A 144,179-nucleotide genomic window follows, 5' to 3' on the forward strand; every position below is an offset into this window, starting at 1 on the left:
ATAACTACAAGTTAGTATAAAAGGGAAACAAACTTGTTTTAATAAAACCGTGCTCTTATGTGCAAAAAACAATGCGAGGTCATCCGATGTGACAGGACGTCGATATAGGTGGATTGGTTGATTAGTGGACGCTTACGGGATAGTTCAATCTGGACTATACCGGATCATAAGGGGCCATGGGGATGGAGGAAACTCTTGCGTTTGCGTACTTGGATACGATCTATCGTTGAATACCGCATTGGTGAGGGGAGTGAATTTTATTTATGGAAGGATCCATGGCACACCCTTGGACCACTCATAGACAGATTCCCACGAGGGCCTTCCAGATTGGGTATGCACGAGAATGCTACATTGAATTCAGTTATCCACGAGAATCAATGGCAGTGGCCATTGATTACGGACATGGAGTGCTTAGAGATTACTCACACACTGCCTCGTATCTATGGAGGATCAGATCGGATTATTTAGAGATTTATGAATGGGAGCCCCACCACTCAGGAGCTCTATCGGCTTATGATGCCACCGGGACCGAAAGTAGACTGGACTTCACTACTTTCAGGCCCTCTGAAGATTCCTCGTCATATGTTCATCCTGTGGCTTGCGATTCTGGAGAAGCTGGCCACAACGGATAAACCATGGTTATCCCACCTTGGGCATTGCGTACTTTGCAATGATGACATGGTCGAATCACACGACCACTTGTTCTTCCACTGAAGATTTAGTAGACGATGCATCAGCACTATACGAAGCATGGTACGATTTCAGTGGCGTAATCGGGAATGGACACAAGATATTGTATGGGGGGCACGAAAATGGCGTGGGAAACATATCATCAACAATGCATACCGTGCACTATTAGGATCGTGTGTTTATCGTATTTGGAAGGAGAGGAACACTAGAAGATTTGAGCAAGTTGAGAACCCTCCTAGCATGGTAGCAAACCTGATTATGGAAGATATGCGCCAGCGCATAATTAGTCTAGAACTCCCTAGCTCTGTTAGCACACGTGCATTATATAGACTATGGAGGATACCTTGGCCTGTCGAGGGAGACACCTGACGAGGGGCATTGTTGTAATATTTTTTTCCTTCATTAATGAAAATTACATTTTACCAAAAAAATCGTGCAAAACAGCTAATCTTTTATCGTTCTTAGAATTCGACGAAGCTTGACCCAAACGTTGGTCTAGACCCAAGCATTTGTATTGTAAATTTGTTAAGCAATAGTAATAACTAGAAGTTAGTATAAAAGGGAAAAAATCTTGTTTTAGTAAAACCGTGGAAAACAGCTAAATTTTGAGCGTTCTCAGAATTCGACGAAACATGACCCAAACGTAGGTCTAGACCCAAGAATTTGTGTTTTAAATTTTCCTAAGCAAAATAATGACTACAAGTTAGTATAAAACGAAAACAAACTTGCTTTAATAAAACCGTGCAAAACAGCTAAATTTTGAACGTTCTCAGAATTCGACGAAACTTGACCCAAACGTTGGTCTAGATCAAAGCGTTTGTGTTGTAAATTTGCTAAGCGTAATAATAACTACAAGTTAGTATAAAAGGGAAACAAACATGCTTTAATAAAACCGTGCAAAACAGGTAACTTTTGAATGTTCTCAGAATTCGAGGAAACTTGAACCAAACGTTGGTCTAGATCAAAGCATTTGTGTTGTAAATTTGCTAAGCGTAATAATAACTACAAGTTAGTATAAAAGGGAAACAGACTTGGTTTAATAAAACTGTGCTAAACAGCTAAATTTTGAACGTTCTCAAAATTCGACGAAACTTGACCCAAACGTAAATCTAGACCCAAGCATTTGTATTATACATTTGCTAAGCGTAATAATAACTACAAGTTAGTATAAAAGGGAAACAAACTTGCTTTAATAAAACTGTGCTAAACAGCTAAATTTTGAACATTCTCAAAATTCGACGAAACTTGACCCAAACGTAGATCTACACCCAAGCATTTGTGTCATACATTTTTTTGGTAAATGTAAATTTCATTAATATAAGTAATGGTACAGTACGACATGTGTTCTTCAATTGGTTTCTCCCTCAACCCAAGGGATACGCCATAATCTATACAATGCTCGTGTACTGATTGTTGAAGGTAAATTGACACTAAGAATTCTGTGTTTGACATCATCAGTGATCAGGATGCTCAAAGTGGCTGGTGTCCTCTCAGTGTGTTCAAATCTCCTCAAATTCCTTTCCCTCCATATGTGGTAGACACATGCTGCAAGTAGTGTACGGTAAGAACTGCAAAAGTTATACATTTGTAGTGTACGGTAGACACATTTGTGTTATACATTTGCTAAGCGTAATAATAACTACAAGTTAGTATAAAAGGGATACAAACTTGCTTTAATAAACCGTGCAAAAGAACTGAATTTTGATCGTTCTCACAATCCGACGAGACTTGACCCAAACGTAGATCTAGACCCAAGCAACTGTGTTATGCATTTGCTAAGCGTAATAATAACTACAAGTTAGTATAAAAGGGAAACAAACTTGTTTTAATAAAACCGTGCTCTTATGTGCAAAAAACAATGCGAGGTCATCCGATGTGACAGGACGTCGATATAGGTGGATTGGTTGATTAGTGGACGCTTACGGGATAGTTCAATCTGGACTATACCGGATCATAAGGGGCCATGGGGATGGAGGAAACTCTTGCGTTTGCGTACTTGGATACGATCTATCGTTGAATACCGCATTGGTGAGGGGAGTGAATTTTATTTATGGAAGGATCCATGGCACACCCTTGGACCACTCATAGACAGATTCCCACGAGGGCCTTCCAGATTGGGTATGCACGAGAATGCTACATTGAATTCAGTTATCCACGAGAATCAATGGCAGTGGCCATTGATTACGGACATGGAGTGCTTAGAGATTACTCACACACTGCCTCGTATCTATGGAGGATCAGATCGGATTATTTAGAGATTTATGAATGGGAGCCCCACCACTCAGGAGCTCTATCGGCTTATGATGCCACCGGGACCGAAAGTAGACTGGACTTCACTACTTTCAGGCCCTCTGAAGATTCCTCGTCATATGTTCATCCTGTGGCTTGCGATTCTGGAGAAGCTGGCCACAACGGATAAACCATGGTTATCCCACCTTGGGCATTGCGTACTTTGCAATGATGACATGGTCGAATCACACGACCACTTGTTCTTCCACTGAAGATTTAGTAGACGATGCATCAGCACTATACGAAGCATGGTACGATTTCAGTGGCGTAATCGGGAATGGACACAAGATATTGTATGGGGGGCACGAAAATGGCGTGGGAAACATATCATCAACAATGCATACCGTGCACTATTAGGATCGTGTGTTTATCGTATTTGGAAGGAGAGGAACACTAGAAGATTTGAGCAAGTTGAGAACCCTCCTAGCATGGTAGCAAACCTGATTATGGAAGATATGCGCCAGCGCATAATTAGTCTAGAACTCCCTAGCTCTGTTAGCACACGTGCATTATATAGACTATGGAGGATACCTTGGCCTGTCGAGGGAGACACCTGACGAGGGGCATTGTTGTAATATTTTTTTCCTTCATTAATGAAAATTACATTTTACCAAAAAAATCGTGCAAAACAGCTAATCTTTTATCGTTCTTAGAATTCGACGAAGCTTGACCCAAACGTTGGTCTAGACCCAAGCATTTGTATTGTAAATTTGTTAAGCAATAGTAATAACTAGAAGTTAGTATAAAAGGGAAAAAATCTTGTTTTAGTAAAACCGTGGAAAACAGCTAAATTTTGAGCGTTCTCAGAATTCGACGAAACATGACCCAAACGTAGGTCTAGACCCAAGAATTTGTGTTTTAAATTTTCCTAAGCAAAATAATGACTACAAGTTAGTATAAAACGAAAACAAACTTGCTTTAATAAAACCGTGCAAAACAGCTAAATTTTGAACGTTCTCAGAATTCGACGAAACTTGACCCAAACGTTGGTCTAGATCAAAGCGTTTGTGTTGTAAATTTGCTAAGCGTAATAATAACTACAAGTTAGTATAAAAGGGAAACAAACATGCTTTAATAAAACCGTGCAAAACAGGTAACTTTTGAATGTTCTCAGAATTCGAGGAAACTTGAACCAAACGTTGGTCTAGATCAAAGCATTTGTGTTGTAAATTTGCTAAGCGTAATAATAACTACAAGTTAGTATAAAAGGGAAACAGACTTGGTTTAATAAAACTGTGCTAAACAGCTAAATTTTGAACGTTCTCAAAATTCGACGAAACTTGACCCAAACGTAAATCTAGACCCAAGCATTTGTATTATACATTTGCTAAGCGTAATAATAACTACAAGTTAGTATAAAAGGGAAACAAACTTGCTTTAATAAAACTGTGCTAAACAGCTAAATTTTGAACATTCTCAAAATTCGACGAAACTTGACCCAAACGTAGATCTACACCCAAGCATTTGTGTCATACATTTTTTTGGTAAATGTAAATTTCATTAATATAAGTAATGGTACAGTACGACATGTGTTCTTCAATTGGTTTCTCCCTCAACCCAAGGGATACGCCATAATCTATACAATGCTCGTGTACTGATTGTTGAAGGTAAATTGACACTAAGAATTCTGTGTTTGACATCATCAGTGATCAGGATGCTCAAAGTGGCTGGTGTCCTCTCAGTGTGTTCAAATCTCCTCAAATTCCTTTCCCTCCATATGTGGTAGACACATGCTGCAAGTAGTGTACGGTAAGAACTGCAAAAGTTATACATTTGTAGTGTACGGTAGACACATTTGTGTTATACATTTGCTAAGCGTAATAATAACTACAAGTTAGTATAAAAGGGATACAAACTTGCTTTAATAAACCGTGCAAAAGAACTGAATTTTGATCGTTCTCACAATCCGACGAGACTTGACCCAAACGTAGATCTAGACCCAAGCAACTGTGTTATGCATTTGCTAAGCGTAATAATAACTACAAGTTAGTATAAAAGGGAAACAAACTTGTTTTAATAAAACCGTGCTCTTATGTGCAAAAAACAATGCGAGGTCATCCGATGTGACAGGACGTCGATATAGGTGGATTGGTTGATTAGTGGACGCTTACGGGATAGTTCAATCTGGACTATACCGGATCATAAGGGGCCATGGGGATGGAGGAAACTCTTGCGTTTGCGTACTTGGATACGATCTATCGTTGAATACCGCATTGGTGAGGGGAGTGAATTTTATTTATGGAAGGATCCATGGCACACCCTTGGACCACTCATAGACAGATTCCCACGAGGGCCTTCCAGATTGGGTATGCACGAGAATGCTACATTGAATTCAGTTATCCACGAGAATCAATGGCAGTGGCCATTGATTACGGACATGGAGTGCTTAGAGATTACTCACACACTGCCTCGTATCTATGGAGGATCAGATCGGATTATTTAGAGATTTATGAATGGGAGCCCCACCACTCAGGAGCTCTATCGGCTTATGATGCCACCGGGACCGAAAGTAGACTGGACTTCACTACTTTCAGGCCCTCTGAAGATTCCTCGTCATATGTTCATCCTGTGGCTTGCGATTCTGGAGAAGCTGGCCACAACGGATAAACCATGGTTATCCCACCTTGGGCATTGCGTACTTTGCAATGATGACATGGTCGAATCACACGACCACTTGTTCTTCCACTGAAGATTTAGTAGACGATGCATCAGCACTATACGAAGCATGGTACGATTTCAGTGGCGTAATCGGGAATGGACACAAGATATTGTATGGGGGGCACGAAAATGGCGTGGGAAACATATCATCAACAATGCATACCGTGCACTATTAGGATCGTGTGTTTATCGTATTTGGAAGGAGAGGAACACTAGAAGATTTGAGCAAGTTGAGAACCCTCCTAGCATGGTAGCAAACCTGATTATGGAAGATATGCGCCAGCGCATAATTAGTCTAGAACTCCCTAGCTCTGTTAGCACACGTGCATTATATAGACTATGGAGGATACCTTGGCCTGTCGAGGGAGACACCTGACGAGGGGCATTGTTGTAATATTTTTTTCCTTCATTAATGAAAATTACATTTTACCAAAAAAATCGTGCAAAACAGCTAATCTTTTATCGTTCTTAGAATTCGACGAAGCTTGACCCAAACGTTGGTCTAGACCCAAGCATTTGTATTGTAAATTTGTTAAGCAATAGTAATAACTAGAAGTTAGTATAAAAGGGAAAAAATCTTGTTTTAGTAAAACCGTGGAAAACAGCTAAATTTTGAGCGTTCTCAGAATTCGACGAAACATGACCCAAACGTAGGTCTAGACCCAAGAATTTGTGTTTTAAATTTTCCTAAGCAAAATAATGACTACAAGTTAGTATAAAACGAAAACAAACTTGCTTTAATAAAACCGTGCAAAACAGCTAAATTTTGAACGTTCTCAGAATTCGACGAAACTTGACCCAAACGTTGGTCTAGATCAAAGCGTTTGTGTTGTAAATTTGCTAAGCGTAATAATAACTACAAGTTAGTATAAAAGGGAAACAAACATGCTTTAATAAAACCGTGCAAAACAGGTAACTTTTGAATGTTCTCAGAATTCGAGGAAACTTGAACCAAACGTTGGTCTAGATCAAAGCATTTGTGTTGTAAATTTGCTAAGCGTAATAATAACTACAAGTTAGTATAAAAGGGAAACAGACTTGGTTTAATAAAACTGTGCTAAACAGCTAAATTTTGAACGTTCTCAAAATTCGACGAAACTTGACCCAAACGTAAATCTAGACCCAAGCATTTGTATTATACATTTGCTAAGCGTAATAATAACTACAAGTTAGTATAAAAGGGAAACAAACTTGCTTTAATAAAACTGTGCTAAACAGCTAAATTTTGAACATTCTCAAAATTCGACGAAACTTGACCCAAACGTAGATCTACACCCAAGCATTTGTGTCATACATTTTTTTGGTAAATGTAAGTTTCATTAATATAAGTAATGGTACAGTACGACATGTGTTCTTCAATTGGTTTCTCCCTCAACCCAAGGGATACGCCATAATCTATACAATGCTCGTGTACTGATTGTTGAAGGTAAATTGACACTAAGAATTCTGTGTTTGACATCATCAGTGATCAGGATGCTCAAAGTGGCTGGTGTCCTCTCAGTGTGTTCAAATCTCCTCAAATTCCTTTCCCTCCATATGTGGTAGACACATGCTGCAAGTAGTGTACGGTAAGAACTGCAAAAGTTATACATTTGTAGTGTACGGTAGACACATTTGTGTTATACATTTGCTAAGCGTAATAATAACTACAAGTTAGTATAAAAGGGATACAAACTTGCTTTAATAAACCGTGCAAAAGAACTGAATTTTGATCGTTCTCACAATCCGACGAGACTTGACCCAAACGTAGATCTAGACCCAAGCAACTGTGTTATGCATTTGCTAAGCGTAATAATAACTACAAGTTAGTATAAAAGGGAAACAAACTTGTTTTAATAAAACCGTGCTCTTATGTGCAAAAAACAATGCGAGGTCATCCGATGTGACAGGACGTCGATATAGGTGGATTGGTTGATTAGTGGACGCTTACGGGATAGTTCAATCTGGACTATACCGGATCATAAGGGGCCATGGGGATGGAGGAAACTCTTGCGTTTGCGTACTTGGATACGATCTATCGTTGAATACCGCATTGGTGAGGGGAGTGAATTTTATTTATGGAAGGATCCATGGCACACCCTTGGACCACTCATAGACAGATTCCCACGAGGGCCTTCCAGATTGGGTATGCACGAGAATGCTACATTGAATTCAGTTATCCACGAGAATCAATGGCAGTGGCCATTGATTACGGACATGGAGTGCTTAGAGATTACTCACACACTGCCTCGTATCTATGGAGGATCAGATCGGATTATTTAGAGATTTATGAATGGGAGCCCCACCACTCAGGAGCTCTATCGGCTTATGATGCCACCGGGACCGAAAGTAGACTGGACTTCACTACTTTCAGGCCCTCTGAAGATTCCTCGTCATATGTTCATCCTGTGGCTTGCGATTCTGGAGAAGCTGGCCACAACGGATAAACCATGGTTATCCCACCTTGGGCATTGCGTACTTTGCAATGATGACATGGTCGAATCACACGACCACTTGTTCTTCCACTGAAGATTTAGTAGACGATGCATCAGCACTATACGAAGCATGGTACGATTTCAGTGGCGTAATCGGGAATGGACACAAGATATTGTATGGGGGGCACGAAAATGGCGTGGGAAACATATCATCAACAATGCATACCGTGCACTATTAGGATCGTGTGTTTATCGTATTTGGAAGGAGAGGAACACTAGAAGATTTGAGCAAGTTGAGAACCCTCCTAGCATGGTAGCAAACCTGATTATGGAAGATATGCGCCAGCGCATAATTAGTCTAGAACTCCCTAGCTCTGTTAGCACACGTGCATTATATAGACTATGGAGGATACCTTGGCCTGTCGAGGGAGACACCTGACGAGGGGCATTGTTGTAATATTTTTTTCCTTCATTAATGAAAATTACATTTTACCAAAAAAATCGTGCAAAACAGCTAATCTTTTATCGTTCTTAGAATTCGACGAAGCTTGACCCAAACGTTGGTCTAGACCCAAGCATTTGTATTGTAAATTTGTTAAGCAATAGTAATAACTAGAAGTTAGTATAAAAGGGAAAAAATCTTGTTTTAGTAAAACCGTGGAAAACAGCTAAATTTTGAGCGTTCTCAGAATTCGACGAAACATGACCCAAACGTAGGTCTAGACCCAAGAATTTGTGTTTTAAATTTTCCTAAGCAAAATAATGACTACAAGTTAGTATAAAACGAAAACAAACTTGCTTTAATAAAACCGTGCAAAACAGCTAAATTTTGAACGTTCTCAGAATTCGACGAAACTTGACCCAAACGTTGGTCTAGATCAAAGCGTTTGTGTTGTAAATTTGCTAAGCGTAATAATAACTACAAGTTAGTATAAAAGGGAAACAAACATGCTTTAATAAAACCGTGCAAAACAGGTAACTTTTGAATGTTCTCAGAATTCGAGGAAACTTGAACCAAACGTTGGTCTAGATCAAAGCATTTGTGTTGTAAATTTGCTAAGCGTAATAATAACTACAAGTTAGTATAAAAGGGAAACAGACTTGGTTTAATAAAACTGTGCTAAACAGCTAAATTTTGAACGTTCTCAAAATTCGACGAAACTTGACCCAAACGTAAATCTAGACCCAAGCATTTGTATTATACATTTGCTAAGCGTAATAATAACTACAAGTTAGTATAAAAGGGAAACAAACTTGCTTTAATAAAACTGTGCTAAACAGCTAAATTTTGAACATTCTCAAAATTCGACGAAACTTGACCCAAACGTAGATCTACACCCAAGCATTTGTGTCATACATTTTTTTGGTAAATGTAAGTTTCATTAATATAAGTAATGGTACAGTACGACATGTGTTCTTCAATTGGTTTCTCCCTCAACCCAAGGGATACGCCATAATCTATACAATGCTCGTGTACTGATTGTTGAAGGTAAATTGACACTAAGAATTCTGTGTTTGACATCATCAGTGATCAGGATGCTCAAAGTGGCTGGTGTCCTCTCAGTGTGTTCAAATCTCCTCAAATTCCTTTCCCTCCATATGTGGTAGACACATGCTGCAAGTAGTGTACGGTAAGAACTGCAAAAGTTATACATTTGTAGTGTACGGTAGACACATTTGTGTTATACATTTGCTAAGCGTAATAATAACTACAAGTTAGTATAAAAGGGATACAAACTTGCTTTAATAAACCGTGCAAAAGAACTGAATTTTGATCGTTCTCACAATCCGACGAGACTTGACCCAAACGTAGATCTAGACCCAAGCAACTGTGTTATGCATTTGCTAAGCGTAATAATAACTACAAGTTAGTATAAAAGGGAAACAAACTTGTTTTAATAAAACCGTGCTCTTATGTGCAAAAAACAATGCGAGGTCATCCGATGTGACAGGACGTCGATATAGGTGGATTGGTTGATTAGTGGACGCTTACGGGATAGTTCAATCTGGACTATACCGGATCATAAGGGGCCATGGGGATGGAGGAAACTCTTGCGTTTGCGTACTTGGATACGATCTATCGTTGAATACCGCATTGGTGAGGGGAGTGAATTTTATTTATGGAAGGATCCATGGCACACCCTTGGACCACTCATAGACAGATTCCCACGAGGGCCTTCCAGATTGGGTATGCACGAGAATGCTACATTGAATTCAGTTATCCACGAGAATCAATGGCAGTGGCCATTGATTACGGACATGGAGTGCTTAGAGATTACTCACACACTGCCTCGTATCTATGGAGGATCAGATCGGATTATTTAGAGATTTATGAATGGGAGCCCCACCACTCAGGAGCTCTATCGGCTTATGATGCCACCGGGACCGAAAGTAGACTGGACTTCACTACTTTCAGGCCCTCTGAAGATTCCTCGTCATATGTTCATCCTGTGGCTTGCGATTCTGGAGAAGCTGGCCACAACGGATAAACCATGGTTATCCCACCTTGGGCATTGCGTACTTTGCAATGATGACATGGTCGAATCACACGACCACTTGTTCTTCCACTGAAGATTTAGTAGACGATGCATCAGCACTATACGAAGCATGGTACGATTTCAGTGGCGTAATCGGGAATGGACACAAGATATTGTATGGGGGGCACGAAAATGGCGTGGGAAACATATCATCAACAATGCATACCGTGCACTATTAGGATCGTGTGTTTATCGTATTTGGAAGGAGAGGAACACTAGAAGATTTGAGCAAGTTGAGAACCCTCCTAGCATGGTAGCAAACCTGATTATGGAAGATATGCGCCAGCGCATAATTAGTCTAGAACTCCCTAGCTCTGTTAGCACACGTGCATTATATAGACTATGGTGGATACCTTGGCCTGTCGAGGGAGACACCTGACGAGGGGCATTGTTGTAATATTTTTTTCCTTCATTAATGAAAATTACATTTTACCAAAAAAATCGTGCAAAACAGCTAATCTTTTATCGTTCTTAGAATTCGACGAAGCTTGACCCAAACGTTGGTCTAGACCCAAGCATTTGTATTGTAAATTTGTTAAGCAATAGTAATAACTAGAAGTTAGTATAAAAGGGAAAAAATCTTGTTTTAGTAAAACCGTGGAAAACAGCTAAATTTTGAGCGTTCTCAGAATTCGACGAAACATGACCCAAACGTAGGTCTAGACCCAAGAATTTGTGTTTTAAATTTTCCTAAGCAAAATAATGACTACAAGTTAGTATAAAACGAAAACAAACTTGCTTTAATAAAACCGTGCAAAACAGCTAAATTTTGAACGTTCTCAGAATTCGACGAAACTTGACCCAAACGTTGGTCTAGATCAAAGCGTTTGTGTTGTAAATTTGCTAAGCGTAATAATAACTACAAGTTAGTATAAAAGGGAAACAAACATGCTTTAATAAAACCGTGCAAAACAGGTAACTTTTGAATGTTCTCAGAATTCGAGGAAACTTGAACCAAACGTTGGTCTAGATCAAAGCATTTGTGTTGTAAATTTGCTAAGCGTAATAATAACTACAAGTTAGTATAAAAGGGAAACAGACTTGGTTTAATAAAACTGTGCTAAACAGCTAAATTTTGAACGTTCTCAAAATTCGACGAAACTTGACCCAAACGTAAATCTAGACCCAAGCATTTGTATTATACATTTGCTAAGCGTAATAATAACTACAAGTTAGTATAAAAGGGAAACAAACTTGCTTTAATAAAACTGTGCTAAACAGCTAAATTTTGAACATTCTCAAAATTCGACGAAACTTGACCCAAACGTAGATCTACACCCAAGCATTTGTGTCATACATTTTTTTGGTAAATGTAAGTTTCATTAATATAAGTAATGGTACAGTACGACATGTGTTCTTCAATTGGTTTCTCCCTCAACCCAAGGGATACGCCATAATCTATACAATGCTCGTGTACTGATTGTTGAAGGTAAATTGACACTAAGAATTCTGTGTTTGACATCATCAGTGATCAGGATGCTCAAAGTGGCTGGTGTCCTCTCAGTGTGTTCAAATCTCCTCAAATTCCTTTCCCTCCATATGTGGTAGACACATGCTGCAAGTAGTGTACGGTAAGAACTGCAAAAGTTATACATTTGTAGTGTACGGTAGACACATTTGTGTTATACATTTGCTAAGCGTAATAATAACTACAAGTTAGTATAAAAGGGATACAAACTTGCTTTAATAAACCGTGCAAAAGAACTGAATTTTGATCGTTCTCACAATCCGACGAGACTTGACCCAAACGTAGATCTAGACCCAAGCAACTGTGTTATGCATTTGCTAAGCGTAATAATAACTACAAGTTAGTATAAAAGGGAAACAAACTTGTTTTAATAAAACCGTGCTCTTATGTGCAAAAAACAATGCGAGGTCATCCGATGTGACAGGACGTCGATATAGGTGGATTGGTTGATTAGTGGACGCTTACGGGATAGTTCAATCTGGACTATACCGGATCATAAGGGGCCATGGGGATGGAGGAAACTCTTGCGTTTGCGTACTTGGATACGATCTATCGTTGAATACCGCATTGGTGAGGGGAGTGAATTTTATTTATGGAAGGATCCATGGCACACCCTTGGACCACTCATAGACAGATTCCCACGAGGGCCTTCCAGATTGGGTATGCACGAGAATGCTACATTGAATTCAGTTATCCACGAGAATCAATGGCAGTGGCCATTGATTACGGACATGGAGTGCTTAGAGATTACTCACACACTGCCTCGTATCTATGGAGGATCAGATCGGATTATTTAGAGATTTATGAATGGGAGCCCCACCACTCAGGAGCTCTATCGGCTTATGATGCCACCGGGACCGAAAGTAGACTGGACTTCACTACTTTCAGGCCCTCTGAAGATTCCTCGTCATATGTTCATCCTGTGGCTTGCGATTCTGGAGAAGCTGGCCACAACGGATAAACCATGGTTATCCCACCTTGGGCATTGCGTACTTTGCAATGATGACATGGTCGAATCACACGACCACTTGTTCTTCCACTGAAGATTTAGTAGACGATGCATCAGCACTATACGAAGCATGGTACGATTTTAGTGGCGTAATCGGGAATGGACACAAGATATTGTATGGGGGGCACGAAAATGGCGTGGGAAACATATCATCAACAATGCATACCGTGCACTATTAGGATCGTGTGTTTATCGTATTTGGAAGGAGAGGAACACTAGAAGATTTGAGCAAGTTGAGAACCCTCCTAGCATGGTAGCAAACCTGATTATGGAAGATATGCGCCAGCGCATAATTAGTCTAGAACTCCCTAGCTCTGTTAGCACACGTGCATTATATAGACTATGGTGGATACCTTGGCCTGTCGAGGGAGACACCTGACGAGGGGCATTGTTGTAATATTTTTTTCCTTCATTAATGAAAATTACATTTTACCAAAAAAATCGTGCAAAACAGCTAATCTTTTATCGTTCTTAGAATTCGACGAAGCTTGACCCAAACGTTGGTCTAGACCCAAGCATTTGTATTGTAAATTTGTTAAGCAATAGTAATAACTAGAAGTTAGTATAAAAGGGAAAAAATCTTGTTTTAGTAAAACCGTGGAAAACAGCTAAATTTTGAGCGTTCTCAGAATTCGACGAAACATGACCCAAACGTAGGTCTAGACCCAAGAATTTGTGTTTTAAATTTTCCTAAGCAAAATAATGACTACAAGTTAGTATAAAACGAAAACAAACTTGCTTTAATAAAACCGTGCAAAACAGCTAAATTTTGAACGTTCTCAGAATTCGACGAAACTTGACCCAAACGTTGGTCTAGATCAAAGCGTTTGTGTTGTAAATTTGCTAAGCGTAATAATAACTACAAGTTAGTATAAAAGGGAAACAAACATGCTTTAATAAAACCGTGCAAAACAGGTAACTTTTGAATGTTCTCAGAATTCGAGGAAACTTGAACCAAACGTTGGTCTAGATCAAAGCATTTGTGTTGTAAATTTGCTAAGCGTAATAATAACTACAAGTTAGTATAAAAGGGAAACAGACTTGGTTTAATAAAACTGTGCTAAACAGCTAAATTTTGAACGTTCTCAAAATTCGACGAAACTTGACCCAAACGTAAATCTAGACCCAAGCATTTGTATTATACATTTGCTAAGCGTAATAATAACTACAAGTTAGTATAAAAGGGAAACAAACTTGCTTTAATAAAACTGTGCTAAACAGCTAAATTTTGAACATTCTCAAAATTCGACGAAACTTGACCCAAACGTAGATCTACACCCAAGCATTTGTGTCATACATTTTTTTGGTAAATGTAAGTTTCATTAATATAAGTAATGGTACAGTACGACATGTGTTCTTCAATTGGTTTCTCCCTCAACCCAAGGGATACGCCATAATCTATACAATGCTCGTGTACTGATTGTTGAAGGTAAATTGACACTAAGAATTCTGTGTTTGACATCATCAGTGATCAGGATGCTCAAAGTGGCTGGTGTCCTCTCAGTGTGTTCAAATCTCCTCAAATTCCTTTCCCTCCATATGTGGTAGACACATGCTGCAAGTAGTGTACGGTAAGAACTGCAAAAGTTATACATTTGTAGTGTACGGTAGACACATTTGTGTTATACATTTGCTAAGCGTAATAATAACTACAAGTTAGTATAAAAGGGATACAAACTTGCTTTAATAAACCGTGCAAAAGAACTGAATTTTGATCGTTCTCACAATCCGACGAGACTTGACCCAAACGTAGATCTAGACCCAAGCAACTGTGTTATGCATTTGCTAAGCGTAATAATAACTACAAGTTAGTATAAAAGGGAAACAAACTTGTTTTAATAAAACCGTGCTCTTATGTGCAAAAAACAATGCGAGGTCATCCGATGTGACAGGACGTCGATATAGGTGGATTGGTTGATTAGTGGACGCTTACGGGATAGTTCAATCTGGACTATACCGGATCATAAGGGGCCATGGGGATGGAGGAAACTCTTGCGTTTGCGTACTTGGATACGATCTATCGTTGAATACCGCATTGGTGAGGGGAGTGAATTTTATTTATGGAAGGATCCATGGCACACCCTTGGACCACTCATAGACAGATTCCCACGAGGGCCTTCCAGATTGGGTATGCACGAGAATGCTACATTGAATTCAGTTATCCACGAGAATCAATGGCAGTGGCCATTGATTACGGACATGGAGTGCTTAGAGATTACTCACACACTGCCTCGTATCTATGGAGGATCAGATCGGATTATTTAGAGATTTATGAATGGGAGCCCCACCACTCAGGAGCTCTATCGGCTTATGATGCCACCGGGACCGAAAGTAGACTGGACTTCACTACTTTCAGGCCCTCTGAAGATTCCTCGTCATATGTTCATCCTGTGGCTTGCGATTCTGGAGAAGCTGGCCACAACGGATAAACCATGGTTATCCCACCTTGGGCATTGCGTACTTTGCAATGATGACATGGTCGAATCACACGACCACTTGTTCTTCCACTGAAGATTTAGTAGACGATGCATCAGCACTATACGAAGCATGGTACGATTTCAGTGGCGTAATCGGGAATGGACACAAGATATTGTATGGGGGGCACGAAAATGGCGTGGGAAACATATCATCAACAATGCATACCGTGCACTATTAGGATCGTGTGTTTATCGTATTTGGAAGGAGAGGAACACTAGAAGATTTGAGCAAGTTGAGAACCCTCCTAGCATGGTAGCAAACCTGATTATGGAAGATATGCGCCAGCGCATAATTAGTCTAGAACTCCCTAGCTCTGTTAGCACACGTGCATTATATAGACTATGGTGGATACCTTGGCCTGTCGAGGGAGACACCTGACGAGGGGCATTGTTGTAATATTTTTTTCCTTCATTAATGAAAATTACATTTTACCAAAAAAATCGTGCAAAACAGCTAATCTTTTATCGTTCTTAGAATTCGACGAAGCTTGACCCAAACGTTGGTCTAGACCCAAGCATTTGTATTGTAAATTTGTTAAGCAATAGTAATAACTAGAAGTTAGTATAAAAGGGAAAAAATCTTGTTTTAGTAAAACCGTGGAAAACAGCTAAATTTTGAGCGTTCTCAGAATTCGACGAAACATGACCCAAACGTAGGTCTAGACCCAAGAATTTGTGTTTTAAATTTTCCTAAGCAAAATAATGACTACAAGTTAGTATAAAACGAAAACAAACTTGCTTTAATAAAACCGTGCAAAACAGCTAAATTTTGAACGTTCTCAGAATTCGACGAAACTTGACCCAAACGTTGGTCTAGATCAAAGCGTTTGTGTTGTAAATTTGCTAAGCGTAATAATAACTACAAGTTAGTATAAAAGGGAAACAAACATGCTTTAATAAAACCGTGCAAAACAGGTAACTTTTGAATGTTCTCAGAATTCGAGGAAACTTGAACCAAACGTTGGTCTAGATCAAAGCATTTGTGTTGTAAATTTGCTAAGCGTAATAATAACTACAAGTTAGTATAAAAGGGAAACAGACTTGGTTTAATAAAACTGTGCTAAACAGCTAAATTTTGAACGTTCTCAAAATTCGACGAAACTTGACCCAAACGTAAATCTAGACCCAAGCATTTGTATTATACATTTGCTAAGCGTAATAATAACTACAAGTTAGTATAAAAGGGAAACAAACTTGCTTTAATAAAACTGTGCTAAACAGCTAAATTTTGAACATTCTCAAAATTCGACGAAACTTGACCCAAACGTAGATCTACACCCAAGCATTTGTGTCATACATTTTTTTGGTAAATGTAAGTTTCATTAATATAAGTAATGGTACAGTACGACATGTGTTCTTCAATTGGTTTCTCCCTCAACCCAAGGGATACGCCATAATCTATACAATGCTCGTGTACTGATTGTTGAAGGTAAATTGACACTAAGAATTCTGTGTTTGACATCATCAGTGATCAGGATGCTCAAAGTGGCTGGTGTCCTCTCAGTGTGTTCAAATCTCCTCAAATTCCTTTCCCTCCATATGTGGTAGACACATGCTGCAAGTAGTGTACGGTAAGAACTGCAAAAGTTATACATTTGTAGTGTACGGTAGACACATTTGTGTTATACATTTGCTAAGCGTAATAATAACTACAAGTTAGTATAAAAGGGATACAAACTTGCTTTAATAAACCGTGCAAAAGAACTGAATTTTGATCGTTCTCACAATCCGACGAGACTTGACCCAAACGTAGATCTAGACCCAAGCAACTGTGTTATGCATTTGCTAAGCGTAATAATAACTACAAGTTAGTATAAAAGGGAAACAAACTTGTTTTAATAAAACCGTGCTCTTATGTGCAAAAAACAATGCGAGGTCATCCGATGTGACAGGACGTCGATATAGGTGGATTGGTTGATTAGTGGACGCTTACGGGATAGTTCAATCTGGACTATACCGGATCATAAGGGGCCATGGGGATGGAGGAAACTCTTGCGTTTGCGTACTTGGATACGATCTATCGTTGAATACCGCATTGGTGAGGGGAGTGAATTTTATTTATGGAAGGATCCATGGCACACCCTTGGACCACTCATAGACAGATTCCCACGAGGGCCTTCCAGATTGGGTATGCACGAGAATGCTACATTGAATTCAGTTATCCACGAGAATCAATGGCAGTGGCCATTGATTACGGACATGGAGTGCTTAGAGATTACTCACACACTGCCTCGTATCTATGGAGGATCAGATCGGATTATTTAGAGATTTATGAATGGGAGCCCCACCACTCAGGAGCTCTATCGGCTTATGATGCCACCGGGACCGAAAGTAGACTGGACTTCACTACTTTCAGGCCCTCTGAAGATTCCTCGTCATATGTTCATCCTGTGGCTTGCGATTCTGGAGAAGCTGGCCACAACGGATAAACCATGGTTATCCCACCTTGGGCATTGCGTACTTTGCAATGATGACATGGTCGAATCACACGACCACTTGTTCTTCCACTGAAGATTTAGTAGACGATGCATCAGCACTATACGAAGCATGGTACGATTTCAGTGGCGTAATCGGGAATGGACACAAGATATTGTATGGGGGGCACGAAAATGGCGTGGGAAACATATCATCAACAATGCATACCGTGCACTATTAGGATCGTGTGTTTATCGTATTTGGAAGGAGAGGAACACTAGAAGATTTGAGCAAGTTGAGAACCCTCCTAGCATGGTAGCAAACCTGATTATGGAAGATATGCGCCAGCGCATAATTAGTCTAGAACTCCCTAGCTCTGTTAGCACACGTGCATTATATAGACTATGGTGGATACCTTGGCCTGTCGAGGGAGACACCTGACGAGGGGCATTGTTGTAATATTTTTTTCCTTCATTAATGAAAATTACATTTTACCAAAAAAATCGTGCAAAACAGCTAATCTTTTATCGTTCTTAGAATTCGACGAAGCTTGACCCAAACGTTGGTCTAGACCCAAGCATTTGTATTGTAAATTTGTTAAGCAATAGTAATAACTAGAAGTTAGTATAAAAGGGAAAAAATCTTGTTTTAGTAAAACCGTGGAAAACAGCTAAATTTTGAGCGTTCTCAGAATTCGACGAAACATGACCCAAACGTAGGTCTAGACCCAAGAATTTGTGTTTTAAATTTTCCTAAGCAAAATAATGACTACAAGTTAGTATAAAACGAAAACAAACTTGCTTTAATAAAACCGTGCAAAACAGCTAAATTTTGAACGTTCTCAGAATTCGACGAAACTTGACCCAAACGTTGGTCTAGATCAAAGCGTTTGTGTTGTAAATTTGCTAAGCGTAATAATAACTACAAGTTAGTATAAAAGGGAAACAAACATGCTTTAATAAAACCGTGCAAAACAGGTAACTTTTGAATGTTCTCAGAATTCGAGGAAACTTGAACCAAACGTTGGTCTAGATCAAAGCATTTGTGTTGTAAATTTGCTAAGCGTAATAATAACTACAAGTTAGTATAAAAGGGAAACAGACTTGGTTTAATAAAACTGTGCTAAACAGCTAAATTTTGAACGTTCTCAAAATTCGACGAAACTTGACCCAAACGTAAATCTAGACCCAAGCATTTGTATTATACATTTGCTAAGCGTAATAATAACTACAAGTTATTATAAAAGGGAAACAAACTTGCTTTAATAAAACTGTGCTAAACAGCTAAATTTTGAACATTCTCAAAATTCGACGAAACTTGACCCAAACGTAGATCTACACCCAAGCATTTGTGTCATACATTTTTTTGGTAAATGTAAGTTTCATTAATATAAGTAATGGTACAGTACGACATGTGTTCTTCAATTGGTTTCTCCCTCAACCCAAGGGATACGCCATAATCTATACAATGCTCGTGTACTGATTGTTGAAGGTAAATTGACACTAAGAATTCTGTGTTTGACATCATCAGTGATCAGGATGCTCAAAGTGGCTGGTGTCCTCTCAGTGTGTTCAAATCTCCTCAAATTCCTTTCCCTCCATATGTGGTAGACACATGCTGCAAGTAGTGTACGGTAAGAACTGCAAAAGTTATACATTTGTAGTGTACGGTAGACACATTTGTGTTATACATTTGCTAAGCGTAATAATAACTACAAGTTAGTATAAAAGGGATACAAACTTGCTTTAATAAACCGTGCAAAAGAACTGAATTTTGATCGTTCTCACAATCCGACGAGACTTGACCCAAACGTAGATCTAGACCCAAGCAACTGTGTTATGCATTTGCTAAGCGTAATAATAACTACAAGTTAGTATAAAAGGGAAACAAACTTGTTTTAATAAAACCGTGCTCTTATGTGCAAAAAACAATGCGAGGTCATCCGATGTGACAGGACGTCGATATAGGTGGATTGGTTGATTAGTGGACGCTTACGGGATAGTTCAATCTGGACTATACCGGATCATAATGGGCCATGGGGATGGAGGAAACTCTTGCGTTTGCGTACTTGGATACGATCTATCGTTGAATACCGCATTGGTGAGGGGAGTGAATTTTATTTATGGAAGGATCCATGGCACACCCTTGGACCACTCATAGACAGATTCCCACGAGGGCCTTCCAGATTGGGTATGCACGAGAATGCTACATTGAATTCAGTTATCCACGAGAATCAATGGCAGTGGCCATTGATTACGGACATGGAGTGCTTAGAGATTACTCACACACTGCCTCGTATCTATGGAGGATCAGATCGGATTATTTAGAGATTTATGAATGGGAGCCCCACCACTCAGGAGCTCTATCGGCTTATGATGCCACCGGGACCGAAAGTAGACTGGACTTCACTACTTTCAGGCCCTCTGAAGATTCCTCGTCATATGTTCATCCTGTGGCTTGCGATTCTGGAGAAGCTGGCCACAACGGATAAACCATGGTTATCCCACCTTGGGCATTGCGTACTTTGCAATGATGACATGGTCGAATCACACGACCACTTGTTCTTCCACTGAAGATTTAGTAGACGATGCATCAGCACTATACGAAGCATGGTACGATTTCAGTGGCGTAATCGGGAATAGACACAAGATATTGTATGGGGGGCACGAAAATGGCGTGGGAAACATATCATCAACAATGCATACCGTGCACTATTAGGATCGTGTGTTTATCGTATTTGGAAGGAGAGGAACACTAGAAGATTTGAGCAAGTTGAGAACCCTCCTAGCATGGTAGCAAACCTGATTATGGAAGATATGCGCCAGCGCATAATTAGTCTAGAACTCCCTAGCTCTGTTAGCACACGTGCATTATATAGACTATGGTGGATACCTTGGCCTGTCGAGGGAGACACCTGACGAGGGGCATTGTTGTAATATTTTTTTCCTTCATTAATGAAAATTACATTTTACCAAAAAAATCGTGCAAAACAGCTAATCTTTTATCGTTCTTAGAATTCGACGAAGCTTGACCCAAACGTTGGTCTAGACCCAAGCATTTGTATTGTAAATTTGTTAAGCAATAGTAATAACTAGAAGTTAGTATAAAAGGGAAAAAATCTTGTTTTAGTAAAACCGTGGAAAACAGCTAAATTTTGAGCGTTCTCAGAATTCGACGAAACATGACCCAAACGTAGGTCTAGACCCAAGAATTTGTGTTTTAAATTTTCCTAAGCAAAATAATGACTACAAGTTAGTATAAAACGAAAACAAACTTGCTTTAATAAAACCGTGCAAAACAGCTAAATTTTGAACGTTCTCAGAATTCGACGAAACTTGACCCAAACGTTGGTCTAGATCAAAGCGTTTGTGTTGTAAATTTGCTAAGCGTAATAATAACTACAAGTTAGTATAAAAGGGAAACAAACATGCTTTAATAAAACCGTGCAAAACAGGTAACTTTTGAATGTTCTCAGAATTCGAGGAAACTTGAACCAAACGTTGGTCTAGATCATAGCATTTGTGTTGTAAATTTGCTAAGCGTAATAATAACTACAAGTTAGTATAAAAGGGAAACAGACTTGGTTTAATAAAACTGTGCTAAACAGCTAAATTTTGAACGTTCTCAAAATTCGACGAAACTTGACCCAAACGTAAATCTAGACCCAAGCATTTGTATTATACATTTGCTAAGCGTAATAATAACTACAAGTTATTATAAAAGGGAAACAAACTTGCTTTAATAAAACTGTGCTAAACAGCTAAATTTTGAACATTCTCAAAATTCGACGAAACTTGACCCAAACGTAGATCTACACCCAAGCATTTGTGTCATACATTTTTTTGGTAAATGTAAGTTTCATTAATATAAGTAATGGTACAGTACGACATGTGTTCTTCAATTGGTTTCTCCCTCAACCCAAGGGATACGCCATAATCTATACAATGCTCGTGTACTGATTGTTGAAGGTAAATTGACACTAAGAATTCTGTGTTTGACATCATCAGTGATCAGGATGCTCAAAGTGGCTGGTGTCCTCTCAGTGTGTTCAAATCTCCTCAAATTCCTTTCCCTCCATATGTGGTAGACACATGCTGCAAGTAGTGTACGGTAAGAACTGCAAAAGTTATACATTTGTAGTGTACGGTAGACACATTTGTGTTATACATTTGCTAAGCGTAATAATAACTACAAGTTAGTATAAAAGGGATACAAACTTGCTTTAATAAACCGTGCAAAAGAACTGAATTTTGATCGTTCTCACAATCCGACGAGACTTGACCCAAACGTAGATCTAGACCCAAGCAACTGTGTTATGCATTTGCTAAGCGTAATAATAACTACAAGTTAGTATAAAAGGGAAACAAACTTGTTTTAATAAAACCGTGCTCTTATGTGCAAAAAACAATGCGAGGTCATCCGATGTGACAGGACGTCGATATAGGTGGATTGGTTGATTAGTGGACGCTTACGGGATAGTTCAATCTGGACTATACCGGATCATAATGGGCCATGGGGATGGAGGAAACTCTTGCGTTTGCGTACTTGGATACGATCTATCGTTGAATACCGCATTGGTGAGGGGAGTGAATTTTATTTATGGAAGGATCCATGGCACACCCTTGGACCACTCATAGACAGATTCCCACGAGGGCCTTCCAGATTGGGTATGCACGAGAATGCTACATTGAATTCAGTTATCCACGAGAATCAATGGCAGTGGCCATTGATTACGGACATGGAGTGCTTAGAGATTACTCACACACTGCCTCGTATCTATGGAGGATCAGATCGGATTATTTAGAGATTTATGAATGGGAGCCCCACCACTCAGGAGCTCTATCGGCTTATGATGCCACCGGGACCGAAAGTAGACTGGACTTCACTACTTTCAGGCCCTCTGAAGATTCCTCGTCATATGTTCATCCTGTGGCTTGCGATTCTGGAGAAGCTGGCCACAACGGATAAACCATGGTTATCCCACCTTGGGCATTGCGTACTTTGCAATGATGACATGGTCGAATCACACGACCACTTGTTCTTCCACTGAAGATTTAGTAGACGATGCATCAGCACTATACGAAGCATGGTACGATTTCAGTGGCGTAATCGGGAATGGACACAAGATATTGTATGGGGGGCACGAAAATGGCGTGGGAAACATATCATCAACAATGCATACCGTGCACTATTAGGATCGTGTGTTTATCGTATTTGGAAGGAGAGGAACACTAGAAGATTTGAGCAAGTTGAGAACCCTCCTAGCATGGTAGCAAACCTGATTATGGAAGATATGCGCCAGCGCATAATTAGTCTAGAACTCCCTAGCTCTGTTAGCACACGTGCATTATATAGACTATGGTGGATACCTTGGCCTGTCGAGGGAGACACCTGACGAGGGGCATTGTTGTAATATTTTTTTCCTTCATTAATGAAAATTACATTTTACCAAAAAAATCGTGCAAAACAGCTAATCTTTTATCGTTCTTAGAATTCGACGAAGCTTGACCCAAACGTTGGTCTAGACCCAAGCATTTGTATTGTAAATTTGTTAAGCAATAGTAATAACTAGAAGTTAGTATAAAAGGGAAAAAATCTTGTTTTAGTAAAACCGTGGAAAACAGCTAAATTTTGAGCGTTCTCAGAATTCGACGAAACATGACCCAAACGTAGGTCTAGACCCAAGAATTTGTGTTTTAAATTTTCCTAAGCAAAATAATGACTACAAGTTAGTATAAAACGAAAACAAACTTGCTTTAATAAAACCGTGCAAAACAGCTAAATTTTGAACGTTCTCAGAATTCGACGAAACTTGACCCAAACGTTGGTCTAGATCAAAGCGTTTGTGTTGTAAATTTGCTAAGCGTAATAATAACTACAAGTTAGTATAAAAGGGAAACAAACATGCTTTAATAAAACCGTGCAAAACAGGTAACTTTTGAATGTTCTCAGAATTCGAGGAAACTTGAACCAAACGTTGGTCTAGATCAAAGCATTTGTGTTGTAAATTTGCTAAGCGTAATAATAACTACAAGTTAGTATAAAAGGGAAACAGACTTGGTTTAATAAAACTGTGCTAAACAGCTAAATTTTGAACGTTCTCAAAATTCGACGAAACTTGACCCAAACGTAAATCTAGACCCAAGCATTTGTATTATACATTTGCTAAGCGTAATAATAACTACAAGTTAGTATAAAAGGGAAACAAACTTGCTTTAATAAAACTGTGCTAAACAGCTAAATTTTGAACATTCTCAAAATTCGACGAAACTTGACCCAAACGTAGATCTACACCCAAGCATTTGTGTCATACATTTTTTTGGTAAATGTAAGTTTCATTAATATAAGTAATGGTACAGTACGACATGTGTTCTTCAATTGGTTTCTCCCTCAACCCAAGGGATACGCCATAATCTATACAATGCTCGTGTACTGATTGTTGAAGGTAAATTGACACTAAGAATTCTGTGTTTGACATCATCAGTGATCAGGATGCTCAAAGTGGCTGGTGTCCTCTCAGTGTGTTCAAATCTCCTCAAATTCCTTTCCCTCCATATGTGGTAGACACATGCTGCAAGTAGTGTACGGTAAGAACTGCAAAAGTTATACATTTGTAGTGTACGGTAGACACATTTGTGTTATACATTTGCTAAGCGTAATAATAACTACAAGTTAGTATAAAAGGGATACAAACTTGCTTTAATAAACCGTGCAAAAGAACTGAATTTTGATCGTTCTCACAATCCGACGAGACTTGACCCAAACGTAGATCTAGACCCAAGCAACTGTGTTATGCATTTGCTAAGCGTAATAATAACTACAAGTTAGTATAAAAGGGAAACAAACTTGTTTTAATAAAACCGTGCTCTTATGTGCAAAAAACAATGCGAGGTCATCCGATGTGACAGGACGTCGATATAGGTGGATTGGTTGATTAGTGGACGCTTACGGGATAGTTCAATCTGGACTATACCGGATCATAAGGGGCCATGGGGATGGAGGAAACTCTTGCGTTTGCGTACTTGGATACGATCTATCGTTGAATACCGCATTGGTGAGGGGAGTGAATTTTATTTATGGAAGGATCCATGGCACACCCTTGGACCACTCATAGACAGATTCCCACGAGGGCCTTCCAGATTGGGTATGCACGAGAATGCTACATTGAATTCAGTTATCCACGAGAATCAATGGCAGTGGCCATTGATTACGGACATGGAGTGCTTAGAGATTACTCACACACTGCCTCGTATCTATGGAGGATCAGATCGGATTATTTAGAGATTTATGAATGGGAGCCCCACCACTCAGGAGCTCTATCGGCTTATGATGCCACCGGGACCGAAAGTAGACTGGACTTCACTACTTTCAGGCCCTCTGAAGATTCCTCGTCATATGTTCATCCTGTGGCTTGCGATTCTGGAGAAGCTGGCCACAACGGATAAACCATGGTTATCCCACCTTGGGCATTGCGTACTTTGCAATGATGACATGGTCGAATCACACGACCACTTGTTCTTCCACTGAAGATTTAGTAGACGATGCATCAGCACTATACGAAGCATGGTACGATTTCAGTGGCGTAATCGGGAATGGACACAAGATATTGTATGGGGGGCACGAAAATGGCGTGGGAAACATATCATCAACAATGCATACCGTGCACTATTAGGATCGTGTGTTTATCGTATTTGGAAGGAGAGGAACACTAGAAGATTTGAGCAAGTTGAGAACCCTCCTAGCATGGTAGCAAACCTGATTATGGAAGATATGCGCCAGCGCATAATTAGTCTAGAACTCCCTAGCTCTGTTAGCACACGTGCATTATATAGACTATGGTGGATACCTTGGCCTGTCGAGGGAGACACCTGACGAGGGGCATTGTTGTAATATTTTTTTCCTTCATTAATGAAAATTACATTTTACCAAAAAAATCGTGCAAAACAGCTAATCTTTTATCGTTCTTAGAATTCGACGAAGCTTGACCCAAACGTTGGTCTAGACCCAAGCATTTGTATTGTAAATTTGTTAAGCAATAGTAATAACTAGAAGTTAGTATAAAAGGGAAAAAATCTTGTTTTAGTAAAACCGTGGAAAACAGCTAAATTTTGAGCGTTCTCAGAATTCGACGAAACATGACCCAAACGTAGGTCTAGACCCAAGAATTTGTGTTTTAAATTTTCCTAAGCAAAATAATGACTACAAGTTAGTATAAAACGAAAACAAACTTGCTTTAATAAAACCGTGCAAAACAGCTAAATTTTGAACGTTCTCAGAATTCGACGAAACTTGACCCAAACGTTGGTCTAGATCAAAGCGTTTGTGTTGTAAATTTGCTAAGCGTAATAATAACTACAAGTTAGTATAAAAGGGAAACAAACATGCTTTAATAAAACCGTGCAAAACAGGTAACTTTTGAATGTTCTCAGAATTCGAGGAAACTTGAACCAAACGTTGGTCTAGATCAAAGCATTTGTGTTGTAAATTTGCTAAGCGTAATAATAACTACAAGTTAGTATAAAAGGGAAACAGACTTGGTTTAATAAAACTGTGCTAAACAGCTAAATTTTGAACGTTCTCAAAATTCGACGAAACTTGACCCAAACGTAAATCTAGACCCAAGCATTTGTATTATACATTTGCTAAGCGTAATAATAACTACAAGTTATTATAAAAGGGAAACAAACTTGCTTTAATAAAACTGTGCTAAACAGCTAAATTTTGAACATTCTCAAAATTCGACGAAACTTGACCCAAACGTAGATCTACACCCAAGCATTTGTGTCATACATTTTTTTGGTAAATGTAAGTTTCATTAATATAAGTAATGGTACAGTACGACATGTGTTCTTCAATTGGTTTCTCCCTCAACCCAAGGGATACGCCATAATCTATACAATGCTCGTGTACTGATTGTTGAAGGTAAATTGACACTAAGAATTCTGTGTTTGACATCATCAGTGATCAGGATGCTCAAAGTGGCTGGTGTCCTCTCAGTGTGTTCAAATCTCCTCAAATTCCTTTCCCTCCATATGTGGTAGACACATGCTGCAAGTAGTGTACGGTAAGAACTGCAAAAGTTATACATTTGTAGTGTACGGTAGACACATTTGTGTTATACATTTGCTAAGCGTAATAATAACTACAAGTTAGTATAAAAGGGATACAAACTTGCTTTAATAAACCGTGCAAAAGAACTGAATTTTGATCGTTCTCACAATCCGACGAGACTTGACCCAAACGTAGATCTAGACCCAAGCAACTGTGTTATGCATTTGCTAAGCGTAATAATAACTACAAGTTAGTATAAAAGGGAAACAAACTTGTTTTAATAAAACCGTGCTCTTATGTGCAAAAAACAATGCGAGGTCATCCGATGTGACAGGACGTCGATATAGGTGGATTGGTTGATTAGTGGACGCTTACGGGATAGTTCAATCTGGACTATACCGGATCATAAGGGGCCATGGGGATGGAGGAAACTCTTGCGTTTGCGTACTTGGATACGATCTATCGTTGAATACCGCATTGGTGAGGGGAGTGAATTTTATTTATGGAAGGATCCATGGCACACCCTTGGACCACTCATAGACAGATTCCCACGAGGGCCTTCCAGATTGGGTATGCACGAGAATGCTACATTGAATTCAGTTATCCACGAGAATCAATGGCAGTGGCCATTGATTACGGACATGGAGTGCTTAGAGATTACTCACACACTGCCTCGTATCTATGGAGGATCAGATCGGATTATTTAGAGATTTATGAATGGGAGCCCCACCACTCAGGAGCTCTATCGGCTTATGATGCCACCGGGACCGAAAGTAGACTGGACTTCACTACTTTCAGGCCCTCTGAAGATTCCTCGTCATATGTTCATCCTGTGGCTTGCGATTCTGGAGAAGCTGGCCACAACGGATAAACCATGGTTATCCCACCTTGGGCATTGCGTACTTTGCAATGATGACATGGTCGAATCACACGACCACTTGTTCTTCCACTGAAGATTTAGTAGACGATGCATCAGCACTATACGAAGCATGGTACGATTTCAGTGGCGTAATCGGGAATGGACACAAGATATTGTATGGGGGGCACGAAAATGGCGTGGGAAACATATCATCAACAATGCATACCGTGCACTATTAGGATCGTGTGTTTATCGTATTTGGAAGGAGAGGAACACTAGAAGATTTGAGCAAGTTGAGAACCCTCCTAGCATGGTAGCAAACCTGATTATGGAAGATATGCGCCAGCGCATAATTAGTCTAGAACTCCCTAGCTCTGTTAGCACACGTGCATTATATAGACTATGGTGGATACCTTGGCCTGTCGAGGGAGACACCTGACGAGGGGCATTGTTGTAATATTTTTTTCCTTCATTAATGAAAATTACATTTTACCAAAAAAATCGTGCAAAACAGCTAATCTTTTATCGTTCTTAGAATTCGACGAAGCTTGACCCAAACGTTGGTCTAGACCCAAGCATTTGTATTGTAAATTTGTTAAGCAATAGTAATAACTAGAAGTTAGTATAAAAGGGAAAAAATCTTGTTTTAGTAAAACCGTGGAAAACAGCTAAATTTTGAGCGTTCTCAGAATTCGACGAAACATGACCCAAACGTAGGTCTAGACCCAAGAATTTGTGTTTTAAATTTTCCTAAGCAAAATAATGACTACAAGTTAGTATAAAACGAAAACAAACTTGCTTTAATAAAACCGTGCAAAACAGCTAAATTTTGAACGTTCTCAGAATTCGACGAAACTTGACCCAAACGTTGGTCTAGATCAAAGCGTTTGTGTTGTAAATTTGCTAAGCGTAATAATAACTACAAGTTAGTATAAAAGGGAAACAAACATGCTTTAATAAAACCGTGCAAAACAGGTAACTTTTGAATGTTCTCAGAATTCGAGGAAACTTGAACCAAACGTTGGTCTAGATCAAAGCATTTGTGTTGTAAATTTGCTAAGCGTAATAATAACTACAAGTTAGTATAAAAGGGAAACAGACTTGGTTTAATAAAACTGTGCTAAACAGCTAAATTTTGAACGTTCTCAAAATTCGACGAAACTTGACCCAAACGTAAATCTAGACCCAAGCATTTGTATTATACATTTGCTAAGCGTAATAATAACTACAAGTTATTATAAAAGGGAAACAAACTTGCTTTAATAAAACTGTGCTAAACAGCTAAATTTTGAACATTCTCAAAATTCGACGAAACTTGACCCAAACGTAGATCTACACCCAAGCATTTGTGTCATACATTTTTTTGGTAAATGTAAGTTTCATTAATATAAGTAATGGTACAGTACGACATGTGTTCTTCAATTGGTTTCTCCCTCAACCCAAGGGATACGCCATAATCTATACAATGCTCGTGTACTGATTGTTGAAGGTAAATTGACACTAAGAATTCTGTGTTTGACATCATCAGTGATCAGGATGCTCAAAGTGGCTGGTGTCCTCTCAGTGTGTTCAAATCTCCTCAAATTCCTTTCCCTCCATATGTGGTAGACACATGCTGCAAGTAGTGTACGGTAAGAACTGCAAAAGTTATACATTTGTAGTGTACGGTAGACACATTTGTGTTATACATTTGCTAAGCGTAATAATAACTACAAGTTAGTATAAAAGGGATACAAACTTGCTTTAATAAACCGTGCAAAAGAACTGAATTTTGATCGTTCTCACAATCCGACGAGACTTGACCCAAACGTAGATCTAGACCCAAGCAACTGTGTTATGCATTTGCTAAGCGTAATAATAACTACAAGTTAGTATAAAAGGGAAACAAACTTGTTTTAATAAAACCGTGCTCTTATGTGCAAAAAACAATGCGAGGTCATCCGATGTGACAGGACGTCGATATAGGTGGATTGGTTGATTAGTGGACGCTTACGGGATAGTTCAATCTGGACTATACCGGATCATAAGGGGCCATGGGGATGGAGGAAACTCTTGCGTTTGCGTACTTGGATACGATCTATCGTTGAATACCGCATTGGTGAGGGGAGTGAATTTTATTTATGGAAGGATCCATGGCACACCCTTGGACCACTCATAGACAGATTCCCACGAGGGCCTTCCAGATTGGGTATGCACGAGAATGCTACATTGAATTCAGTTATCCACGAGAATCAATGGCAGTGGCCATTGATTACGGACATGGAGTGCTTAGAGATTACTCACACACTGCCTCGTATCTATGGAGGATCAGATCGGATTATTTAGAGATTTATGAATGGGAGCCCCACCACTCAGGAGCTCTATCGGCTTATGATGCCACCGGGACCGAAAGTAGACTGGACTTCACTACTTTCAGGCCCTCTGAAGATTCCTCGTCATATGTTCATCCTGTGGCTTGCGATTCTGGAGAAGCTGGCCACAACGGATAAACCATGGTTATCCCACCTTGGGCATTGCGTACTTTGCAATGATGACATGGTCGAATCACACGACCACTTGTTCTTCCACTGAAGATTTAGTAGACGATGCATCAGCACTATACGAAGCATGGTACGATTTCAGTGGCGTAATCGGGAATGGACACAAGATATTGTATGGGGGGCACGAAAATGGCGTGGGAAACATATCATCAACAATGCATACCGTGCACTATTAGGATCGTGTGTTTATCGTATTTGGAAGGAGAGGAACACTAGAAGATTTGAGCAAGTTGAGAACCCTCCTAGCATGGTAGCAAACCTGATTATGGAAGATATGCGCCAGCGCATAATTAGTCTAGAACTCCCTAGCTCTGTTAGCACACGTGCATTATATAGACTATGGTGGATACCTTGGCCTGTCGAGGGAGACACCTGACGAGGGGCATTGTTGTAATATTTTTTTCCTTCATTAATGAAAATTACATTTTACCAAAAAAATCGTGCAAAACAGCTAATCTTTTATCGTTCTTAGAATTCGACGAAGCTTGACCCAAACGTTGGTCTAGACCCAAGCATTTGTATTGTAAATTTGTTAAGCAATAGTAATAACTAGAAGTTAGTATAAAAGGGAAAAAATCTTGTTTTAGTAAAACCGTGGAAAACAGCTAAATTTTGAGCGTTCTCAGAATTCGACGAAACATGACCCAAACGTAGGTCTAGACCCAAGAATTTGTGTTTTAAATTTTCCTAAGCAAAATAATGACTACAAGTTAGTATAAAACGAAAACAAACTTGCTTTAATAAAACCGTGCAAAACAGCTAAATTTTGAACGTTCTCAGAATTCGACGAAACTTGACCCAAACGTTGGTCTAGATCAAAGCGTTTGTGTTGTAAATTTGCTAAGCGTAATAATAACTACAAGTTAGTATAAAAGGGAAACAAACATGCTTTAATAAAACCGTGCAAAACAGGTAACTTTTGAATGTTCTCAGAATTCGAGGAAACTTGAACCAAACGTTGGTCTAGATCAAAGCATTTGTGTTGTAAATTTGCTAAGCGTAATAATAACTACAAGTTAGTATAAAAGGGAAACAGACTTGGTTTAATAAAACTGTGCTAAACAGCTAAATTTTGAACGTTCTCAAAATTTGACGAAACTTGACCCAAACGTAAATCTAGACCCAAGCATTTGTATTATACATTTGCTAAGCGTAATAATAACTACAAGTTAGTATAAAAGGGAAACAAACTTGCTTTAATAAAACTGTGCTAAACAGCTAAATTTTGAACATTCTCAAAATTCGACGAAACTTGACCCAAACGTAGATCTACACCCAAGCATTTGTGTCATACATTTTTTTGGTAAATGTAAGTTTCATTAATATAAGTAATGGTACAGTACGACATGTGTTCTTCAATTGGTTTCTCCCTCAACCCAAGGGATACGCCATAATCTATACAATGCTCGTGTACTGATTGTTGAAGGTAAATTGACACTAAGAATTCTGTGTTTGACATCATCAGTGATCAGGATGCTCAAAGTGGCTGGTGTCCTCTCAGTGTGTTCAAATCTCCTCAAATTCCTTTCCCTCCATATGTGGTAGACACATGCTGCAAGTAGTGTACGGTAAGAACTGCAAAAGTTATACATTTGTAGTGTACGGTAGACACATTTGTGTTATACATTTGCTAAGCGTAATAATAACTACAAGTTAGTATAAAAGGGATACAAACTTGCTTTAATAAACCGTGCAAAAGAACTGAATTTTGATCGTTCTCACAATCCGACGAGACTTGACCCAAACGTAGATCTAGACCCAAGCAACTGAGTTATGCATTTGCTAAGCGTAATAATAACTACAAGTTAGTATAAAAGGGAAACAAACTTGTTTTAATAAAACCGTGCTCTTATGTGCAAAAAACAATGCGAGGTCATCCGATGTGACAGGACGTCGATATAGGTGGATTGGTTGATTAGTGGACGCTTACGGGATAGTTCAATCTGGACTATACCGGATCATAAGGGGCCATGGGGATGGAGGAAACTCTTGCGTTTGCGTACTTGGATACGATCTATCGTTGAATACCGCATTGGTGAGGGGAGTGAATTTTATTTATGGAAGGATCCATGGCACACCCTTGGACCACTCATAGACAGATTCCCACGAGGGCCTTCCAGATTGGGTATGCACGAGAATGCTACATTGAATTCAGTTATCCACGAGAATCAATGGCAGTGGCCATTGATTACGGACATGGAGTGCTTAGAGATTACTCACACACTGCCTCGTATCTATGGAGGATCAGATCGGATTATTTAGAGATTTATGAATGGGAGCCCCACCACTCAGGAGCTCTATCGGCTTATGATGGCACCGGGACCGAAAGTAGACTGGACTTCACTACTTTCAGGCCCTCTGAAGATTCCTCGTCATATGTTCATCCTGTGGCTTGCGATTCTGGAGAAGCTGGCCACAACGGATAAACCATGGTTATCCCACCTTGGGCATTGCGTACTTTGCAATGATGACATGGTCGAATCACACGACCACTTGTTCTTCCACTGAAGATTTAGTAGACGATGCATCAGCACTATACGAAGCATGGTACGATTTCAGTGGCGTAATCGGGAATGGACACAAGATATTGTATGGGGGGCACGAAAATGGCGTGGGAAACATATCATCAACAATGCATACCGTGCACTATTAGGATCGTGTGTTTATCGTATTTGGAAGGAGAGGAACACTAGAAGATTTGAGCAAGTTGAGAACCCTCCTAGCATGGTAGCAAACCTGATTATGGAAGATATGCGCCAGCGCATAATTAGTCTAGAACTCCCTAGCTCTGTTAGCACACGTGCATTATATAGACTATGGTGGATACCTTGGCCTGTCGAGGGAGACACCTGACGAGGGGCATTGTTGTAATATTTTTTTCCTTCATTAATGAAAATTACATTTTACCAAAAAAATCGTGCAAAACAGCTAATCTTTTATCGTTCTTAGAATTCGACGAAGCTTGACCCAAACGTTGGTCTAGACCCAAGCATTTGTATTGTAAATTTGTTAAGCTATAGTAATAACTAGAAGTTAGTATAAAAGGGAAAAAATCTTGTTTTAGTAAAACCGTGGAAAACAGCTAAATTTTGAGCGTTCTCAGAATTCGACGAAACATGACCCAAACGTAGGTCTAGACCCAAGAATTTGTGTTTTAAATTTTCCTAAGCAAAATAATGACTACAAGTTAGTATAAAACGAAAACAAACTTGCTTTAATAAAACCGTGCAAAACAGCTAAATTTTGAACGTTCTCAGAATTCGACGAAACTTGACCCAAACGTTGGTCTAGATCAAAGCGTTTGTGTTGTAAATTTGCTAAGCGTAATAATAACTACAAGTTAGTATAAAAGGGAAACAAACATGCTTTAATAAAACCGTGCAAAACAGGTAACTTTTGAATGTTCTCAGAATTCGAGGAAACTTGAACCAAACGTTGGTCTAGATCAAAGCATTTGTGTTGTAAATTTGCTAAGCGTAATAATAACTACAAGTTAGTATAAAAGGGAAACAGACTTGGTTTAATAAAACTGTGCTAAACAGCTAAATTTTGAACGTTCTCAAAATTCGACGAAACTTGACCCAAACGTAAATCTAGACCCAAGCATTTGTATTATACATTTGCTAAGCGTAATAATAACTACAAGTTAGTATAAAAGGGAAACAAACTTGCTTTAATAAAACTGTGCTAAACAGCTAAATTTTGAACATTCTCAAAATTCGACGAAACTTGACCCAAACGTAGATCTACACCCAAGCATTTGTGTCATACATTTTTTTGGTAAATGTAAGTTTCATTAATATAAGTAATGGTACAGTACGACATGTGTTCTTCAATTGGTTTCTCCCTCAACCCAAGGGATACGCCATAATCTATACAATGCTCGTGTACTGATTGTTGAAGGTAAATTGACACTAAGAATTCTGTGTTTGACATCATCAGTGATCAGGATGCTCAAAGTGGCTGGTGTCCTCTCAGTGTGTTCAAATCTCCTCAAATTCCTTTCCCTCCATATGTGGTAGACACATGCTGCAAGTAGTGTACGGTAAGAACTGCAAAAGTTATACATTTGTAGTGTACGGTAGACACATTTGTGTTATACATTTGCTAAGCGTAATAATAACTACAAGTTAGTATAAAAGGGATACAAACTTGCTTTAATAAACCGTGCAAAAGAACTGAATTTTGATCGTTCTCACAATCCGACGAGACTTGACCCAAACGTAGATCTAGACCCAAGCAACTGTGTTATGCATTTGCTAAGCGTAATAATAACTACAAGTTAGTATAAAAGGGAAACAAACTTGTTTTAATAAAACCGTGCTCTTATGTGCAAAAAACAATGCGAGGTCATCCGATGTGACAGGACGTCGATATAGGTGGATTGGTTGATTAGTGGACGCTTACGGGATAGTTCAATCTGGACTATACCGGATCATAAGGGGCCATGGGGATGGAGGAAACTCTTGCGTTTGCGTACTTGGATACGATCTATCGTTGAATACCGCATTGGTGAGGGGAGTGAATTTTATTTATGGAAGGATCCATGGCACACCCTTGGACCACTCATAGACAGATTCCCACGAGGGCCTTCCAGATTGGGTATGCACGAGAATGCTACATTGAATTCAGTTATCCACGAGAATCAATGGCAGTGGCCATTGATTACGGACATGGAGTGCTTAGAGATTACTCACACACTGCCTCGTATCTATGGAGGATCAGATCGGATTATTTAGAGATTTATGAATGGGAGCCCCACCACTCAGGAGCTCTATCGGCTTATGATGCCACCGGGACCGAAAGTAGACTGGACTTCACTACTTTCAGGCCCTCTGAAGATTCCTCGTCATATGTTCATCCTGTGGCTTGCGATTCTGGAGAAGCTGGCCACAACGGATAAACCATGGTTATCCCACCTTGGGCATTGCGTACTTTGCAATGATGACATGGTCGAATCACACGACCACTTGTTCTTCCACTGAAGATTTAGTAGACGATGCATCAGCACTATACGAAGCATGGTACGATTTCAGTGGCGTAATCGGGAATGGACACAAGATATTGTATGGGGGGCACGAAAATGGCGTGGGAAACATATCATCAACAATGCATACCGTGCACTATTAGGATCGTGTGTTTATCGTATTTGGAAGGAGAGGAACACTAGAAGATTTGAGCAAGTTGAGAACCCTCCTAGCATGGTAGCAAACCTGATTATGGAAGATATGCGCCAGCGCATAATTAGTCTAGAACTCCCTAGCTCTGTTAGCACACGTGCATTATATAGACTATGGTGGATACCTTGGCCTGTCGAGGGAGACACCTGACGAGGGGCATTGTTGTAATATTTTTTTCCTTCATTAATGAAAATTACATTTTACCAAAAAAATCGTGCAAAACAGCTAATCTTTTATCGTTCTTAGAATTCGACGAAGCTTGACCCAAACGTTGGTCTAGACCCAAGCATTTGTATTGTAAATTTGTTAAGCAATAGTAATAACTAGAAGTTAGTATAAAAGGGAAAAAATCTTGTTTTAGTAAAACCGTGGAAAACAGCTAAATTTTGAGCGTTCTCAGAATTCGACGAAACATGACCCAAACGTAGGTCTAGACCCAAGAATTTGTGTTTTAAATTTTCCTAAGCAAAATAATGACTACAAGTTAGTATAAAACGAAAACAAACTTGCTTTAATAAAACCGTGCAAAACAGCTAAATTTTGAACGTTCTCAGAATTCGACGAAACTTGACCCAAACGTTGGTCTAGATCAAAGCGTTTGTGTTGTAAATTTGCTAAGCGTAATAATAACTACAAGTTAGTATAAAAGGGAAACAAACATGCTTTAATAAAACCGTGCAAAACAGGTAACTTTTGAATGTTCTCAGAATTCGAGGAAACTTGAACCAAACGTTGGTCTAGATCAAAGCATTTGTGTTGTAAATTTGCTAAGCGTAATAATAACTACAAGTTAGTATAAAAGGGAAACAGACTTGGTTTAATAAAACTGTGCTAAACAGCTAAATTTTGAACGTTCTCAAAATTCGACGAAACTTGACCCAAACGTAAATCTAGACCCAAGCATTTGTATTATACATTTGCTAAGCGTAATAATAACTACAAGTTAGTATAAAAGGGAAACAAACTTGCTTTAATAAAACTGTGCTAAACAGCTAAATTTTGAACATTCTCAAAATTCGACGAAACTTGACCCAAACGTAGATCTACACCCAAGCATTTGTGTCATACATTTTTTTGGTAAATGTAAGTTTCATTAATATAAGTAATGGTACAGTACGACATGTGTTCTTCAATTGGTTTCTCCCTCAACCCAAGGGATACGCCATAATCTATACAATGCTCGTGTACTGATTGTTGAAGGTAAATTGACACTAAGAATTCTGTGTTTGACATCATCAGTGATCAGGATGCTCAAAGTGGCTGGTGTCCTCTCAGTGTGTTCAAATCTCCTCAAATTCCTTTCCCTCCATATGTGGTAGACACATGCTGCAAGTAGTGTACGGTAAGAACTGCAAAAGTTATACATTTGTAGTGTACGGTAGACACATTTGTGTTATACATTTGCTAAGCGTAATAATAACTACAAGTTAGTATAAAAGGGATACAAACTTGCTTTAATAAACCGTGCAAAAGAACTGAATTTTGATCGTTCTCACAATCCGACGAGACTTGACCCAAACGTAGATCTAGACCCAAGCAACTGTGTTATGCATTTGCTAAGCGTAATAATAACTACAAGTTAGTATAAAAGGGAAACAAACTTGTTTTAATAAAACCGTGCTCTTATGTGCAAAAAACAATGCGAGGTCATCCGATGTGACAGGACGTCGATATAGGTGGATTGGTTGATTAGTGGACGCTTACGGGATAGTTCAATCTGGACTATACCGGATCATAAGGGGCCATGGGGATGGAGGAAACTCTTGCGTTTGCGTACTTGGATACGATCTATCGTTGAATACCGCATTGGTGAGGGGAGTGAATTTTATTTATGGAAGGATCCATGGCACACCCTTGGACCACTCATAGACAGATTCCCACGAGGGCCTTCCAGATTGGGTATGCACGAGAATGCTACATTGAATTCAGTTATCCACGAGAATCAATGGCAGTGGCCATTGATTACGGACATGGAGTGCTTAGAGATTACTCACACACTGCCTCGTATCTATGGAGGATCAGATCGGATTATTTAGAGATTTATGAATGGGAGCCCCACCACTCAGGAGCTCTATCGGCTTATGATGCCACCGGGACCGAAAGTAGACTGGACTTCACTACTTTCAGGCCCTCTGAAGATTCCTCGTCATATGTTCATCCTGTGGCTTGCGATTCTGGAGAAGCTGGCCACAACGGATAAACCATGGTTATCCCACCTTGGGCATTGCGTACTTTGCAATGATGACATGGTCGAATCACACGACCACTTGTTCTTCCACTGAAGATTTAGTAGACGATGCATCAGCACTATACGAAGCATGGTACGATTTCAGTGGCGTAATCGGGAATGGACACAAGATATTGTATGGGGGGCACGAAAATGGCGTGGGAAACATATCATCAACAATGCATACCGTGCACTATTAGGATCGTGTGTTTATCGTATTTGGAAGGAGAGGAACACTAGAAGATTTGAGCAAGTTGAGAACCCTCCTAGCATGGTAGCAAACCTGATTATGGAAGATATGCGCCAGCGCATAATTAGTCTAGAACTCCCTAGCTCTGTTAGCACACGTGCATTATATAGACTATGGTGGATACCTTGGCCTGTCGAGGGAGACACCTGACGAGGGGCATTGTTGTAATATTTTTTTCCTTCATTAATGAAAATTACATTTTACCAAAAAAATCGTGCAAAACAGCTAATCTTTTATCGTTCTTAGAATTCGACGAAGCTTGACCCAAACGTTGGTCTAGACCCAAGCATTTGTATTGTAAATTTGTTAAGCTATAGTAATAACTAGAAGTTAGTATAAAAGGGAAAAAATCTTGTTTTAGTAAAACCGTGGAAAACAGCTAAATTTTGAGCGTTCTCAGAATTCGACGAAACATGACCCAAACGTAGGTCTAGACCCAAGAATTTGTGTTTTAAATTTTCCTAAGCAAAATAATGACTACAAGTTAGTATAAAACGAAAACAAACTTGCTTTAATAAAACCGTGCAAAACAGCTAAATTTTGAACGTTCTCAGAATTCAACGAAACTTGACCCAAACGTTGGTCTAGATCAAAGCGTTTGTGTTGTAAATTTGCTAAGCGTAATAATAACTACAAGTTAGTATAAAAGGGAAACAAACATGCTTTAATAAAACCGTGCAAAACAGGTAACTTTTGAATGTTCTCAGAATTCGAGGAAACTTGAACCAAACGTTGGTCTAGATCAAAGCATTTGTGTTGTAAATTTGCTAAGCGTAATAATAACTACAAGTTAGTATAAAAGGGAAACAGACTTGGTTTAATAAAACTGTGCTAAACAGCTAAATTTTGAACGTTCTCAAAATTCGACGAAACTTGACCCAAACGTAAATCTAGACCCAAGCATTTGTATTATACATTTGCTAAGCGTAATAATAACTACAAGTTAGTATAAAAGGGAAACAAACTTGCTTTAATAAAACTGTGCTAAACAGCTAAATTTTGAACATTCTCAAAATTCGACGAAACTTGACCCAAACGTAGATCTACACCCAAGCATTTGTGTCATACATTTTTTTGGTAAATGTAAGTTTCATTAATATAAGTAATGGTACAGTACGACATGTGTTCTTCAATTGGTTTCTCCCTCAACCCAAGGGATACGCCATAATCTATACAATGCTCGTGTACTGATTGTTGAAGGTAAATTGACACTAAGAATTCTGTGTTTGACATCATCAGTGATCAGGATGCTCAAAGTGGCTGGTGTCCTCTCAGTGTGTTCAAATCTCCTCAAATTCCTTTCCCTCCATATGTGGTAGACACATGCTGCAAGTAGTGTACGGTAAGAACTGCAAAAGTTATACATTTGTAGTGTACGGTAGACACATTTGTGTTATACATTTGCTAAGCGTAATAATAACTACAAGTTAGTATAAAAGGGATACAAACTTGCTTTAATAAACCGTGCAAAAGAACTGAATTTTGATCGTTCTCACAATCCGACGAGACTTGACCCAAACGTAGATCTAGACCCAAGCAACTGTGTTATGCATTTGCTAAGCGTAATAATAACTACAAGTTAGTATAAAAGGGAAACAAACTTGTTTTAATAAAACCGTGCTCTTATGTGCAAAAAACAATGCGAGGTCATCCGATGTGACAGGACGTCGATATAGGTGGATTGGTTGATTAGTGGACGCTTACGGGATAGTTCAATCTGGACTATACCGGATCATAAGGGGCCATGGGGATGGAGGAAACTCTTGCGTTTGCGTACTTGGATACGATCTATCGTTGAATACCGCATTGGTGAGGGGAGTGAATTTTATTTATGGAAGGATCCATGGCACACCCTTGGACCACTCATAGACAGATTCCCACGAGGGCCTTCCAGATTGGGTATGCACGAGAATGCTACATTGAATTCAGTTATCCACGAGAATCAATGGCAGTGGCCATTGATTACGGACATGGAGTGCTTAGAGATTACTCACACACTGCCTCGTATCTATGGAGGATCAGATCGGATTATTTAGAGATTTATGAATGGGAGCCCCACCACTCAGGAGCTCTATCGGCTTATGATGCCACCGGGACCGAAAGTAGACTGGACTTCACTACTTTCAGGCCCTCTGAAGATTCCTCGTCATATGTTCATCCTGTGGCTTGCGATTCTGGAGAAGCTGGCCACAACGGATAAACCATGGTTATCCCACCTTGGGCATTGCGTACTTTGCAATGATGACATGGTCGAATCACACGACCACTTGTTCTTCCACTGAAGATTTAGTAGACGATGCATCAGCACTATACGAAGCATGGTACGATTTCAGTGGCGTAATCGGGAATGGACACAAGATATTGTATGGGGGGCACAAAAATGGCGTGGGAAACATATCATCAACAATGCATACCGTGCACTATTAGGATCGTGTGTTTATCGTATTTGGAAGGAGAGGAACACTAGAAGATTTGAGCAAGTTGAGAACCCTCCTAGCATGGTAGCAAACCTGATTATGGAAGATATGCGCCAGCGCATAATTAGTCTAGAACTCCCTAGCTCTGTTAGCACACGTGCATTATATAGACTATGGTGGATACCTTGGCCTGTCGAGGGAGACACCTGACGAGGGGCATTGTTGTAATATTTTTTTCCTTCATTAATGAAAATTACATTTTACCAAATAAAATCGTGCAAAACAGCTAATCTTTTATCGTTCTTAGAATTCGACGAAGCTTGACCCAAACGTTGGTCTAGACCCAAGCATTTGTATTGTAAATTTGTTAAGCTATAGTAATAACTAGAAGTTAGTATAAAAGGGAAAAAATCTTGTTTTAGTAAAACCGTGGAAAACAGCTAAATTTTGAGCGTTCTCAGAATTCGACGAAACATGACCCAAACGTAGGTCTAGACCCAAGAATTTGTGTTTTAAATTTTCCTAAGCAAAATAATGACTACAAGTTAGTATAAAACGAAAACAAACTTGCTTTAATAAAACCGTGCAAAACAGCTAAATTTTGAACGTTCTCAGAATTCGACGAAACTTGACCCAAACGTTGGTCTAGATCAAAGCGTTTGTGTTGTAAATTTGCTAAGCGTAATAATAACTACAAGTTAGTATAAAAGGGAAACAAACATGCTTTAATAAAACCGTGCAAAACAGGTAACTTTTGAATGTTCTCAGAATTCGAGGAAACTTGAACCAAACGTTGGTCTAGATCAAAGCATTTGTGTTGTAAATTTGCTAAGCGTAATAATAACTACAAGTTAGTATAAAAGGGAAACAGACTTGGTTTAATAAAACTGTGCTAAACAGCTAAATTTTGAACGTTCTCAAAATTCGACGAAACTTGACCCAAACGTAAATCTAGACCCAAGCATTTGTATTATACATTTGCTAAGCGTAATAATAACTACAAGTTAGTATAAAAGGGAAACAAACTTGCTTTAATAAAACTGTGCTAAACAGCTAAATTTTGAACATTCTCAAAATTCGACGAAACTTGACCCAAACGTAGATCTACACCCAAGCATTTGTGTCATACATTTTTTTGGTAAATGTAAGTTTCATTAATATAAGTAATGGTACAGTACGACATGTGTTCTTCAATTGGTTTCTCCCTCAACCCAAGGGATACGCCATAATCTATACAATGCTCGTGTACTGATTGTTGAAGGTAAATTGACACTAAGAATTCTGTGTTTGACATCATCAGTGATCAGGATGCTCAAAGTGGCTGGTGTCCTCTCAGTGTGTTCAAATCTCCTCAAATTCCTTTCCCTCCATATGTGGTAGACACATGCTGCAAGTAGTGTACGGTAAGATCTGCAAAAGTTATACATTTGTAGTGTACGGTAGACACATTTGTGTTATACATTTGCTAAGCGTAATAATAACTACAAGTTAGTATAAAAGGGATACAAACTTGCTTTAATAAACCGTGCAAAAGAACTGAATTTTGATCGTTCTCACAATCCGACGAGACTTGACCCAAACGTAGATCTAGACCCAAGCAACTGTGTTATGCATTTGCTAAGCGTAATAATAACTACAAGTTAGTATAAAAGGGAAACAAACTTGTTTTAATAAAACCGTGCTCTTATGTGCAAAAAACAATGCGAGGTCATCCGATGTGACAGGACGTCGATATAGGTGGATTGGTTGATTAGTGGACGCTTACGGGATAGTTCAATCTGGACTATACCGGATCATAAGGGGCCATGGGGATGGAGGAAACTCTTGCGTTTGCGTACTTGGATACGATCTATCGTTGAATACCGCATTGGTGAGGGGAGTGAATTTTATTTATGGAAGGATCCATGGCACACCCTTGGACCACTCATAGACAGATTCCCACGAGGGCCTTCCAGATTGGGTATGCACGAGAATGCTACATTGAATTCAGTTATCCACGAGAATCAATGGCAGTGGCCATTGATTACGGACATGGAGTGCTTAGAGATTACTCACACACTGCCTCGTATCTATGGAGGATCAGATCGGATTATTTAGAGATTTATGAATGGGAGCCCCACCACTCAGGAGCTCTATCGGCTTATGATGCCACCGGGACCGAAAGTAGACTGGACTTCACTACTTTCAGGCCCTCTGAAGATTCCTCGTCATATGTTCATCCTGTGGCTTGCGATTCTGGAGAAGCTGGCCACAACGGATAAACCATGGTTATCCCACCTTGGGCATTGCGTACTTTGCAATGATGACATGGTCGAATCACACGACCACTTGTTCTTCCACTGAAGATTTAGTAGACGATGCATCAGCACTATACGAAGCATGGTACGATTTCAGTGGCGTAATCGGGAATGGACACAAGATATTGTATGGGGGGCACGAAAATGGCGTGGGAAACATATCATCAACAATGCATACCGTGCACTATTAGGATCGTGTGTTTATCGTATTTGGAAGGAGAGGAACACTAGAAGATTTGAGCAAGTTGAGAACCCTCCTAGCATGGTAGCAAACCTGATTATGGAAGATATGCGCCAGCGCATAATTAGTCTAGAACTCCCTAGCTCTGTTAGCACACGTGCATTATATAGACTATGGTGGATACCTTGGCCTGTCGAGGGAGACACCTGACGAGGGGCATTGTTGTAATATTTTTTTCCTTCATTAATGAAAATTACATTTTACCAAAAAAATCGTGCAAAACAGCTAATCTTTTATCGTTCTTAGAATTCGACGAAGCTTGACCCAAACGTTGGTCTAGACCCAAGCATTTGTATTGTAAATTTGTTAAGCAATAGTAATAACTAGAAGTTAGTATAAAAGGGAAAAAATCTTGTTTTAGTAAAACCGTGGAAAACAGCTAAATTTTGAGCGTTCTCAGAATTCGACGAAACATGACCCAAACGTAGGTCTAGACCCAAGAATTTGTGTTTTAAATTTTCCTAAGCAAAATAATGACTACAAGTTAGTATAAAACGAAAACAAACTTGCTTTAATAAAACCGTGCAAAACAGCTAAATTTTGAACGTTCTCAGAATTCGACGAAACTTGACCCAAACGTTGGTCTAGATCAAAGCGTTTGTGTTGTAAATTTGCTAAGCGTAATAATAACTACAAGTTAGTATAAAAGGGAAACAAACATGCTTTAATAAAACCGTGCAAAACAGGTAACTTTTGAATGTTCTCAGAATTCGAGGAAACTTGAACCAAACGTTGGTCTAGATCAAAGCATTTGTGTTGTAAATTTGCTAAGCGTAATAATAACTACAAGTTAGTATAAAAGGGAAACAGACTTGGTTTAATAAAACTGTGCTAAACAGCTAAATTTTGAACGTTCTCAAAATTCGACGAAACTTGACCCAAACGTAAATCTAGACCCAAGCATTTGTATTATACATTTGCTAAGCGTAATAATAACTACAAGTTAGTATAAAAGGGAAACAAACTTGCTTTAATAAAACTGTGCTAAACAGCTAAATTTTGAACATTCTCAAAATTCGACGAAACTTGACCCAAACGTAGATCTACACCCAAGCATTTGTGTCATACATTTTTTTGGTAAATGTAAGTTTCATTAATATAAGTAATGGTACAGTACGACATGTGTTCTTCAATTGGTTTCTCCCTCAACCCAAGGGATACGCCATAATCTATACAATGCTCGTGTACTGATTGTTGAAGGTAAATTGACACTAAGAATTCTGTGTTTGACATCATCAGTGATCAGGATGCTCAAAGTGGCTGGTGTCCTCTCAGTGTGTTCAAATCTCCTCAAATTCCTTTCCCTCCATATGTGGTAGACACATGCTGCAAGTAGTGTACGGTAAGAACTGCAAAAGTTATACATTTGTAGTGTACGGTAGACACATTTGTGTTATACATTTGCTAAGCGTAATAATAACTACAAGTTAGTATAAAAGGGATACAAACTTGCTTTAATAAACCGTGCAAAAGAACTGAATTTTGATCGTTCTCACAATCCGACGAGACTTGACCCAAACGTAGATCTAGACCCAAGCAACTGTGTTATGCATTTGCTAAGCGTAATAATAACTACAAGTTAGTATAAAAGGGAAACAAACTTGTTTTAATAAAACCGTGCTCTTATGTGCAAAAAACAATGCGAGGTCATCCGATGTGACAGGACGTCGATATAGGTGGATTGGTTGATTAGTGGACGCTTACGGGATAGTTCAATCTGGACTATACCGGATCATAAGGGGCCATGGGGATGGAGGAAACTCTTGCGTTTGCGTACTTGGATACGATCTATCGTTGAATACCGCATTGGTGAGGGGAGTGAATTTTATTTATGGAAGGATCCATGGCACACCCTTGGACCACTCATAGACAGATTCCCACGAGGGCCTTCCAGATTGGGTATGCACGAGAATGCTACATTGAATTCAGTTATCCACGAGAATCAATGGCAGTGGCCATTGATTACGGACATGGAGTGCTTAGAGATTACTCACACACTGCCTCGTATCTATGGAGGATCAGATCGGATTATTTAGAGATTTATGAATGGGAGCCCCACCACTCAGGAGCTCTATCGGCTTATGATGCCACCGGGACCGAAAGTAGACTGGACTTCACTACTTTCAGGCCCTCTGAAGATTCCTCGTCATATGTTCATCCTGTGGCTTGCGATTCTGGAGAAGCTGGCCACAACGGATAAACCATGGTTATCCCACCTTGGGCATTGCGTACTTTGCAATGATGACATGGTCGAATCACACGACCACTTGTTCTTCCACTGAAGATTTAGTAGACGATGCATCAGCACTATACGAAGCATGGTACGATTTCAGTGGCGTAATCGGGAATGGACACAAGATATTGTATGGGGGGCACGAAAATGGCGTGGGAAACATATCATCAACAATGCATACCGTGCACTATTAGGATCGTGTGTTTATCGTATTTGGAAGGAGAGGAACACTAGAAGATTTGAGCAAGTTGAGAACCCTCCTAGCATGGTAGCAAACCTGATTATGGAAGATATGCGCCAGCGCATAATTAGTCTAGAACTCCCTAGCTCTGTTAGCACACGTGCATTATATAGACTATGGTGGATACCTTGGCCTGTCGAGGGAGACACCTGACGAGGGGCATTGTTGTAATATTTTTTTCCTTCATTAATGAAAATTACATTTTACCAAAAAAATCGTGCAAAACAGCTAATCTTTTATCGTTCTTAGAATTCGACGAAGCTTGACCCAAACGTTGGTCTAGACCCAAGCATTTGTATTGTAAATTTGTTAAGCAATAGTAATAACTAGAAGTTAGTATAAAAGGGAAAAAATCTTGTTTTAGTAAAACCGTGGAAAACAGCTAAATTTTGAGCGTTCTCAGAATTCGACGAAACATGACCCAAACGTAGGTCTAGACCCAAGAATTTGTGTTTTAAATTTTCCTAAGCAAAATAATGACTACAAGTTAGTATAAAACGAAAACAAACTTGCTTTAATAAAACCGTGCAAAACAGCTAAATTTTGAACGTTCTCAGAATTCGACGAAACTTGACCCAAACGTTGGTCTAGATCAAAGCGTTTGTGTTGTAAATTTGCTAAGCGTAATAATAACTACAAGTTAGTATAAAAGGGAAACAAACATGCTTTAATAAAACCGTGCAAAACAGGTAACTTTTGAATGTTCTCAGAATTCGAGGAAACTTGAACCAAACGTTGGTCTAGATCAAAGCATTTGTGTTGTAAATTTGCTAAGCGTAATAATAACTACAAGTTAGTATAAAAGGGAAACAGACTTGGTTTAATAAAACTGTGCTAAACAGCTAAATTTTGAACGTTCTCAAAATTCGACGAAACTTGACCCAAACGTAAATCTAGACCCAAGCATTTGTATTATACATTTGCTAAGCGTAATAATAACTACAAGTTAGTATAAAAGGGAAACAAACTTGCTTTAATAAAACTGTGCTAAACAGCTAAATTTTGAACATTCTCAAAATTCGACGAAACTTGACCCAAACGTAGATCTACACCCAAGCATTTGTGTCATACATTTTTTTGGTAAATGTAAGTTTCATTAATATAAGTAATGGTACAGTACGACATGTGTTCTTCAATTGGTTTCTCCCTCAACCCAAGGGATACGCCATAATCTATACAATGCTCGTGTACTGATTGTTGAAGGTAAATTGACACTAAGAATTCTGTGTTTGACATCATCAGTGATCAGGATGCTCAAAGTGGCTGGTGTCCTCTCAGTGTGTTCAAATCTCCTCAAATTCCTTTCCCTCCATATGTGGTAGACACATGCTGCAAGTAGTGTACGGTAAGATCTGCAAAAGTTATACATTTGTAGTGTACGGTAGACACATTTGTGTTATACATTTGCTAAGCGTAATAATAACTACAAGTTAGTATAAAAGGGATACAAACTTGCTTTAATAAACCGTGCAAAAGAACTGAATTTTGATCGTTCTCACAATCCGACGAGACTTGACCCAAACGTAGATCTAGACCCAAGCAACTGTGTTATGCATTTGCTAAGCGTAATAATAACTACAAGTTAGTATAAAAGGGAAACAAACTTGTTTTAATAAAACCGTGCTCTTATGTGCAAAAAACAATGCGAGGTCATCCGATGTGACAGGACGTCGATATAGGTGGATTGGTTGATTAGTGGACGCTTACGGGATAGTTCAATCTGGACTATACCGGATCATAAGGGGCCATGGGGATGGAGGAAACTCTTGCGTTTGCGTACTTGGATACGATCTATCGTTGAATACCGCATTGGTGAGGGGAGTGAATTTTATTTATGGAAGGATCCATGGCACACCCTTGGACCACTCATAGACAGATTCCCACGAGGGCCTTCCAGATTGGGTATGCACGAGAATGCTACATTGAATTCAGTTATCCACGAGAATCAATGGCAGTGGCCATTGATTACGGACATGGAGTGCTTAGAGATTACTCACACACTGCCTCGTATCTATGGAGGATCAGATCGGATTATTTAGAGATTTATGAATGGGAGCCCCACCACTCAGGAGCTCTATCGGCTTATGATGCCACCGGGACCGAAAGTAGACTGGACTTCACTACTTTCAGGCCCTCTGAAGATTCCTCGTCATATGTTCATCCTGTGGCTTGCGATTCTGGAGAAGCTGGCCACAACGGATAAACCATGGTTATCCCACCTTGGGCATTGCGTACTTTGCAATGATGACATGGTCGAATCACACGACCACTTGTTCTTCCACTGAAGATTTAGTAGACGATGCATCAGCACTATACGAAGCATGGTACGATTTCAGTGGCGTAATCGGGAATGGACACAAGATATTGTATGGGGGGCACGAAAATGGCGTGGGAAACATATCATCAACAATGCATACCGTGCACTATTAGGATCGTGTGTTTATCGTATTTGGAAGGAGAGGAACACTAGAAGATTTGAGCAAGTTGAGAACCCTCCTAGCATGGTAGCAAACCTGATTATGGAAGATATGCGCCAGCGCATAATTAGTCTAGAACTCCCTAGCTCTGTTAGCACACGTGCATTATATAGACTATGGTGGATACCTTGGCCTGTCGAGGGAGACACCTGACGAGGGGCATTGTTGTAATATTTTTTTCCTTCATTAATGAAAATTACATTTTACCAAAAAAATCGTGCAAAACAGCTAATCTTTTATCGTTCTTAGAATTCGACGAAGCTTGACCCAAACGTTGGTCTAGACCCAAGCATTTGTATTGTAAATTTGTTAAGCTATAGTAATAACTAGAAGTTAGTATAAAAGGGAAAAAATCTTGTTTTAGTAAAACCGTGGAAAACAGCTAAATTTTGAGCGTTCTCAGAATTCGACGAAACATGACCCAAACGTAGGTCTAGACCCAAGAATTTGTGTTTTAAATTTTCCTAAGCAAAATAATGACTACAAGTTAGTATAAAACGAAAACAAACTTGCTTTAATAAAACCGTGCAAAACAGCTAAATTTTGAACGTTCTCAGAATTCGACGAAACTTGACCCAAACGTTGGTCTAGATCAAAGCGTTTGTGTTGTAAATTTGCTAAGCGTAATAATAACTACAAGTTAGTATAAAAGGGAAACAAACATGCTTTAATAAAACCGTGCAAAACAGGTAACTTTTGAATGTTCTCAGAATTCGAGGAAACTTGAACCAAACGTTGGTCTAGATCAAAGCATTTGTGTTGTAAATTTGCTAAGCGTAATAATAACTACAAGTTAGTATAAAAGGGAAACAGACTTGGTTTAATAAAACTGTGCTAAACAGCTAAATTTTGAACGTTCTCAAAATTCGACGAAACTTGACCCAAACGTAAATCTAGACCCAAGCATTTGTATTATACATTTGCTAAGCGTAATAATAACTACAAGTTAGTATAAAAGGGAAACAAACTTGCTTTAATAAAACTGTGCTAAACAGCTAAATTTTGAACATTCTCAAAATTCGACGAAACTTGACCCAAACGTAGATCTACACCCAAGCATTTGTGTCATACATTTTTTTGGTAAATGTAAGTTTCATTAATATAAGTAATGGTACAGTACGACATGTGTTCTTCAATTGGTTTCTCCCTCAACCCAAGGGATACGCCATAATCTATACAATGCTCGTGTACTGATTGTTGAAGGTAAATTGACACTAAGAATTCTGTGTTTGACATCATCAGTGATCAGGATGCTCAAAGTGGCTGGTGTCCTCTCAGTGTGTTCAAATCTCCTCAAATTCCTTTCCCTCCATATGTGGTAGACACATGCTGCAAGTAGTGTACGGTAAGAACTGCAAAAGTTATACATTTGTAGTGTACGGTAGACACATTTGTGTTATACATTTGCTAAGCGTAATAATAACTACAAGTTAGTATAAAAGGGATACAAACTTGCTTTAATAAACCGTGCAAAAGAACTGAATTTTGATCGTTCTCACAATCCGACGAGACTTGACCCAAACGTAGATCTAGACCCAAGCAACTGTGTTATGCATTTGCTAAGCGTAATAATAACTACAAGTTAGTATAAAAGGGAAACAAACTTGTTTTAATAAAACCGTGCTCTTATGTGCAAAAAACAATGCGAGGTCATCCGATGTGACAGGACGTCGATATAGGTGGATTGGTTGATTAGTGGACGCTTACGGGATAGTTCAATCTGGACTATACCGGATCATAAGGGGCCATGGGGATGGAGGAAACTCTTGCGTTTGCGTACTTGGATACGATCTATCGTTGAATACCGCATTGGTGAGGGGAGTGAATTTTATTTATGGAAGGATCCATGGCACACCCTTGGACCACTCATAGACAGATTCCCACGAGGGCCTTCCAGATTGGGTATGCACGAGAATGCTACATTGAATTCAGTTATCCACGAGAATCAATGGCAGTGGCCATTGATTACGGACATGGAGTGCTTAGAGATTACTCACACACTGCCTCGTATCTATGGAGGATCAGATCGGATTATTTAGAGATTTATGAATGGGAGCCCCACCACTCAGGAGCTCTATCGGCTTATGATGCCACCGGGACCGAAAGTAGACTGGACTTCACTACTTTCAGGCCCTCTGAAGATTCCTCGTCATATGTTCATCCTGTGGCTTGCGATTCTGGAGAAGCTGGCCACAACGGATAAACCATGGTTATCCCACCTTGGGCATTGCGTACTTTGCAATGATGACATGGTCGAATCACACGACCACTTGTTCTTCCACTGAAGATTTAGTAGACGATGCATCAGCACTATACGAAGCATGGTACGATTTCAGTGGCGTAATCGGGAATGGACACAAGATATTGTATGGGGGGCACGAAAATGGCGTGGGAAACATATCATCAACAATGCATACCGTGCACTATTAGGATCGTGTGTTTATCGTATTTGGAAGGAGAGGAACACTAGAAGATTTGAGCAAGTTGAGAACCCTCCTAGCATGGTAGCAAACCTGATTATGGAAGATATGCGCCAGCGCATAATTAGTCTAGAACTCCCTAGCTCTGTTAGCACACGTGCATTATATAGACTATGGTGGATACCTTGGCCTGTCGAGGGAGACACCTGACGAGGGGCATTGTTGTAATATTTTTTTCCTTCATTAATGAAAATTACATTTTACCAAAAAAATCGTGCAAAACAGCTAATCTTTTATCGTTCTTAGAATTCGACGAAGCTTGACCCAAACGTTGGTCTAGACCCAAGCATTTGTATTGTAAATTTGTTAAGCTATAGTAATAACTAGAAGTTAGTATAAAAGGGAAAAAATCTTGTTTTAGTAAAACCGTGGAAAACAGCTAAATTTTGAGCGTTCTCAGAATTCGACGAAACATGACCCAAACGTAGGTCTAGACCCAAGAATTTGTGTTTTAAATTTTCCTAAGCAAAATAATGACTACAAGTTAGTATAAAACGAAAACAAACTTGCTTTAATAAAACCGTGCAAAACAGCTAAATTTTGAACGTTCTCAGAATTCGACGAAACTTGACCCAAACGTTGGTCTAGATCAAAGCGTTTGTGTTGTAAATTTGCTAAGCGTAATAATAACTACAAGTTAGTATAAAAGGGAAACAAACATGCTTTAATAAAACCGTGCAAAACAGGTAACTTTTGAATGTTCTCAGAATTCGAGGAAACTTGAACCAAACGTTGGTCTAGATCAAAGCATTTGTGTTGTAAATTTGCTAAGCGTAATAATAACTACAAGTTAGTATAAAAGGGAAACAGACTTGGTTTAATAAAACTGTGCTAAACAGCTAAATTTTGAACGTTCTCAAAATTCGACGAAACTTGACCCAAACGTAAATCTAGACCCAAGCATTTGTATTATACATTTGCTAAGCGTAATAATAACTACAAGTTAGTATAAAAGGGAAACAAACTTGCTTTAATAAAACTGTGCTAAACAGCTAAATTTTGAACATTCTCAAAATTCGACGAAACTTGACCCAAACGTAGATCTACACCCAAGCATTTGTGTCATACATTTTTTTGGTAAATGTAAGTTTCATTAATATAAGTAATGGTACAGTACGACATGTGTTCTTCAATTGGTTTCTCCCTCAACCCAAGGGATACGCCATAATCTATACAATGCTCGTGTACTGATTGTTGAAGGTAAATTGACACTAAGAATTCTGTGTTTGACATCATCAGTGATCAGGATGCTCAAAGTGGCTGGTGTCCTCTCAGTGTGTTCAAATCTCCTCAAATTCCTTTCCCTCCATATGTGGTAGACACATGCTGCAAGTAGTGTACGGTAAGAACTGCAAAAGTTATACATTTGTAGTGTACGGTAGACACATTTGTGTTATACATTTGCTAAGCGTAATAATAACTACAAGTTAGTATAAAAGGGATACAAACTTGCTTTAATAAACCGTGCAAAAGAACTGAATTTTGATCGTTCTCACAATCCGACGAGACTTGACCCAAACGTAGATCTAGACCCAAGCAACTGTGTTATGCATTTGCTAAGCGTAATAATAACTACAAGTTAGTATAAAAGGGAAACAAACTTGTTTTAATAAAACCGTGCTCTTATGTGCAAAAAACAATGCGAGGTCATCCGATGTGACAGGACGTCGATATAGGTGGATTGGTTGATTAGTGGACGCTTACGGGATAGTTCAATCTGGACTATACCGGATCATAAGGGGCCATGGGGATGGAGGAAACTCTTGCGTTTGCGTACTTGGATACGATCTATCGTTGAATACCGCATTGGTGAGGGGAGTGAATTTTATTTATGGAAGGATCCATGGCACACCCTTGGACCACTCATAGACAGATTCCCACGAGGGCCTTCCAGATTGGGTATGCACGAGAATGCTACATTGAATTCAGTTATCCACGAGAATCAATGGCAGTGGCCATTGATTACGGACATGGAGTGCTTAGAGATTACTCACACACTGCCTCGTATCTATGGAGGATCAGATCGGATTATTTAGAGATTTATGAATGGGAGCCCCACCACTCAGGAGCTCTATCGGCTTATGATGCCACCGGGACCGAAAGTAGACTGGACTTCACTACTTTCAGGCCCTCTGAAGATTCCTCGTCATATGTTCATCCTGTGGCTTGCGATTCTGGAGAAGCTGGCCACAACGGATAAACCATGGTTATCCCACCTTGGGCATTGCGTACTTTGCAATGATGACATGGTCGAATCACACGACCACTTGTTCTTCCACTGAAGATTTAGTAGACGATGCATCAGCACTATACGAAGCATGGTACGATTTCAGTGGCGTAATCGGGAATGGACACAAGATATTGTATGGGGGGCACGAAAATGGCGTGGGAAACATATCATCAACAATGCATACCGTGCACTATTAGGATCGTGTGTTTATCGTATTTGGAAGGAGAGGAACACTAGAAGATTTGAGCAAGTTGAGAACCCTCCTAGCATGGTAGCAAACCTGATTATGGAAGATATGCGCCAGCGCATAATTAGTCTAGAACTCCCTAGCTCTGTTAGCACACGTGCATTATATAGACTATGGTGGATACCTTGGCCTGTCGAGGGAGACACCTGACGAGGGGCATTGTTGTAATATTTTTTTCCTTCATTAATGAAAATTACATTTTACCAAAAAAATCGTGCAAAACAGCTAATCTTTTATCGTTCTTAGAATTCGACGAAGCTTGACCCAAACGTTGGTCTAGACCCAAGCATTTGTATTGTAAATTTGTTAAGCAATAGTAATAACTAGAAGTTAGTATAAAAGGGAAAAAATCTTGTTTTAGTAAAACCGTGGAAAACAGCTAAATTTTGAGCGTTCTCAGAATTCGACGAAACATGACCCAAACGTAGGTCTAGACCCAAGAATTTGTGTTTTAAATTTTCCTAAGCAAAATAATGACTACAAGTTAGTATAAAACGAAAACAAACTTGCTTTAATAAAACCGTGCAAAACAGCTAAATTTTGAACGTTCTCAGAATTCGACGAAACTTGACCCAAACGTTGGTCTAGATCAAAGCGTTTGTGTTGTAAATTTGCTAAGCGTAATAATAACTACAAGTTAGTATAAAAGGGAAACAAACATGCTTTAATAAAACCGTGCAAAACAGGTAACTTTTGAATGTTCTCAGAATTCGAGGAAACTTGAACCAAACGTTGGTCTAGATCAAAGCATTTGTGTTGTAAATTTGCTAAGCGTAATAATAACTACAAGTTAGTATAAAAGGGAAACAGACTTGGTTTAATAAAACTGTGCTAAACAGCTAAATTTTGAACGTTCTCAAAATTCGACGAAACTTGACCCAAACGTAAATCTAGACCCAAGCATTTGTATTATACATTTGCTAAGCGTAATAATAACTACAAGTTAGTATAAAAGGGAAACAAACTTGCTTTAATAAAACTGTGCTAAACAGCTAAATTTTGAACATTCTCAAAATTCGACGAAACTTGACCCAAACGTAGATCTACACCCAAGCATTTGTGTCATACATTTTTTTGGTAAATGTAAGTTTCATTAATATAAGTAATGGTACAGTACGACATGTGTTCTTCAATTGGTTTCTCCCTCAACCCAAGGGATACGCCATAATCTATACAATGCTCGTGTACTGATTGTTGAAGGTAAATTGACACTAAGAATTCTGTGTTTGACATCATCAGTGATCAGGATGCTCAAAGTGGCTGGTGTCCTCTCAGTGTGTTCAAATCTCCTCAAATTCCTTTCCCTCCATATGTGGTAGACACATGCTGCAAGTAGTGTACGGTAAGAACTGCAAAAGTTATACATTTGTAGTGTACGGTAGACACATTTGTGTTATACATTTGCTAAGCGTAATAATAACTACAAGTTAGTATAAAAGGGATACAAACTTGCTTTAATAAACCGTGCAAAAGAACTGAATTTTGATCGTTCTCACAATCCGACGAGACTTGACCCAAACGTAGATCTAGACCCAAGCAACTGTGTTATGCATTTGCTAAGCGTAATAATAACTACAAGTTAGTATAAAAGGGAAACAAACTTGTTTTAATAAAACCGTGCTCTTATGTGCAAAAAACAATGCGAGGTCATCCGATGTGACAGGACGTCGATATAGGTGGATTGGTTGATTAGTGGACGCTTACGGGATAGTTCAATCTGGACTATACCGGATCATAAGGGGCCATGGGGATGGAGGAAACTCTTGCGTTTGCGTACTTGGATACGATCTATCGTTGAATACCGCATTGGTGAGGGGAGTGAATTTTATTTATGGAAGGATCCATGGCACACCCTTGGACCACTCATAGACAGATTCCCACGAGGGCCTTCCAGATTGGGTATGCACGAGAATGCTACATTGAATTCAGTTATCCACGAGAATCAATGGCAGTGGCCATTGATTACGGACATGGAGTGCTTAGAGATTACTCACACACTGCCTCGTATCTATGGAGGATCAGATCGGATTATTTAGAGATTTATGAATGGGAGCCCCACCACTCAGGAGCTCTATCGGCTTATGATGCCACCGGGACCGAAAGTAGACTGGACTTCACTACTTTCAGGCCCTCTGAAGATTCCTCGTCATATGTTCATCCTGTGGCTTGCGATTCTGGAGAAGCTGGCCACAACGGATAAACCATGGTTATCCCACCTTGGGCATTGCGTACTTTGCAATGATGACATGGTCGAATCACACGACCACTTGTTCTTCCACTGAAGATTTAGTAGACGATGCATCAGCACTATACGAAGCATGGTACGATTTCAGTGGCGTAATCGGGAATGGACACAAGATATTGTATGGGGGGCACGAAAATGGCGTGGGAAACATATCATCAACAATGCATACCGTGCACTATTAGGATCGTGTGTTTATCGTATTTGGAAGGAGAGGAACACTAGAAGATTTGAGCAAGTTGAGAACCCTCCTAGCATGGTAGCAAACCTGATTATGGAAGATATGCGCCAGCGCATAATTAGTCTAGAACTCCCTAGCTCTGTTAGCACACGTGCATTATATAGACTATGGTGGATACCTTGGCCTGTCGAGGGAGACACCTGACGAGGGGCATTGTTGTAATATTTTTTTCCTTCATTAATGAAAATTACATTTTACCAAAAAAATCGTGCAAAACAGCTAATCTTTTATCGTTCTTAGAATTCGACGAAGCTTGACCCAAACGTTGGTCTAGACCCAAGCATTTGTATTGTAAATTTGTTAAGCAATAGTAATAACTAGAAGTTAGTATAAAAGGGAAAAAATCTTGTTTTAGTAAAACCGTGGAAAACAGCTAAATTTTGAGCGTTCTCAGAATTCGACGAAACATGACCCAAACGTAGGTCTAGACCCAAGAATTTGTGTTTTAAATTTTCCTAAGCAAAATAATGACTACAAGTTAGTATAAAACGAAAACAAACTTGCTTTAATAAAACCGTGCAAAACAGCTAAATTTTGAACGTTCTCAGAATTCGACGAAACTTGACCCAAACGTTGGTCTAGATCAAAGCGTTTGTGTTGTAAATTTGCTAAGCGTAATAATAACTACAAGTTAGTATAAAAGGGAAACAAACATGCTTTAATAAAACCGTGCAAAACAGGTAACTTTTGAATGTTCTCAGAATTCGAGGAAACTTGAACCAAACGTTGGTCTAGATCAAAGCATTTGTGTTGTAAATTTGCTAAGCGTAATAATAACTACAAGTTAGTATAAAAGGGAAACAGACTTGGTTTAATAAAACTGTGCTAAACAGCTAAATTTTGAACGTTCTCAAAATTCGACGAAACTTGACCCAAACGTAAATCTAGACCCAAGCATTTGTATTATACATTTGCTAAGCGTAATAATAACTACAAGTTAGTATAAAAGGGAAACAAACTTGCTTTAATAAAACTGTGCTAAACAGCTAAATTTTGAACATTCTCAAAATTCGACGAAACTTGACCCAAACGTAGATCTACACCCAAGCATTTGTGTCATACATTTTTTTGGTAAATGTAAGTTTCATTAATATAAGTAATGGTACAGTACGACATGTGTTCTTCAATTGGTTTCTCCCTCAACCCAAGGGATACGCCATAATCTATACAATGCTCGTGTACTGATTGTTGAAGGTAAATTGACACTAAGAATTCTGTGTTTGACATCATCAGTGATCAGGATGCTCAAAGTGGCTGGTGTCCTCTCAGTGTGTTCAAATCTCCTCAAATTCCTTTCCCTCCATATGTGGTAGACACATGCTGCAAGTAGTGTACGGTAAGAACTGCAAAAGTTATACATTTGTAGTGTACGGTAGACACATTTGTGTTATACATTTGCTAAGCGTAATAATAACTACAAGTTAGTATAAAAGGGATACAAACTTGCTTTAATAAACCGTGCAAAAGAACTGAATTTTGATCGTTCTCACAATCCGACGAGACTTGACCCAAACGTAGATCTAGACCCAAGCAACTGTGTTATGCATTTGCTAAGCGTAATAATAACTACAAGTTAGTATAAAAGGGAAACAAACTTGTTTTAATAAAACCGTGCTCTTATGTGCAAAAAACAATGCGAGGTCATCCGATGTGACAGGACGTCGATATAGGTGGATTGGTTGATTAGTGGACGCTTACGGGATAGTTCAATCTGGACTATACCGGATCATAAGGGGCCATGGGGATGGAGGAAACTCTTGCGTTTGCGTACTTGGATACGATCTATCGTTGAATACCGCATTGGTGAGGGGAGTGAATTTTATTTATGGAAGGATCCATGGCACACCCTTGGACCACTCATAGACAGATTCCCACGAGGGCCTTCCAGATTGGGTATGCACGAGAATGCTACATTGAATTCAGTTATCCACGAGAATCAATGGCAGTGGCCATTGATTACGGACATGGAGTGCTTAGAGATTACTCACACACTGCCTCGTATCTATGGAGGATCAGATCGGATTATTTAGAGATTTATGAATGGGAGCCCCACCACTCAGGAGCTCTATCGGCTTATGATGCCACCGGGACCGAAAGTAGACTGGACTTCACTACTTTCAGGCCCTCTGAAGATTCCTCGTCATATGTTCATCCTGTGGCTTGCGATTCTGGAGAAGCTGGCCACAACGGATAAACCATGGTTATCCCACCTTGGGCATTGCGTACTTTGCAATGATGACATGGTCGAATCACACGACCACTTGTTCTTCCACTGAAGATTTAGTAGACGATGCATCAGCACTATACGAAGCATGGTACGATTTCAGTGGCGTAATCGGGAATGGACACAAGATATTGTATGGGGGGCACGAAAATGGCGTGGGAAACATATCATCAACAATGCATACCGTGCACTATTAGGATCGTGTGTTTATCGTATTTGGAAGGAGAGGAACACTAGAAGATTTGAGCAAGTTGAGAACCCTCCTAGCATGGTAGCAAACCTGATTATGGAAGATATGCGCCAGCGCATAATTAGTCTAGAACTCCCTAGCTCTGTTAGCACACGTGCATTATATAGACTATGGTGGATACCTTGGCCTGTCGAGGGAGACACCTGACGAGGGGCATTGTTGTAATATTTTTTTCCTTCATTAATGAAAATTACATTTTACCAAAAAAATCGTGCAAAACAGCTAATCTTTTATCGTTCTTAGAATTCGACGAAGCTTGACCCAAACGTTGGTCTAGACCCAAGCATTTGTATTGTAAATTTGTTAAGCAATAGTAATAACTAGAAGTTAGTATAAAAGGGAAAAAATCTTGTTTTAGTAAAACCGTGGAAAACAGCTAAATTTTGAGCGTTCTCAGAATTCGACGAAACATGACCCAAACGTAGGTCTAGACCCAAGAATTTGTGTTTTAAATTTTCCTAAGCAAAATAATGACTACAAGTTAGTATAAAACGAAAACAAACTTGCTTTAATAAAACCGTGCAAAACAGCTAAATTTTGAACGTTCTCAGAATTCGACGAAACTTGACCCAAACGTTGGTCTAGATCAAAGCGTTTGTGTTGTAAATTTGCTAAGCGTAATAATAACTACAAGTTAGTATAAAAGGGAAACAAACATGCTTTAATAAAACCGTGCAAAACAGGTAACTTTTTGAATGTTCTCAGAATTCGAGGAAACTTGAACCAAACGTTGGTCTAGATCAAAGCATTTGTGTTGTAAATTTGCTAAGCGTAATAATAACTACAAGTTAGTATAAAAGGGAAACAGACTTGGTTTAATAAAACTGTGCTAAACAGCTAAATTTTGAACGTTCTCAAAATTCGACGAAACTTGACCCAAACGTAAATCTAGACCCAAGCATTTGTATTATACATTTGCTAAGCGTAATAATAACTACAAGTTAGTATAAAAGGGAAACAAACTTGCTTTAATAAAACTGTGCTAAACAGCTAAATTTTGAACATTCTCAAAATTCGACGAAACTTGACCCAAACGTAGATCTACACCCAAGCATTTGTGTCATACATTTTTTTTGGTAAATGTAAGTTTCATTAATATAAGTAATGGTACAGTACGACATGTGTTCTTCAATTGGTTTCTCCCTCAACCCAAGGGATACGCCATAATCTATACAATGCTCGTGTACTGATTGTTGAAGGTAAATTGACACTAAGAATTCTGTGTTTGACATCATCAGTGATCAGGATGCTCAAAGTGGCTGGTGTCCTCTCAGTGTGTTCAAATCTCCTCAAATTCCTTTCCCTCCATATGTGGTAGACACATGCTGCAAGTAGTGTACGGTATGGAGGCAAAAAATTCTCTCTCTAAAAATTCTCTCTCTAGCTTTTCACTTGCAAATGCTTCTTCTTCCTCACTCCCGGCCGGCGACGGGGAGACCGCCGGCGAAGCTCCGGCGGACAGTGACGGTGACGGAACAGTGGTTGGCTGTCGAACGAACAACCATGGACGAAGGGTTGGAAACCAAGCTGTGCGTGGTGAAGATGAGAGGTCGGGTTTTCCGCTGCCGGCTGAAACGGCCGTTGTTCCGCCGGCTGAGGGTAGCCCAAGGGTTCCTATGGGCGTTGAAGGACCGCCGACGGAGAAAGGAGGGCGTTTGAGAGCTGCAATCGTGATTTCAGATCCGACCGTTGGAGGCGACGCGAGCTCGAATAACGTCAATGGCGGACCGTCTTCCTCGTCGTTCAACCTGGACGAGTTCTTGAATCTGGCCTGCCGCGTCATTGACCATGGAGATGAGGCAGCCATGGATGCGCTGAACGAGCTCAAAAACCGATGGAAAAAACAACTCGGAGACAACACGAAGCCGCGGCTAACGACGACAATGGAGGGCGGCCGTGAACGACCTGTCACCGGTGGTCTGCGCAAGGCCTTGCGATGCCTTATCCCACCAGATCCAGCGCAACCCACGGGCAGAAATTCTGGTAAGGCTCCGGCGTTGCTCCAACTCCCCGCGACCGTGACTGTGCGAGCTCCAACGACGGCGAGTGGCGGAAATGGAGTTTCTTCTTGTCGTCCGGCCATCCTCGAGGGTCGGAAAGCTGCAGGGAACGCGTCCGCAGCTGCGAAACCCCCAGGCGCGTTTTTCCGGCGGTCAGGTGAGCGGACAGTACCTCCTCCGGCGACCGGTGACGTGTGCCGGAAACCTGACGTGGATGCCGAGGTGGACGCGCCTGGTGCTGATGTGGCGGCGGATGGGGGTGACAAGGAGGGTGAGGTGGAACATGAGAGGGCAGCTTACATCAGCCCTAGTAGGGCTGATGTCATCCTTGATGCACCCAGGGCTGATGTCACCCATGATGATAGGGCTGAGGTCATCCATGAGGCTAGGGCTGATGTCATCCATGACACTAGGGCTGATGTCATCATTGAAGCTAGGGCTGATGTCATCCATCCTAGGGCTGACATCACCAATTCTATGGGGGAAAAAAAGAGCAATCTGGGGAAAAAATCGACGCCAGTTCCCCTGTTTATTGGGAACATTCCGCTCCACACTGGTTCTAATGGGATTACTACTGACAAAATTGCTGATGCATTCAACAATTCGTCCCGGAAAACGCTATCTTTCTTTGCCCCAACGATACAAAATGGGGAGGTTGTAGTTCGTCCTTCACTTGATACTGTTCGTGACGGAGCCAAACGATGGAAATCTACGGCAGTGGGATATTTTATGGGTAAGCGGCCGTTCTATCACCATTTAAAGGAGTTTGCCCATTCGATTTGGCCGGCGCTACAAGAAGTCACAGCAACTGCAAATGGATTCTTTTTCTTCCGATTCAAAACGGAAATCGATATGGAGGAGGTCATAGAAGGGGGGCCATGGCTATTTCAGGGACAACCAATTGTGTTGCAAAAGTGGGAACCGGGTATGGCTATGAGAAAGTTGAAGCATACACAAGTACCGGTCTGGATAAAAATGCGACACCTTCCGTTGGAATTCTGGACGACGGAAGGATTGAGCACTGTGGCTAGCGGTGTGGGTAAGCCTCTATACCCTGATGCGATAACACGGGCATGCACGAGACTGGACTTCGCTCGTGTATGCGTGATGATTGATGTTACTCAGAAATTGGAAAAACATATTATTATAATGACACCAGATGAAGATGGTGGGGAAACCCCATGCAAGGTTGATATTGAGTATGAATGGCTTCCCCCTAAATGCACAGGATGCATGACGTTGGGTCACTCAGTGAAGGAGTGTTCGTTAACAAATCCTCAGAAACAGACAAAGCCTCCAGTGAAAGTGTATGTACCGAAAGCCAACGTCCCTCCCCCTCCACCAATTACCGAGGAGAGAGTAAAGAAACATAAGACCGTGGCTGTGGTGGAGGATAAAGAGAAAGGAGATGAAGGTACAAAACAGAATAAACGCTTCAACTCATTGCAGAAAGAGAAGGGAAAGGAAGTGGTTACTTTTAATCCTTTTGATGCTCTGAACTCACTGGACGACGCAGAAGAGAACACTAGGGGTCCTATCACATGCAGCCCCTCTAGTAGTGATCCATGTTGAATCTCGCAGTGTGGAATGTCCGGGGGCTGAACAAGAGAGACCATCAGCTCGCATTAAAGGACCTTATCTCGGAATACAGGTTAGACTTCATGGGCATCTTAGAAACTCGTGTGCGTTTTAACAACGTCATGCATATTCAGTCTGTTTTGCTTCCGCATTGGAAATGGTTTGTTGATTATGCAACTGTGGGCAATCGTATTTGGGTAGCGTGGGATGATAATATTGTGGACGTTCATATTCTTGATTTGGGGAACCAATTTATGCACTGTCGTGTCACTCATAGGACAGATAGTGAATCCCTCATTATCACTATTGTTTATGGTGCCTCTGAGATGATAGATCGTAGAAATTTATGGAATACCTTGGAATCATTAGCTCGAGAGCACTCGGATGAGCCCTGGCTGGTGGGGGGGGACTTCAACGCGGTCCGAGACATGAATGAGGTGTGTGGAGCTTCTGGGGATATAAGGATGGCCATGGAAGAATTCAATGCTGGTATTCAGGAGGCCGGGCTAATACCCATGCCTATGCAGGGGGAATGGTATACTTGGCACAACTGCAGCACGAACTCGCGAAGTCTATGGAAGAAATTGGATCGTTTCCTTATTAATGATAGATGGCTTGCGAGGTTCCCCTCCTCATACTATCATAGCCTCCTACCGCGGACTTCTGACCACTCGCCGCTCCTTCTGCATAGGGACAGGCAAAATCAAACAGGAGGTATGTTCCGATTTGACAACTACCTAACACTCTCACCTGAATTCATCCCCAGTGTGCAAAATATCTGGCAGAATACAATCGTTGGGGTGCCTATGTTTGCGGTAACACGTAAACTCAAAGCACTGAAACCGGTCTTCAGAGAGCAAAGGAGAAAGAAGGGGGATTTGACCCTCAACGTGCAATTAGCTAAAGGCTTTCTAGATGAGGCACAACAACTGGTGAGTTCAGATAGACAAAATGAGGCCTTCCTACTATTAGAACACTGTTGCCGCCTGGTTTATGCTAAAGCGGCAAAACTGGAACAAATCATGCTGCAACAGCGAGCCAAGATGCAATGGATGAAGGGGGGGGACCAATGCTCCCGAATTTTCTTTCGTAAAATTGCCAAGAGAAGGGTGGCAAGGAGGATACTGCAGATAAGTGATGACAACGGGACCATCCACACTGAACCAGAAGAGATCATCAATGAATTTGTCTGTTACTATCAAAATCTTCTGGGCGGTAACCGACGTCAGATAGCGCTTGATATTGGCTTTCTCAGACCGTGGGCAAGACATATTCTTTCTAATGAAGAGGCTGGCCATCTTATATTGGCGTTTACACCGGATGATGTGAAGCAAGCAGTATTTGACATTGCAGATGACAAGGCCCCGGGACCTGATGGATACTCATCAGGATTCTTTAAAGCAGCCTGGCCAGTGGTGGGACAGGAAGTTACAAAGGCGGTACTGGAATTCTTTAGTACCGGTAAGCTACTCAAACAAGTCAACTCCACACTTTTGGCACTAATCCCAAAGGTACACACTCCTATGACTGTTGGTGACTTTAGACCTATTTCATGCTGTAATGTGTTATACAAAATTATTGCAAAACTACTTGTCCAGCGGTTGAGTGTGGTTCTGGACAAGATTATTAGCCCCTGTCAGGGAGCATTTATCCCAGGGCGTAGCATTGGGGACAACATTTTGTTGGCACAGGAACTGCTCACGGGATACAATCAGGTGAGGCTCCCACCTCGTTGTACCCTAAAAGTTGATATCAGGAAGGCATATGATACTGTTGAGTGGGATTTCCTACTTGCGGTCTTGCAACTATTTGGATTCCCCCAAACGTTCACCAGGTGGATTGAGGAGTGTGTAACGACGACGGCTTTTTCTATTGGTCTGAATGGAAACCCTCATGGTTTCTTTGCAGGAGCACGTGGACTAAGACAGGGAGACCCTCTATCGCCCTATCTCTTTGTTCTTGTTATGGAAGTTTTGCATTTGGGATTACTGCAACTTATTGAGCAGGATTCGCAATTCTCTTTTCACTGGAAATGTGAGCCGGCCAAAGTCTTCCAGCTGGGATTCGCAGACGACCTCCTGCTCTTTTGTAGAGCTGACTTGAATTCACTCGGGACCCTCAAGAGGGGGTTGGACCGATTTGCTGAATGGTCGGGACTTCGGTTGAATGTACAAAAAAGTCATGTCATTATCTCTCGATCGGCACAAGCCTGGAAGGATCAGATTTTATCAATCATGGGTTTCCAAGAGGGCCAACTACCGATGAGGTACTTGGGTCTCCCTCTACTGTCCTCTAGATTGTCTATATCCGATTGCCAACCACTTCTATTGAAAATTGATGCTCGCATTAATGGCTGGGAAGGAATTTCACTATCATATGCTGGACGTATTCAAATCATTAAATCGGTACTTTCAGCAATGAGCATCTATTGGGCGTCTGCATTCATCTTACCAAAGGCTATCATTAAACAAATTGAGAAACGGCTCAGAACTTTTCTTTGGAAAGGCACTTCTACATCGGGATACGCCAAGGTAGCGTGGAAGGATGTGTGTAAACCTATTAATGAAGGAGGCCAAGGAATTAAGGATATTGGAATCCTTAACCGCTCATTAATGGCAAAGAAGTTATGTGATGTTATTAGATGTGACCGAACATCTATATGGGTTGAATGGTTGAAGCAGACTCGATTGCACAACACCTCAATTTGGACTATTAATGAGAAGGGAGGATCATGGGGATGGCGAAAACTACTCCGACTTCGCAGCTCTATACGACCTATGACAGAGTTTCTTATTGGAGAGGGGAGGTCATTCTACTTGTGGAAGGACCCGTGGCACCACTTGGGCCCACTTATTACTAGATTCCCTAGGGGACCGAGCCTCTTAGGACTTGATGAATCCACCAAACTACAAGTGGTCATTAATGAGGGACAATGGCAGTGGCCCTTCATTACCGATTTGGAATGTATGGAGATTACTCACATATTACCCCAGATTCATGGAGGAGATGACAGGATAAACTGGCGGTTATCAGAGGGACGACCCACCACACAATCCCTTTATAGATTTTTTTGCCCACCTGGACCGAAAGTAGGCTGGTCTTCACTACTTTCGGGTTCTTTGAAGATTCCCCGCCATAACTTCATTCTTTGGTTAGCAATTCAGGAGAAGCTACCGACAACTGATAAACCTTGGATGACACATCTAGGGGGATGTATACTCTGTGACGAGGGTGCAGCGGAGACACACAATCACATGTTCTTCAGATGTCGATATAGCAGAGGATGCCTTGCAGCTATACGACACCATATTCGTTTTGCTTGGCCCAATCGTGAATGGACAAGAGACGTGGAGTGGGCATCGAGGAAGTGGAGGGGGAAGCATATTGTTAATGTCGCTTATCGAGCATTACTTAGTGCATGCACTTACCATATTTGGAGAGAGAGGAATCTGAGACGTTTTGAGCACACTCATCGGCCGGAAGCTATATTAGCTACCTGCATCATTGAAGACGTCAGACAGAGGATAATTAGTATTAATCTTTCCAGTTCTATTAGTACATGTGCACTCTATAGACTTTGGCGTATCCCTTGGTCTGTTGGGGGTACCACCATGTAACCGTTTGATTGTTGTACTCTGTACTCTGTACTTGTACTCTGTACTCTTTACCTATTTTTTTAATGAAACTTACACTTACCCCAAAAAAAAAAAAGTAGTGTACGGTAAGAACTGCAAAAGTTATACATTTGTAGTGTACGGTAGACACATTTGTGTTATACATTTGCTAAGCGTAATAATAACTACAAGTTAGTATAAAAGGGATACAAACTTGCTTTAATAAACCGTGCAAAAGAACTGAATTTTGATCGTTCTCACAATCCGACAAGACTTGACCCAAACGTAGATCTAGACCCAAGCAACTGTGTTATGCATTTGCTAAGCGTAATAATAACTACAAGTTAGTATAAAAGGGAAACAAACTTGTTTTAATAAAACCGTGCTCTTATGTGCAAAAAACAATGCGAGGTCATCCGATGTGACAGGACGTCGATATAGGTGGATTGGTTGATTAGTGGACGCTTACGGGATAGTTCAATCTGGACTATACCGGATCATAAGGGGCCATGGGGATGGAGGAAACTCTTGCGTTTGCGTACTTGGATACGATCTATCGTTGAATACCGCATTGGTGAGGGGAGTGAATTTTATTTATGGAAGGATCCATGGCACACCCTTGGACCACTCATAGACAGATTCCCACGAGGGCCTTCCAGATTGGGTATGCACGAGAATGCTACATTGAATTCAGTTATCCACGAGAATCAATGGCAGTGGCCATTGATTACGGACATGGAGTGCTTAGAGATTACTCACACACTGCCTCGTATCTATGGAGGATCAGATCGGATTATTTAGAGATTTATGAATGGGAGCCCCACCACTCAGGAGCTCTATCGGCTTATGATGCCACCGGGACCGAAAGTAGACTGGACTTCACTACTTTCAGGCCCTCTGAAGATTCCTCGTCATATGTTCATCCTGTGGCTTGCGATTCTGGAGAAGCTGGCCACAACGGATAAACCATGGTTATCCCACCTTGGGCATTGCGTACTTTGCAATGATGACATGGTCGAATCACACGACCACTTGTTCTTCCACTGAAGATTTAGTAGACGATGCATCAGCACTATACGAAGCATGGTACGATTTCAGTGGCGTAATCGGGAATGGACACAAGATATTGTATGGGGGGCACGAAAATGGCGTGGGAAACATATCATCAACAATGCATACCGTGCACTATTAGGATCGTGTGTTTATCGTATTTGGAAGGAGAGGAACACTAGAAGATTTGAGCAAGTTGAGAACCCTCCTAGCATGGTAGCAAACCTGATTATGGAAGATATGCGCCAGCGCATAATTAGTCTAGAACTCCCTAGCTCTGTTAGCACACGTGCATTATATAGACTATGGTGGATACCTTGGCCTGTCGAGGGAGACACCTGACGAGGGGCATTGTTGTAATATTTTTTTCCTTCATTAATGAAAATTACATTTTACCAAAAAAATCGTGCAAAACAGCTAATCTTTTATCGTTCTTAGAATTCGACGAAGCTTGACCCAAACGTTGGTCTAGACCGAAGCATTTGTATTGTAAATTTGTTAAGCTATAGTAATAACTAGAAGTTAGTATAAAAGGGAAAAAATCTTGTTTTAGTAAAACCGTGGAAAACAGCTAAATTTTGAGCGTTCTCAGAATTCGACGAAACATGACCCAAACGTAGGTCTAGACCCAAGAATTTGTGTTTTAAATTTTCCTAAGCAAAATAATGACTACAAGTTAGTATAAAACGAAAACAAACTTGCTTTAATAAAACCGTGCAAAACAGCTAAATTTTGAACGTTCTCAGAATTCGACGAAACTTGACCCAAACGTTGGTCTAGATCAAAGCGTTTGTGTTGTAAATTTGCTAAGCGTAATAATAACTACAAGTTAGTATAAAAGGGAAACAAACATGCTTTAATAAAACCGTGCAAAACAGGTAACTTTTGAATGTTCTCAGAATTCGAGGAAACTTGAACCAAACGTTGGTCTAGATCAAAGCATTTGTGTTGTAAATTTGCTAAGCGTAATAATAACTACAAGTTAGTATAAAAGGGAAACAGACTTGGTTTAATAAAACTGTGCTAAACAGCTAAATTTTGAACGTTCTCAAAATTCGACGAAACTTGACCCAAACGTAAATCTAGACCCAAGCATTTGTATTATACATTTGCTAAGCGTAATAATAACTACAAGTTAGTATAAAAGGGAAACAAACTTGCTTTAATAAAACTGTGCTAAACAGCTAAATTTTGAACATTCTCAAAATTCGACGAAACTTGACCCAAACGTAGATCTACACCCAAGCATTTGTGTCATACATTTTTTTGGTAAATGTAAGTTTCATTAATATAAGTAATGGTACAGTACGACATGTGTTCTTCAATTGGTTTCTCCCTCAACCCAAGGGATACGCCATAATCTATACAATGCTCGTGTACTGATTGTTGAAGGTAAATTGACACTAAGAATTCTGTGTTTGGCATCATTAGTGATCAGGATGCTCAAAGTGGCTGGTGTCCTCTCAGTGTGTTCAAATCTCCTCAAATTCCTTTCCCTCCATATGTGGTAGACACATGCTGCAAGTAGTGTACGGTAAGAACTGCAAAAGTTATACATTTGTAGTGTACGGTAGACACATTTGTGTTATACATTTGCTAAGCGTAATAATAACTACAAGTTAGTATAAAAGGGATACAAACTTGCTTTAATAAACCGTGCAAAAGAACTGAATTTTGATCGTTCTCACAATCCGACAAGACTTGACCCAAACGTAGATCTAGACCCAAGCAACTGTGTTATGCATTTGCTAAGCGTAATAATAACTACAAGTTAGTATAAAAGGGAAACAAACTTGTTTTAATAAAACCGTGCTCTTATGTGCAAAAAACAATGCGAGGTCATCCGATGTGACAGGACGTCGATATAGGTGGATTGGTTGATTAGTGGACGCTTACGGGATAGTTCAATCTGGACTATACCGGATCATAAGGGGCCATGGGGATGGAGGAAACTCTTGCGTTTGCGTACTTGGATACGATCTATCGTTGAATACCGCATTGGTGAGGGGAGTGAATTTTATTTATGGAAGGATCCATGGCACACCCTTGGACCACTCATAGACAGATTCCCACGAGGGCCTTCCAGATTGGGTATGCACGAGAATGCTACATTGAATTCAGTTATCCACGAGAATCAATGGCAGTGGCCATTGATTACGGACATGGAGTGCTTAGAGATTACTCACACACTGCCTCGTATCTATGGAGGATCAGATCGGATTATTTAGAGATTTATGAATGGGAGCCCCACCACTCAGGAGCTCTATCGGCTTATGATGCCACCGGGACCGAAAGTAGACTGGACTTCACTACTTTCAGGCCCTCTGAAGATTCCTCGTCATATGTTCATCCTGTGGCTTGCGATTCTGGAGAAGCTGGCCACAACGGATAAACCATGGTTATCCCACCTTGGGCATTGCGTACTTTGCAATGATGACATGGTCGAATCACACGACCACTTGTTCTTCCACTGAAGATTTAGTAGACGATGCATCAGCACTATACGAAGCATGGTACGATTTCAGTGGCGTAATCGGGAATGGACACAAGATATTGTATGGGGGGCACGAAAATGGCGTGGGAAACATATCATCAACAATGCATACCGTGCACTATTAGGATCGTGTGTTTATCGTATTTGGAAGGAGAGGAACACTAGAAGATTTGAGCAAGTTGAGAACCCTCCTAGCATGGTAGCAAACCTGATTATGGAAGATATGCGCCAGCGCATAATTAGTCTAGAACTCCCTAGCTCTGTTAGCACACGTGCATTATATAGACTATGGTGGATACCTTGGCCTGTCGAGGGAGACACCTGACGAGGGGCATTGTTGTAATATTTTTTTCCTTCATTAATGAAAATTACATTTTACCAAAAAAATCGTGCAAAACAGCTAATCTTTTATCGTTCTTAGAATTCGACGAAGCTTGACCCAAACGTTGGTCTAGACCGAAGCATTTGTATTGTAAATTTGTTAAGCTATAGTAATAACTAGAAGTTAGTATAAAAGGGAAAAAATCTTGTTTTAGTAAAACCGTGGAAAACAGCTAAATTTTGAGCGTTCTCAGAATTCGACGAAACATGACCCAAACGTAGGTCTAGACCCAAGAATTTGTGTTTTAAATTTTCCTAAGCAAAATAATGACTACAAGTTAGTATAAAACGAAAACAAACTTGCTTTAATAAAACCGTGCAAAACAGCTAAATTTTGAACGTTCTCAGAATTCGACGAAACTTGACCCAAACGTTGGTCTAGATCAAAGCGTTTGTGTTGTAAATTTGCTAAGCGTAATAATAACTACAAGTTAGTATAAAAGGGAAACAAACATGCTTTAATAAAACCGTGCAAAACAGGTAACTTTTGAATGTTCTCAGAATTCGAGGAAACTTGAACCAAACGTTGGTCTAGATCAAAGCATTTGTGTTGTAAATTTGCTAAGCGTAATAATAACTACAAGTTAGTATAAAAGGGAAACAGACTTGGTTTAATAAAACTGTGCTAAACAGCTAAATTTTGAACGTTCTCAAAATTCGACGAAACTTGACCCAAACGTAAATCTAGACCCAAGCATTTGTATTATACATTTGCTAAGCGTAATAATAACTACAAGTTAGTATAAAAGGGAAACAAACTTGCTTTAATAAAACTGTGCTAAACAGCTAAATTTTGAACATTCTCAAAATTCGACGAAACTTGACCCAAACGTAGATCTACACCCAAGCATTTGTGTCATACATTTTTTTGGTAAATGTAAGTTTCATTAATATAAGTAATGGTACAGTACGACATGTGTTCTTCAATTGGTTTCTCCCTCAACCCAAGGGATACGCCATAATCTATACAATGCTCGTGTACTGATTGTTGAAGGTAAATTGACACTAAGAATTCTGTGTTTGGCATCATTAGTGATCAGGATGCTCAAAGTGGCTGGTGTCCTCTCAGTGTGTTCAAATCTCCTCAAATTCCTTTCCCTCCATATGTGGTAGACACATGCTGCAAGTAGTGTACGGTAAGAACTGCAAAAGTTATACATTTGTAGTGTACGGTAGACACATTTGTGTTATACATTTGCTAAGCGTAATAATAACTACAAGTTAGTATAAAAGGGATACAAACTTGCTTTAATAAACCGTGCAAAAGAACTGAATTTTGATCGTTCTCACAATCCGACAAGACTTGACCCAAACGTAGATCTAGACCCAAGCAACTGTGTTATGCATTTGCTAAGCGTAATAATAACTACAAGTTAGTATAAAAGGGAAACAAACTTGTTTTAATAAAACCGTGCTCTTATGTGCAAAAAACAATGCGAGGTCATCCGATGTGACAGGACGTCGATATAGGTGGATTGGTTGATTAGTGGACGCTTACGGGATAGTTCAATCTGGACTATACCGGATCATAAGGGGCCATGGGGATGGAGGAAACTCTTGCGTTTGCGTACTTGGATACGATCTATCGTTGAATACCGCATTGGTGAGGGGAGTGAATTTTATTTATGGAAGGATCCATGGCACACCCTTGGACCACTCATAGACAGATTCCCACGAGGGCCTTCCAGATTGGGTATGCACGAGAATGCTACATTGAATTCAGTTATCCACGAGAATCAATGGCAGTGGCCATTGATTACGGACATGGAGTGCTTAGAGATTACTCACACACTGCCTCGTATCTATGGAGGATCAGATCGGATTATTTAGAGATTTATGAATGGGAGCCCCACCACTCAGGAGCTCTATCGGCTTATGATGCCACCGGGACCGAAAGTAGACTGGACTTCACTACTTTCAGGCCCTCTGAAGATTCCTCGTCATATGTTCATCCTGTGGCTTGCGATTCTGGAGAAGCTGGCCACAACGGATAAACCATGGTTATCCCACCTTGGGCATTGCGTACTTTGCAATGATGACATGGTCGAATCACACGACCACTTGTTCTTCCACTGAAGATTTAGTAGACGATGCATCAGCACTATACGAAGCATGGTACGATTTCAGTGGCGTAATCGGGAATGGACACAAGATATTGTATGGGGGGCACGAAAATGGCGTGGGAAACATATCATCAACAATGCATACCGTGCACTATTAGGATCGTGTGTTTATCGTATTTGGAAGGAGAGGAACACTAGAAGATTTGAGCAAGTTGAGAACCCTCCTAGCATGGTAGCAAACCTGATTATGGAAGATATGCGCCAGCGCATAATTAGTCTAGAACTCCCTAGCTCTGTTAGCACACGTGCATTATATAGACTATGGTGGATACCTTGGCCTGTCGAGGGAGACACCTGACGAGGGGCATTGTTGTAATATTTTTTTCCTTCATTAATGAAAATTACATTTTACCAAAAAAATCGTGCAAAACAGCTAATCTTTTATCGTTCTTAGAATTCGACGAAGCTTGACCCAAACGTTGGTCTAGACCCAAGCATTTGTATTGTAAATTTGTTAAGCAATAGTAATAACTAGAAGTTAGTATAAAAGGGAAAAAATCTTGTTTTAGTAAAACCGTGGAAAACAGCTAAATTTTGAGCGTTCTCAGAATTCGACGAAACATGACCCAAACGTAGGTCTAGACCCAAGAATTTGTGTTTTAAATTTTCCTAAGCAAAATAATGACTACAAGTTAGTATAAAACGAAAACAAACTTGCTTTAATAAAACCGTGCAAAACAGCTAAAATTTGAACGTTCTCAGAATTCGACGAAACTTGACCCAAACGTTGGTCTAGATCAAAGCGTTTGTGTTGTAAATTTGCTAAGCGTAATAATAACTACAAGTTAGTATAAAAGGGAAACAAACATGCTTTAATAAAACCGTGCAAAACAGGTAACTTTTGAATGTTCTCAGAATTCGAGGAAACTTGAACCAAACGTTGGTCTAGATCAAAGCATTTGTGTTGTAAATTTGCTAAGCGTAATAATAACTACAAGTTAGTATAAAAGGGAAACAGACTTGGTTTAATAAAACTGTGCTAAACAGCTAAATTTTGAACGTTCTCAAAATTCGACGAAACTTGACCCAAACGTAAATCTAGACCCAAGCATTTGTATTATACATTTGCTAAGCGTAATAATAACTACAAGTTAGTATAAAAGGGAAACAAACTTGCTTTAATAAAACTGTGCTAAACAGCTAAATTTTGAACATTCTCAAAATTCGACGAAACTTGACCCAAACGTAGATCTACACCCAAGCATTTGTGTCATACATTTTTTTGGTAAATGTAAGTTTCATTAATATAAGTAATGGTACAGTACGACATGTGTTCTTCAATTGGTTTCTCCCTCAACCCAAGGGATACGCCATAATCTATACAATGCTCGTGTACTGATTGTTGAAGGTAAATTGACACTAAGAATTCTGTGTTTGACATCATCAGTGATCAGGATGCTCAAAGTGGCTGGTGTCCTCTCAGTGTGTTCAAATCTCCTCAAATTCCTTTCCCTCCATATGTGGTAGACACATGCTGCAAGTAGTGTACGGTAAGAACTGCAAAAGTTATACATTTGTAGTGTACGGTAGACACATTTGTGTTATACATTTGCTAAGCGTAATAATAACTACAAGTTAGTATAAAAGGGATACAAACTTGCTTTAATAAACCGTGCAAAAGAACTGAATTTTGATCGTTCTCACAATCCGACGAGACTTGACCCAAACGTAGATCTAGACCCAAGCAACTGTGTTATGCATTTGCTAAGCGTAATAATAACTACAAGTTAGTATAAAAGGGAAACAAACTTGTTTTAATAAAACCGTGCTCTTATGTGCAAAAAACAATGCGAGGTCATCCGATGTGACAGGACGTCGATATAGGTGGATTGGTTGATTAGTGGACGCTTACGGGATAGTTCAATCTGGACTATACCGGATCATAAGGGGCCATGGGGATGGAGGAAACTCTTGCGTTTGCGTACTTGGATACGATCTATCGTTGAATACCGCATTGGTGAGGGGAGTGAATTTTATTTATGGAAGGATCCATGGCACACCCTTGGACCACTCATAGACAGATTCCCACGAGGGCCTTCCAGATTGGGTATGCACGAGAATGCTACATTGAATTCAGTTATCCACGAGAATCAATGGCAGTGGCCATTGATTACGGACATGGAGTGCTTAGAGATTACTCACACACTGCCTCGTATCTATGGAGGATCAGATCGGATTATTTAGAGATTTATGAATGGGAGCCCCACCACTCAGGAGCTCTATCGGCTTATGATGCCACCGGGACCGAAAGTAGACTGGACTTCACTACTTTCAGGCCCTCTGAAGATTCCTCGTCATATGTTCATCCTGTGGCTTGCGATTCTGGAGAAGCTGGCCACAACGGATAAACCATGGTTATCCCACCTTGGGCATTGCGTACTTTGCAATGATGACATGGTCGAATCACACGACCACTTGTTCTTCCACTGAAGATTTAGTAGACGATGCATCAGCACTATACGAAGCATGGTACGATTTCAGTGGCGTAATCGGGAATGGACACAAGATATTGTATGGGGGGCACGAAAATGGCGTGGGAAACATATCATCAACAATGCATACCGTGCACTATTAGGATCGTGTGTTTATCGTATTTGGAAGGAGAGGAACACTAGAAGATTTGAGCAAGTTGAGAACCCTCCTAGCATGGTAGCAAACCTGATTATGGAAGATATGCGCCAGCGCATAATTAGTCTAGAACTCCCTAGCTCTGTTAGCACACGTGCATTATATAGACTATGGTGGATACCTTGGCCTGTCGAGGGAGACACCTGACGAGGGGCATTGTTGTAATATTTTTTTCCTTCATTAATGAAAATTACATTTTACCAAAAAAATCGTGCAAAACAGCTAATCTTTTATCGTTCTTAGAATTCGACGAAGCTTGACCCAAACGTTGGTCTAGACCCAAGCATTTGTATTGTAAATTTGTTAAGCAATAGTAATAACTAGAAGTTAGTATAAAAGGGAAAAAATCTTGTTTTAGTAAAACCGTGGAAAACAGCTAAATTTTGAGCGTTCTCAGAATTCGACGAAACATGACCCAAACGTAGGTCTAGACCCAAGAATTTGTGTTTTAAATTTTCCTAAGCAAAATAATGACTACAAGTTAGTATAAAACGAAAACAAACTTGCTTTAATAAAACCGTGCAAAACAGCTAAATTTTGAACGTTCTCAGAATTCGACGAAACTTGACCCAAACGTTGGTCTAGATCAAAGCGTTTGTGTTGTAAATTTGCTAAGCGTAATAATAACTACAAGTTAGTATAAAAGGGAAACAAACATGCTTTAATAAAACCGTGCAAAACAGGTAACTTTTGAATGTTCTCAGAATTCGAGGAAACTTGAACCAAACGTTGGTCTAGATCAAAGCATTTGTGTTGTAAATTTGCTAAGCGTAATAATAACTACAAGTTAGTATAAAAGGGAAACAGACTTGGTTTAATAAAACTGTGCTAAACAGCTAAATTTTGAACGTTCTCAAAATTCGACGAAACTTGACCCAAACGTAAATCTAGACCCAAGCATTTGTATTATACATTTGCTAAGCGTAATAATAACTACAAGTTAGTATAAAAGGGAAACAAACTTGCTTTAATAAAACTGTGCTAAACAGCTAAATTTTGAACATTCTCAAAATTCGACGAAACTTGACCCAAACGTAGATCTACACCCAAGCATTTGTGTCATACATTTTTTTGGTAAATGTAAGTTTCATTAATATAAGTAATGGTACAGTACGACATGTGTTCTTCAATTGGTTTCTCCCTCAACCCAAGGGATACGCCATAATCTATACAATGCTCGTGTACTGATTGTTGAAGGTAAATTGACACTAAGAATTCTGTGTTTGACATCATCAGTGATCAGGATGCTCAAAGTGGCTGGTGTCCTCTCAGTGTGTTCAAATCTCCTCAAATTCCTTTCCCTCCATATGTGGTAGACACATGCTGCAAGTAGTGTACGGTAAGAACTGCAAAAGTTATACATTTGTAGTGTACGGTAGACACATTTGTGTTATACATTTGCTAAGCGTAATAATAACTACAAGTTAGTATAACAGGGATACAAACTTGCTTTAATAAACCGTGCAAAAGAACTGAATTTTGATCGTTCTCACAATCCGACGAGACTTGACCCAAACGTAGATCTAGACCCAAGCAACTGTGTTATGCATTTGCTAAGCGTAATAGTAACTACAAGTTAGTATAAAAGGGAAACAAACTTGTTTTAATAAAACCGTGCTCTTATGTGCAAAAAACAATGCGAGGTCATCCGATGTGACAGGACGTCGATATAGGTGGATTGGTTGATTAGTGGACGCTTACGGGATAGTTCAATCTGGACTATACCGGATCATAAGGGGCCATGGGGATGGAGGAAACTCTTGCGTTTGCGTACTTGGATACGATCTATCGTTGAATACCGCATTGGTGAGGGGAGTGAATTTTATTTATGGAAGGATCCATGGCACACCCTTGGACCACTCATAGACAGATTCCCACGAGGGCCTTCCAGATTGGGTATGCACGAGAATGCTACATTGAATTCAGTTATCCACGAGAATCAATGGCAGTGGCCATTGATTACGGACATGGAGTGCTTAGAGATTACTCACACACTGCCTCGTATCTATGGAGGATCAGATCGGATTATTTAGAGATTTATGAATGGGAGCCCCACCACTCAGGAGCTCTATCGGCTTATGATGCCACCGGGACCGAAAGTAGACTGGACTTCACTACTTTCAGGCCCTCTGAAGATTCCTCGTCATATGTTCATCCTGTGGCTTGCGATTCTGGAGAAGCTGGCCACAACGGATAAACCATGGTTATCCCACCTTGGGCATTGCGTACTTTGCAATGATGACATGGTCGAATCACACGACCACTTGTTCTTCCACTGAAGATTTAGTAGACGATGCATCAGCACTATACGAAGCATGGTACGATTTCAGTGGCGTAATCGGGAATGGACACAAGATATTGTATGGGGGGCACGAAAATGGCGTGGGAAACATATCATCAACAATGCATACCGTGCACTATTAGGATCGTGTGTTTATCGTATTTGGAAGGAGAGGAACACTAGAAGATTTGAGCAAGTTGAGAACCCTCCTAGCATGGTAGCAAACCTGATTATGGAAGATATGCGCCAGCGCATAATTAGTCTAGAACTCCCTAGCTCTGTTAGCACACGTGCATTATATAGACTATGGTGGATACCTTGGCCTGTCGAGGGAGACACCTGACGAGGGGCATTGTTGTAATATTTTTTTCCTTCATTAATGAAAATTACATTTTACCAAAAAAATCGTGCAAAACAGCTAATCTTTTATCGTTCTTAGAATTCGACGAAGCTTGACCCAAACGTTGGTCTAGACCCAAGCATTTGTATTGTAAATTTGTTAAGCAATAGTAATAACTAGAAGTTAGTATAAAAGGGAAAAAATCTTGTTTTAGTAAAACCGTGGAAAACAGCTAAATTTTGAGCGTTCTCAGAATTCGACGAAACATGACCCAAACGTAGGTCTAGACCCAAGAATTTGTGTTTTAAATTTTCCTAAGCAAAATAATGACTACAAGTTAGTATAAAACGAAAACAAACTTGCTTTAATAAAACCGTGCAAAACAGCTAAAATTTGAACGTTCTCAGAATTCGACGAAACTTGACCCAAACGTTGGTCTAGATCAAAGCGTTTGTGTTGTAAATTTGCTAAGCGTAATAATAACTACAAGTTAGTATAAAAGGGAAACAAACATGCTTTAATAAAACCGTGCAAAACAGGTAACTTTTGAATGTTCTCAGAATTCGAGGAAACTTGAACCAAACGTTGGTCTAGATCAAAGCATTTGTGTTGTAAATTTGCTAAGCGTAATAATAACTACAAGTTAGTATAAAAGGGAAACAGACTTGGTTTAATAAAACTGTGCTAAACAGCTAAATTTTGAACGTTCTCAAAATTCGACGAAACTTGACCCAAACGTAAATCTAGACCCAAGCATTTGTATTATACATTTGCTAAGCGTAATAATAACTACAAGTTAGTATAAAAGGGAAACAAACTTGCTTTAATAAAACTGTGCTAAACAGCTAAATTTTGAACATTCTCAAAATTCGACGAAACTTGACCCAAACGTAGATCTACACCCAAGCATTTGTGTCATACATTTTTTTGGTAAATGTAAGTTTCATTAATATAAGTAATGGTACAGTACGACATGTGTTCTTCAATTGGTTTCTCCCTCAACCCAAGGGATACGCCATAATCTATACAATGCTCGTGTACTGATTGTTGAAGGTAAATTGACACTAAGAATTCTGTGTTTGACATCATCAGTGATCAGGATGCTCAAAGTGGCTGGTGTCCTCTCAGTGTGTTCAAATCTCCTCAAATTCCTTTCCCTCCATATGTGGTAGACACATGCTGCAAGTAGTGTACGGTAAGAACTGCAAAAGTTATACATTTGTAGTGTACGGTAGACACATTTGTGTTATACATTTGCTAAGCGTAATAATAACTACAAGTTAGTATAAAAGGGATACAAACTTGCTTTAATAAACCGTGCAAAAGAACTGAATTTTGATCGTTCTCACAATCCGACGAGACTTGACCCAAACGTAGATCTAGACCCAAGCAACTGTGTTATGCATTTGCTAAGCGTAATAATAACTACAAGTTAGTATAAAAGGGAAACAAACTTGTTTTAATAAAACCGTGCTCTTATGTGCAAAAAACAATGCGAGGTCATCCGATGTGACAGGACGTCGATATAGGTGGATTGGTTGATTAGTGGACGCTTACGGGATAGTTCAATCTGGACTATACCGGATCATAAGGGGCCATGGGGATGGAGGAAACTCTTGCGTTTGCGTACTTGGATACGATCTATCGTTGAATACCGCATTGGTGAGGGGAGTGAATTTTATTTATGGAAGGATCCATGGCACACCCTTGGACCACTCATAGACAGATTCCCACGAGGGCCTTCCAGATTGGGTATGCACGAGAATGCTACATTGAATTCAGTTATCCACGAGAATCAATGGCAGTGGCCATTGATTACGGACATGGAGTGCTTAGAGATTACTCACACACTGCCTCGTATCTATGGAGGATCAGATCGGATTATTTAGAGATTTATGAATGGGAGCCCCACCACTCAGGAGCTCTATCGGCTTATGATGCCACCGGGACCGAAAGTAGACTGGACTTCACTACTTTCAGGCCCTCTGAAGATTCCTCGTCATATGTTCATCCTGTGGCTTGCGATTCTGGAGAAGCTGGCCACAACGGATAAACCATGGTTATCCCACCTTGGGCATTGCGTACTTTGCAATGATGACATGGTCGAATCACACGACCACTTGTTCTTCCACTGAAGATTTAGTAGACGATGCATCAGCACTATACGAAGCATGGTACGATTTCAGTGGCGTAATCGGGAATGGACACAAGATATTGTATGGGGGGCACGAAAATGGCGTGGGAAACATATCATCAACAATGCATACCGTGCACTATTAGGATCGTGTGTTTATCGTATTTGGAAGGAGAGGAACACTAGAAGATTTGAGCAAGTTGAGAACCCTCCTAGCATGGTAGCAAACCTGATTATGGAAGATATGCGCCAGCGCATAATTAGTCTAGAACTCCCTAGCTCTGTTAGCACACGTGCATTATATAGACTATGGTGGATACCTTGGCCTGTCGAGGGAGACACCTGACGAGGGGCATTGTTGTAATATTTTTTTCCTTCATTAATGAAAATTACATTTTACCAAAAAAATCGTGCAAAACAGCTAATCTTTTATCGTTCTTAGAATTCGACGAAGCTTGACCCAAACGTTGGTCTAGACCCAAGCATTTGTATTGTAAATTTGTTAAGCAATAGTAATAACTAGAAGTTAGTATAAAAGGGAAAAAATCTTGTTTTAGTAAAACCGTGGAAAACAGCTAAATTTTGAGCGTTCTCAGAATTCGACGAAACATGACCCAAACGTAGGTCTAGACCCAAGAATTTGTGTTTTAAATTTTCCTAAGCAAAATAATGACTACAAGTTAGTATAAAACGAAAACAAACTTGCTTTAATAAAACCGTGCAAAACAGCTAAATTTTGAACGTTCTCAGAATTCGACGAAACTTGACCCAAACGTTGGTCTAGATCAAAGCGTTTGTGTTGTAAATTTGCTAAGCGTAATAATAACTACAAGTTAGTATAAAAGGGAAACAAACATGCTTTAATAAAACCGTGCAAAACAGGTAACTTTTGAATGTTCTCAGAATTCGAGGAAACTTGAACCAAACGTTGGTCTAGATCAAAGCATTTGTGTTGTAAATTTGCTAAGCGTAATAATAACTACAAGTTAGTATAAAAGGGAAACAGACTTGGTTTAATAAAACTGTGCTAAACAGCTAAATTTTGAACGTTCTCAAAATTCGACGAAACTTGACCCAAACGTAAATCTAGACCCAAGCATTTGTATTATACATTTGCTAAGCGTAATAATAACTACAAGTTAGTATAAAAGGGAAACAAACTTGCTTTAATAAAACTGTGCTAAACAGCTAAATTTTGAACATTCTCAAAATTCGACGAAACTTGACCCAAACGTAGATCTACACCCAAGCATTTGTGTCATACATTTTTTTGGTAAATGTAAGTTTCATTAATATAAGTAATGGTACAGTACGACATGTGTTCTTCAATTGGTTTCTCCCTCAACCCAAGGGATACGCCATAATCTATACAATGCTCGTGTACTGATTGTTGAAGGTAAATTGACACTAAGAATTCTGTGTTTGACATCATCAGTGATCAGGATGCTCAAAGTGGCTGGTGTCCTCTCAGTGTGTTCAAATCTCCTCAAATTCCTTTCCCTCCATATGTGGTAGACACATGCTGCAAGTAGTGTACGGTAAGAACTGCAAAAGTTATACATTTGTAGTGTACGGTAGACACATTTGTGTTATACATTTGCTAAGCGTAATAATAACTACAAGTTAGTATAACAGGGATACAAACTTGCTTTAATAAACCGTGCAAAAGAACTGAATTTTGATCGTTCTCACAATCCGACGAGACTTGACCCAAACGTAGATCTAGACCCAAGCAACTGTGTTATGCATTTGCTAAGCGTAATAGTAACTACAAGTTAGTATAAAAGGGAAACAAACTTGTTTTAATAAAACCGTGCTCTTATGTGCAAAAAACAATGCGAGGTCATCCGATGTGACAGGACGTCGATATAGGTGGATTGGTTGATTAGTGGACGCTTACGGGATAGTTCAATCTGGACTATACCGGATCATAAGGGGCCATGGGGATGGAGGAAACTCTTGCGTTTGCGTACTTGGATACGATCTATCGTTGAATACCGCATTGGTGAGGGGAGTGAATTTTATTTATGGAAGGATCCATGGCACACCCTTGGACCACTCATAGACAGATTCCCACGAGGGCCTTCCAGATTGGGTATGCACGAGAATGCTACATTGAATTCAGTTATCCACGAGAATCAATGGCAGTGGCCATTGATTACGGACATGGAGTGCTTAGAGATTACTCACACACTGCCTCGTATCTATGGAGGATCAGATCGGATTATTTAGAGATTTATGAATGGGAGCCCCACCACTCAGGAGCTCTATCGGCTTATGATGCCACCGGGACCGAAAGTAGACTGGACTTCACTACTTTCAGGCCCTCTGAAGATTCCTCGTCATATGTTCATCCTGTGGCTTGCGATTCTGGAGAAGCTGGCCACAACGGATAAACCATGGTTATCCCACCTTGGGCATTGCGTACTTTGCAATGATGACATGGTCGAATCACACGACCACTTGTTCTTCCACTGAAGATTTAGTAGACGATGCATCAGCACTATACGAAGCATGGTACGATTTCAGTGGCGTAATCGGGAATGGACACAAGATATTGTATGGGGGGCACGAAAATGGCGTGGGAAACATATCATCAACAATGCATACCGTGCACTATTAGGATCGTGTGTTTATCGTATTTGGAAGGAGAGGAACACTAGAAGATTTGAGCAAGTTGAGAACCCTCCTAGCATGGTAGCAAACCTGATTATGGAAGATATGCGCCAGCGCATAATTAGTCTAGAACTCCCTAGCTCTGTTAGCACACGTGCATTATATAGACTATGGTGGATACCTTGGCCTGTCGAGGGAGACACCTGACGAGGGGCATTGTTGTAATATTTTTTTCCTTCATTAATGAAAATTACATTTTACCAAAAAAATCGTGCAAAACAGCTAATCTTTTATCGTTCTTAGAATTCGACGAAGCTTGACCCAAACGTTGGTCTAGACCCAAGCATTTGTATTGTAAATTTGTTAAGCAATAGTAATAACTAGAAGTTAGTATAAAAGGGAAAAAATCTTGTTTTAGTAAAACCGTGGAAAACAGCTAAATTTTGAGCGTTCTCAGAATTCGACGAAACATGACCCAAACGTAGGTCTAGACCCAAGAATTTGTGTTTTAAATTTTCCTAAGCAAAATAATGACTACAAGTTAGTATAAAACGAAAACAAACTTGCTTTAATAAAACCGTGCAAAACAGCTAAATTTTGAACGTTCTCAGAATTCGACGAAACTTGACCCAAACGTTGGTCTAGATCAAAGCGTTTGTGTTGTAAATTTGCTAAGCGTAATAATAACTACAAGTTAGTATAAAAGGGAAACAAACATGCTTTAATAAAACCGTGCAAAACAGGTAACTTTTGAATGTTCTCAGAATTCGAGGAAACTTGAACCAAACGTTGGTCTAGATCAAAGCATTTGTGTTGTAAATTTGCTAAGCGTAATAATAACTACAAGTTAGTATAAAAGGGAAACAGACTTGGGTTTAATAAAACTGTGCTAAACAGCTAAATTTTGAACGTTCTCAAAATTCGACGAAACTTGACCCAAACGTAAATCTAGACCCAAGCATTTGTATTATACATTTGCTAAGCGTAATAATAACTACAAGTTAGTATAAAAGGGAAACAAACTTGCTTTAATAAAACTGTGCTAAACAGCTAAATTTTGAACATTCTCAAAATTCGACGAAACTTGACCCAAACGTAGATCTACACCCAAGCATTTGTGTCATACATTTTTTTGGTAAATGTAAGTTTCATTAATATAAGTAATGGTACAGTACGACATGTGTTCTTCAATTGGTTTCTCCCTCAACCCAAGGGATACGCCATAATCTATACAATGCTCGTGTACTGATTGTTGAAGGTAAATTGACACTAAGAATTCTGTGTTTGACATCATCAAGTGATCAGGATGCTCAAAGTGGCTGGTGTCCTCTCAGTGTGTTCAAATCTCCTCAAATTCCTTTCCCTCCATATGTGGTAGACACATGCTGCAAGTAGTGTACGGTAAGAACTGCAAAAGTTATACATTTGTAGTGTACGGTAGACACATTTGTGTTATACATTTGCTAAGCGTAATAATAACTACAAGTTAGTATAAAAGGGATACAAACCTTGCTTTAATAAACCGTGCAAAAGAACTGAATTTTGATCGTTCTCACAATCCGACGAGACTTGACCCAAACGTAGATCTAGACCCAAGCAACTGTGTTATGCATTTGCTAAGCGTAATAATAACTACAAGTTAGTATAAAAGGGAAACAAACTTGTTTTAATAAAACCGTGCTCTTATGTGCAAAAAACAATGCGAGGTCATCCGATGTGACAGGACGTCGATATAGGTGGATTGGTTGATTAGTGGACGCTTACGGGATAGTTCAATCTGGACTATACCGGATCATAAGGGGCCATGGGGATGGAGGAAACTCTTGCGTTTGCGTACTTGGATACGATCTATCGTTGAATACCGCATTGGTGAGGGGAGTGAATTTTATTTATGGAAGGATCCATGGCACACCCTTGGACCACTCATAGACAGATTCCCACGAGGGCCTTCCAGATTGGGTATGCACGAGAATGCTACATTGAATTCAGTTATCCACGAGAATCAATGGCAGTGGCCATTGATTACGGACATGGAGTGCTTAGAGATTACTCACACACTGCCTCGTATCTATGGAGGATCAGATCGGATTATTTAGAGATTTATGAATGGGAGCCCCACCACTCAGGAGCTCTATCGGCTTATGATGCCACCGGGACCGAAAGTAGACTGGACTTCACTACTTTCAGGCCCTCTGAAGATTCCTCGTCATATGTTCATCCTGTGGCTTGCGATTCTGGAGAAGCTGGCCACAACGGATAAACCATGGTTATCCCACCTTGGGCATTGCGTACTTTGCAATGATGACATGGTCGAATCACACGACCACTTGTTCTTCCACTGAAGATTTAGTAGACGATGCATCAGCACTATACGAAGCATGGTACGATTTCAGTGGCGTAATCGGGAATGGACACAAGATATTGTATGGGGGGCACGAAAATGGCGTGGGAAACATATCATCAACAATGCATACCGTGCACTATTAGGATCGTGTGTTTATCGTATTTGGAAGGAGAGGAACACTAGAAGATTTGAGCACGTTGAGAACCCTCCTAGCATGGTAGCAAACCTGATTATGGAAGATATGCGCCAGCGCATAATTAGTCTAGAACTCCCTAGCTCTGTTAGCACACGTGCATTATATAGACTATGGTGGATACCTTGGCCTGTCGAGGGAGACACCTGACGAGGGGCATTGTTGTAATATTTTTTTCCTTCATTAATGAAAATTACATTTTACCAAAAAAATCGTGCAAAACAGCTAATCTTTTATCGTTCTTAGAATTCGACGAAGCTTGACCCAAACGTTGGTCTAGACCCAAGCATTTGTATTGTAAATTTGTTAAGCAATAGTAATAACTAGAAGTTAGTATAAAAGGGAAAAAATCTTGTTTTAGTAAAACCGTGGAAAACAGCTAAATTTTGAGCGTTCTCAGAATTCGACGAAACATGACCCAAACGTAGGTCTAGACCCAAGAATTTGTGTTTTAAATTTTCCTAAGCAAAATAATGACTACAAGTTAGTATAAAACGAAAACAAACTTGCTTTAATAAAACCGTGCAAAACAGCTAAATTTTGAACGTTCTCAGAATTCGACGAAACTTGACCCAAACGTTGGTCTAGATCAAAGCGTTTGTGTTGTAAATTTGCTAAGCGTAATAATAACTACAAGTTAGTATAAAAGGGAAACAAACATGCTTTAATAAAACCGTGCAAAACAGGTAACTTTTGAATGTTCTCAGAATTCGAGGAAACTTGAACCAAACGTTGGTCTAGATCAAAGCATTTGTGTTGTAAATTTGCTAAGCGTAATAATAACTACAAGTTAGTATAAAAGGGAAACAGACTTGGTTTAATAAAACTGTGCTAAACAGCTAAATTTTGAACGTTCTCAAAATTCGACGAAACTTGACCCAAACGTAAATCTAGACCCAAGCATTTGTATTATACATTTGCTAAGCGTAATAATAACTACAAGTTAGTATAAAAGGGAAACAAACTTGCTTTAATAAAACTGTGCTAAACAGCTAAATTTTGAACATTCTCAAAATTCGACGAAACTTGACCCAAACGTAGATCTACACCCAAGCATTTGTGTCATACATTTTTTTGGTAAATGTAAGTTTCATTAATATAAGTAATGGTACAGTACGACATGTGTTCTTCAATTGGTTTCTCCCTCAACCCAAGGGATACGCCATAATCTATACAATGCTCGTGTACTGATTGTTGAAGGTAAATTGACACTAAGAATTCTGTGTTTGACATCATCAGTGATCAGGATGCTCAAAGTGGCTGGTGTCCTCTCAGTGTGTTCAAATCTCCTCAAATTCCTTTCCCTCCATATGTGGTAGACACATGCTGCAAGTAGTGTACGGTAAGAACTGCAAAAGTTATACATTTGTAGTGTACGGTAGACACATTTGTGTTATACATTTGCTAAGCGTAATAATAACTACAAGTTAGTATAACAGGGATACAAACTTGCTTTAATAAACCGTGCAAAAGAACTGAATTTTGATCGTTCTCACAATCCGACGAGACTTGACCCAAACGTAGATCTAGACCCAAGCAACTGTGTTATGCATTTGCTAAGCGTAATAGTAACTACAAGTTAGTATAAAAGGGAAACAAACTTGTTTTAATAAAACCGTGCTCTTATGTGCAAAAAACAATGCGAGGTCATCCGATGTGACAGGACGTCGATATAGGTGGATTGGTTGATTAGTGGACGCTTACGGGATAGTTCAATCTGGACTATACCGGATCATAAGGGGCCATGGGGATGGAGGAAACTCTTGCGTTTGCGTACTTGGATACGATCTATCGTTGAATACCGCATTGGTGAGGGGAGTGAATTTTATTTATGGAAGGATCCATGGCACACCCTTGGACCACTCATAGACAGATTCCCACGAGGGCCTTCCAGATTGGGTATGCACGAGAATGCTACATTGAATTCAGTTATCCACGAGAATCAATGGCAGTGGCCATTGATTACGGACATGGAGTGCTTAGAGATTACTCACACACTGCCTCGTATCTATGGAGGATCAGATCGGATTATTTAGAGATTTATGAATGGGAGCCCCACCACTCAGGAGCTCTATCGGCTTATGATGCCACCGGGACCGAAAGTAGACTGGACTTCACTACTTTCAGGCCCTCTGAAGATTCCTCGTCATATGTTCATCCTGTGGCTTGCGATTCTGGAGAAGCTGGCCACAACGGATAAACCATGGTTATCCCACCTTGGGCATTGCGTACTTTGCAATGATGACATGGTCGAATCACACGACCACTTGTTCTTCCACTGAAGATTTAGTAGACGATGCATCAGCACTATACGAAGCATGGTACGATTTCAGTGGCGTAATCGGGAATGGACACAAGATATTGTATGGGGGGCACGAAAATGGCGTGGGAAACATATCATCAACAATGCATACCGTGCACTATTAGGATCGTGTGTTTATCGTATTTGGAAGGAGAGGAACACTAGAAGATTTGAGCACGTTGAGAACCCTCCTAGCATGGTAGCAAACCTGATTATGGAAGATATGCGCCAGCGCATAATTAGTCTAGAACTCCCTAGCTCTGTTAGCACACGTGCATTATATAGACTATGGTGGATACCTTGGCCTGTCGAGGGAGACACCTGACGAGGGGCATTGTTGTAATATTTTTTTCCTTCATTAATGAAAATTACATTTTACCAAAAAAATCGTGCAAAACAGCTAATCTTTTATCGTTCTTAGAATTCGACGAAGCTTGACCCAAACGTTGGTCTAGACCCAAGCATTTGTATTGTAAATTTGTTAAGCAATAGTAATAACTAGAAGTTAGTATAAAAGGGAAAAAATCTTGTTTTAGTAAAACCGTGGAAAACAGCTAAATTTTGAGCGTTCTCAGAATTCGACGAAACATGACCCAAACGTAGGTCTAGACCCAAGAATTTGTGTTTTAAATTTTCCTAAGCAAAATAATGACTACAAGTTAGTATAAAACGAAAACAAACTTGCTTTAATAAAACCGTGCAAAACAGCTAAATTTTGAACGTTCTCAGAATTCGACGAAACTTGACCCAAACGTTGGTCTAGATCAAAGCGTTTGTGTTGTAAATTTGCTAAGCGTAATAATAACTACAAGTTAGTATAAAAGGGAAACAAACATGCTTTAATAAAACCGTGCAAAACAGGTAACTTTTGAATGTTCTCAGAATTCGAGGAAACTTGAACCAAACGTTGGTCTAGATCAAAGCATTTGTGTTGTAAATTTGCTAAGCGTAATAATAACTACAAGTTAGTATAAAAGGGAAACAGACTTGGTTTAATAAAACTGTGCTAAACAGCTAAATTTTGAACGTTCTCAAAATTCGACGAAACTTGACCCAAACGTAAATCTAGACCCAAGCATTTGTATTATACATTTGCTAAGCGTAATAATAACTACAAGTTAGTATAAAAGGGAAACAAACTTGCTTTAATAAAACTGTGCTAAACAGCTAAATTTTGAACATTCTCAAAATTCGACGAAACTTGACCCAAACGTAGATCTACACCCAAGCATTTGTGTCATACATTTTTTTGGTAAATGTAAGTTTCATTAATATAAGTAATGGTACAGTACGACATGTGTTCTTCAATTGGTTTCTCCCTCAACCCAAGGGATACGCCATAATCTATACAATGCTCGTGTACTGATTGTTGAAGGTAAATTGACACTAAGAATTCTGTGTTTGACATCATCAGTGATCAGGATGCTCAAAGTGGCTGGTGTCCTCTCAGTGTGTTCAAATCTCCTCAAATTCCTTTCCCTCCATATGTGGTAGACACATGCTGCAAGTAGTGTACGGTAAGAACTGCAAAAGTTATACATTTGTAGTGTACGGTAGACACATTTGTGTTATACATTTGCTAAGCGTAATAATAACTACAAGTTAGTATAACAGGGATACAAACTTGCTTTAATAAACCGTGCAAAAGAACTGAATTTTGATCGTTCTCACAATCCGACGAGACTTGACCCAAACGTAGATCTAGACCCAAGCAACTGTGTTATGCATTTGCTAAGCGTAATAGTAACTACAAGTTAGTATAAAAGGGAAACAAACTTGTTTTAATAAAACCGTGCTCTTATGTGCAAAAAACAATGCGAGGTCATCCGATGTGACAGGACGTCGATATAGGTGGATTGGTTGATTAGTGGACGCTTACGGGATAGTTCAATCTGGACTATACCGGATCATAAGGGGCCATGGGGATGGAGGAAACTCTTGCGTTTGCGTACTTGGATACGATCTATCGTTGAATACCGCATTGGTGAGGGGAGTGAATTTTATTTATGGAAGGATCCATGGCACACCCTTGGACCACTCATAGACAGATTCCCACGAGGGCCTTCCAGATTGGGTATGCACGAGAATGCTACATTGAATTCAGTTATCCACGAGAATCAATGGCAGTGGCCATTGATTACGGACATGGAGTGCTTAGAGATTACTCACACACTGCCTCGTATCTATGGAGGATCAGATCGGATTATTTAGAGATTTATGAATGGGAGCCCCACCACTCAGGAGCTCTATCGGCTTATGATGCCACCGGGACCGAAAGTAGACTGGACTTCACTACTTTCAGGCCCTCTGAAGATTCCTCGTCATATGTTCATCCTGTGGCTTGCGATTCTGGAGAAGCTGGCCACAACGGATAAACCATGGTTATCCCACCTTGGGCATTGCGTACTTTGCAATGATGACATGGTCGAATCACACGACCACTTGTTCTTCCACTGAAGATTTAGTAGACGATGCATCAGCACTATACGAAGCATGGTACGATTTCAGTGGCGTAATCGGGAATGGACACAAGATATTGTATGGGGGGCACGAAAATGGCGTGGGAAACATATCATCAACAATGCATACCGTGCACTATTAGGATCGTGTGTTTATCGTATTTGGAAGGAGAGGAACACTAGAAGATTTGAGCACGTTGAGAACCCTCCTAGCATGGTAGCAAACCTGATTATGGAAGATATGCGCCAGCGCATAATTAGTCTAGAACTCCCTAGCTCTGTTAGCACACGTGCATTATATAGACTATGGTGGATACCTTGGCCTGTCGAGGGAGACACCTGACGAGGGGCATTGTTGTAATATTTTTTTCCTTCATTAATGAAAATTACATTTTACCAAAAAAATCGTGCAAAACAGCTAATCTTTTATCGTTCTTAGAATTCGACGAAGCTTGACCCAAACGTTGGTCTAGACCCAAGCATTTGTATTGTAAATTTGTTAAGCAATAGTAATAACTAGAAGTTAGTATAAAAGGGAAAAAATCTTGTTTTAGTAAAACCGTGGAAAACAGCTAAATTTTGAGCGTTCTCAGAATTCGACGAAACATGACCCAAACGTAGGTCTAGACCCAAGAATTTGTGTTTTAAATTTTCCTAAGCAAAATAATGACTACAAGTTAGTATAAAACGAAAACAAACTTGCTTTAATAAAACCGTGCAAAACAGCTAAATTTTGAACGTTCTCAGAATTCGACGAAACTTGACCCAAACGTTGGTCTAGATCAAAGCGTTTGTGTTGTAAATTTGCTAAGCGTAATAATAACTACAAGTTAGTATAAAAGGGAAACAAACATGCTTTAATAAAACCGTGCAAAACAGGTAACTTTTGAATGTTCTCAGAATTCGAGGAAACTTGAACCAAACGTTGGTCTAGATCAAAGCATTTGTGTTGTAAATTTGCTAAGCGTAATAATAACTACAAGTTAGTATAAAAGGGAAACAGACTTGGTTTAATAAAACTGTGCTAAACAGCTAAATTTTGAACGTTCTCAAAATTCGACGAAACTTGACCCAAACGTAAATCTAGACCCAAGCATTTGTATTATACATTTGCTAAGCGTAATAATAACTACAAGTTAGTATAAAAGGGAAACAAACTTGCTTTAATAAAACTGTGCTAAACAGCTAAATTTTGAACATTCTCAAAATTCGACGAAACTTGACCCAAACGTAGATCTACACCCAAGCATTTGTGTCATACATTTTTTTGGTAAATGTAAGTTTCATTAATATAAGTAATGGTACAGTACGACATGTGTTCTTCAATTGGTTTCTCCCTCAACCCAAGGGATACGCCATAATCTATACAATGCTCGTGTACTGATTGTTGAAGGTAAATTGACACTAAGAATTCTGTGTTTGACATCATCAGTGATCAGGATGCTCAAAGTGGCTGGTGTCCTCTCAGTGTGTTCAAATCTCCTCAAATTCCTTTCCCTCCATATGTGGTAGACACATGCTGCAAGTAGTGTACGGTAAGAACTGCAAAAGTTATACATTTGTAGTGTACGGTAGACACATTTGTGTTATACATTTGCTAAGCGTAATAATAACTACAAGTTAGTATAACAGGGATACAAACTTGCTTTAATAAACCGTGCAAAAGAACTGAATTTTGATCGTTCTCACAATCCGACGAGACTTGACCCAAACGTAGATCTAGACCCAAGCAACTGTGTTATGCATTTGCTAAGCGTAATAGTAACTACAAGTTAGTATAAAAGGGAAACAAACTTGTTTTAATAAAACCGTGCTCTTATGTGCAAAAAACAATGCGAGGTCATCCGATGTGACAGGACGTCGATATAGGTGGATTGGTTGATTAGTGGACGCTTACGGGATAGTTCAATCTGGACTATACCGGATCATAAGGGGCCATGGGGATGGAGGAAACTCTTGCGTTTGCGTACTTGGATACGATCTATCGTTGAATACCGCATTGGTGAGGGGAGTGAATTTTATTTATGGAAGGATCCATGGCACACCCTTGGACCACTCATAGACAGATTCCCACGAGGGCCTTCCAGATTGGGTATGCACGAGAATGCTACATTGAATTCAGTTATCCACGAGAATCAATGGCAGTGGCCATTGATTACGGACATGGAGTGCTTAGAGATTACTCACACACTGCCTCGTATCTATGGAGGATCAGATCGGATTATTTAGAGATTTATGAATGGGAGCCCCACCACTCAGGAGCTCTATCGGCTTATGATGCCACCGGGACCGAAAGTAGACTGGACTTCACTACTTTCAGGCCCTCTGAAGATTCCTCGTCATATGTTCATCCTGTGGCTTGCGATTCTGGAGAAGCTGGCCACAACGGATAAACCATGGTTATCCCACCTTGGGCATTGCGTACTTTGCAATGATGACATGGTCGAATCACACGACCACTTGTTCTTCCACTGAAGATTTAGTAGACGATGCATCAGCACTATACGAAGCATGGTACGATTTCAGTGGCGTAATCGGGAATGGACACAAGATATTGTATGGGGGGCACGAAAATGGCGTGGGAAACATATCATCAACAATGCATACCGTGCACTATTAGGATCGTGTGTTTATCGTATTTGGAAGGAGAGGAACACTAGAAGATTTGAGCACGTTGAGAACCCTCCTAGCATGGTAGCAAACCTGATTATGGAAGATATGCGCCAGCGCATAATTAGTCTAGAACTCCCTAGCTCTGTTAGCACACGTGCATTATATAGACTATGGTGGATACCTTGGCCTGTCGAGGGAGACACCTGACGAGGGGCATTGTTGTAATATTTTTTTCCTTCATTAATGAAAATTACATTTTACCAAAAAAATCGTGCAAAACAGCTAATCTTTTATCGTTCTTAGAATTCGACGAAGCTTGACCCAAACGTTGGTCTAGACCCAAGCATTTGTATTGTAAATTTGTTAAGCAATAGTAATAACTAGAAGTTAGTATAAAAGGGAAAAAATCTTGTTTTAGTAAAACCGTGGAAAACAGCTAAATTTTGAGCGTTCTCAGAATTCGACGAAACATGACCCAAACGTAGGTCTAGACCCAAGAATTTGTGTTTTAAATTTTCCTAAGCAAAATAATGACTACAAGTTAGTATAAAACGAAAACAAACTTGCTTTAATAAAACCGTGCAAAACAGCTAAATTTTGAACGTTCTCAGAATTCGACGAAACTTGACCCAAACGTTGGTCTAGATCAAAGCGTTTGTGTTGTAAATTTGCTAAGCGTAATAATAACTACAAGTTAGTATAAAAGGGAAACAAACATGCTTTAATAAAACCGTGCAAAACAGGTAACTTTTGAATGTTCTCAGAATTCGAGGAAACTTGAACCAAACGTTGGTCTAGATCAAAGCATTTGTGTTGTAAATTTGCTAAGCGTAATAATAACTACAAGTTAGTATAAAAGGGAAACAGACTTGGTTTAATAAAACTGTGCTAAACAGCTAAATTTTGAACGTTCTCAAAATTCGACGAAACTTGACCCAAACGTAAATCTAGACCCAAGCATTTGTATTATACATTTGCTAAGCGTAATAATAACTACAAGTTAGTATAAAAGGGAAACAAACTTGCTTTAATAAAACTGTGCTAAACAGCTAAATTTTGAACATTCTCAAAATTCGACGAAACTTGACCCAAACGTAGATCTACACCCAAGCATTTGTGTCATACATTTTTTTGGTAAATGTAAGTTTCATTAATATAAGTAATGGTACAGTACGACATGTGTTCTTCAATTGGTTTCTCCCTCAACCCAAGGGATACGCCATAATCTATACAATGCTCGTGTACTGATTGTTGAAGGTAAATTGACACTAAGAATTCTGTGTTTGACATCATCAGTGATCAGGATGCTCAAAGTGGCTGGTGTCCTCTCAGTGTGTTCAAATCTCCTCAAATTCCTTTCCCTCCATATGTGGTAGACACATGCTGCAAGTAGTGTACGGTAAGAACTGCAAAAGTTATACATTTGTAGTGTACGGTAGACACATTTGTGTTATACATTTGCTAAGCGTAATAATAACTACAAGTTAGTATAACAGGGATACAAACTTGCTTTAATAAACCGTGCAAAAGAACTGAATTTTGATCGTTCTCACAATCCGACGAGACTTGACCCAAACGTAGATCTAGACCCAAGCAACTGTGTTATGCATTTGCTAAGCGTAATAGTAACTACAAGTTAGTATAAAAGGGAAACAAACTTGTTTTAATAAAACCGTGCTCTTATGTGCAAAAAACAATGCGAGGTCATCCGATGTGACAGGACGTCGATATAGGTGGATTGGTTGATTAGTGGACGCTTACGGGATAGTTCAATCTGGACTATACCGGATCATAAGGGGCCATGGGGATGGAGGAAACTCTTGCGTTTGCGTACTTGGATACGATCTATCGTTGAATACCGCATTGGTGAGGGGAGTGAATTTTATTTATGGAAGGATCCATGGCACACCCTTGGACCACTCATAGACAGATTCCCACGAGGGCCTTCCAGATTGGGTATGCACGAGAATGCTACATTGAATTCAGTTATCCACGAGAATCAATGGCAGTGGCCATTGATTACGGACATGGAGTGCTTAGAGATTACTCACACACTGCCTCGTATCTATGGAGGATCAGATCGGATTATTTAGAGATTTATGAATGGGAGCCCCACCACTCAGGAGCTCTATCGGCTTATGATGCCACCGGGACCGAAAGTAGACTGGACTTCACTACTTTCAGGCCCTCTGAAGATTCCTCGTCATATGTTCATCCTGTGGCTTGCGATTCTGGAGAAGCTGGCCACAACGGATAAACCATGGTTATCCCACCTTGGGCATTGCGTACTTTGCAATGATGACATGGTCGAATCACACGACCACTTGTTCTTCCACTGAAGATTTAGTAGACGATGCATCAGCACTATACGAAGCATGGTACGATTTCAGTGGCGTAATCGGGAATGGACACAAGATATTGTATGGGGGGCACGAAAATGGCGTGGGAAACATATCATCAACAATGCATACCGTGCACTATTAGGATCGTGTGTTTATCGTATTTGGAAGGAGAGGAACACTAGAAGATTTGAGCAAGTTGAGAACCCTCCTAGCATGGTAGCAAACCTGATTATGGAAGATATGCGCCAGCGCATAATTAGTCTAGAACTCCCTAGCTCTGTTAGCACACGTGCATTATATAGACTATGGTGGATACCTTGGCCTGTCGAGGGAGACACCTGACGAGGGGCATTGTTGTAATATTTTTTTCCTTCATTAATGAAAATTACATTTTACCAAAAAAATCGTGCAAAACAGCTAATCTTTTATCGTTCTTAGAATTCGACGAAGCTTGACCCAAACGTTGGTCTAGACCCAAGCATTTGTATTGTAAATTTGTTAAGCAATAGTAATAACTAGAAGTTAGTATAAAAGGGAAAAAATCTTGTTTTAGTAAAACCGTGGAAAACAGCTAAATTTTGAGCGTTCTCAGAATTCGACGAAACATGACCCAAACGTAGGTCTAGACCCAAGAATTTGTGTTTTAAATTTTCCTAAGCAAAATAATGACTACAAGTTAGTATAAAACGAAAACAAACTTGCTTTAATAAAACCGTGCAAAACAGCTAAATTTTGAACGTTCTCAGAATTCGACGAAACTTGACCCAAACGTTGGTCTAGATCAAAGCGTTTGTGTTGTAAATTTGCTAAGCGTAATAATAACTACAAGTTAGTATAAAAGGGAAACAAACATGCTTTAATAAAACCGTGCAAAACAGGTAACTTTTGAATGTTCTCAGAATTCGAGGAAACTTGAACCAAACGTTGGTCTAGATCAAAGCATTTGTGTTGTAAATTTGCTAAGCGTAATAATAACTACAAGTTAGTATAAAAGGGAAACAGACTTGGTTTAATAAAACTGTGCTAAACAGCTAAATTTTGAACGTTCTCAAAATTCGACGAAACTTGACCCAAACGTAAATCTAGACCCAAGCATTTGTATTATACATTTGCTAAGCGTAATAATAACTACAAGTTAGTATAAAAGGGAAACAAACTTGCTTTAATAAAACTGTGCTAAACAGCTAAATTTTGAACATTCTCAAAATTCGACGAAACTTGACCCAAACGTAGATCTACACCCAAGCATTTGTGTCATACATTTTTTTGGTAAATGTAAGTTTCATTAATATAAGTAATGGTACAGTACGACATGTGTTCTTCAATTGGTTTCTCCCTCAACCCAAGGGATACGCCATAATCTATACAATGCTCGTGTACTGATTGTTGAAGGTAAATTGACACTAAGAATTCTGTGTTTGACATCATCAGTGATCAGGATGCTCAAAGTGGCTGGTGTCCTCTCAGTGTGTTCAAATCTCCTCAAATTCCTTTCCCTCCATATGTGGTAGACACATGCTGCAAGTAGTGTACGGTAAGAACTGCAAAAGTTATACATTTGTAGTGTACGGTAGACACATTTGTGTTATACATTTGCTAAGCGTAATAATAACTACAAGTTAGTATAACAGGGATACAAACTTGCTTTAATAAACCGTGCAAAAGAACTGAATTTTGATCGTTCTCACAATCCGACGAGACTTGACCCAAACGTAGATCTAGACCCAAGCAACTGTGTTATGCATTTGCTAAGCGTAATAGTAACTACAAGTTAGTATAAAAGGGAAACAAACTTGTTTTAATAAAACCGTGCTCTTATGTGCAAAAAACAATGCGAGGTCATCCGATGTGACAGGACGTCGATATAGGTGGATTGGTTGATTAGTGGACGCTTACGGGATAGTTCAATCTGGACTATACCGGATCATAAGGGGCCATGGGGATGGAGGAAACTCTTGCGTTTGCGTACTTGGATACGATCTATCGTTGAATACCGCATTGGTGAGGGGAGTGAATTTTATTTATGGAAGGATCCATGGCACACCCTTGGACCACTCATAGACAGATTCCCACGAGGGCCTTCCAGATTGGGTATGCACGAGAATGCTACATTGAATTCAGTTATCCACGAGAATCAATGGCAGTGGCCATTGATTACGGACATGGAGTGCTTAGAGATTACTCACACACTGCCTCGTATCTATGGAGGATCAGATCGGATTATTTAGAGATTTATGAATGGGAGCCCCACCACTCAGGAGCTCTATCGGCTTATGATGCCACCGGGACCGAAAGTAGACTGGACTTCACTACTTTCAGGCCCTCTGAAGATTCCTCGTCATATGTTCATCCTGTGGCTTGCGATTCTGGAGAAGCTGGCCACAACGGATAAACCATGGTTATCCCACCTTGGGCATTGCGTACTTTGCAATGATGACATGGTCGAATCACACGACCACTTGTTCTTCCACTGAAGATTTAGTAGACGATGCATCAGCACTATACGAAGCATGGTACGATTTCAGTGGCGTAATCGGGAATGGACACAAGATATTGTATGGGGGGCACGAAAATGGCGTGGGAAACATATCATCAACAATGCATACCGTGCACTATTAGGATCGTGTGTTTATCGTATTTGGAAGGAGAGGAACACTAGAAGATTTGAGCAAGTTGAGAACCCTCCTAGCATGGTAGCAAACCTGATTATGGAAGATATGCGCCAGCGCATAATTAGTCTAGAACTCCCTAGCTCTGTTAGCACACGTGCATTATATAGACTATGGTGGATACCTTGGCCTGTCGAGGGAGACACCTGACGAGGGGCATTGTTGTAATATTTTTTTCCTTCATTAATGAAAATTACATTTTACCAAAAAAATCGTGCAAAACAGCTAATCTTTTATCGTTCTTAGAATTCGACGAAGCTTGACCCAAACGTTGGTCTAGACCCAAGCATTTGTATTGTAAATTTGTTAAGCAATAGTAATAACTAGAAGTTAGTATAAAAGGGAAAAAATCTTGTTTTAGTAAAACCGTGGAAAACAGCTAAATTTTGAGCGTTCTCAGAATTCGACGAAACATGACCCAAACGTAGGTCTAGACCCAAGAATTTGTGTTTTAAATTTTCCTAAGCAAAATAATGACTACAAGTTAGTATAAAACGAAAACAAACTTGCTTTAATAAAACCGTGCAAAACAGCTAAATTTTGAACGTTCTCAGAATTCGACGAAACTTGACCCAAACGTTGGTCTAGATCAAAGCGTTTGTGTTGTAAATTTGCTAAGCGTAATAATAACTACAAGTTAGTATAAAAGGGAAACAAACATGCTTTAATAAAACCGTGCAAAACAGGTAACTTTTGAATGTTCTCAGAATTCGAGGAAACTTGAACCAAACGTTGGTCTAGATCAAAGCATTTGTGTTGTAAATTTGCTAAGCGTAATAATAACTACAAGTTAGTATAAAAGGGAAACAGACTTGGTTTAATAAAACTGTGCTAAACAGCTAAATTTTGAACGTTCTCAAAATTCGACGAAACTTGACCCAAACGTAAATCTAGACCCAAGCATTTGTATTATACATTTGCTAAGCGTAATAATAACTACAAGTTAGTATAAAAGGGAAACAAACTTGCTTTAATAAAACTGTGCTAAACAGCTAAATTTTGAACATTCTCAAAATTCGACGAAACTTGACCCAAACGTAGATCTACACCCAAGCATTTGTGTCATACATTTTTTTGGTAAATGTAAGTTTCATTAATATAAGTAATGGTACAGTACGACATGTGTTCTTCAATTGGTTTCTCCCTCAACCCAAGGGATACGCCATAATCTATACAATGCTCGTGTACTGATTGTTGAAGGTAAATTGACACTAAGAATTCTGTGTTTGACATCATCAGTGATCAGGATGCTCAAAGTGGCTGGTGTCCTCTCAGTGTGTTCAAATCTCCTCAAATTCCTTTCCCTCCATATGTGGTAGACACATGCTGCAAGTAGTGTACGGTAAGAACTGCAAAAGTTATACATTTGTAGTGTACGGTAGACACATTTGTGTTATACATTTGCTAAGCGTAATAATAACTACAAGTTAGTATAACAGGGATACAAACTTGCTTTAATAAACCGTGCAAAAGAACTGAATTTTGATCGTTCTCACAATCCGACGAGACTTGACCCAAACGTAGATCTAGACCCAAGCAACTGTGTTATGCATTTGCTAAGCGTAATAGTAACTACAAGTTAGTATAAAAGGGAAACAAACTTGTTTTAATAAAACCGTGCTCTTATGTGCAAAAAACAATGCGAGGTCATCCGATGTGACAGGACGTCGATATAGGTGGATTGGTTGATTAGTGGACGCTTACGGGATAGTTCAATCTGGACTATACCGGATCATAAGGGGCCATGGGGATGGAGGAAACTCTTGCGTTTGCGTACTTGGATACGATCTATCGTTGAATACCGCATTGGTGAGGGGAGTGAATTTTATTTATGGAAGGATCCATGGCACACCCTTGGACCACTCATAGACAGATTCCCACGAGGGCCTTCCAGATTGGGTATGCACGAGAATGCTACATTGAATTCAGTTATCCACGAGAATCAATGGCAGTGGCCATTGATTACGGACATGGAGTGCTTAGAGATTACTCACACACTGCCTCGTATCTATGGAGGATCAGATCGGATTATTTAGAGATTTATGAATGGGAGCCCCACCACTCAGGAGCTCTATCGGCTTATGATGCCACCGGGACCGAAAGTAGACTGGACTTCACTACTTTCAAGCCCTCTGAAGATTCCTCGTCATATGTTCATCCTGTGGCTTGCGATTCTGGAGAAGCTGGCCACAACGGATAAACCATGGTTATCCCACCTTGGGCATTGCGTACTTTGCAATGATGACATGGTCGAATCACACGACCACTTGTTCTTCCACTGAAGATTTAGTAGACGATGCATCAGCACTATACGAAGCATGGTACGATTTCAGTGGCGTAATCGGGAATGGACACAAGATATTGTATGGGGGGCACGAAAATGGCGTGGGAAACATATCATCAACAATGCATACCGTGCACTATTAGGATCGTGTGTTTATCGTATTTGGAAGGAGAGGAACACTAGAAGATTTGAGCAAGTTGAGAACCCTCCTAGCATGGTAGCAAACCTGATTATGGAAGATATGCGCCAGCGCATAATTAGTCTAGAACTCCCTAGCTCTGTTAGCACACGTGCATTATATAGACTATGGTGGATACCTTGGCCTGTCGAGGGAGACACCTGACGAGGGGCATTGTTGTAATATTTTTTTCCTTCATTAATGAAAATTACATTTTACCAAAAAAATCGTGCAAAACAGCTAATCTTTTATCGTTCTTAGAATTCGACGAAGCTTGACCCAAACGTTGGTCTAGACCCAAGCATTTGTATTGTAAATTTGTTAAGCAATAGTAATAACTAGAAGTTAGTATAAAAGGGAAAAAATCTTGTTTTAGTAAAACCGTGGAAAACAGCTAAATTTTGAGCGTTCTCAGAATTCGACGAAACATGACCCAAACGTAGGTCTAGACCCAAGAATTTGTGTTTTAAATTTTCCTAAGCAAAATAATGACTACAAGTTAGTATAAAACGAAAACAAACTTGCTTTAATAAAACCGTGCAAAACAGCTAAATTTTGAACGTTCTCAGAATTCGACGAAACTTGACCCAAACGTTGGTCTAGATCAAAGCGTTTGTGTTGTAAATTTGCTAAGCGTAATAATAACTACAAGTTAGTATAAAAGGGAAACAAACATGCTTTAATAAAACCGTGCAAAACAGGTAACTTTTGAATGTTCTCAGAATTCGAGGAAACTTGAACCAAACGTTGGTCTAGATCAAAGCATTTGTGTTGTAAATTTGCTAAGCGTAATAATAACTACAAGTTAGTATAAAAGGGAAACAGACTTGGTTTAATAAAACTGTGCTAAACAGCTAAATTTTGAACGTTCTCAAAATTCGACGAAACTTGACCCAAACGTAAATCTAGACCCAAGCATTTGTATTATACATTTGCTAAGCGTAATAATAACTACAAGTTAGTATAAAAGGGAAACAAACTTGCTTTAATAAAACTGTGCTAAACAGCTAAATTTTGAACATTCTCAAAATTCGACGAAACTTGACCCAAACGTAGATCTACACCCAAGCATTTGTGTCATACATTTTTTTGGTAAATGTAAGTTTCATTAATATAAGTAATGGTACAGTACGACATGTGTTCTTCAATTGGTTTCTCCCTCAACCCAAGGGATACGCCATAATCTATACAATGCTCGTGTACTGATTGTTGAAGGTAAATTGACACTAAGAATTCTGTGTTTGACATCATCAGTGATCAGGATGCTCAAAGTGGCTGGTGTCCTCTCAGTGTGTTCAAATCTCCTCAAATTCCTTTCCCTCCATATGTGGTAGACACATGCTGCAAGTAGTGTACGGTAAGAACTGCAAAAGTTATACATTTGTAGTGTACGGTAGACACATTTGTGTTATACATTTGCTAAGCGTAATAATAACTACAAGTTAGTATAACAGGGATACAAACTTGCTTTAATAAACCGTGCAAAAGAACTGAATTTTGATCGTTCTCACAATCCGACGAGACTTGACCCAAACGTAGATCTAGACCCAAGCAACTGTGTTATGCATTTGCTAAGCGTAATAGTAACTACAAGTTAGTATAAAAGGGAAACAAACTTGTTTTAATAAAACCGTGCTCTTATGTGCAAAAAACAATGCGAGGTCATCCGATGTGACAGGACGTCGATATAGGTGGATTGGTTGATTAGTGGACGCTTACGGGATAGTTCAATCTGGACTATACCGGATCATAAGGGGCCATGGGGATGGAGGAAACTCTTGCGTTTGCGTACTTGGATACGATCTATCGTTGAATACCGCATTGGTGAGGGGAGTGAATTTTATTTATGGAAGGATCCATGGCACACCCTTGGACCACTCATAGACAGATTCCCACGAGGGCCTTCCAGATTGGGTATGCACGAGAATGCTACATTGAATTCAGTTATCCACGAGAATCAATGGCAGTGGCCATTGATTACGGACATGGAGTGCTTAGAGATTACTCACACACTGCCTCGTATCTATGGAGGATCAGATCGGATTATTTAGAGATTTATGAATGGGAGCCCCACCACTCAGGAGCTCTATCGGCTTATGATGCCACCGGGACCGAAAGTAGACTGGACTTCACTACTTTCAGGCCCTCTGAAGATTCCTCGTCATATGTTCATCCTGTGGCTTGCGATTCTGGAGAAGCTGGCCACAACGGATAAACCATGGTTATCCCACCTTGGGCATTGCGTACTTTGCAATGATGACATGGTCGAATCACACGACCACTTGTTCTTCCACTGAAGATTTAGTAGACGATGCATCAGCACTATACGAAGCATGGTACGATTTCAGTGGCGTAATCGGGAATGGACACAAGATATTGTATGGGGGGCACGAAAATGGCGTGGGAAACATATCATCAACAATGCATACCGTGCACTATTAGGATCGTGTGTTTATCGTATTTGGAAGGAGAGGAACACTAGAAGATTTGAGCAAGTTGAGAACCCTCCTAGCATGGTAGCAAACCTGATTATGGAAGATATGCGCCAGCGCATAATTAGTCTAGAACTCCCTAGCTCTGTTAGCACACGTGCATTATATAGACTATGGTGGATACCTTGGCCTGTCGAGGGAGACACCTGACGAGGGGCATTGTTGTAATATTTTTTTCCTTCATTAATGAAAATTACATTTTACCAAAAAAATCGTGCAAAACAGCTAATCTTTTATCGTTCTTAGAATTCGACGAAGCTTGACCCAAACGTTGGTCTAGACCCAAGCATTTGTATTGTAAATTTGTTAAGCAATAGTAATAACTAGAAGTTAGTATAAAAGGGAAAAAATCTTGTTTTAGTAAAACCGTGGAAAACAGCTAAATTTTGAGCGTTCTCAGAATTCGACGAAACATGACCCAAACGTAGGTCTAGACCCAAGAATTTGTGTTTTAAATTTTCCTAAGCAAAATAATGACTACAAGTTAGTATAAAACGAAAACAAACTTGCTTTAATAAAACCGTGCAAAACAGCTAAATTTTGAACGTTCTCAGAATTCGACGAAACTTGACCCAAACGTTGGTCTAGATCAAAGCGTTTGTGTTGTAAATTTGCTAAGCGTAATAATAACTACAAGTTAGTATAAAAGGGAAACAAACATGCTTTAATAAAACCGTGCAAAACAGGTAACTTTTGAATGTTCTCAGAATTCGAGGAAACTTGAACCAAACGTTGGTCTAGATCAAAGCATTTGTGTTGTAAATTTGCTAAGCGTAATAATAACTACAAGTTAGTATAAAAGGGAAACAGACTTGGTTTAATAAAACTGTGCTAAACAGCTAAATTTTGAACGTTCTCAAAATTCGACGAAACTTGACCCAAACGTAAATCTAGACCCAAGCATTTGTATTATACATTTGCTAAGCGTAATAATAACTACAAGTTAGTATAAAAGGGAAACAAACTTGCTTTAATAAAACTGTGCTAAACAGCTAAATTTTGAACATTCTCAAAATTCGACGAAACTTGACCCAAACGTAGATCTACACCCAAGCATTTGTGTCATACATTTTTTTGGTAAATGTAAGTTTCATTAATATAAGTAATGGTACAGTACGACATGTGTTCTTCAATTGGTTTCTCCCTCAACCCAAGGGATACGCCATAATCTATACAATGCTCGTGTACTGATTGTTGAAGGTAAATTGACACTAAGAATTCTGTGTTTGACATCATCAGTGATCAGGATGCTCAAAGTGGCTGGTGTCCTCTCAGTGTGTTCAAATCTCCTCAAATTCCTTTCCCTCCATATGTGGTAGACACATGCTGCAAGTAGTGTACGGTAAGAACTGCAAAAGTTATACATTTGTAGTGTACGGTAGACACATTTGTGTTATACATTTGCTAAGCGTAATAATAACTACAAGTTAGTATAACAGGGATACAAACTTGCTTTAATAAACCGTGCAAAAGAACTGAATTTTGATCGTTCTCACAATCCGACGAGACTTGACCCAAACGTAGATCTAGACCCAAGCAACTGTGTTATGCATTTGCTAAGCGTAATAGTAACTACAAGTTAGTATAAAAGGGAAACAAACTTGTTTTAATAAAACCGTGCTCTTATGTGCAAAAAACAATGCGAGGTCATCCGATGTGACAGGACGTCGATATAGGTGGATTGGTTGATTAGTGGACGCTTACGGGATAGTTCAATCTGGACTATACCGGATCATAAGGGGCCATGGGGATGGAGGAAACTCTTGCGTTTGCGTACTTGGATACGATCTATCGTTGAATACCGCATTGGTGAGGGGAGTGAATTTTATTTATGGAAGGATCCATGGCACACCCTTGGACCACTCATAGACAGATTCCCACGAGGGCCTTCCAGATTGGGTATGCACGAGAATGCTACATTGAATTCAGTTATCCACGAGAATCAATGGCAGTGGCCATTGATTACGGACATGGAGTGCTTAGAGATTACTCACACACTGCCTCGTATCTATGGAGGATCAGATCGGATTATTTAGAGATTTATGAATGGGAGCCCCACCACTCAGGAGCTCTATCGGCTTATGATGCCACCGGGACCGAAAGTAGACTGGACTTCACTACTTTCAGGCCCTCTGAAGATTCCTCGTCATATGTTCATCCTGTGGCTTGCGATTCTGGAGAAGCTGGCCACAACGGATAAACCATGGTTATCCCACCTTGGGCATTGCGTACTTTGCAATGATGACATGGTCGAATCACACGACCACTTGTTCTTCCACTGAAGATTTAGTAGACGATGCATCAGCACTATACGAAGCATGGTACGATTTCAGTGGCGTAATCGGGAATGGACACAAGATATTGTATGGGGGGCACGAAAATGGCGTGGGAAACATATCATCAACAATGCATACCGTGCACTATTAGGATCGTGTGTTTATCGTATTTGGAAGGAGAGGAACACTAGAAGATTTGAGCAAGTTGAGAACCCTCCTAGCATGGTAGCAAACCTGATTATGGAAGATATGCGCCAGCGCATAATTAGTCTAGAACTCCCTAGCTCTGTTAGCACACGTGCATTATATAGACTATGGTGGATACCTTGGCCTGTCGAGGGAGACACCTGACGAGGGGCATTGTTGTAATATTTTTTTCCTTCATTAATGAAAATTACATTTTACCAAAAAAATCGTGCAAAACAGCTAATCTTTTATCGTTCTTAGAATTCGACGAAGCTTGACCCAAACGTTGGTCTAGACCCAAGCATTTGTATTGTAAATTTGTTAAGCAATAGTAATAACTAGAAGTTAGTATAAAAGGGAAAAAATCTTGTTTTAGTAAAACCGTGGAAAACAGCTAAATTTTGAGCGTTCTCAGAATTCGACGAAACATGACCCAAACGTAGGTCTAGACCCAAGAATTTGTGTTTTAAATTTTCCTAAGCAAAATAATGACTACAAGTTAGTATAAAACGAAAACAAACTTGCTTTAATAAAACCGTGCAAAACAGCTAAATTTTGAACGTTCTCAGAATTCGACGAAACTTGACCCAAACGTTGGTCTAGATCAAAGCGTTTGTGTTGTAAATTTGCTAAGCGTAATAATAACTACAAGTTAGTATAAAAGGGAAACAAACATGCTTTAATAAAACCGTGCAAAACAGGTAACTTTTGAATGTTCTCAGAATTCGAGGAAACTTGAACCAAACGTTGGTCTAGATCAAAGCATTTGTGTTGTAAATTTGCTAAGCGTAATAATAACTACAAGTTAGTATAAAAGGGAAACAGACTTGGTTTAATAAAACTGTGCTAAACAGCTAAATTTTGAACGTTCTCAAAATTCGACGAAACTTGACCCAAACGTAAATCTAGACCCAAGCATTTGTATTATACATTTGCTAAGCGTAATAATAACTACAAGTTAGTATAAAAGGGAAACAAACTTGCTTTAATAAAACTGTGCTAAACAGCTAAATTTTGAACATTCTCAAAATTCGACGAAACTTGACCCAAACGTAGATCTACACCCAAGCATTTGTGTCATACATTTTTTTGGTAAATGTAAGTTTCATTAATATAAGTAATGGTACAGTACGACATGTGTTCTTCAATTGGTTTCTCCCTCAACCCAAGGGATACGCCATAATCTATACAATGCTCGTGTACTGATTGTTGAAGGTAAATTGACACTAAGAATTCTGTGTTTGACATCATCAGTGATCAGGATGCTCAAAGTGGCTGGTGTCCTCTCAGTGTGTTCAAATCTCCTCAAATTCCTTTCCCTCCATATGTGGTAGACACATGCTGCAAGTAGTGTACGGTAAGAACTGCAAAAGTTATACATTTGTAGTGTACGGTAGACACATTTGTGTTATACATTTGCTAAGCGTAATAATAACTACAAGTTAGTATAAAAGGGATACAAACTTGCTTTAATAAACCGTGCAAAAGAACTGAATTTTGATCGTTCTCACAATCCGACGAGACTTGACCCAAACGTAGATCTAGACCCAAGCAACTGTGTTATGCATTTGCTAAGCGTAATAATAACTACAAGTTAGTATAAAAGGGAAACAAACTTGTTTTAATAAAACCGTGCTCTTATGTGCAAAAAACAATGCGAGGTCATCCGATGTGACAGGACGTCGATATAGGTGGATTGGTTGATTAGTGGACGCTTACGGGATAGTTCAATCTGGACTATACCGGATCATAAGGGGCCATGGGGATGGAGGAAACTCTTGCGTTTGCGTACTTGGATACGATCTATCGTTGAATACCGCATTGGTGAGGGGAGTGAATTTTATTTATGGAAGGATCCATGGCACACCCTTGGACCACTCATAGACAGATTCCCACGAGGGCCTTCCAGATTGGGTATGCACGAGAATGCTACATTGAATTCAGTTATCCACGAGAATCAATGGCAGTGGCCATTGATTACGGACATGGAGTGCTTAGAGATTACTCACACACTGCCTCGTATCTATGGAGGATCAGATCGGATTATTTAGAGATTTATGAATGGGAGCCCCACCACTCAGGAGCTCTACCGGCTTATGATGCCACCGGGACCGAAAGTAGACTGGACTTCACTACTTTCAGGCCCTCTGAAGATTCCTCGTCATATGTTCATCCTGTGGCTTGCGATTCTGGAGAAGCTGGCCACAACGGATAAACCATGGTTATCCCACCTTGGGCATTGCGTACTTTGCAATGATGACATGGTCGAATCACACGACCACTTGTTCTTCCACTGAAGATTTAGTAGACGATGCATCAGCACTATACGAAGCATGGTACGATTTCAGTGGCGTAATCGGGAATGGACACAAGATATTGTATGGGGGGCACGAAAATGGCGTGGGAAACATATCATCAACAATGCATACCGTGCACTATTAGGATCGTGTGTTTATCGTATTTGGAAGGAGAGGAACACTAGAAGATTTGAGCAAGTTGAGAACCCTCCTAGCATGGTAGCAAACCTGATTATGGAAGATATGCGCCAGCGCATAATTAGTCTAGAACTCCCTAGCTCTGTTAGCACACGTGCATTATATAGACTATGGTGGATACCTTGGCCTGTCGAGGGAGACACCTGACGAGGGGCATTGTTGTAATATTTTTTTCCTTCATTAATGAAAATTACATTTTACCAAAAAAATCGTGCAAAACAGCTAATCTTTTATCGTTCTTAGAATTCGACGAAGCTTGACCCAAACGTTGGTCTAGACCCAAGCATTTGTATTGTAAATTTGTTAAGCAATAGTAATAACTAGAAGTTAGTATAAAAGGGAAAAAATCTTGTTTTAGTAAAACCGTGGAAAACAGCTAAATTTTGAGCGTTCTCAGAATTCGACGAAACATGACCCAAACGTAGGTCTAGACCCAAGAATTTGTGTTTTAAATTTTCCTAAGCAAAATAATGGCTACAAGTTAGTATAAAACGAAAACAAACTTGCTTTAATAAAACCGTGCAAAACAGCTAAATTTTGAACGTTCTCAGAATTCGACGAAACTTGACCCAAACGTTGGTCTAGATCAAAGCGTTTGTGTTGTAAATTTGCTAAGCGTAATAATAACTACAAGTTAGTATAAAAGGGAAACAAACATGCTTTAATAAAACCGTGCAAAACAGGTAACTTTTGAATGTTCTCAGAATTCGAGGAAACTTGAACCAAACGTTGGTCTAGATCAAAGCATTTGTGTTGTAAATTTGCTAAGCGTAATAATAACTACAAGTTAGTATAAAAGGGAAACAGACTTGGTTTAATAAAACTGTGCTAAACAGCTAAATTTTGAACGTTCTCAAAATTCGACGAAACTTGACCCAAACGTAAATCTAGACCCAAGCATTTGTATTATACATTTGCTAAGCGTAATAATAACTACAAGTTAGTATAAAAGGGAAACAAACTTGCTTTAATAAAACTGTGCTAAACAGCTAAATTTTGAACATTCTCAAAATTCGACGAAACTTGACCCAAACGTAGATCTACACCCAAGCATTTGTGTCATACATTTTTTTGGTAAATGTAAGTTTCATTAATATAAGTAATGGTACAGTACGACATGTGTTCTTCAATTGGTTTCTCCCTCAACCCAAGGGATACGCCATAATCTATACAATGCTCGTGTACTGATTGTTGAAGGTAAATTGACACTAAGAATTCTGTGTTTGACATCATCAGTGATCAGGATGCTCAAAGTGGCTGGTGTCCTCTCAGTGTGTTCAAATCTCCTCAAATTCCTTTCCCTCCATATGTGGTAGACACATGCTGCAAGTAGTGTACGGTAAGAACTGCAAAAGTTATACATTTGTAGTGTACGGTAGACACATTTGTGTTATACATTTGCTAAGCGTAATAATAACTACAAGTTAGTATAACAGGGATACAAACTTGCTTTAATAAACCGTGCAAAAGAACTGAATTTTGATCGTTCTCACAATCCGACGAGACTTGACCCAAACGTAGATCTAGACCCAAGCAACTGTGTTATGCATTTGCTAAGCGTAATAGTAACTACAAGTTAGTATAAAAGGGAAACAAACTTGTTTTAATAAAACCGTGCTCTTATGTGCAAAAAACAATGCGAGGTCATCCGATGTGACAGGACGTCGATATAGGTGGATTGGTTGATTAGTGGACGCTTACGGGATAGTTCAATCTGGACTATACCGGATCATAAGGGGCCATGGGGATGGAGGAAACTCTTGCGTTTGCGTACTTGGATACGATCTATCGTTGAATACCGCATTGGTGAGGGGAGTGAATTTTATTTATGGAAGGATCCATGGCACACCCTTGGACCACTCATAGACAGATTCCCACGAGGGCCTTCCAGATTGGGTATGCACGAGAATGCTACATTGAATTCAGTTATCCACGAGAATCAATGGCAGTGGCCATTGATTACGGACATGGAGTGCTTAGAGATTACTCACACACTGCCTCGTATCTATGGAGGATCAGATCGGATTATTTAGAGATTTATGAATGGGAGCCCCACCACTCAGGAGCTCTATCGGCTTATGATGCCACCGGGACCGAAAGTAGACTGGACTTCACTACTTTCAGGCCCTCTGAAGATTCCTCGTCATATGTTCATCCTGTGGCTTGCGATTCTGGAGAAGCTGGCCACAACGGATAAACCATGGTTATCCCACCTTGGGCATTGCGTACTTTGCAATGATGACATGGTCGAATCACACGACCACTTGTTCTTCCACTGAAGATTTAGTAGACGATGCATCAGCACTATACGAAGCATGGTACGATTTCAGTGGCGTAATCGGGAATGGACACAAGATATTGTATGGGGGGCACGAAAATGGCGTGGGAAACATATCATCAACAATGCATACCGTGCACTATTAGGATCGTGTGTTTATCGTATTTGGAAGGAGAGGAACACTAGAAGATTTGAGCAAGTTGAGAACCCTCCTAGCATGGTAGCAAACCTGATTATGGAAGATATGCGCCAGCGCATAATTAGTCTAGAACTCCCTAGCTCTGTTAGCACACGTGCATTATATAGACTATGGTGGATACCTTGGCCTGTCGAGGGAGACACCTGACGAGGGGCATTGTTGTAATATTTTTTTCCTTCATTAATGAAAATTACATTTTACCAAAAAAATCGTGCAAAACAGCTAATCTTTTATCGTTCTTAGAATTCGACGAAGCTTGACCCAAACGTTGGTCTAGACCCAAGCATTTGTATTGTAAATTTGTTAAGCAATAGTAATAACTAGAAGTTAGTATAAAAGGGAAAAAATCTTGTTTTAGTAAAACCGTGGAAAACAGCTAAATTTTGAGCGTTCTCAGAATTCGACGAAACATGACCCAAACGTAGGTCTAGACCCAAGAATTTGTGTTTTAAATTTTCCTAAGCAAAATAATGGCTACAAGTTAGTATAAAACGAAAACAAACTTGCTTTAATAAAACCGTGCAAAACAGCTAAATTTTGAACGTTCTCAGAATTCGACGAAACTTGACCCAAACGTTGGTCTAGATCAAAGCGTTTGTGTTGTAAATTTGCTAAGCGTAATAATAACTACAAGTTAGTATAAAAGGGAAACAAACATGCTTTAATAAAACCGTGCAAAACAGGTAACTTTTGAATGTTCTCAGAATTCGAGGAAACTTGAACCAAACGTTGGTCTAGATCAAAGCATTTGTGTTGTAAATTTGCTAAGCGTAATAATAACTACAAGTTAGTATAAAAGGGAAACAGACTTGGTTTAATAAAACTGTGCTAAACAGCTAAATTTTGAACGTTCTCAAAATTCGACGAAACTTGACCCAAACGTAAATCTAGACCCAAGCATTTGTATTATACATTTGCTAAGCGTAATAATAACTACAAGTTAGTATAAAAGGGAAACAAACTTGCTTTAATAAAACTGTGCTAAACAGCTAAATTTTGAACATTCTCAAAATTCGACGAAACTTGACCCAAACGTAGATCTACACCCAAGCATTTGTGTCATACATTTTTTTGGTAAATGTAAGTTTCATTAATATAAGTAATGGTACAGTACGACATGTGTTCTTCAATTGGTTTCTCCCTCAACCCAAGGGATACGCCATAATCTATACAATGCTCGTGTACTGATTGTTGAAGGTAAATTGACACTAAGAATTCTGTGTTTGACATCATCAGTGATCAGGATGCTCAAAGTGGCTGGTGTCCTCTCAGTGTGTTCAAATCTCCTCAAATTCCTTTCCCTCCATATGTGGTAGACACATGCTGCAAGTAGTGTACGGTAAGAACTGCAAAAGTTATACATTTGTAGTGTACGGTAGACACATTTGTGTTATACATTTGCTAAGCGTAATAATAACTACAAGTTAGTATAAAAGGGATACAAACTTGCTTTAATAAACCGTGCAAAAGAACTGAATTTTGATCGTTCTCACAATCCGACGAGACTTGACCCAAACGTAGATCTAGACCCAAGCAACTGTGTTATGCATTTGCTAAGCGTAATAGTAACTACAAGTTAGTATAAAAGGGAAACAAACTTGTTTTAATAAAACCGTGCTCTTATGTGCAAAAAACAATGCGAGGTCATCCGATGTGACAGGACGTCGATATAGGTGGATTGGTTGATTAGTGGACGCTTACGGGATAGTTCAATCTGGACTATACCGGATCATAAGGGGCCATGGGGATGGAGGAAACTCTTGCGTTTGCGTACTTGGATACGATCTATCGTTGAATACCGCATTGGTGAGGGGAGTGAATTTTATTTATGGAAGGATCCATGGCACACCCTTGGACCACTCATAGACAGATTCCCACGAGGGCCTTCCAGATTGGGTATGCACGAGAATGCTACATTGAATTCAGTTATCCACGAGAATCAATGGCAGTGGCCATTGATTACGGACATGGAGTGCTTAGAGATTACTCACACACTGCCTCGTATCTATGGAGGATCAGATCGGATTATTTAGAGATTTATGAATGGGAGCCCCACCACTCAGGAGCTCTATCGGCTTATGATGCCACCGGGACCGAAAGTAGACTGGACTTCACTACTTTCAGGCCCTCTGAAGATTCCTCGTCATATGTTCATCCTGTGGCTTGCGATTCTGGAGAAGCTGGCCACAACGGATAAACCATGGTTATCCCACCTTGGGCATTGCGTACTTTGCAATGATGACATGGTCGAATCACACGACCACTTGTTCTTCCACTGAAGATTTAGTAGACGATGCATCAGCACTATACGAAGCATGGTACGATTTCAGTGGCGTAATCGGGAATGGACACAAGATATTGTATGGGGGGCACGAAAATGGCGTGGGAAACATATCATCAACAATGCATACCGTGCACTATTAGGATCGTGTGTTTATCGTATTTGGAAGGAGAGGAACACTAGAAGATTTGAGCAAGTTGAGAACCCTCCTAGCATGGTAGCAAACCTGATTATGGAAGATATGCGCCAGCGCATAATTAGTCTAGAACTCCCTAGCTCTGTTAGCACACGTGCATTATATAGACTATGGTGGATACCTTGGCCTGTCGAGGGAGACACCTGACGAGGGGCATTGTTGTAATATTTTTTTCCTTCATTAATGAAAATTACATTTTACCAAAAAAATCGTGCAAAACAGCTAATCTTTTATCGTTCTTAGAATTCGACGAAGCTTGACCCAAACGTTGGTCTAGACCCAAGCATTTGTATTGTAAATTTGTTAAGCAATAGTAATAACTAGAAGTTAGTATAAAAGGGAAAAAATCTTGTTTTAGTAAAACCGTGGAAAACAGCTAAATTTTGAGCGTTCTCAGAATTCGACGAAACATGACCCAAACGTAGGTCTAGACCCAAGAATTTGTGTTTTAAATTTTCCTAAGCAAAATAATGACTACAAGTTAGTATAAAACGAAAACAAACTTGCTTTAATAAAACCGTGCAAAACAGCTAAATTTTGAACGTTCTCAGAATTCGACGAAACTTGACCCAAACGTTGGTCTAGATCAAAGCGTTTGTGTTGTAAATTTGCTAAGCGTAATAATAACTACAAGTTAGTATAAAAGGGAAACAAACATGCTTTAATAAAACCGTGCAAAACAGGTAACTTTTGAATGTTCTCAGAATTCGAGGAAACTTGAACCAAACGTTGGTCTAGATCAAAGCATTTGTGTTGTAAATTTGCTAAGCGTAATAATAACTACAAGTTAGTATAAAAGGGAAACAGACTTGGTTTAATAAAACTGTGCTAAACAGCTAAATTTTGAACGTTCTCAAAATTCGACGAAACTTGACCCAAACGTAAATCTAGACCCAAGCATTTGTATTATACATTTGCTAAGCGTAATAATAACTACAAGTTAGTATAAAAGGGAAACAAACTTGCTTTAATAAAACTGTGCTAAACAGCTAAATTTTGAACATTCTCAAAATTCGACGAAACTTGACCCAAACGTAGATCTACACCCAAGCATTTGTGTCATACATTTTTTTGGTAAATGTAAGTTTCATTAATATAAGTAATGGTACAGTACGACATGTGTTCTTCAATTGGTTTCTCCCTCAACCCAAGGGATACGCCATAATCTATACAATGCTCGTGTACTGATTGTTGAAGGTAAATTGACACTAAGAATTCTGTGTTTGACATCATCAGTGATCAGGATGCTCAAAGTGGCTGGTGTCCTCTCAGTGTGTTCAAATCTCCTCAAATTCCTTTCCCTCCATATGTGGTAGACACATGCTGCAAGTAGTGTACGGTAAGAACTGCAAAAGTTATACATTTGTAGTGTACGGTAGACACATTTGTGTTATACATTTGCTAAGCGTAATAATAACTACAAGTTAGTATAACAGGGATACAAACTTGCTTTAATAAACCGTGCAAAAGAACTGAATTTTGATCGTTCTCACAATCCGACGAGACTTGACCCAAACGTAGATCTAGACCCAAGCAACTGTGTTATGCATTTGCTAAGCGTAATAGTAACTACAAGTTAGTATAAAAGGGAAACAAACTTGTTTTAATAAAACCGTGCTCTTATGTGCAAAAAACAATGCGAGGTCATCCGATGTGACAGGACGTCGATATAGGTGGATTGGTTGATTAGTGGACGCTTACGGGATAGTTCAATCTGGACTATACCGGATCATAAGGGGCCATGGGGATGGAGGAAACTCTTGCGTTTGCGTACTTGGATACGATCTATCGTTGAATACCGCATTGGTGAGGGGAGTGAATTTTATTTATGGAAGGATCCATGGCACACCCTTGGACCACTCATAGACAGATTCCCACGAGGGCCTTCCAGATTGGGTATGCACGAGAATGCTACATTGAATTCAGTTATCCACGAGAATCAATGGCAGTGGCCATTGATTACGGACATGGAGTGCTTAGAGATTACTCACACACTGCCTCGTATCTATGGAGGATCAGATCGGATTATTTAGAGATTTATGAATGGGAGCCCCACCACTCAGGAGCTCTATCGGCTTATGATGCCACCGGGACCGAAAGTAGACTGGACTTCACTACTTTCAGGCCCTCTGAAGATTCCTCGTCATATGTTCATCCTGTGGCTTGCGATTCTGGAGAAGCTGGCCACAACGGATAAACCATGGTTATCCCACCTTGGGCATTGCGTACTTTGCAATGATGACATGGTCGAATCACACGACCACTTGTTCTTCCACTGAAGATTTAGTAGACGATGCATCAGCACTATACGAAGCATGGTACGATTTCAGTGGCGTAATCGGGAATGGACACAAGATATTGTATGGGGGGCACGAAAATGGCGTGGGAAACATATCATCAACAATGCATACCGTGCACTATTAGGATCGTGTGTTTATCGTATTTGGAAGGAGAGGAACACTAGAAGATTTGAGCAAGTTGAGAACCCTCCTAGCATGGTAGCAAACCTGATTATGGAAGATATGCGCCAGCGCATAATTAGTCTAGAACTCCCTAGCTCTGTTAGCACACGTGCATTATATAGACTATGGTGGATACCTTGGCCTGTCGAGGGAGACACCTGACGAGGGGCATTGTTGTAATATTTTTTTCCTTCATTAATGAAAATTACATTTTACCAAAAAAATCGTGCAAAACAGCTAATCTTTTATCGTTCTTAGAATTCGACGAAGCTTGACCCAAACGTTGGTCTAGACCCAAGCATTTGTATTGTAAATTTGTTAAGCAATAGTAATAACTAGAAGTTAGTATAAAAGGGAAAAAATCTTGTTTTAGTAAAACCGTGGAAAACAGCTAAATTTTGAGCGTTCTCAGAATTCGACGAAACATGACCCAAACGTAGGTCTAGACCCAAGAATTTGTGTTTTAAATTTTCCTAAGCAAAATAATGACTACAAGTTAGTATAAAACGAAAACAAACTTGCTTTAATAAAACCGTGCAAAACAGCTAAATTTTGAACGTTCTCAGAATTCGACGAAACTTGACCCAAACGTTGGTCTAGATCAAAGCGTTTGTGTTGTAAATTTGCTAAGCGTAATAATAACTACAAGTTAGTATAAAAGGGAAACAAACATGCTTTAATAAAACCGTGCAAAACAGGTAACTTTTGAATGTTCTCAGAATTCGAGGAAACTTGAACCAAACGTTGGTCTAGATCAAAGCATTTGTGTTGTAAATTTGCTAAGCGTAATAATAACTACAAGTTAGTATAAAAGGGAAACAGACTTGGTTTAATAAAACTGTGCTAAACAGCTAAATTTTGAACGTTCTCAAAATTCGACGAAACTTGACCCAAACGTAAATCTAGACCCAAGCATTTGTATTATACATTTGCTAAGCGTAATAATAACTACAAGTTAGTATAAAAGGGAAACAAACTTGCTTTAATAAAACTGTGCTAAACAGCTAAATTTTGAACATTCTCAAAATTCGACGAAACTTGACCCAAACGTAGATCTACACCCAAGCATTTGTGTCATACATTTTTTTGGTAAATGTAAGTTTCATTAATATAAGTAATGGTACAGTACGACATGTGTTCTTCAATTGGTTTCTCCCTCAACCCAAGGGATACGCCATAATCTATACAATGCTCGTGTACTGATTGTTGAAGGTAAATTGACACTAAGAATTCTGTGTTTGACATCATCAGTGATCAGGATGCTCAAAGTGGCTGGTGTCCTCTCAGTGTGTTCAAATCTCCTCAAATTCCTTTCCCTCCATATGTGGTAGACACATGCTGCAAGTAGTGTACGGTAAGAACTGCAAAAGTTATACATTTGTAGTGTACGGTAGACACATTTGTGTTATACATTTGCTAAGCGTAATAATAACTACAAGTTAGTATAAAAGGGATACAAACTTGCTTTAATAAACCGTGCAAAAGAACTGAATTTTGATCGTTCTCACAATCCGACGAGACTTGACCCAAACGTAGATCTAGACCCAAGCAACTGTGTTATGCATTTGCTAAGCGTAATAATAACTACAAGTTAGTATAAAAGGGAAACAAACTTGTTTTAATAAAACCGTGCTCTTATGTGCAAAAAACAATGCGAGGTCATCCGATGTGACAGGACGTCGATATAGGTGGATTGGTTGATTAGTGGACGCTTACGGGATAGTTCAATCTGGACTATACCGGATCATAAGGGGCCATGGGGATGGAGGAAACTCTTGCGTTTGCGTACTTGGATACGATCTATCGTTGAATACCGCATTGGTGAGGGGAGTGAATTTTATTTATGGAAGGATCCATGGCACACCCTTGGACCACTCATAGACAGATTCCCACGAGGGCCTTCCAGATTGGGTATGCACGAGAATGCTACATTGAATTCAGTTATCCACGAGAATCAATGGCAGTGGCCATTGATTACGGACATGGAGTGCTTAGAGATTACTCACACACTGCCTCGTATCTATGGAGGATCAGATCGGATTATTTAGAGATTTATGAATGGGAGCCCCACCACTCAGGAGCTCTACCGGCTTATGATGCCACCGGGACCGAAAGTAGACTGGACTTCACTACTTTCAGGCCCTCTGAAGATTCCTCGTCATATGTTCATCCTGTGGCTTGCGATTCTGGAGAAGCTGGCCACAACGGATAAACCATGGTTATCCCACCTTGGGCATTGCGTACTTTGCAATGATGACATGGTCGAATCACACGACCACTTGTTCTTCCACTGAAGATTTAGTAGACGATGCATCAGCACTATACGAAGCATGGTACGATTTCAGTGGCGTAATCGGGAATGGACACAAGATATTGTATGGGGGGCACGAAAATGGCGTGGGAAACATATCATCAACAATGCATACCGTGCACTATTAGGATCGTGTGTTTATCGTATTTGGAAGGAGAGGAACACTAGAAGATTTGAGCAAGTTGAGAACCCTCCTAGCATGGTAGCAAACCTGATTATGGAAGATATGCGCCAGCGCATAATTAGTCTAGAACTCCCTAGCTCTGTTAGCACACGTGCATTATATAGACTATGGTGGATACCTTGGCCTGTCGAGGGAGACACCTGACGAGGGGCATTGTTGTAATATTTTTTTCCTTCATTAATGAAAATTACATTTTACCAAAAAAATCGTGCAAAACAGCTAATCTTTTATCGTTCTTAGAATTCGACGAAGCTTGACCCAAACGTTGGTCTAGACCCAAGCATTTGTATTGTAAATTTGTTAAGCAATAGTAATAACTAGAAGTTAGTATAAAAGGGAAAAAATCTTGTTTTAGTAAAACCGTGGAAAACAGCTAAATTTTGAGCGTTCTCAGAATTCGACGAAACATGACCCAAACGTAGGTCTAGACCCAAGAATTTGTGTTTTAAATTTTCCTAAGCAAAATAATGGCTACAAGTTAGTATAAAACGAAAACAAACTTGCTTTAATAAAACCGTGCAAAACAGCTAAATTTTGAACGTTCTCAGAATTCGACGAAACTTGACCCAAACGTTGGTCTAGATCAAAGCGTTTGTGTTGTAAATTTGCTAAGCGTAATAATAACTACAAGTTAGTATAAAAGGGAAACAAACATGCTTTAATAAAACCGTGCAAAACAGGTAACTTTTGAATGTTCTCAGAATTCGAGGAAACTTGAACCAAACGTTGGTCTAGATCAAAGCATTTGTGTTGTAAATTTGCTAAGCGTAATAATAACTACAAGTTAGTATAAAAGGGAAACAGACTTGGTTTAATAAAACTGTGCTAAACAGCTAAATTTTGAACGTTCTCAAAATTCGACGAAACTTGACCCAAACGTAAATCTAGACCCAAGCATTTGTATTATACATTTGCTAAGCGTAATAATAACTACAAGTTAGTATAAAAGGGAAACAAACTTGCTTTAATAAAACTGTGCTAAACAGCTAAATTTTGAACATTCTCAAAATTCGACGAAACTTGACCCAAACGTAGATCTACACCCAAGCATTTGTGTCATACATTTTTTTGGTAAATGTAAGTTTCATTAATATAAGTAATGGTACAGTACGACATGTGTTCTTCAATTGGTTTCTCCCTCAACCCAAGGGATACGCCATAATCTATACAATGCTCGTGTACTGATTGTTGAAGGTAAATTGACACTAAGAATTCTGTGTTTGACATCATCAGTGATCAGGATGCTCAAAGTGGCTGGTGTCCTCTCAGTGTGTTCAAATCTCCTCAAATTCCTTTCCCTCCATATGTGGTAGACACATGCTGCAAGTAGTGTACGGTAAGAACTGCAAAAGTTATACATTTGTAGTGTACGGTAGACACATTTGTGTTATACATTTGCTAAGCGTAATAATAACTACAAGTTAGTATAAAAGGGATACAAACTTGCTTTAATAAACCGTGCAAAAGAACTGAATTTTGATCGTTCTCACAATCCGACGAGACTTGACCCAAACGTAGATCTAGACCCAAGCAACTGTGTTATGCATTTGCTAAGCGTAATAGTAACTACAAGTTAGTATAAAAGGGAAACAAACTTGTTTTAATAAAACCGTGCTCTTATGTGCAAAAAACAATGCGAGGTCATCCGATGTGACAGGACGTCGATATAGGTGGATTGGTTGATTAGTGGACGCTTACGGGATAGTTCAATCTGGACTATACCGGATCATAAGGGGCCATGGGGATGGAGGAAACTCTTGCGTTTGCGTACTTGGATACGATCTATCGTTGAATACCGCATTGGTGAGGGGAGTGAATTTTATTTATGGAAGGATCCATGGCACACCCTTGGACCACTCATAGACAGATTCCCACGAGGGCCTTCCAGATTGGGTATGCACGAGAATGCTACATTGAATTCAGTTATCCACGAGAATCAATGGCAGTGGCCATTGATTACGGACATGGAGTGCTTAGAGATTACTCACACACTGCCTCGTATCTATGGAGGATCAGATCGGATTATTTAGAGATTTATGAATGGGAGCCCCACCACTCAGGAGCTCTATCGGCTTATGATGCCACCGGGACCGAAAGTAGACTGGACTTCACTACTTTCAGGCCCTCTGAAGATTCCTCGTCATATGTTCATCCTGTGGCTTGCGATTCTGGAGAAGCTGGCCACAACGGATAAACCATGGTTATCCCACCTTGGGCATTGCGTACTTTGCAATGATGACATGGTCGAATCACACGACCACTTGTTCTTCCACTGAAGATTTAGTAGACGATGCATCAGCACTATACGAAGCATGGTACGATTTCAGTGGCGTAATCGGGAATGGACACAAGATATTGTATGGGGGGCACGAAAATGGCGTGGGAAACATATCATCAACAATGCATACCGTGCACTATTAGGATCGTGTGTTTATCGTATTTGGAAGGAGAGGAACACTAGAAGATTTGAGCAAGTTGAGAACCCTCCTAGCATGGTAGCAAACCTGATTATGGAAGATATGCGCCAGCGCATAATTAGTCTAGAACTCCCTAGCTCTGTTAGCACACGTGCATTATATAGACTATGGTGGATACCTTGGCCTGTCGAGGGAGACACCTGACGAGGGGCATTGTTGTAATATTTTTTTCCTTCATTAATGAAAATTACATTTTACCAAAAAAATCGTGCAAAACAGCTAATCTTTTATCGTTCTTAGAATTCGACGAAGCTTGACCCAAACGTTGGTCTAGACCCAAGCATTTGTATTGTAAATTTGTTAAGCAATAGTAATAACTAGAAGTTAGTATAAAAGGGAAAAAATCTTGTTTTAGTAAAACCGTGGAAAACAGCTAAATTTTGAGCGTTCTCAGAATTCGACGAAACATGACCCAAACGTAGGTCTAGACCCAAGAATTTGTGTTTTAAATTTTCCTAAGCAAAATAATGGCTACAAGTTAGTATAAAACGAAAACAAACTTGCTTTAATAAAACCGTGCAAAACAGCTAAATTTTGAACGTTCTCAGAATTCGACGAAACTTGACCCAAACGTTGGTCTAGATCAAAGCGTTTGTGTTGTAAATTTGCTAAGCGTAATAATAACTACAAGTTAGTATAAAAGGGAAACAAACATGCTTTAATAAAACCGTGCAAAACAGGTAACTTTTGAATGTTCTCAGAATTCGAGGAAACTTGAACCAAACGTTGGTCTAGATCAAAGCATTTGTGTTGTAAATTTGCTAAGCGTAATAATAACTACAAGTTAGTATAAAAGGGAAACAGACTTGGTTTAATAAAACTGTGCTAAACAGCTAAATTTTGAACGTTCTCAAAATTCGACGAAACTTGACCCAAACGTAAATCTAGACCCAAGCATTTGTATTATACATTTGCTAAGCGTAATAATAACTACAAGTTAGTATAAAAGGGAAACAAACTTGCTTTAATAAAACTGTGCTAAACAGCTAAATTTTGAACATTCTCAAAATTCGACGAAACTTGACCCAAACGTAGATCTACACCCAAGCATTTGTGTCATACATTTTTTTGGTAAATGTAAGTTTCATTAATATAAGTAATGGTACAGTACGACATGTGTTCTTCAATTGGTTTCTCCCTCAACCCAAGGGATACGCCATAATCTATACAATGCTCGTGTACTGATTGTTGAAGGTAAATTGACACTAAGAATTCTGTGTTTGACATCATCAGTGATCAGGATGCTCAAAGTGGCTGGTGTCCTCTCAGTGTGTTCAAATCTCCTCAAATTCCTTTCCCTCCATATGTGGTAGACACATGCTGCAAGTAGTGTACGGTAAGAACTGCAAAAGTTATACATTTGTAGTGTACGGTAGACACATTTGTGTTATACATTTGCTAAGCGTAATAATAACTACAAGTTAGTATAAAAGGGATACAAACTTGCTTTAATAAACCGTGCAAAAGAACTGAATTTTGATCGTTCTCACAATCCGACGAGACTTGACCCAAACGTAGATCTAGACCCAAGCAACTGTGTTATGCATTTGCTAAGCGTAATAGTAACTACAAGTTAGTATAAAAGGGAAACAAACTTGTTTTAATAAAACCGTGCTCTTATGTGCAAAAAACAATGCGAGGTCATCCGATGTGACAGGACGTCGATATAGGTGGATTGGTTGATTAGTGGACGCTTACGGGATAGTTCAATCTGGACTATACCGGATCATAAGGGGCCATGGGGATGGAGGAAACTCTTGCGTTTGCGTACTTGGATACGATCTATCGTTGAATACCGCATTGGTGAGGGGAGTGAATTTTATTTATGGAAGGATCCATGGCACACCCTTGGACCACTCATAGACAGATTCCCACGAGGGCCTTCCAGATTGGGTATGCACGAGAATGCTACATTGAATTCAGTTATCCACGAGAATCAATGGCAGTGGCCATTGATTACGGACATGGAGTGCTTAGAGATTACTCACACACTGCCTCGTATCTATGGAGGATCAGATCGGATTATTTAGAGATTTATGAATGGGAGCCCCACCACTCAGGAGCTCTATCGGCTTATGATGCCACCGGGACCGAAAGTAGACTGGACTTCACTACTTTCAGGCCCTCTGAAGATTCCTCGTCATATGTTCATCCTGTGGCTTGCGATTCTGGAGAAGCTGGCCACAACGGATAAACCATGGTTATCCCACCTTGGGCATTGCGTACTTTGCAATGATGACATGGTCGAATCACACGACCACTTGTTCTTCCACTGAAGATTTAGTAGACGATGCATCAGCACTATACGAAGCATGGTACGATTTCAGTGGCGTAATCGGGAATGGACACAAGATATTGTATGGGGGGCACGAAAATGGCGTGGGAAACATATCATCAACAATGCATACCGTGCACTATTAGGATCGTGTGTTTATCGTATTTGGAAGGAGAGGAACACTAGAAGATTTGAGCAAGTTGAGAACCCTCCTAGCATGGTAGCAAACCTGATTATGGAAGATATGCGCCAGCGCATAATTAGTCTAGAACTCCCTAGCTCTGTTAGCACACGTGCATTATATAGACTATGGTGGATACCTTGGCCTGTCGAGGGAGACACCTGACGAGGGGCATTGTTGTAATATTTTTTTCCTTCATTAATGAAAATTACATTTTACCAAAAAAATCGTGCAAAACAGCTAATCTTTTATCGTTCTTAGAATTCGACGAAGCTTGACCCAAACGTTGGTCTAGACCCAAGCATTTGTATTGTAAATTTGTTAAGCAATAGTAATAACTAGAAGTTAGTATAAAAGGGAAAAAATCTTGTTTTAGTAAAACCGTGGAAAACAGCTAAATTTTGAGCGTTCTCAGAATTCGACGAAACATGACCCAAACGTAGGTCTAGACCCAAGAATTTGTGTTTTAAATTTTCCTAAGCAAAATAATGACTACAAGTTAGTATAAAACGAAAACAAACTTGCTTTAATAAAACCGTGCAAAACAGCTAAATTTTGAACGTTCTCAGAATTCGACGAAACTTGACCCAAACGTTGGTCTAGATCAAAGCGTTTGTGTTGTAAATTTGCTAAGCGTAATAATAACTACAAGTTAGTATAAAAGGGAAACAAACATGATTTAATAAAACCGTGCAAAACAGGTAACTTTTGAATGTTCTCAGAATTCGAGGAAACTTGAACCAAACGTTGGTCTAGATCAAAGCATTTGTGTTGTAAATTTGCTAAGCGTAATAATAACTACAAGTTAGTATAAAAGGGAAACAGACTTGGTTTAATAAAACTGTGCTAAACAGCTAAATTTTGAACGTTCTCAAAATTCGACGAAACTTGACCCAAACGTAAATCTAGACCCAAGCATTTGTATTATACATTTGCTAAGCGTAATAATAACTACAAGTTAGTATAAAAGGGAAACAAACTTGCTTTAATAAAACTGTGCTAAACAGCTAAATTTTGAACATTCTCAAAATTCGACGAAACTTGACCCAAACGTAGATCTACACCCAAGCATTTGTGTCATACATTTTTTTGGTAAATGTAAGTTTCATTAATATAAGTAATGGTACAGTACGACATGTGTTCTTCAATTGGTTTCTCCCTCAACCCAAGGGATACGCCATAATCTATACAATGCTCGTGTACTGATTGTTGAAGGTAAATTGACACTAAGAATTCTGTGTTTGACATCATCAGTGATCAGGATGCTCAAAGCGGCTGGTGTCCTCTCAGTGTGTTCAAATCTCCTCAAATTCCTTTCCCTCCATATGTGGTAGACACATGCTGCAAGTAGTGTACGGTAAGAACTGCAAAAGTTATACATTTGTAGTGTACGGTAGACACATTTGTGTTATACATTTGCTAAGCCTAATAATAACTACAAGTTAGTATAAAAGGGATACAAACTTGCTTTAATAAACCGTGCAAAAGAACTGAATTTTGATCGTTCTCACAATCCGACGAGACTTGACCCAAACGTAGATCTAGACCCAAGCAACTGTGTTATGCATTTGCTAAGCGTAATAGTAACTACAAGTTAGTATAAAAGGGAAACAAACTTGTTTTAATAAAACCGTGCTCTTATGTGCAAAAAACAATGCGAGGTCATCCGATGTGACAGGACGTCGATATAGGTGGATTGGTTGATTAGTGGACGCTTACGGGATAGTTCAATCTGGACTATACCGGATCATAAGGGGCCATGGGGATGGAGGAAACTCTTGCGTTTGCGTACTTGGATACGATCTATCGTTGAATACCGCATTGGTGAGGGGAGTGAATTTTATTTATGGAAGGATCCATGGCACACCCTTGGACCACTCATAGACAGATTCCCACGAGGGCCTTCCAGATTGGGTATGCACGAGAATGCTACATTGAATTCAGTTATCCACGAGAATCAATGGCAGTGGCCATTGATTACGGACATGGAGTGCTTAGAGATTACTCACACACTGCCTCGTATCTATGGAGGATCAGATCGGATTATTTAGAGATTTATGAATGGGAGCCCCACCACTCAGGAGCTCTATCGGCTTATGATGCCACCGGGACCGAAAGTAGACTGGACTTCACTACTTTCAGGCCCTCTGAAGATTCCTCGTCATATGTTCATCCTGTGGCTTGCGATTCTGGAGAAGCTGGCCACAACGGATAAACCATGGTTATCCCACCTTGGGCATTGCGTACTTTGCAATGATGACATGGTCGAATCACACGACCACTTGTTCTTCCACTGAAGATTTAGTAGACGATGCATCAGCACTATACGAAGCATGGTACGATTTCAGTGGCGTAATCGGGAATGGACACAAGATATTGTATGGGGGGCACGAAAATGGCGTGGGAAACATATCATCAACAATGCATACCGTGCACTATTAGGATCGTGTGTTTATCGTATTTGGAAGGAGAGGAACACTAGAAGATTTGAGCAAGTTGAGAACCCTCCTAGCATGGTAGCAAACCTGATTATGGAAGATATGCGCCAGCGCATAATTAGTCTAGAACTCCCTAGCTCTGTTAGCACACGTGCATTATATAGACTATGGTGGATACCTTGGCCTGTCGAGGGAGACACCTGACGAGGGGCATTGTTGTAATATTTTTTTCCTTCATTAATGAAAATTACATTTTACCAAAAAAATCGTGCAAAACAGCTAATCTTTTATCGTTCTTAGAATTCGACGAAGCTTGACCCAAACGTTGGTCTAGACCCAAGCATTTGTATTGTAAATTTGTTAAGCAATAGTAATAACTAGAAGTTAGTATAAAAGGGAAAAAATCTTGTTTTAGTAAAACCGTGGAAAACAGCTAAATTTTGAGCGTTCTCAGAATTCGACGAAACATGACCCAAACGTAGGTCTAGACCCAAGAATTTGTGTTTTAAATTTTCCTAAGCAAAATAATGACTACAAGTTAGTATAAAACGAAAACAAACTTGCTTTAATAAAACCGTGCAAAACAGCTAAATTTTGAACGTTCTCAGAATTCGACGAAACTTGACCCAAACGTTGGTCTAGATCAAAGCGTTTGTGTTGTAAATTTGCTAAGCGTAATAATAACTACAAGTTAGTATAAAAGGGAAACAAACATGCTTTAATAAAACCGTGCAAAACAGGTAACTTTTGAATGTTCTCAGAATTCGAGGAAACTTGAACCAAACGTTGGTCTAGATCAAAGCATTTGTGTTGTAAATTTGCTAAGCGTAATAATAACTACAAGTTAGTATAAAAGGGAAACAGACTTGGTTTAATAAAACTGTGCTAAACAGCTAAATTTTGAACGTTCTCAAAATTCGACGAAACTTGACCCAAACGTAAATCTAGACCCAAGCATTTGTATTATACATTTGCTAAGCGTAATAATAACTACAAGTTAGTATAAAAGGGAAACAAACTTGCTTTAATAAAACTGTGCTAAACAGCTAAATTTTGAACATTCTCAAAATTCGACGAAACTTGACCCAAACGTAGATCTACACCCAAGCATTTGTGTCATACATTTTTTTGGTAAATGTAAGTTTCATTAATATAAGTAATGGTACAGTACGACATGTGTTCTTCAATTGGTTTCTCCCTCAACCCAAGGGATACGCCATAATCTATACAATGCTCGTGTACTGATTGTTGAAGGTAAATTGACACTAAGAATTCTGTGTTTGACATCATCAGTGATCAGGATGCTCAAAGCGGCTGGTGTCCTCTCAGTGTGTTCAAATCTCCTCAAATTCCTTTCCCTCCATATGTGGTAGACACATGCTGCAAGTAGTGTACGGTAAGAACTGCAAAAGTTATACATTTGTAGTGTACGGTAGACACATTTGTGTTATACATTTGCTAAGCCTAATAATAACTACAAGTTAGTATAAAAGGGATACAAACTTGCTTTAATAAACCGTGCAAAAGAACTGAATTTTGATCGTTCTCACAATCCGACGAGACTTGACCCAAACGTAGATCTAGACCCAAGCAACTGTGTTATGCATTTGCTAAGCGTAATAGTAACTACAAGTTAGTATAAAAGGGAAACAAACTTGTTTTAATAAAACCGTGCTCTTATGTGCAAAAAACAATGCGAGGTCATCCGATGTGACAGGACGTCGATATAGGTGGATTGGTTGATTAGTGGACGCTTACGGGATAGTTCAATCTGGACTATACCGGATCATAAGGGGCCATGGGGATGGAGGAAACTCTTGCGTTTGCGTACTTGGATACGATCTATCGTTGAATACCGCATTGGTGAGGGGAGTGAATTTTATTTATGGAAGGATCCATGGCACACCCTTGGACCACTCATAGACAGATTCCCACGAGGGCCTTCCAGATTGGGTATGCACGAGAATGCTACATTGAATTCAGTTATCCACGAGAATCAATGGCAGTGGCCATTGATTACGGACATGGAGTGCTTAGAGATTACTCACACACTGCCTCGTATCTATGGAGGATCAGATCGGATTATTTAGAGATTTATGAATGGGAGCCCCACCACTCAGGAGCTCTATCGGCTTATGATGCCACCGGGACCGAAAGTAGACTGGACTTCACTACTTTCAGGCCCTCTGAAGATTCCTCGTCATATGTTCATCCTGTGGCTTGCGATTCTGGAGAAGCTGGCCACAACGGATAAACCATGGTTATCCCACCTTGGGCATTGCGTACTTTGCAATGATGACATGGTCGAATCACACGACCACTTGTTCTTCCACTGAAGATTTAGTAGACGATGCATCAGCACTATACGAAGCATGGTACGATTTCAGTGGCGTAATCGGGAATGGACACAAGATATTGTATGGGGGGCACGAAAATGGCGTGGGAAACATATCATCAACAATGCATACCGTGCACTATTAGGATCGTGTGTTTATCGTATTTGGAAGGAGAGGAACACTAGAAGATTTGAGCAAGTTGAGAACCCTCCTAGCATGGTAGCAAACCTGATTATGGAAGATATGCGCCAGCGCATAATTAGTCTAGAACTCCCTAGCTCTGTTAGCACACGTGCATTATATAGACTATGGTGGATACCTTGGCCTGTCGAGGGAGACACCTGACGAGGGGCATTGTTGTAATATTTTTTTCCTTCATTAATGAAAATTACATTTTACCAAAAAAATCGTGCAAAACAGCTAATCTTTTATCGTTCTTAGAATTCGACGAAGCTTGACCCAAACGTTGGTCTAGACCCAAGCATTTGTATTGTAAATTTGTTAAGCAATAGTAATAACTAGAAGTTAGTATAAAAGGGAAAAAATCTTGTTTTAGTAAAACCGTGGAAAACAGCTAAATTTTGAGCGTTCTCAGAATTCGACGAAACTTGACCCAAACGTAGGTCTAGACCCAAGAATTTGTGTTTTAAATTTTCCTAAGCAAAATAATGACTACAAGTTAGTATAAAACGAAAACAAACTTGCTTTAATAAAACCGTGCAAAACAGCTAAATTTTGAACGTTCTCAGAATTCGACGAAACTTGACCCAAACGTTGGTCTAGATCAAAGCGTTTGTGTTGTAAATTTGCTAAGCGTAATAATAACTACAAGTTAGTATAAAAGGGAAACAAACATGCTTTAATAAAACCGTGCAAAACAGGTAACTTTTGAATGTTCTCAGAATTCGAGGAAACTTGAACCAAACGTTGGTCTAGATCAAAGCATTTGTGTTGTAAATTTGCTAAGCGTAATAATAACTACAAGTTAGTATAAAAGGGAAACAGACTTGGTTTAATAAAACTGTGCTAAACAGCTAAATTTTGAACGTTCTCAAAATTCGACGAAACTTGACCCAAACGTAAATCTAGACCCAAGCATTTGTATTATACATTTGCTAAGCGTAATAATAACTACAAGTTAGTATAAAAGGGAAACAAACTTGCTTTAATAAAACTGTGCTAAACAGCTAAATTTTGAACATTCTCAAAATTCGACGAAACTTGACCCAAACGTAGATCTACACCCAAGCATTTGTGTCATACATTTTTTTGGTAAATGTAAATTTCATTAATATAAGTAATGGTACAGTACGACATGTGTTCTTCAATTGGTTTCTCCCTCAACCCAAGGGATACGCCATAATCTATACAATGCTCGTGTACTGATTGTTGAAGGTAAATTGACACTAAGAATTCTGTGTTTGACATCATCAGTGATCAGGATGCTCAAAGTGGCTGGTGTCCTCTCAGTGTGTTCAAATCTCCTCAAATTCCTTTCCCTCCATATGTGGTAGACACATGCTGCAAGTAGTGTACGGTAAGAACTGCAAAAGTTATACATTTGTAGTGTACGGTAGACACATTTGTGTTATACATTTGCTAAGCGTAATAATAACTACAAGTTAGTATAAAAGGGATACAAACTTGCTTTAATAAACCGTGCAAAAGAACTGAATTTTGATCGTTCTCACAATCCGACGAGACTTGACCCAAACGTAGATCTAGACCCAAGCAACTGTGTTATGCATTTGCTAAGCGTAATAGTAACTACAAGTTAGTATAAAAGGGAAACAAACTTGTTTTAATAAAACCGTGCTCTTATGTGCAAAAAACAATGCGAGGTCATCCGATGTGACAGGACGTCGATATAGGTGGATTGGTTGATTAGTGGACGCTTACGGGATAGTTCAATCTGGACTATACCGGATCATAAGGGGCCATGGGGATGGAGGAAACTCTTGCGTTTGCGTACTTGGATACGATCTATCGTTGAATACCGCATTGGTGAGGGGAGTGAATTTTATTTATGGAAGGATCCATGGCACACCCTTGGACCACTCATAGACAGATTCCCACGAGGGCCTTCCAGATTGGGTATGCACGAGAATGCTACATTGAATTCAGTTATCCACGAGAATCAATGGCAGTGGCCATTGATTACGGACATGGAGTGCTTAGAGATTACTCACACACTGCCTCGTATCTATGGAGGATCAGATCGGATTATTTAGAGATTTATGAATGGGAGCCCCACCACTCAGGAGCTCTATCGGCTTATGATGCCACCGGGACCGAAAGTAGACTGGACTTCACTACTTTCAGGCCCTCTGAAGATTCCTCGTCATATGTCCATCCTGTGGCTTGCGATTCTGGAGAAGCTGGCCACAACGGATAAACCATGGTTATCCCACCTTGGGCATTGCGTACTTTGCAATGATGACATGGTCGAATCACACGACCACTTGTTCTTCCACTGAAGATTTAGTAGACGATGCATCAGCACTATACGAAGCATGGTACGATTTCAGTGGCGTAATCGGGAATGGACACAAGATATTGTATGGGGGGCACGAAAATGGCGTGGGAAACATATCATCAACAATGCATACCGTGCACTATTAGGATCGTGTGTTTATCATATTTGGAAGGAGAGGAACACTAGAAGATTTGAGCAAGTTGAGAACCCTCCTAGCATGGTAGCAAACCTGATTATGGAAGATATGCGCCAGCGCATAATTAGTCTAGAACTCCCTAGCTCTGTTAGCACACGTGCATTATATAGACTATGGTGGATACCTTGGCCTGTCGAGGGAGACACCTGACGAGGGGCATTGTTGTAATATTTTTTTCCTTCATTAATGAAAATTACATTTTACCAAAAAAATCGTGCAAAACAGCTAATCTTTTATCGTTCTTAGAATTCGACGAAGCTTGACCCAAACGTTGGTCTAGACCCAAGCATTTGTATTGTAAATTTGTTAAGCAATAGTAATAACTAGAAGTTAGTATAAAAGGGAAAAAATCTTGTTTTAGTAAAACCGTGGAAAACAGCTAAATTTTGAGCGTTCTCAGAATTCGACGAAACTTGACCCAAACGTAGGTCTAGACCCAAGAATTTGTGTTTTAAATTTTCCTAAGCAAAATAATGACTACAAGTTAGTATAAAACGAAAACAAACTTGCTTTAATAAAACCGTGCAAAACAGCTAAATTTTGAACGTTCTCAGAATTCGACGAAACTTGACCCAAACGTTGGTCTAGATCAAAGCGTTTGTGTTGTAAATTTGCTAAGCGTAATAATAACTACAAGTTAGTATAAAAGGGAAACAAACATGCTTTAATAAAACCGTGCAAAACAGGTAACTTTTGAATGTTCTCAGAATTCGAGGAAACTTGAACCAAACGTTGGTCTAGATCAAAGCATTTGTGTTGTAAATTTGCTAAGCGTAATAATAACTACAAGTTAGTATAAAAGGGAAACAGACTTGGTTTAATAAAACTGTGCTAAACAGCTAAATTTTGAACGTTCTCAAAATTCGACGAAACTTGACCCAAACGTAAATCTAGACCCAAGCATTTGTATTATACATTTGCTAAGCGTAATAATAACTACAAGTTAGTATAAAAGGGAAACAAACTTGCTTTAATAAAACTGTGCTAAACAGCTAAATTTTGAACATTCTCAAAATTCGACGAAACTTGACCCAAACGTAGATCTACACCCAAGCATTTGTGTCATACATTTTTTTGGTAAATGTAAATTTCATTAATATAAGTAATGGTACAGTACGACATGTGTTCTTCAATTGGTTTCTCCCTCAACCCAAGGGATACGCCATAATCTATACAATGCTCGTGTACTGATTGTTGAAGGTAAATTGACACTAAGAATTCTGTGTTTGACATCATCAGTGATCAGGATGCTCAAAGTGGCTGGTGTCCTCTCAGTGTGTTCAAATCTCCTCAAATTCCTTTCCCTCCATATGTGGTAGACACATGCTGCAAGTAGTGTACGGTAAGAACTGCAAAAGTTATACATTTGTAGTGTACGGTAGACACATTTGTGTTATACATTTGCTAAGCGTAATAATAACTACAAGTTAGTATAAAAGGGATACAAACTTGCTTTAATAAACCGTGCAAAAGAACTGAATTTTGATCGTTCTCACAATCCGACGAGACTTGACCCAAACGTAGATCTAGACCCAAGCAACTGTGTTATGCATTTGCTAAGCGTAATAATAACTACAAGTTAGTATAAAAGGGAAACAAACTTGTTTTAATAAAACCGTGCTCTTATGTGCAAAAAACAATGCGAGGTCATCCGATGTGACAGGACGTCGATATAGGTGGATTGGTTGATTAGTGGACGCTTACGGGATAGTTCAATCTGGACTATACCGGATCATAAGGGGCCATGGGGATGGAGGAAACTCTTGCGTTTGCGTACTTGGATACGATCTATCGTTGAATACCGCATTGGTGAGGGGAGTGAATTTTATTTATGGAAGGATCCATGGCACACCCTTGGACCACTCATAGACAGATTCCCACGAGGGCCTTCCAGATTGGGTATGCACGAGAATGCTACATTGAATTCAGTTATCCACGAGAATCAATGGCAGTGGCCATTGATTACGGACATGGAGTGCTTAGAGATTACTCACACACTGCCTCGTATCTATGGAGGATCAGATCGGATTATTTAGAGATTTATGAATGGGAGCCCCACCACTCAGGAGCTCTATCGGCTTATGATGCCACCGGGACCGAAAGTAGACTGGACTTCACTACTTTCAGGCCCTCTGAAGATTCCTCGTCATATGTTCATCCTGTGGCTTGCGATTCTGGAGAAGCTGGCCACAACGGATAAACCATGGTTATCCCACCTTGGGCATTGCGTACTTTGCAATGATGACATGGTCGAATCACACGACCACTTGTTCTTCCACTGAAGATTTAGTAGACGATGCATCAGCACTATACGAAGCATGGTACGATTTCAGTGGCGTAATCGGGAATGGACACAAGATATTGTATGGGGGGCACGAAAATGGCGTGGGAAACATATCATCAACAATGCATACCGTGCACTATTAGGATCGTGTGTTTATCATATTTGGAAGGAGAGGAACACTAGAAGATTTGAGCAAGTTGAGAACCCTCCTAGCATGGTAGCAAACCTGATTATGGAAGATATGCGCCAGCGCATAATTAGTCTAGAACTCCCTAGCTCTGTTAGCACACGTGCATTATATAGACTATGGTGGATACCTTGGCCTGTCGAGGGAGACACCTGACGAGGGGCATTGTTGTAATATTTTTTTCCTTCATTAATGAAAATTACATTTTACCAAAAAAATCGTGCAAAACAGCTAATCTTTTATCGTTCTTAGAATTCGACGAAGCTTGACCCAAACGTTGGTCTAGACCCAAGCATTTGTATTGTAAATTTGTTAAGCAATAGTAATAACTAGAAGTTAGTATAAAAGGGAAAAAATCTTGTTTTAGTAAAACCGTGGAAAACAGCTAAATTTTGAGCGTTCTCAGAATTCGACGAAACTTGACCCAAACGTAGGTCTAGACCCAAGAATTTGTGTTTTAAATTTTCCTAAGCAAAATAATGACTACAAGTTAGTATAAAACGAAAACAAACTTGCTTTAATAAAACCGTGCAAAACAGCTAAATTTTGAACGTTCTCAGAATTCGACGAAACTTGACCCAAACGTTGGTCTAGATCAAAGCATTTGTGTTGTAAATTTGCTAAGCGTAATAATAACTACAAGTTAGTATAAAAGGGAAACAAACATGCTTTAATAAAACCGTGCAAAACAGGTAACTTTTGAATGTTCTCAGAATTCGAGGAAACTTGAACCAAACGTTGGTCTAGATCAAAGCATTTGTGTTGTAAATTTGCTAAGCGTAATAATAACTACAAGTTAGTATAAAAGGGAAACAGACTTGGTTTAATAAAACTGTGCTAAACAGCTAAATTTTGAACGTTCTCAAAATTCGACGAAACTTGACCCAAACGTAAATCTAGACCCAAGCATTTGTATTATACATTTGCTAAGCGTAATAATAACTACAAGTTAGTATAAAAGGGAAACAAACTTGCTTTAATAAAACTGTGCTAAACAGCTAAATTTTGAACATTCTCAAAATTCGACGAAACTTGACCCAAACGTAGATCTACACCCAAGCATTTGTGTCATACATTTTTTTGGTAAATGTAAATTTCATTAATATAAGTAATGGTACAGTACGACATGTGTTCTTCAATTGGTTTCTCCCTCAACCCAAGGGATACGCCATAATCTATACAATGCTCGTGTACTGATTGTTGAAGGTAAATTGACACTAAGAATTCTGTGTTTGACATCATCAGTGATCAGGATGCTCAAAGTGGCTGGTGTCCTCTCAGTGTGTTCAAATCTCCTCAAATTCCTTTCCCTCCATATGTGGTAGACACATGCTGCAAGTAGTGTACGGTAAGAACTGCAAAAGTTATACATTTGTATTGTACGGTAGACACATTTGTGTTATACATTTGCTAAGCGTAATAATAACTACAAGTTAGTATAAAAGGGATACAAACTTGCTTTAATAAACCGTGCAAAAGAACTGAATTTTGATCGTTCTCACAATCCGACGAGACTTGACCCAAACGTAGATCTAGACCCAAGCAACTGTGTTATGCATTTGCTAAGCGTAATAATAACTACAAGTTAGTATAAAAGGGAAACAAACTTGTTTTAATAAAACCGTGCTCTTATGTGCAAAAAACAATGCGAGGTCATCCGATGTGACAGGACGTCGATATAGGTGGATTGGTTGATTAGTGGACGCTTACGGGATAGTTCAATCTGGACTATACCGGATCATAAGGGGCCATGGGGATGGAGGAAACTCTTGCGTTTGCGTACTTGGATACGATCTATCGTTGAATACCGCATTGGTGAGGGGAGTGAATTTTATTTATGGAAGGATCCATGGCACACCCTTGGACCACTCATAGACAGATTCCCACGAGGGCCTTCCAGATTGGGTATGCACGAGAATGCTACATTGAATTCAGTTATCCACGAGAATCAATGGCAGTGGCCATTGATTACGGACATGGAGTGCTTAGAGATTACTCACACACTGCCTCGTATCTATGGAGGATCAGATCGGATTATTTAGAGATTTATGAATGGGAGCCGCACCACTCAGGAGCTCTATCGGCTTATGATGCCACCGGGACCGAAAGTAGACTGGACTTCACTACTTTCAGGCCCTCTGAAGATTCCTCGTCATATGTTCATCCTGTGGCTTGCGATTCTGGAGAAGCTGGCCACAACGGATAAACCATGGTTATCCCACCTTGGGCATTGCGTACTTTGCAATGATGACATGGTCGAATCACACGACCACTTGTTCTTCCACTGAAGATTTAGTAGACGATGCATCAGCACTATACGAAGCATGGTACGATTTCAGTGGCGTAATCGGGAATGGACACAAGATATTGTATGGGGGGCACGAAAATGGCGTCGGAAACATATCATCAACAATGCATACCGTGCACTATTAGGATCGTGTGTTTATCATATTTGGAAGGAGAGGAACACTAGAAGATTTGAGCAAGTTGAGAACCCTCCTAGCATGGTAGCAAACCTGATTATGGAAGATATGCGCCAGCGCATAATTAGTCTAGAACTCCCTAGCTCTGTTAGCACACGTGCATTATATAGACTATGGTGGATACCTTGGCCTGTCGAGGGAGACACCTGACGAGGGGCATTGTTGTAATATTTTTTTCCTTCATTAATGAAAATTACATTTTACCAAAAAAATCGTGCAAAACAGCTAATCTTTTATCGTTCTTAGAATTCGACGAAGCTTGACCCAAACGTTGGTCTAGACCCAAGCATTTGTATTGTAAATTTGTTAAGCAATAGTAATAACTAGAAGTTAGTATAAAAGGGAAAAAATCTTGTTTTAGTAAAACCGTGGAAAACAGCTAAATTTTGAGCGTTCTCAGAATTCGACGAAACTTGACCCAAACGTAGGTCTAGACCCAAGAATTTGTGTTTTAAATTTTCCTAAGCAAAATAATGACTACAAGTTAGTATAAAACGAAAACAAACTTGCTTTAATAAAACCGTGCAAAACAGCTAAATTTTGAACGTTCTCAGAATTCGACGAAACTTGACCCAAACGTTGGTCTAGATCAAAGCATTTGTGTTGTAAATTTGCTAAGCGTAATAATAACTACAAGTTAGTATAAAAGGGAAACAAACATGCTTTAATAAAACCGTGCAAAACAGGTAACTTTTGAATGTTCTCAGAATTCGAGGAAACTTGAACCAAACGTTGGTCTAGATCAAAGCATTTGTGTTGTAAATTTGCTAAGCGTAATAATAACTACAAGTTAGTATAAAAGGGAAACAGACTTGGTTTAATAAAACTGTGCTAAACAGCTAAATTTTGAACGTTCTCAAAATTCGACGAAACTTGACCCAAACGTAAATCTAGACCCAAGCATTTGTATTATACATTTGCTAAGCGTAATAATAACTACAAGTTAGTATAAAAGGGAAACAAACTTGCTTTAATAAAACTGTGCTAAACAGCTAAATTTTGAACATTCTCAAAATTCGACGAAACTTGACCCAAACGTAGATCTACACCCAAGCATTTGTGTCATACATTTTTTTGGTAAATGTAAATTTCATTAATATAAGTAATGGTACAGTACGACATGTGTTCTTCAATTGGTTTCTCCCTCAACCCAAGGGATACGCCATAATCTATACAATGCTCGTGTACTGATTGTTGAAGGTAAATTGACACTAAGAATTCTGTGTTTGACATCATCAGTGATCAGGATGCTCAAAGTGGCTGGTGTCCTCTCAGTGTGTTCAAATCTCCTCAAATTCCTTTCCCTCCATATGTGGTAGACACATGCTGCAAGTAGTGTACGGTAAGAACTGCAAAAGTTATACATTTGTAGTGTACGGTAGACACATTTGTGTTATACATTTGCTAAGCGTAATAATAACTACAAGTTAGTATAAAAGGGATACAAACTTGCTTTAATAAACCGTGCAAAAGAACTGAATTTTGATCGTTCTCACAATCCGACGAGACTTGACCCAAACGTAGATCTAGACCCAAGCAACTGTGTTATGCATTTGCTAAGCGTAATAATAACTACAAGTTAGTATAAAAGGGAAACAAACTTGTTTTAATAAAACCGTGCTCTTATGTGCAAAAAACAATGCGAGGTCATCCGATGTGACAGGACGTCGATATAGGTGGATTGGTTGATTAGTGGACGCTTACGGGATAGTTCAATCTGGACTATACCGGATCATAAGGGGCCATGGGGATGGAGGAAACTCTTGCGTTTGCGTACTTGGATACGATCTATCGTTGAATACCGCATTGGTGAGGGGAGTGAATTTTATTTATGGAAGGATCCATGGCACACCCTTGGACCACTCATAGACAGATTCCCACGAGGGCCTTCCAGATTGGGTATGCACGAGAATGCTACATTGAATTCAGTTATCCACGAGAATCAATGGCAGTGGCCATTGATTACGGACATGGAGTGCTTAGAGATTACTCACACACTGCCTCGTATCTATGGAGGATCAGATCGGATTATTTAGAGATTTATGAATGGGAGCCGCACCACTCAGGAGCTCTATCGGCTTATGATGCCACCGGGACCGAAAGTAGACTGGACTTCACTACTTTCAGGCCCTCTGAAGATTCCTCGTCATATGTTCATCCTGTGGCTTGCGATTCTGGAGAAGCTGGCCACAACGGATAAACCATGGTTATCCCACCTTGGGCATTGCGTACTTTGCAATGATGACATGGTCGAATCACACGACCACTTGTTCTTCCACTGAAGATTTAGTAGACGATGCATCAGCACTATACGAAGCATGGTACGATTTCAGTGGCGTAATCGGGAATGGACACAAGATATTGTATGGGGGGCACGAAAATGGCGTGGGAAACATATCATCAACAATGCATACCGTGCACTATTTGGATCGTGTGTTTATCATATTTGGAAGGAGAGGAACACTAGAAGATTTGAGCAAGTTGAGAACCCTCCTAGCATGGTAGCAAACCTGATTATGGAAGATATGCGCCAGCGCATAATTAGTCTAGAACTCCCTAGCTCTGTTAGCACACGTGCATTATATAGACTATGGTGGATACCTTGGCCTGTCGAGGGAGACACCTGACGAGGGGCATTGTTGTAATATTTTTTTCCTTCATTAATGAAAATTACATTTTACCAAAAAAATCGTGCAAAACAGCTAATCTTTTATCGTTCTTAGAATTCGACGAAGCTTGACCCAAACGTTGGTCTAGACCCAAGCATTTGTATTGTAAATTTGTTAAGCAATAGTAATAACTAGAAGTTAGTATAAAAGGGAAAAAATCTTGTTTTAGTAAAACCGTGGAAAACAGCTAAATTTTGAGCGTTCTCAGAATTCGACGAAACATGACCCAAACGTAGGTCTAGACCCAAGAATTTGTGTTTTAAATTTTCCTAAGCAAAATAATGACTACAAGTTAGTATAAAACGAAAACAAACTTGCTTTAATAAAACCGTGCAAAACAGCTAAATTTTGAACGTTCTCAGAATTCGACGAAACTTGACCCAAACGTTGGTCTAGATCAAAGCGTTTGTGTTGTAAATTTGCTAAGCGTAATAATAACTACAAGTTAGTATAAAAGGGAAACAAACATGCTTTAATAAAACCGTGCAAAACAGGTAACTTTTGAATGTTCTCAGAATTCGAGGAAACTTGAACCAAACGTTGGTCTAGATCAAAGCATTTGTGTTGTAAATTTGCTAAGCGTAATAATAACTACAAGTTAGTATAAAAGGGAAACAGACTTGGTTTAATAAAACTGTGCTAAACAGCTAAATTTTGAACGTTCTCAAAATTCGACGAAACTTGACCCAAACGTAAATCTAGACCCAAGCATTTGTATTATACATTTGCTAAGCGTAATAATAACTACAAGTTAGTATAAAAGGGAAACAAACTTGCTTTAATAAAACTGTGCTAAACAGCTAAATTTTGAACATTCTCAAAATTCGACGAAACTTGACCCAAACGTAGATCTACACCCAAGCATTTGTGTCATACATTTTTTTGGTAAATGTAAATTTCATTAATATAAGTAATGGTACAGTACGACATGTGTTCTTCAATTGGTTTCTCCCTCAACCCAAGGGATACGCCATAATCTATACAATGCTCGTGTACTGATTGTTGAAGGTAAATTGACACTAAGAATTCTGTGTTTGACATCATCAGTGATCAGGATGCTCAAAGTGGCTGGTGTCCTCTCAGTGTGTTCAAATCTCCTCAAATTCCTTTCCCTCCATATGTGGTAGACACATGCTGCAAGTAGTGTACGGTAAGAACTGCAAAAGTTATACATTTGTAGTGTACGGTAGACACATTTGTGTTATACATTTGCTAAGCGTAATAATAACTACAAGTTAGTATAAAAGGGATACAAACTTGCTTTAATAAACCGTGCAAAAGAACTGAATTTTGATCGTTCTCACAATCCGACGAGACTTGACCCAAACGTAGATCTAGACCCAAGCAACTGTGTTATGCATTTGCTAAGCGTAATAATAACTACAAGTTAGTATAAAAGGGAAACAAACTTGTTTTAATAAAACCGTGCTCTTATGTGCAAAAAACAATGCGAGGTCATCCGATGTGACAGGACGTCGATATAGGTGGATTGGTTGATTAGTGGACGCTTACGGGATAGTTCAATCTGGACTATACCGGATCATAAGGGGCCATGGGGATGGAGGAAACTCTTGCGTTTGCGTACTTGGATACGATCTATCGTTGAATACCGCATTGGTGAGGGGAGTGAATTTTATTTATGGAAGGATCCATGGCACACCCTTGGACCACTCATAGACAGATTCCCACGAGGGCCTTCCAGATTGGGTATGCACGAGAATGCTACATTGAATTCAGTTATCCACGAGAATCAATGGCAGTGGCCATTGATTACGGACATGGAGTGCTTAGAGATTACTCACACACTGCCTCGTATCTATGGAGGATCAGATCGGATTATTTAGAGATTTATGAATGGGAGCCGCACCACTCAGGAGCTCTATCGGCTTATGATGCCACCGGGACCGAAAGTAGACTGGACTTCACTACTTTCAGGCCCTCTGAAGATTCCTCGTCATATGTTCATCCTGTGGCTTGCGATTCTGGAGAAGCTGGCCACAACGGATAAACCATGGTTATCCCACCTTGGGCATTGCGTACTTTGCAATGATGACATGGTCGAATCACACGACCACTTGTTCTTCCACTGAAGATTTAGTAGACGATGCATCAGCACTATACGAAGCATGGTACGATTTCAGTGGCGTAATCGGGAATGGACACAAGATATTGTATGGGGGGCACGAAAATGGCGTGGGAAACATATCATCAACAATGCATACCGTGCACTATTTGGATCGTGTGTTTATCATATTTGGAAGGAGAGGAACACTAGAAGATTTGAGCAAGTTGAGAACCCTCCTAGCATGGTAGCAAACCTGATTATGGAAGATATGCGCCAGCGCATAATTAGTCTAGAACTCCCTAGCTCTGTTAGCACACGTGCATTATATAGACTATGGTGGATACCTTGGCCTGTCGAGGGAGACACCTGACGAGGGGCATTGTTGTAATATTTTTTTCCTTCATTAATGAAAATTACATTTTACCAAAAAAATCGTGCAAAACAGCTAATCTTTTATCGTTCTTAGAATTCGACGAAGCTTGACCCAAACGTTGGTCTAGACCCAAGCATTTGTATTGTAAATTTGTTAAGCAATAGTAATAACTAGAAGTTAGTATAAAAGGGAAAAAATCTTGTTTTAGTAAAACCGTGGAAAACAGCTAAATTTTGAGCGTTCTCAGAATTCGACGAAACATGACCCAAACGTAGGTCTAGACCCAAGAATTTGTGTTTTAAATTTTCCTAAGCAAAATAATGACTACAAGTTAGTATAAAACGAAAACAAACTTGCTTTAATAAAACCGTGCAAAACAGCTAAATTTTGAACGTTCTCAGAATTCGACGAAACTTGACCCAAACGTTGGTCTAGATCAAAGCGTTTGTGTTGTAAATTTGCTAAGCGTAATAATAACTACAAGTTAGTATAAAAGGGAAACAAACATGCTTTAATAAAACCGTGCAAAACAGGTAACTTTTGAATGTTCTCAGAATTCGAGGAAACTTGAACCAAACGTTGGTCTAGATCAAAGCATTTGTGTTGTAAATTTGCTAAGCGTAATAATAACTACAAGTTAGTATAAAAGGGAAACAGACTTGGTTTAATAAAACTGTGCTAAACAGCTAAATTTTGAACGTTCTCAAAATTCGACGAAACTTGACCCAAACGTAAATCTAGACCCAAGCATTTGTATTATACATTTGCTAAGCGTAATAATAACTACAAGTTAGTATAAAAGGGAAACAAACTTGCTTTAATAAAACTGTGCTAAACAGCTAAATTTTGAACATTCTCAAAATTCGACGAAACTTGACCCAAACGTAGATCTACACCCAAGCATTTGTGTCATACATTTTTTTGGTAAATGTAAATTTCATTAATATAAGTAATGGTACAGTACGACATGTGTTCTTCAATTGGTTTCTCCCTCAACCCAAGGGATACGCCATAATCTATACAATGCTCGTGTACTGATTGTTGAAGGTAAATTGACACTAAGAATTCTGTGTTTGACATCATCAGTGATCAGGATGCTCAAAGTGGCTGGTGTCCTCTCAGTGTGTTCAAATCTCCTCAAATTCCTTTCCCTCCATATGTGGTAGACACATGCTGCAAGTAGTGTACGGTAAGAACTGCAAAAGTTATACATTTGTAGTGTACGGTAGACACATTTGTGTTATACATTTGCTAAGCGTAATAATAACTACAAGTTAGTATAAAAGGGATACAAACTTGCTTTAATAAACCGTGCAAAAGAACTGAATTTTGATCGTTCTCACAATCCGACGAGACTTGACCCAAACGTAGATCTAGACCCAAGCAACTGTGTTATGCATTTGCTAAGCGTAATAATAACTACAAGTTAGTATAAAAGGGAAACAAACTTGTTTTAATAAAACCGTGCTCTTATGTGCAAAAAACAATGCGAGGTCATCCGATGTGACAGGACGTCGATATAGGTGGATTGGTTGATTAGTGGACGCTTACGGGATAGTTCAATCTGGACTATACCGGATCATAAGGGGCCATGGGGATGGAGGAAACTCTTGCGTTTGCGTACTTGGATACGATCTATCGTTGAATACCGCATTGGTGAGGGGAGTGAATTTTATTTATGGAAGGATCCATGGCACACCCTTGGACCACTCATAGACAGATTCCCACGAGGGCCTTCCAGATTGGGTATGCACGAGAATGCTACATTGAATTCAGTTATCCACGAGAATCAATGGCAGTGGCCATTGATTACGGACATGGAGTGCTTAGAGATTACTCACACACTGCCTCGTATCTATGGAGGATCAGATCGGATTATTTAGAGATTTATGAATGGGAGCCGCACCACTCAGGAGCTCTATCGGCTTATGATGCCACCGGGACCGAAAGTAGACTGGACTTCACTACTTTCAGGCCCTCTGAAGATTCCTCGTCATATGTTCATCCTGTGGCTTGCGATTCTGGAGAAGCTGGCCACAACGGATAAACCATGGTTATCCCACCTTGGGCATTGCGTACTTTGCAATGATGACATGGTCGAATCACACGACCACTTGTTCTTCCACTGAAGATTTAGCAGACGATGCATCAGCACTATACGAAGCATGGTACGATTTCAGTGGCGTAATCGGGAATGGACACAAGATATTGTATGGGGGGCACGAAAATGGCGTGGGAAACATATCATCAACAATGCATACCGTGCACTATTTGGATCGTGTGTTTATCATATTTGGAAGGAGAGGAACACTAGAAGATTTGAGCAAGTTGAGAACCCTCCTAGCATGGTAGCAAACCTGATTATGGAAGATATGCGCCAGCGCATAATTAGTCTAGAACTCCCTAGCTCTGTTAGCACACGTGCATTATATAGACTATGGTGGATACCTTGGCCTGTCGAGGGAGACACCTGACGAGGGGCATTGTTGTAATATTTTTTTCCTTCATTAATGAAAATTACATTTTACCAAAAAAATCGTGCAAAACAGCTAATCTTTTATCGTTCTTAGAATTCGACGAAGCTTGACCCAAACGTTGGTCTAGACCCAAGCATTTGTATTGTAAATTTGTTAAGCAATAGTAATAACTAGAAGTTAGTATAAAAGGGAAAAAATCTTGTTTTAGTAAAACCGTGGAAAACAGCTAAATTTTGAGCGTTCTCAGAATTCGACGAAACATGACCCAAACGTAGGTCTAGACCCAAGAATTTGTGTTTTAAATTTTCCTAAGCAAAATAATGACTACAAGTTAGTATAAAACGAAAACAAACTTGCTTTAATAAAACCGTGCAAAACAGCTAAATTTTGAACGTTCTCAGAATTCGACGAAACTTGACCCAAACGTTGGTCTAGATCAAAGCGTTTGTGTTGTAAATTTGCTAAGCGTAATAATAACTACAAGTTAGTATAAAAGGGAAACAAACATGCTTTAATAAAACCGTGCAAAACAGGTAACTTTTGAATGTTCTCAGAATTCGAGGAAACTTGAACCAAACGTTGGTCTAGATCAAAGCATTTGTGTTGTAAATTTGCTAAGCGTAATAATAACTACAAGTTAGTATAAAAGGGAAACAGACTTGGTTTAATAAAACTGTGCTAAACAGCTAAATTTTGAACGTTCTCAAAATTCGACGAAACTTGACCCAAACGTAAATCTAGACCCAAGCATTTGTATTATACATTTGCTAAGCGTAATAATAACTACAAGTTAGTATAAAAGGGAAACAAACTTGCTTTAATAAAACTGTGCTAAACAGCTAAATTTTGAACATTCTCAAAATTCGACGAAACTTGACCCAAACGTAGATCTACACCCAAGCATTTGTGTCATACATTTTTTTGGTAAATGTAAATTTCATTAATATAAGTAATGGTACAGTACGACATGTGTTCTTCAATTGGTTTCTCCCTCAACCCAAGGGATACGCCATAATCTATACAATGCTCGTGTACTGATTGTTGAAGGTAAATTGACACTAAGAATTCTGTGTTTGACATCATCAGTGATCAGGATGCTCAAAGTGGCTGGTGTCCTCTCAGTGTGTTCAAATCTCCTCAAATTCCTTTCCCTCCATATGTGGTAGACACATGCTGCAAGTAGTGTACGGTAAGAACTGCAAAAGTTATACATTTGTAGTGTACGGTAGACACATTTGTGTTATACATTTGCTAAGCGTAATAATAACTACAAGTTAGTATAAAAGGGATACAAACTTGCTTTAATAAACCGTGCAAAAGAACTGAATTTTGATCGTTCTCACAATCCGACGAGACTTGACCCAAACGTAGATCTAGACCCAAGCAACTGTGTTATGCATTTGCTAAGCGTAATAATAACTACAAGTTAGTATAAAAGGGAAACAAACTTGTTTTAATAAAACCGTGCTCTTATGTGCAAAAAACAATGCGAGGTCATCCGATGTGACAGGACGTCGATATAGGTGGATTGGTTGATTAGTGGACGCTTACGGGATAGTTCAATCTGGACTATACCGGATCATAAGGGGCCATGGGGATGGAGGAAACTCTTGCGTTTGCGTACTTGGATACGATCTATCGTTGAATACCGCATTGGTGAGGGGAGTGAATTTTATTTATGGAAGGATCCATGGCACACCCTTGGACCACTCATAGACAGATTCCCACGAGGGCCTTCCAGATTGGGTATGCACGAGAATGCTACATTGAATTCAGTTATCCACGAGAATCAATGGCAGTGGCCATTGATTACGGACATGGAGTGCTTAGAGATTACTCACACACTGCCTCGTATCTATGGAGGATCAGATCGGATTATTTAGAGATTTATGAATGGGAGCCGCACCACTCAGGAGCTCTATCGGCTTATGATGCCACCGGGACCGAAAGTAGACTGGACTTCACTACTTTCAGGCCCTCTGAAGATTCCTCGTCATATGTTCATCCTGTGGCTTGCGATTCTGGAGAAGCTGGCCACAACGGATAAACCATGGTTATCCCACCTTGGGCATTGCGTACTTTGCAATGATGACATGGTCGAATCACACGACCACTTGTTCTTCCACTGAAGATTTAGTAGACGATGCATCAGCACTATACGAAGCATGGTACGATTTCAGTGGCGTAATCGGGAATGGACACAAGATATTGTATGGGGGGCACGAAAATGGCGTGGGAAACATATCATCAACAATGCATACCGTGCACTATTAGGATCGTGTGTTTATCATATTTGGAAGGAGAGGAACACTAGAAGATTTGAGCAAGTTGAGAACCCTCCTAGCATGGTAGCAAACCTGATTATGGAAGATATGCGCCAGCGCATAATTAGTCTAGAACTCCCTAGCTCTGTTAGCACACGTGCATTATATAGACTATGGTGGATACCTTGGCCTGTCGAGGGAGACACCTGACGAGGGGCATTGTTGTAATATTTTTTTCCTTCATTAATGAAAATTACATTTTACCAAAAAAATCGTGCAAAACAGCTAATCTTTTATCGTTCTTAGAATTCGACGAAGCTTGACCCAAACGTTGGTCTAGACCCAAGCATTTGTATTGTAAATTTGTTAAGCAATAGTAATAACTAGAAGTTAGTATAAAAGGGAAAAAATCTTGTTTTAGTAAAACCGTGGAAAACAGCTAAATTTTGAGCGTTCTCAGAATTCGACGAAACTTGACCCAAACGTAGGTCTAGACCCAAGAATTTGTGTTTTAAATTTTCCTAAGCAAAATAATGACTACAAGTTAGTATAAAACGAAAACAAACTTGCTTTAATAAAACCGTGCAAAACAGCTAAATTTTGAACGTTCTCAGAATTCGACGAAACTTGACCCAAACGTTGGTCTAGATCAAAGCATTTGTGTTGTAAATTTGCTAAGCGTAATAATAACTACAAGTTAGTATAAAAGGGAAACAAACATGCTTTAATAAAACCGTGCAAAACAGGTAACTTTTGAATGTTCTCAGAATTCGAGGAAACTTGAACCAAACGTTGGTCTAGATCAAAGCATTTGTGTTGTAAATTTGCTAAGCGTAATAATAACTACAAGTTAGTATAAAAGGGAAACAGACTTGGTTTAATAAAACTGTGCTAAACAGCTAAATTTTGAACGTTCTCAAAATTCGACGAAACTTGACCCAAACGTAAATCTAGACCCAAGCATTTGTATTATACATTTGCTAAGCGTAATAATAACTACAAGTTAGTATAAAAGGGAAACAAACTTGCTTTAATAAAACTGTGCTAAACAGCTAAATTTTGAACATTCTCAAAATTCGACGAAACTTGACCCAAACGTAGATCTACACCCAAGCATTTGTGTCATACATT

The sequence above is a fragment of the Sesamum indicum genome, linkage group LG9 (genome assembly GCF_026168435.1).
Source record: "Sesamum indicum cultivar Baizhima isolate 11 linkage group LG9, ASM2616843v1, whole genome shotgun sequence".
NCBI lineage: Eukaryota > Viridiplantae > Streptophyta > Magnoliopsida > Lamiales > Pedaliaceae > Sesamum > Sesamum indicum.